Raw genomic sequence first — 130,490 nt, 5'->3', positions numbered from 1 at the left:
TTTTTTTTTCCTTTTTTTTTTTTGGGGGGGGGGGGTGGTGGGGGTGTAAGGGACTTTATGATCTCTTTTGCTTTATTCTGTTTTGATCAAAGGAAGTCACTGTCTTCAGCTTTGGAGAGAAGCCTCTTGCATCTCCTTTTGCTTTCTTCTTCTTCTTCTTCTTCTTCTTCTTCTTCTTCTTCTTCTTCTGGGGTACTGGTACAAGCTGCCAATGTTTTTTTAGTGGCACTAAAGACATCAAAGTTAAAATATATGACAAGAGTTTGGTTAGAATCCTTCAACCAAATGTTCCACACTAGAAAACAATAAGGTAAGAACAGATGTAGAGAGAGACAGGGGGTTAGGGGAATCTTCTAAAACAAAAGGCCGTAGAGGTTTCCAAGAATCAAGAAACGTTTATTTTGTTCATCTAAGGAGGATCGAGGCTTACACCCTTCTTCAGTGCATGTGAAATATGATATAAAAATATCATACATATAGAAAGAAATATGTAATATATATATATATAGTCTCAAGGCAATGTTTAATTTTTAATTTGATAAATAACACACTATAAGACATTGGTGATCTTATTAATAACTGTACATGGCTCTCATTTTAAGAGAGCAGTGGCCACATGTAAAGTTATACAGAAGAAACAATAACCTCTTTACTTCATTTTCTAGTCATTCACTGACAGCGACTTATAATATCAATTAGCTAGCTAGGTTCACACAAAAGCATTCAAGCATAAACTAGTGTACTTTGCTTTCACACTTGATCCTAAAACTTTATAATATATATATATACATCTTCCGAATGCAAGAAAATTCAAGTGAAAATTAACTATGGCAAGCTATTTGTGAATGTGTGTTTCCTGATCAATTGTGCTGGCTAGGTTGCATCAATTACCACGCATTAATTAAATTGTACTGAATTGCAAACACCGCATAAATTAATCAAACTAGGTCAAGTTACACCAAAATTACTTATGCAATATATTACAGAATCACAAAGAAAATAAAAATGTGAGTAAATATCGAATCAAGAATCAACGATCTTAGGTTTTTAGTGTTGGCAAATTTAGTGTCAAACATTTTCGTGCGTAAGTTTTAGATTGAGGGTTGAATCGATGCATTTTTGGAGCTCAAAGAATGAGAAACCAAGAAATTGAATTTCTCATTCAAATGAGACCAGGTTAGTTCAAACAAGATTCTATACCGAGTTGTAGAATGCTTCGGATGATGTCCCAGTCATATTCCGACCGAACTAATGATCAAAAGAAGTTCCAGAGAGCTCCGTTCGCAACTTCTTTTGAAGTCTGTTTGAACAGGAAGATCACAAAATGCTTCAATTGGAGTGTCAATGTATAAAGTTTGTTCGAACGTGTTCAAAATTGTGAAACACTAGATTTCGTTCGAACAAGATTGCTACAAATTGTGAAAACCTAGCCGTCTTAGTCTAAGAAGCTATGTTTTCTCCCATTTTATATAAATCTCACATATCACGACTTTCTTACACCAAGAGAGACATTATTCCTTTGCAGTGAGAGAAGTTTACCATTGTTTTTGAACCTAAACAAATTCCAAACTTCTCCTAATTTCTTTTTTGACATTAAGCCACATAAAAACCTAAACAAGTATGCAATTGGAAAATATTGTGGCTTCGCACTTTCGCTTTTGTGTTAATAGAAACAATCTATTATTTACACTATAAAATTGTGAGTGAACTACAACTCTATCTTTGTTGTTCAATGTTATCCAGTAATTACTGTTCATCGTGTGTCATAATATAAACTACGATGACCCTAGTGCTGGTTTGAAGTGGAAGAGGTTCATTCGTGAAAGTGATTCGTGTAGAATTACAAGCCCAAAGGTTCTTGAGCAACTGCAGTGGGAAGTGAACGTGTCGTTTAAAGGGGTTACAAGTGAACGTGCATATATGTAATAAGTCTGATACAATGGATGTTTTTAGAATTGACTTCTCCCCTTATAAGATTTTTTTTTTTTTTTTTTTTTTTTTGAGGGGAGGCACGGGGGCTCTATTAATCTAAGACGGAAGAGCTATCATTGCAGCAGCCACAAGTGTCCAAGTGTAAAAGTTTTAACCAAGAGAGCATTATTATTTTAACCAGAAGCAAGTTCAAAATTGACAACCTATGAATTGATTGTACCCTTCTCCAAAACACAACATAATTGTCAATTGTCTCTTTACCAATTTACATCCCCCAATATTATTCTCTGTTGTTCTGTTTTCTCAAAGATACGCAAACCCCACCAGCATATCAACTTTTTTCACATTGGGATGCAACCGTGAACTTCGTACAACTTAAAATGGTCCACATTTATGTTTTTATGTTCAAAGCACAAATGATGCCGATTTGAAAGTCATATACAATAATGATGCTTATCCAGACACTATTATTAAAAAAGGATGTTCCATGATAACTTGGTCTTTAATTTGATCATGATGATTCATATAATATTTTCAATGTACTGGAAATACTGAAGATGCAGAAAAGCTTAGCTCTTCTAAAGCTGTTCATGGCAGCCTTCACTTCACTTGCCTTTAATTACCTTTTTCTCGGGGGGGTTTTGATAGGGCCTCCTTTGGAACCATGCACGTTTCTGACGCCCTTAAAAATTATCAAATATATATAATAACAATCTCTCTCTCTCTCTCTCTCTCTCTCTCTATACATATATATATCTTCTAAGGCTTGATCATCAATGATCATGATGATCAAAACTAGGATAAAAAAGAAAGAAAGAATCTATATATTAATAAGTCATAATAAATATTAATCATCCAGTCATGCATGTACCTTAATTTGTTGATGGCTGCATGCTTCTGATGATGTGTTTGCCACTTTTGGACTAGGAACCATGGGCCAAAATTAAGTAAAATAAAGTTTCTTAAAATAGATTTGTCGGGCAAACTGAGAAAACAATTATATCATGATAAAGTGGGACTGACATAATTTTCCATGATTTATGAGTATGTTGTGGCCGGCATTGATATATATATATAATCCTAACCTATCTCATATAATATTGTTCAATCCATATCCTTTTTATTATATATATATATAGAGGGAAAAGATATGGGGAATGATGATCACCCAAAGAATGAAGAGGCCGGAGAAGAAAAAGAAAAAGAAAAAAGAAACCCAAAATAACTAGCCTCGAACAATTAAACGTTAATTTCAATAATTTGAGACAGCCTAAAAGCAGAGAAAATGGGCACATTTTGGTCTACCGAGGTCAAATAGAGACAACTTAAAACAAGATTAATTTTCCAGATCAACAATATGCCTCTTCTTGAATCCTACAAAGCATCTGATGCACAGCTGTTGCAATCTCATCCACTGAACTCAGCTTACAATCATCCTCTACCTGCATTATTAATACACCCGGCCGGCCACCACAAAAAATAAAAAAATAAATAAATCACTTTTTTATCTAAAATATATTAAAAAAAACCCAACAAAATGTGTCAAATTTTGAAGAAATTAATTTCCATCTTTGGAAGGATCGGTATTTTCAATTCTTACCTTGACACTGAGGGAATAGAGCACAATTTCTTCAACAGTTGTGACATTGAGGTGAAGAAGAGTGAGGCGCATCGTATGCAACCCAGAGACAACCTTAAGGAGCTGCTTTGGCCGCCTTTTCGACCTTATTTTGAGGCTTGCGTGGCTCTCCACCATCGTCACTTCTATGTCAGCAACAGCCAATTGAGTCTGATGATCACCCGCCACTTGCTCAGCCATGGCCATGGCCGCATGAGAATTATTATTTTCACAGTGAGTACTCGAACTTGTTGAGTACTGTGGAAAGGTGAAGAACTCAGAGAAGGGCAAAGATACCCCACCGCCATCCGATGTTGTCTCCATTTCCTTATGAACACCAAGGAATTGTAGGCGTTGCTCTAGCTCCTTCACAAAATTAATCGCACCCCCTATAATAGATGCTTGATCACCCTGATAAATTAACAAAAAAAAAAACCCATTTAAAAAAAATTGACAATTATGCAAGAAAATTAAAAGCTTCTAAAGCCAATGTATTTTGACAAATAAAATTAATCATTTTGTCTAAAATTGGACCCTCCCTTTTAATGTAAATTGAATGCTTCGCATGGTGTCTCAGAGATCTAGCCAGAACTAGCTCAAATACTGAGTTAAAAAATAATAATAATAATAAAAGAAGAGAGAGGGAGAGAAGGAGATACCCTTTGAACATAGGAGTCCGGCATTAGAGAACGAAGCACAGAGAGATATTCATTCATCTGCTTTCTTCGATTTCGCTCGACTGCAATGTGAGTCATTCTTTGGTTCTCAATTTCTTCTTTGTTCTTTCTACTCTTTGCCCGGCGTCTCTTGGGGCGAGTTGTTGTTGTTGCTGAGGAATCAACTTGTTGGGATTCATTAGCAGTTTGCAAGGATGCATTGGAGAGGTGGAGTTGATTCAGATGTGGTACCATTGAGTGAGGTGAGGAACTGTAGTCTCCATAGAGGTAGTTTTCTGTTTGGTTCTCGAGAAAATCAAAAGAGCCGGCTTGTTGTTGATCATCTTCTTTTCCAAGCCCGTAGTCATAGCTCCAATTTCCTCCTAACAAGTTGTAGAGATCTTTGCCGCTGTAAACAAATGGGTCTTGTGGAAAAACCACAGCTTCTAGCGCCATTCTCTTTCTTTCTCTCTCTCTTTTTCTCACTCCCACTCTCTCTAAGCTGAAGGACCCATGTGGAGGAGTAGCATAGAGACCACTTTGCCTTTTTGGTCTTCTATGGATGGAGAAATGGAGCTTTTTAAAGGCCTATAGATGAAACAAAATGTACAGAATATTGCACGTGAAATAAAATTGAACTCATTGCTGGAGAGAAAACAATCTTGTGATGAAACAAAATCTACATCATGCTGTGAGAAATATAAATATATATATATGATTTTGTTCTCAAGACCTTATGCTAGCTTATATGGGCACGTCGTAGGGTCACCTGCCACTTTTGAGACACACACTTGTCACGTCATCAAGTGAACATGATAATTACTCATAGTGGTTTATGATATCCATCAACACATTTACAAAATTCTTATTTCCAATAAATTTTCTGACATTTTTCTGAACATGTTGAACAAAGTGAGAGAATATTTGATTTTGAATCATGAAGAATATTAATTGCAGGCATCATCCATAATTTTCAACCAAAAAAAAAAAAAGAAGCAATCATATTAATTGTACTATATATATAATACAAAAAGGTGCCCCTATTTATAGGGAAAAATGTGGTAGGATCTAGTGTAAACAACAATAAAATCTTTCACGTGAAGTCAATCTATATATAAGTTTCGTCATTTATCTCAAAAGTTTAAATTAGTAAAAAAATATAAATTTAATAATTTAATTTATATTCTAGCACTTCCTCTCACGTATAAACTTAAATTTCTCCTTAATTAATGAGACCCAATATATGAAATATTTAATTAAAATTAAAAAATAACAGAGACAACATTTGAACTCAAAATATTTACTCTAATACCATATAAAAATATATAATATAATAGATGAAGTGAGAAAGAGAGCAAAAGCAAAGAGAAAGAGACTTATAAAAAGTGTAGAACTACATCTTTCCTACATTAAAGTATTATATAATACAAAAGGTGGCTTCATTTATAGGAAAACATCAATCAACCTTAATTATATAGAGAATATATATTTAAAAAATAAAATAAAATAAATCTAAAATTAATTAATTATTATGTCTATTAATTTCAATTAAAAATATAAATAAAAGAATTAAAAAGATGTATATACAAATTACAAATGACAAAATTGTAATCATTTCAAAGCTCTTCTATTCCAAATACTTCATATATATATATATATATATATATATATATATATATATATATTCTTTGTTTTCCTAAAAGATGCAGTAGCTTAATTTGTCCTTTTATATAGCGTACTCGAGAAGGGGAAAGAAATTAAGAAAAAAGAAATACCAAAATAAACAGAACAAAATAGAGTGCAGTGCAGAAGCCATCAACGCCAATTATAGCTTTCTGTGATCTCCAGTTGAACTCGAGGAGATGAGATCTACTACGTGCATGGAAATATTATTGAAATGAGCGTGAAAATCAAACTCCAAGAAAGGCAACATTTTTTTTGTTTTTTTTTTTTAACCGGAGGGGAAGATTTACGCGGCCTTCAAGAAACTTTAGAGAAAAACACTTGAGAGTTGAGATTAACAAAATAGGAGGAGGGGGCTTCGTCATTTGGAAATAATACGGTCGGACGTACGAGCATTGAGTGAGAAAAAGCTGACATTGCAGAGATTCTCACAAAGTTTGAGAGAAAAAAGTTTAACAACTTTACAAGAGTGAAAGAGAGAGCTACAAAGTTTGTACGTGATACGTCAGATATGTACAGAGGAATCCATGTGATCCAATACGAACAACAACAGCTACTACTGTGCTCCTTTTTTCTTTTTTCTTTTTTTATTTTCTGTAACCATGTAATTAATGATGTAAATGTAATTAATTAATGTTCCTTTCCCAAGATTAGTGTAGCTAGCATATATATACTAGTTTTATTATGGTGGTGCATGAATCAAAGAGCAATATTGCTAGATACTCCAAGGAAAAAGTATGTGTAATGATCGAATTGAATGATATGGTTGACAATTCAACAGTCTATAAGTACTGTTGTGAATTGTTGTGTTTTGAATTTTGATATAAAAAAAATAATAATAATGAGGTGGAAAATTGTGTTTTGAATTTTTGAATTTTGGAAAATTGTTGTATATGAGGTGGTTAAAAAAAAAAAAAAAAAAGTTCTTTTGGTAAGATTTTGAAGAGTTTCTGAAAAACAAAAAAAAAATTAAAAATGTTTTTTTAAAAAAAAAAAAATGCTAGAGTTATTCCATGATTGTGGTTGCCTGCAAGGCGACAGCCACGACAGTTGCTGTGTGAGATGGTCCCGGTGGCCAACGCAGGGCCATCAAATGGTCATGGAATTAAGCCACCACAAGGCCATCAGAAGGTGGCCGTCATATTTGTCTAGTGCACTGCACTGGCTATCAAACCAATCACCTGCCACCAAGGTAGCCGCCGCAATTAGTGGCCACCACACCAGCCTCTAATTTTTTTTTTTATAAAAATAATTAATTGTTTCAATTTTTTTTTTTACATGTAACAAAACAACCTCCAAACTTGAAAAATGCCTATTTTTTAGGTTTTTTTTTTTTTTTTTTGCTAGCTGTATTTAGTTGTAAAAGAATTTTCAACACGGCCACATATAACACAAACAGATGTACGGATCGAAATAAGACAAATAATGTGGAAGGAAAGTGTTTAAATGAGAGACGCGTAAACATAATTTGCGCTTCTTGTCTATCTTTTTTTTTTTCCTCCGCGTATATTTATTATTTATTATTTGGTCTAAAGACGTGTCACCTATTGCAAATCATCTGCTAGCTAGCTTCGATATTTCTTATTCATAATCAAATTAAAGCACAATTAATTAATTAATTAATTAAGTTATAGTTGGCACACGGCTTTACAACGAAGCATGGTCAACAAATTAAAGAAACGGAGCAGCCCAAAAAAAAAGGATTATAGAAAACCTATAGTGCAACTCAAAGTCACGCCGATCACATAGGGTTAAGTTGGCAGTGATACTAGAAACCCATTTAATAATCCAAAAGTTAATTAATATGGTTTATGTTAATCTTCTTTACACTTTACAGAACCGAAGAAAGAATCCCGACTACTCCTACTCCAACTCCAACTCCAACTCCAACTCCATCCAAAGGATTACTTTGGAAGTTGGTGGAATTATTATAAAATAAGTTCTAAGTTTTACCAGAAATATGGTGCGCAGCTAATATTTTGTGAGTAAATTGAAAAGTGCATGCCATCCATTTTCACCAACAAATCTAAATCTATTAAACAAATATTAGACCCAACTGGCATTCATTGCATCATCTAGCTATCCATAAAGTTGATCTTTAATTAATTAAGAGATACGGTGACTACTTTAATTTCATTCAATTAATTAATTAACTTCCTTGCTCACTTAATTAATTATGTTTGTTTTAGACCTCTTTTGAGCATCTCACTTAATTGCCACTTTGAGCACTTCAATAAACTAATTAAAAGTACCTATGTAATGTCGATGTTGTGGAAGGGTGATATTTGTAATTATTTTTCCCTAAATTAAAATTGGACTATATACAAATTTGATCTATATATGTGGTTTACTCCTTTATCAAAAGCTCTACCGATTGTCAAAATTTTTAAATTTGGTCTGCATGCTTCTTACTGTTATCAAAATGGTTCTTTCGTTCATCTGTCGTTTAAAAAACTAACAGAATTTTTATCACCTTGACAAGGTGAAGAAGGTGGTTACGAGAGTACTGGAGGGCACCAACGCAAGAGAAAGTGAGTCACAGGGCACTCCCCACCCCCACAACCACTTCCACGGGGTGGGTATCCCCAGCGAACCACCTCCGCAAGAGTGTGGGAGTGGGCTGCCGGGGAACCCCACCACTAGAGGCGAAGGATGTTTTCAGCTCCTATCGCCCCCACCTCTATCCATTTTTGCTTTTTTTATATTGAACCTATTAAATCTTGACAACATTTTTGCTGAAAATCTTCACATTCATATCATAAATAAACCTAGTTTAATATATAATAATTCCTCCATCTTTTGCCAAAGACGACTAGGTCAATCAAGAAAAGATTAGTAAAAGATATCATTCTTATGAATCTAGATTTTACACTGGTTTCGATGTGTGTTTAGATTGTGTTAAGAAAAAAACAAATTAACAAACAAACAAAGATACCATGAAATGTGCTACAAGGAGTGGATCGGAGGACTTTTTGAAGTTGTCCACACATGCATTTATGAGTCTTTTTACTCCCCATCTTTTGGTGAATAAAAGTATTCTATTAGTTTCATTGATGACTTTTTACATTTCATGATATTGTATGTAATGAGCCTAAGAGAGTTATGTTATTTTTTATTTTTTATTTTTTATTTTTTTACATGTACACACAAGAGGAGGGGGGGGGGAGTTTGAACTAGTGACATCTGCTTCATGAGGCGTGGTCCTCAGCCGATTGAGTTACCTCTTAGGAACAAAAGTTATGTTATTCAGATATTAATGAAAGTCTGAAATTTTCACTCAAAAATATGGCTAGTATTGAACAATAACCTTTAACACAGCATGGTGACATATATTAATTAGGATGTTTACACAAGGAAAAAAGAAAAGAAAAGTTGAATCAAGAATTCATTATATCGGTTAGTATATTATTGTATGTTAGTATTACCATATGCATATTTGTGCCAGATTATTTTCATATGCTAATATTCTTTATTTTATTTTTAGTTGAGGTAATATTATATTACCGTTATTGCAATATTATCATATATACTTGTGCTAAAATATTATGATAGTATTCAACACCAAGTTTGATATTGTATTATAATTATGTAATTATTGTATTTCCTTTATTTTTTTTTCCTTAACCTCGTTCAAATATGAATAGTCATTCTATTATACAGTTTCTATCCATCAGAAATTCAACTTTCTTTAATTACCGTAGTTATTTAACTTATTTAGCTTGTCTTTTTCTTCAATATCCATCAACTTCATGGAAACGTGTCTAGAAGAAAAAAAAAACTACATGTTGAATTTCTTCTTTTCTATGTGTCTGAAATTTAATGATCGATCGGGCAGATACATGCACCAAATACAAATAGAGACTAATTATAAAAGACAAAAAGGATATAGTTCTCTCTCTCTCTCTTTATATATATAAATAAATAAAGCCGGCCCTGTCATCGTGGACAAAAAAAAACAAATCGATTATATATCGTGATACTGTAATTAATTAGTAGGGGTTGAAGAGCTTGTTGGCTAGTTTAATTTAGGTTTTATTCATATTATTTTGTTTGTATTCATGATGTCACGATGATCAATCATGCGGTTAACGTTATTATTTTCTCCAACATGCGAATGCGACTTTCCAAGAATAAATGACGAAAACTATAAGAAATTAAGCTTATAACTTTCTGTTCTCTATTCTAGATCCACCCTATATATGATATCTCTATTGCCATCATGAAGCCGATCGAGCAATGCAAAATATTTGATAAGCCCTACATCCATTCCTTTTTTCTTTTTTATTTTTTTAACTGTAGTGTGCGTATGATGTACGTAACTTAAAGCTAAGAAAAAAAAAATGATTATTTTGTACATTTTCAACCAAAAAAACAAAAAAAAAAGTCAATAACATGATTATTTTTAGTTGCACCTCTTGTAGAGTCCGAAGGGAAGGTCAACTGGAATGCAACGATCGATAAGGCCGAAAGAAAGATGGGTATTGGTGTGATTGTGAGAATCTATGAGGGAGAAGTTTTGGCAACATTTCTAGGCTGCTAGCTCCTAGATTACACATCATTAACTCTGCCGCGGATTGTGGAGTTAGAAGGTGACGCTACCTAGATTGTTCTGGCACTGAAAAAATGAAACAAAGAACTGGTATAAGTATGACGTTTTGATTGAAGATGTAGGAGTTATATATGTTGAATATTTTGCAATTATTGAGTGTGAACCATGTCAAAAGGGAGGCGATGGAGTAGTTGATTATAGGCTAGCCAAGAAATCGTTTTCTCTATTGGATGAACAAGTTCATATGAATGGAGAAAACCCCTCACTGTACATTCTTGCTTTTAAAATTGTTGAACAAGTAATCTTTGATTGTTTGACTGAATTCAAAATAAAAATAAAAAATTGAGATGCAAATTTAAATAGCTGTCAGCAGCAGAAGCTGTGAGTAGCCTTGGATTTTTGTGCCCTTGTACAGTTAACATACTTGGTAAACAAGCTAAGGAAAAATATATGCAACTATAATAAAAATTAAGGTCTTGTGCAGTGTCAAGATCATCATCCCGTCAATCAGAAATCCAAGAAGCTCGCATCCAATGATGGGTTATTGAAATTAGTAGGTAAAATCCCTAAAGGTAAGCAGTAATTAGGCCGAATAAATTAGTGATTAGGCCGGTTGATCTTTAGGCCATATCCATTAATTGTAGCAATCTAAACGAATATGTGTGGGGGAGTCGGGGGATTTGTGTGGGGGAGTCAGGGAGACTTAGCTCCGTCACTAGCTATTGGGTTGCCGGTGCTAAATATGTCAACATATTAGTTTTAAGTCAAGTTTCAACTATTCATTAGCCTCTAATTGTTTCTAACATTCAAAGTCAACTTTATATCGAGAAAAGAAGAGTAATGCTATTTAATAAATTGTTATAAATTTGGGATAACGTGACCGTGAAAATTATCAGCATTTGAATCAACAAGGATTTGTAAAACGAAAAATTTAATAGTTTGATTTTCACTTTCATGTCGTCTCAGTTGTATAGTAATCATATATAAGTCTACTAAATAGCATTTGAAAACGCGATTTTTAAAAAAAATAAAAATAAAAAAACGCAGCTAACCCTTTTATAAAATCGCAGTTTAGCCTTTAAAATAGCAATTTAACCTTTAAAATCATGTATTTAATAAACTATCATACAACTGTCATACAATTTGAAGATATGGCAATAAAAATCAGCACTTGTTAAAAAAAAATAAAAAAATTAAGGGCTGATTTTAATTGTCACATCATCCCAATAATATACGAGTCGTATATATATAGCAGTCTACTAAATAACATTACTTTAATGCGATTCTTCCTCAATTTTCTTATGTTAGGTCTTATCTTTTCACGATTTTATAAATTTGTGAAGAATATATTTGTAGTTGAAATGCATGCATGCATTGCATGCCCCGGACCCCAGGCAGTCGGGGTGGGGGCAGCCATTAATAAAGCATTAGGCCAACCGTTGCCAAGCGCATAGCTAGCTTGGAAGACTGGATGGAGAGGTTTAATTGGTGCCATTTACACGATGCTATTGCTAGGGATACCGGAAACTTTGTCAGTATTGCTGGTCAAGGGGTGTGGATCCATGGAAACAAACAGATTTCAAGGATTTAGATTTTGTTGTTGCCGACGGAGGAGGAAACACTAACCCTCTCTCGTCTACTTTACCCCTTTATTTGTCCCTTTCTTCAAATCCCCTTATGTTTCACAGCTCATCCATCCCTTAGCAAAAAAAATATTCACATAATTATTACATTTATATATCATCTCTCTGTTCATTAACTTACCTAACAAAAATTATATAAGACAAGTTTATTAATCACATAGGGTTACTGTTCGTCCCTATGGCCATTTTGGCATCAACTGATCAAGTATTAGCTGTAATTGATACAGTTTTTGAATCTTAAAATTTGAAAACATGTAACTACTTTAGTAAAAAAAAACACACAAGAAATCAAATATTTTGGAATTGGAAGGTAAGAATATGACGTATGGTGACTATAGTTCGGGCGCTCTTTCAACTACCACCCCGTTACAAATTACACATTTCATTAGCATTTAATGGTAAAAGGAACCAAAAAAAAAAAAAAAAAAATCATGTACTTGCACATACATGAATTTTTTGACTTGAAATTTTCAAATTCCCCCTAAAATTTATTTAAAAAGAAAAAAAAAAAAAAAAAAAAAAAAAAAAAAAAAAGGGGAAATGGTGGTGGAACTATACCTCTCATGGGTGAGGGCGTGGTTCAGCAATCCCTTGATTGGTTGGGAGGTGGTCAAACTATTCTCACAACATGTGAAGGTGGTTCAGTCACCCTCTTGACAAGTCTAGATGTAACATTGTATATGCATCAACCCAATCGCTGCATACCGATAGACCAACAGTGACCTAAGTGGTTCCCGCATGCATGTAGTAAAAAAATCATCGGCGACTCAATATTTGCCGCCACAGATCTGTGACTTCAATTGTGGTGCAACAACCGTGTACGTCGAACCATGACATGGTGCTGCAATGAACCATAGTACAATGTGCAAGATAGCCCGAACATAATAATACTGCAATGTTCGAGCCTTGAGAAGGGCCATACTGGAAAGTGTTGTGTGGTGTTGTGGTGTGCAAGCATGGTGCGGTGATCTAGTTGGTGATGTGCGCTGCCCAACTCAGGCGTGCATAGTCGTGTAGCTACCCCCTTGACAACTTAGTGGGAGGCAAACCACCCCCACATCTTGTGGTGGTGATTTGGCCACCCCCATTCAATTGAAGGGTGGTTCAATTCGGTCCTCTTTCAATTTTTTTTCCAGTTAATTATTTTTAGTTTTTATTAATTTTGAAGGACATTTTGAAAAGTTAAGCGAAAAAAAAAAAAAAAAAAAAAAAAAAAAAAAAAAAATCTTAGAAAGTTATTTGCTTTAATATTTGCGGCACTAGCAGCAGTAATAAGTATGGTAATATATACTCTATGCTGCGCTTTTTGTGATGAATAGATTGATTAAGCTGCCTGATTGTCGAGATGATATGGTGCCACTGGATAAAATTATTCTTTTTTTTTTTTGTTTTTTTTATAGTACGTACAATTATATCCACTTTAAAATTTACATCATCTTCCAATATTTGGATGCTAGAGCAGTAGCCCATTTTCCAATTCTTAAAAAACAAATACATACAGCCAACTCGATCTACAGATGTCCCACTAGGGTTGTCCAAATTATGCCATATTGCAAAATGATTATGAAAACCACTAACTTTAAGGTTGAATTTAATTAAATTAATATTAAAATTCCTTTTATATATATATATATATATGAAACTGAAATACCATTACAGTAATTAAGTAGAGATAAACCTTCATAAAATGCTTTTTCAACTCTATTTACTGATTTCCCAGTCTACGATCGATGCATGCATATATGTGTGACTGTTTTTGTCATACGGCAGCAGAACAAATTACCGAGGTACATATAATTATATATACGGCCGAATTCATCAATGTTGCAATTTCTAGTTTAACAAACATTGAATAGGCAATTGAAATGAAATTTATTCTATTCTTTTATTTGGTTGTACATTATTTTTAAGAATAATTCATATCAAAAAAATAAAAAGAATTATTAGGAATATATATTCTCATAAAAATAACTATTCCTTTACGGAGATGAATATTTGTTCCTCTTAAAAAAAAAAAAAAGAAATAGTTATTCTTAAAGGAATAAACTGTATTTCCCAAAAAAAAAAAAAAAGAACTGAAATATAGGAATTTTGTGGTGGGTGGTCGATCGACCGCCCATAACAGAACCTGGGGTAGTGCGACGACCTTCGGTCCATTTGGGGATGGCCAAGACCACCCCTAAGTTTTATTATGGGTAGTCCACCACTCATAGAATTCCTATGTTTTAGTTTTTTTTAAAAAAAAATAATGTGTTTTTCTTTTATAAAAAAAAAAAATGTGGGTATTTTTGTAATTTGAGTTCAATTCTAATTAAAGCATATGTGTTGTCACCAAACTGAGGAATAAGAATATATAACTATTTCATTACACCGTCCTCCATTCCCAATAATAGTTATTTCTTTTTGGATTGAATAGGCATTCTGCATATCAAACGAGTTTTTAAATCTTAACAATAATCAAGATTAAAAAGTTATCAACTTTCATCCAACCGCTATAGATATCAATACTAAAATTAAGAAAGCGGTAAAAGAAATCAAACAATGATCTTTGATAATAATATGTAACTTTTTTGAAGAACTCTTCAAAAAGTAAAACCATTCTGAAAGCCATTGAATTCTAACAGCATCGACCATAAAAAACTTACGTTACAAATTGTTTTTTCATACAAAACCTATGTATTTATGAAGACCCAATTTGCAACTCCAATAAATGATGTGTTCAATTTCCACCACAGTGACTCTAAAACCTCTTGCCGTCTTTATATGGATAACCTTCATGAACAAACTTTGTCCGCTTCAACATTGAAACTCCAGTGGTTGCCGACTATTCTAAGGTTTGAAAGATAAACAGAAATTCAAAGAATATTTTGATCTGTTTAGGTTCAAGAACAAGAACAAGCATCTCCAACACAACTGAAAACATCTCTTGATCTCTAGAAGTCATGGTATGATACGCTTATATAAAGAGGTGAAAAATCAAGGTTTTAGGTCAAAGTTGGTTAAGCTTAAAACACTCAGAAATGGGTCTCAATCGACCAAGCCTTAAGTTTGATTGATTAAGAAATTAGGATTTCAAAGAAAAATCTGCGATTTCACTATCTTGGTTGACTGAAGCATCAATCGACCTTCTCAAGTTTTACTATTGGATAATCGTGCATCACTTTGGTCGACCTAGTCATTCTGCCCACTTTTTAAAACTTATATGGACAACACATTTTGACCTAGTAAACATTATAATTGAAAACTAGTCATGAAATATAAAGTTGTAACCCTTTGAATCAATATCTTTTCAACACCTCTAAACTTACCTTTATTTCATGTCAGAATTAAAACATATAGTTGTTTTACTCCGACTAGATCTGTGCTTTTGCTAGGCAATATAAACAAACTTAAATTCTTATTCTTTTGGATCGACTTTGACATCAACTAAACCCTAGATCTAAAACCTAAATCAAAATATGTTTTGACATTGAATTTTCCAACACAAAAAACCTAACAAATGTCAATTTTCAACTTGAAACTTGAAAGGTTTTTCAATTTCCAAAAGCCTGAGTAGTACTATTCCACTACCCTGCTAGTCAAAAGTATTTTTCTCAGCTTAAGACAATGAGGCGGCTGCGCATAGCCAATGAAATTATGAAAGTTTCTGGCCACCATATAATCACTCCCCTTTTCCACACGGTTCAAGAAAGTGAAGAGGCTGCAATATTAATATAAAACTCTCTCTCTCTCTCTCTTTCTCTCGTGTATAGATGTTCAATGTATTTCTTTGATTCCTAGGAACATGTTACACCTGAAGACGTACTGTTGAATGCTTATATAAGTCTCCAACAATGATTATGATTACACCATGCATTCCTTTGCTGTCTTGCTATCTAGGTGCATGAGAGAGAGAGGAACTCAATTGCTTTATCTTTACTTCATGTGGAACCATAAAAGGAGATAGAGAACGACTCTTATTGCTTTAATCTTTTTATCATGTGAAAATTGACATCGTTGTGATGTGTGGGGTCTCATAATCAATGCTTTATTCCCTCAATCCAACATACAAACACAGAGAGAGACAGAGAGAGAGAGAGAGCAAAATAGCACTTCAATTGGAGCTAATTAAAGTTAAAAGAAACATGGTTCTTCCATTGAACCAAACCCTGGTAGGTCTAAATAAGAAGCCAATTCAGCAAGAAAATCATTTGGTAAAGGCAAACACTTTATTTCCAGATTTATCCTAACGAACGGGCAAAATCATTTTCATCTAAAAGTTCAATCAAATCTATCGACCGCCCACAATCTTACCAACCTACCCTACATTTCATACCTTTGTTCAATTATTATGATTCTAATAGCAAAAAGTTCATACACGTCCAATCAAATTCTTCTCAAGGCTTTGGTATCTCAAAGTGATGAGAAACCTTTTTTCCTTTTCTAAGGCATAATTATCTTGTTAAGTTTTCTACCTTGTTTCACTGTGACTACATGTGCCCACAACACTAATCTTTGTTGCTACGTTTGCCAAACTGGTTCCCACCTAACAATTTCTTGGATCAAGCTAGGGAATTTCAAGGATACAAATCACTTTAAACTTCTTCTTTACTACTTTTACGTACATAAATCATCATTTATCTTATAAGTTTAAACTACTAGAAAATATTGAGGATCAATTTAATTAATTAATATTTTAATACTCCTTACATCTGAACTCAATCACTCTTTCAATAAGTGAAATATTTAATTGAAATGAGAAGTGAATAATAGAAGCATGGCTTGAACTCAATACATTTGCTCTCATACCATATTAAACCACAACTTATCCCAAAAGTTTAAGCTAATAGAAAATTATGAATTTAATCATTTAATTGAAGAGAAATGATACTATATAATTCTATCCAACATCTATCCAACAATGCTAATGTAGCATTTCCAACTAACTCTGGATTATTCTTGTTAAATAAAAAATAATAAATAAAATCCAATAATTGGTTGGGAGTACTGAATATTTTTGGATAGAATTATAGTATCTAGCATTATTCTTAATTAATACTTTAATAATCGTTGTCCCATGTGGAATCAAGCTCCACATCAACAATTAAGGCTCAATACGTAAAATATTTAACTAAAATTAAAAATAAATTGTGAAATCAAGATTCAAATTCATGACATCTGTGCTAAATTAAAGTCATAATAAACTCCACCATGTTGGTCATGCATATGAAGATGTTAATTAAGGTTGCCGGCCAATACAAAGATGATTCGTACATAATTTTGAGCTTAATCATTCCCTTGTTTGTTTTACCCATTAACTTCCCCAAATCACGGAAGAAACGATCAACTTAATTACCTTCTTTTATTGTTAAGAAGTTCACGTTTTTGACAATGTATATGACAACGATACTAGTACATACCTTCCTAAAAATATCTATTTTACATGAAATCTTTTCGAATTCAAGTGATCATAACTTTGAGAAAATCAACAAATTAAATGAAGTAAACTCACAAATTAAAGCACTTTTGGAATCAATAATATATATTAATGTTACGGTCTTAATTTTAATCATGTATATGTAAGCTTTTAAGGTACGTATCCTTTTCTTGTAAGCTGATTTTCAATGATGAGTTTCACCCAAAATTTGTATAATTTGGTATCAAACCTAGCCACAATGCACGTTGAGTATGGAATTGAACCCAATTGATCGAAAATTTAGATCGAATGGGTTGCAATTTTGTGGGGCCTATATGTTAGATTAAAATGTTTTGTTACTATCTATGAACATATTAAGCCATTGGATCCAAAAGAAAAAAGAGTTAATTACCCAATTAAGTCATTGAATACTGATGAATTAATTAGTGGAGCCGCTACAAGAGAAATTGCTACTATTAGGGTAAGTGTCGATATATAGAGTGTGCCGCTTAAATGGCAGATGAGGAGCGTGGCTGTATATTATGATACTAAGTGTCCCACACGACTTAAGTCCAATCTTAGCTAGATAACTTCCTCTTAAAAAGTCATTTTTCAATAATGAATTATATCCAAAGCTTATATCATATGTGTAAGTGTCCTTATATATATATGGAACTTGTGTTTTGGAATAATCTAATCACATTAATGTGACCAATTTGTATTTTAAAAGGACCAGCAAATCCATTCCACCCTAGCTCCTCCATGATTGGATCCTACGCCAAAGATTGATGGAACTCTACAAAAAGAGCTGAAGGCTGCATCCAAAAAAATAGCATTATATAATATAATGTGTGTGTATATACGCCACGTAGCATCCAAGAGCTCCTTTGGTGAGACTTTACTTTTCCTAGTGGTGACCTAATCAAGTCCCAAAAACCCTAACATATGCATGGAAGCATGCAGAAAACATTGATATCTTTTGCCTGACTGAACGTTTACTATCCTGTTTGATTTGACATAAAGAAATTGTTTATTTGTCATCATGCATTTGGAAGAGCATCTACAAAATCACACAATCTGGGCCGTTGACGTGGCAGCTCATGATGAATCCTCAGGTTACTTTCATCCCCACAATTCCCTCCCATGCAGTGCAGACATTAGATAGAGAGAAACAACGGCTGAAACAAAAACCACTTTCTAGTACACAGCGGTTTCCATTTGGAACCCACAAAAAAGAAAAAACATACTTGCATTTTTTGGTCTCTTTTCTCCAAGGTAATGGACACTGACTTTACTGATCGAGGCGATGTAGCAGAATTTATAGAAAGCAATGTTAATAGTAATAATATATATGTCATTAATTAGGCCTTTTTTCTTTTTTCTTTTTTTCTTTATCCTATAGTTTTGGGACCAACTATAAAAACCATGTCCTAAATCCTAACCCATGTCATTTCACATATATATATTTGATATTTCCCTTAGATGTTACAGAAAAAAAATCTCTGTCGAATTTTGTCGCGTTAACTAATTAATTACTACATGAATAAGACTAGGTCTACGATATGTTCAAATCTTGCATGGTGACAAATTCAAGATTTACGGCCTACTAGCTTGATCATATACATAGAATCTGTATTGGGGCGAAAAAAATATCAAGAATAGAGACAAAATTTAAGAGACAAATGATTGTCATGTGATTGACCCTGTTGGATTTTTTCTGCCTTTTCTGTCTTTTTTTTTTTTTTTTTTGTCAATCTCTTGAGGACGAACAGCTTGTGTTAGTACCTAAGAATATAAGATACTTATTACCAAAAAAAAAAAACTATATAAGATGAAAGTAACAAAAGGGTTGTGGCGTGTGTATATATATATATATATATATATATATATATATATATATATATATATATATGTGAATGAGAGGTGGAATTATTAATTTATTTAATTATTTTTACTCAAAAGTTTATTTTAATCATGAGTATATCAAAACTTACCAAGATATATATAAGCTTGGAAGTTCTAATATAAATTTTGAAGAATAATTACAGAAATCCACGACTTTGCAACAAGACGACTCAATCCTTAAAATCTTAATTAGCAGCACTAGTGCCAACACTATCCATATATAGCAAATTTGTAGAGGGTATAAAATTAACACCATCATGGTTAGAATTATATAATTTGTATATTAAATAGAGTAGCCCTAATGTTTTTGCAGTAAATGAGAGTCGCTTCTTACTGGCATAATTTCATGGTATGGAATTAGAGTAGTGATGTGGCGTAGCGTGTGGGAAACTGAATCTACAAACACTAGATCAAGCAATTTTTTTTATAGAACCTAGAAAACTCTAAGAATTATATAGGAGAGCTGAAGAAAAACTCTCTCTGGAATATTCTTATTGATAACATTGAATTATATAACATCAACTCTGGCGACTAAATCTGTCCTTACTATGCTTAAATAGAAGCTAGGAGGCAATCCTAAAAGTAAAATTACAAAACAAACCTTTATAAAAAACAAACGCAAACTCGCTTGAGCGAACATTGTGCAAATTTTAAGTGAAGTTTATGTGTAGTGATTACTTGCAATTAATCTCACTCGAGCCAACTTCAAGCAAAGTTCATGCAAGATTTCTAGACCAAATTGGAACAAAATGGTAGCTCTTTAAATCAACTTACTAACGCCACCATGTTTGGCTTCATCTGATATTAGAATCAAAAGATATAACAATTTTACTCCGACTATTTTTCTTGGTTTCATGATTATCAATTTGTAGGTACACCAACTCGTGCCATTTTAATAAAATTTAACTTCCATAACATTTTCTTGCTATAATTAATTTCAAACTCTCCATGAAGTCAAGTGTAATATTAATGTGGACTTCATCAAGTAAAAAATTCACCAACGTGAAGCATGTTTCAACAAGTTCAAATTTGAATGATATATAATTATATATTAGACCCTACTATCTTTAGCACGACTAATTAAAAACTCATATGGTGCCAAATTAATTAAAGAACTCATTACCTAGATAAAGGTTAATATATATATATATATATATATATATATATATATATATATATATATATATATATATATAAAGAGTCAAATTAACTTCTTCTTTTTTTTTTCACAAAACTTAACCAAAATTGATTTTCGAGTTATAAATCATTCGGGGAAGCAAATTATATATGGCAGGAAATATATAGCATATAATATAGAAGAAAAAAAAATATACTCATCCTAGCTAATTAAATTAGATGAAGTAATTAAGGAATATTTATTTGGGTAAAAAGTGAAAAGTGTCATGGATGAGGTTCATTAGTTCTTAACAATTATTCGTCATGATTAAAATTGTAATAATGGTTGCTTTCATTTCAACCTAAACAAAACTCCAAGGAACATAGGCCTAGAGGGAGAGAGGCCTAGAGCCACTTTTGATACGGCATATCTATTCATCATCTTGCCTGCACATATTTGGGCCCCAATTTGAAGTTGACAATGCAAACATTTTTCTTTTAATTTTAATTTTTGTATTTTTTTTTTTTCTTGAGTCATAATTATTAGTATAAAGTAAAAAGGAATTCTTTTTTTTTATTATTCTTTTTTTTGGTGGGTGTTGTGTACGGATTCATGATAAAGCTCCATGTCTATTTGTTTCAAATAAGGCCAACCATTTGGGACCAGAGACCTTTCATTTGGGAAAGAAGCACTTTCGTGAAATCCATGTAATTAAAAAAATATATGTCTAAACGACTAAGTCTTCTGTGTGTAAAGTGTGTAAGGGTTTGGTGGTAAATTAAACATTATTTTGAGGCCTCAGGCACTCAATGATCTGGCATAAGGCTATACCACTGCTTACCTACCAAAATACAGAAATTAGTATCAATCAAATTTGGTATATATATATATATATATATATGCCATAGAAGACAGCCTTCTTTCTAATAGAGCTTGTTGGCAACAATTGCCTTATTTCGAATAATGCAACGATTCATACCTATTTATCATATTAATTTTGTACCAGTTATCATGATGTAATTTAAATGACTTTTTATGTCAGCTATTTAAAATACGTAACATCAGCTGATGTGAAATAAGTGAGATAAATTGGTATGAAAAATAGCTTTATTCATTTCCTTTTGGACTCCATTCTACTAATGTCATTGCTCTTTTGTTGTCGATGGGCATTGTGATGAACCTAATTATGAGAGATTTTAAAGGGACTACGGACTAAAATTCAGACATAAAATGAGAGAGAAAGATAAGACATCGGGTCTAAACATGTCCGAGTAAGTAACCGTACCGTCGGGGGTGCAGAGAGAACTTGCTCGGGCACCTCAAGACCTGCGAGGCCTCCTCTCTCATCCTATATATGAATTTTTTGAAATCCAGACAAAAAAATTCAGGAAATCCCAATCTAAAAGCTGCATGTATAACTAGGACTCAAGAATCCCCACGATATATACTTGCATATATATAAAATTAGTATAACAAAATTGTTTTGTCCCCCTTGCAAAAACCAGGGATGCTGCTGGAATCACTTTTGAAAGTACATTTTGAACATAAATATAAGTTGCATATGGTCCATTGAAAACTTATGTTGGTGGTTGGAAGCAGAAAAAAAGGAAGTTAATTAGTTGTAACATGACAGAAGACCTCCCGTTGTCTGAGAGCTATTGGCCGGCCTCATCATGTTGTTGGTAGGCCGGCCGAGAGTGTACTACTCTCGTCTTCTTTGAGGAACAAGAAAAGTTTCTTTAACATTTTTCCTAAATATTACATATTATTCCTCTTATAAGCTCAAGTTCTAAACTTAATTAAAAAAAAACCACACACACACATACCGACCAGTAATGCATGGTAGAACAGCTTCTAATCAAACATGAAGATGAAGATCAGTTGGTAATGAAGCACACATTACACATAGTTAACTGCGTCAGCCTAAAATTTTTTTGGTAGTCTTGCATTCAACACTATGCATCTTTCCTTTTTTAACAGTGTTTTATTCATCCCTTCGGCAACTCTATTATGTTATGCAATCCCTTAACCGAAGGTCGAGGAGCTGGCAGACTATTTCCAACATTGGTACATAACCAACCCTTGTCCGGTTGATGTCCAATTGATATGCCATTACATGCAGGTGGTTATTGGGGCAGTGATATTACGGGCCCGACCCAAACAATTCTTTGAAGCCCTCATTTTCGGATAAAAATTTTCAGCAATTTTTCTATTTGGATTGCTAGCAATTACGACAATAAATGTGAAAGAGCGATTATAGGGTTTACCTGCTCAAACAGCTCACTCACTTGTTAGGACCTCTCACATTTTTTTTATTAGAATTAATAGCTGTGGAGGCATCTTCATTCCTGTCTTCCAAATTCCTCAAAAGTAGGCTATGGGCTATGGCCTTCACTGTTTTCAGCTATGGCAACCTGATCTCGTGCCTAATGGGCCCAGTTAGAGTTCTTGGACCTTAGCCCAGTCGGCTAAGGCAGAGCTAAAGAGGTTGTGGGTGTGCGCGACCAAATAGTAGTTGGAGGCATCGGCATGCGGTCGCTGGGCTTCTTCACAGATTACTCTTTATAGGAAATATAAGGGAGCCGTGGTGCTAGTATTTTTAGAAAATAATATTTACTTAAAAATATAAGAACACTTGGTATTTTTCACTAATTATCGAGTACAGTATTGAGAAATAATACGCTTTCCAAAAAATTTCTCTAAATTTTTTTTATTGTGACAGTCATTTGATGAGCAAATTTTGAGAAGTGTAGCATTTCTCATGTATTAAAAGCAATGAGCAAATAAGGTAAGGTCGCTTGCGTTTCTAAGCTTCATGGATCTTCTTTAAATCAGCAATTACTTTGATGAGGTGCTTTTATGGGTTCTGCTTATTGTTCATTATCTCCTATTCCGCTCTAATGCCTTAAAAAAAAATTGTTTGAATATAGGACATAAATTTTCTCGAAACTGGTTTGGAGGAAATTTCATTCAACCTACTCTAATAAGTGATAAGCGTTATCTCGATCACATGTTTTTTTTTATATTTTAATAGTCATTTATTGTCATTTCACTAATTTAGGAAACCAAACATTAATTTTTTAGAAACCCAAAAATGTTGAATGACACTTGTCACTTATTAGAGTGGGTTGAAAGAAATTTCCTCCAAAACTAATCTGGAGGAAATTTCTGTCTATATATATATATGTATTATCGGCAGACAAAAGAGCAACAGTGAAAGCAGGTGAAGAAGAATCTGAAGCATTTTCTGAAGCTCTTGTTGATCCTAACCGAGAATATTTTGGTCATGACCCTTTTGTCCCTAAAGATTTCCTTGGACTTGATGATCTGTAATTTTGATCATTATGTTCAAAGTTATTATTGTACTAGCGACATCTATTACTGTTGAAGTTATTATTACTACTGCTTTCACTATTGTCCTTTTGTCTGTTGACAAGTTACTGTTGAAGTTATTATTGCTGCTGCTTGCTCTTTCGTCTACCGACAATAATATATATATATATGGTAAAATGGCATTCCAATCGACTTGTGTTTTTGCAGACTCTTGGGTGTTCTCCAAAACCTGACCCAACATCACTGATTTTTATGGTTACACTGATGGTATACAGAATTGTTGCTGTTTATTTTGCAAACAGCCGAGATTGTTCTCCAAAGGGAGTTGAAAAAGAAAATCAGTATTGTTCATTAACCCAACAGCATTGATTTTGATAAACGGATAACCATTGTAATGGGCTTCTAAGTTAGACAGCTAAGAAAGCCCAAATAAGGCCTAAGAGATGTAAATACTAGCGAAGCCAATACCATGTTGGGACCAAGCCGGGCAGCCAAGTCCAAAACTGATAACATGATGCACCTTGGTCTCAAATGGTACACACCACAATCGATCCCCTCTCCTACCAAGTCAAATAAAAACCTTCCACACCAAAAATTGTCCAAAAATAGCCTCGTATTCCCTCAATAAGAAGGCTGGCCGGAGGCCCCTGGAGCCCTACGCCAGAGAGACTAGGAACATCAGCCTATATATATAAGGGCGAGACCCCTCTATCAGTCAAACAATGACTCAGAAAACTCGCTCTCTCATCAAACTCATTGAGCCCTGTGCACCACTATACCACCAGAGGCATTCTCTCACACCCTGCATACCACGACGTCCACATGCACACTCTTAACCCCCTTTTATCTAGTTTTATTCTCTCTTATTGAGAGCTTTTATTGACTTTTGTGTTGGAGTGTCCTCGATTCTCTAAGACCAGCCGGCTTTCTAACTAACTCTTATTTATTTAATAAATTTACAATACAAATTATCTCTATTTATAAGAATGTGAGAGCGAATTTAATGCATTTAAATCTGGTTTGATTTGATTTGAATCAATTATAATCAATGTTGAAATCCAATCCCATAATATAAAATCAAATCTCACAAATATATTCTAACAGGGAATTTTGTACCAATCGTGGATGTCTTAAAAAAAAATGAGGTGTCAATATTTTTCTGCTCATATATTCTTCATATAATCTTACAAATTAATCATTAAATTTGTGAATTTATGTAGACACCACATAAGTCAATGGTGGACCCCACAAATCTAATGATTGGTTTATTTAATTTGTAGGAAAATATGAGAAAAATATAGGCAAATTATTGACACCAATCATTTCTCTAAAAAAAAAAAATAAATAAAACTCTGAGTTTTTTCACAAAACCAAATCCTAAATTTGCATATATATGAGAAGTATTACACATTAATTTCTTGTTTTGCAAATCCCCTACTAAATCTGCAATACCTATACGTGGTCCTACAAATTTAATGGTAGATTTGCTCATCTCTTATATAAAGATGGACCAAAGATGAAAATCAAGTGTTGGTGTCTAAACCCAATAATGGCCCTATGCTGGCTGATTAGGTGAGCGCAACCTACACAAAGAGAAATACAGTTAGAGTGACACGCCGATGCTTGTCGGTAATTCCTTGGGGGCGTTACATGCCTCTCCAATGCTCATGTCAAGGTAAGGAAGAAGGAGAATTATGGTGAGCAATTAGATTAAGGCTCCATTTACTTCGACATAAAATGGTTTTCAGAAAATGATTGTCGCATTTTTCGGTGTTTACTTCGACGTAAAATAGTGGTCAACGGAAAATATTTTTCTTTTAACTGAAAATTCTTCTTTAATTTTTGAAAAATGGTTTATGATTTGATTTTCCAACTATGAGCATCTCATTCTTAAATCGATGGACCTTGCCAAGACCCACCCAAAACCTCGCCGAGACTTGATCGGGACTCGCCCAAGACCCAATTGGGACCACACCAGGATCTGCCCGGGACTTGACCGAACTTGAACGGCACCTGCCCGGACTTGTCCAAACAGGACCCGCCTGGACCTACCCAAGACCCGCCTGAGACCTGATTGGGACCCACCCGAGACCTGACCTGGATTCGCTTGGGACCTGACCGGGACTTGACCGGAACCTCGCCGGGACCCGCCTAGGACTTGCTCGGGACTTGACCGAGACCCCGCCGAGACTTGCTAGGGACTTGACCTGGATCCCGTCGGGGCTTGACCGGGACCCGCCCAAGACCTGCCCGGGACTTAACCGGACCTGCCCTGGACTTGCTAGGGACCCGCCCGGGACCTAACCGGGACCTGCTTGGGACCCACTTGAGATTTGAATGGGACTCGCCCAGGACTTGCTCGGGACCCGCCTGGGACTTGACCGGGACTTGCCCGAGACGCCGCCAAGACCTGACCGGGAGATGACAGGGACCCGCCCAGGACTTGCCCATGACGTCGCGAGGACCTGCCCGGGACTTGACTGGGACCCACCCAGGACTTGACTGGACCTGCTCGAGACTTGCTCGAAACGCCGCTAAGACCTGCCCGAGACTTGACTGGGACCCTCCCTAGACTTGCCCGGGACCTTGCTAGGACTCGCCCGAGACTTGCTCAGGACTTGACCAGGACCCACCTTAGACTTGATAGGACTTGTCCAGGACCCGCTCAGGGCTTGCTCGGTCGGGTTCCGAGCAAGTCCCGTTGGGGTCCCAGCGAGGTCCCGCTCAAGTCCCGGCGGGGTCCTAAGTCAAGTCTTGGGCTGGTCCCTGGAGGGTCCCAATCAAGTATTGGCGGGTCCGAGCCGGTCCTGGTCAAGTCCCAGCGAGATCCCGGACAAGTCCCAGTCAAATATCGGCGAGGTCCCAGTGGGGACCTTATTGGAAAAAAAAATATTAAAAAATATACATTTTCTATGTGCGCGGTAAACGCCGTAAAATATTTTTAACAAAAAACATTTTACGGAAAAATGACTTCCCTAAAAATATTTTTTTGAAGAAAACCATTTTTAAATGGAGCCTAAGTCATTAGGAAGATGGTACATCTTGCCTTTTATAGGTAATTGCTTGGCCCTTTTAGCATCTTTCTCGGGCTGGTGATGCGTGCTTGCCCCTTTTAGCATCTTTCTCGGGCTGGTGATGTGCTTGGCCCTTTTAGCATCTTTCTCGGGCTGGTGATGTGCTTGGCCCTTTTAGCATCTTTCTCGGGCTGGTGATGCGTCCTTTTCTCTTTCCTAGCCGTTGTGGTAACCAGGGTTGCGTGGAGGGAAGGGAATCTTCATGATGTGAGCCTCAAGAGCAAATCTTCTGCATGCGAGAGAAGACTTTGAGTGGTGCTCTCAAGTTAGGACATGTGAGTGCGTATTGGTTGAAACCGAGGTCAGCTTGGATTCGGGCCATTTGATCAATCGACACAGCTCTTGTGGGGCTTGGGATTTGCAAGTGGGTTGGTGGCTCCAAATCCGACGAGTCTTGAGATCCTATGCAGTATGGGCTTCAAGAGGTTCCTAAGTTTTATAGGAGTCCTCCAATTTCTTTGAATGATTTGAAAATCTATTCATGGGAATTTTGTCTTGTGGTTCTGGGCTATTCAAGGGCCTCGGGCGATTCCTAGGCCCTCCACCAAATATTTCTCTAAATTTATATTGAAAACAAAAACAAGAACAAAGAACAAATTCATTAGAGTTTGCTTTCACGCAATGCTTAAAAAACTAGGAAAAATCCAACTCAAAAGATTGTAACGTAACTGCTGACTTCCAATATGATGATGTTAATAGAAAATAAAAATTAAAAATTAAAAGAAAAAAATGTAGGAAAAGAAGGCAATTGGATTTGGAAGTTTCCCAAATGAAAATCCCAAGTAGGGACTCAAACGGCTCTTAATTAATTAAAGAATCTACGATAATACTAGTTGCGGTCCTTGACGGCTCTTGCTAGGAATTCTTTTGTTTGAATTTTGGTGTGGAAAAGAAAGAAGTCCAATGTCCACGGTCTACATGTTCCCTTCTAGATTGTCTCCCTCCTCCTACCGCTTGTCAATTTACCCTTTCTTTTTTTTTTAATGGATTAGAGAATCGAATTCTTCTAGATGGGTATCCAATTCATTAATTTTCAAAAGAACAATTGCGGCAACCCCTTCATTACACTTGCTCTTTCTCTGCTTTCTTCCCACAAAGATTCTTACACAACAGTCAGTCAATCATATCACACATAGCTTCATTTGTTTCACATCAAATTTGGGATCTCTTTGTGTTATGTGATGGAGGATGTTTATTTAATTAGATAATCGTGTAAATTGGGTATTTTATGCTCTCCAATAGAAAGCAGACATTTCATACCAAATAATTTTTATTCTCTTGACAAATACTTTATACACAAAATACACATTGACAAAACTATGAGAACCACTATCTTAATTGGTTTTGAAAACTCTGATATCAAGGGCTCAGATGTAGGTGGAGGGTTCGGTGGTGGGTGTTAGGTTAGAATGAATGGAAAAGTTTATGAGATTAATTTGAATTAAAGATATATTGTTTTCATTTTCATTTTCATTGTATTTCATGTTTTTACTTAATGTGTCAAATTTTTATTGACGGCCATAAAATGGACATCACGTCTTGATAAAAGGGACTCTAAAAAAAAATGTTAAACATATAACTCTTTTATAATTTATTAACAACTATCAGTATATCATTATGCTAATGTGAACACTCAACATGTAGATAGAAAGATGCTTATTTTAAGAGATTAATGGTGTGCAGTTAATTAATTTGTTATTTATGAGAGAACGTCATTCCATTCAATCTCTCCCTCTCTCTTATCTTTTTTTAAGCAAAATCTCATTCAGATTTTTTTTTTTTTGAACGGAATCTCATTCAGATTTATACAGCTTGATGAGTTTCAATTATTACGAAACGAGGAAAAAAAGAAAGAAAATGGAAACAAATAGAGAGATACATTACTTTATGAAAAATTTTATATATATATAGCAGAAGCAAAGAGAGAAATAAAGAAGAATAAGTAAATAGGTTAAATCACTCACATTTGCTTAACAAATATTTAATTAAAAAACACTTTTTTTTTTTAATTTCAACTATCAATTTTTTCAAAGCATTTGTATGAGCTCACCATTTTGACTATTTACTTTTACTTTTTTTTATTTAAAATATTTTTTATTTATCTACCTTTTGTATTCCCAAGAAAGAAATAAAATAAGATTTTTTATTTTATTTTTTTTGTAAGCATGTGTCAAACTTTCCTAAGCACTGAGCACTATAGCAGCTCAGAAAATTTGTAGTCATTTCATTGAGCTGGACGTGGAGCATTTTTTATTGAGGCCAATGTCTAATAGGAGTGGTAAACAATAAAACTTAAAGTAAATATAGAAGAGAATAAACCTTAAAAAATAATAATAATAATAATAATAAATGCCTAATATAGAGAATACAAAATACAGAATGTAATCAAATCTTTAAATTTGATTATATTTAATTACGATTAAACCTAAATGAAAAAAAAAAAATTGAAAAATATATATTCTCACACTCTAGTCACCAATTAAAAACTCAAACAATTCTCCAAAAAAAAAAAAAAAATCGAATAAAATATTTATTAAGTTATTCTTGCTGAACAAGAAAAGGTCACAAATTTGTTAAAATAAAATATTTGACTTTGACTATAAACTTGTGTATTAAAAATTCAGAGCATGTGGTGGGTTGATTGTCCAGTCGTATTGCTAGTGCTCCATTCCAGAACTCTTCAAAAAGTCCACATTAGTACACAACCAGCAACGCAGGCCAAATTCATTATATAATAATACCATTTACCATATTTCTAGAATATAATATAGACCGTGACTAGTAAAACTCAAATTTTTCTTTTTCAATATGCTTTTTGATACCGTTACTGTGCTTTCACACTTCCTTCCACCGCGCTCTTTTTTCTTTTTCTTGTTTTGTTTTTATTTCGGAAGCTTCCTAAGCACTAACCTTGCTCCACGCGTCGCGCCTGCCATGACTGAGCGCTGATGTCACCCATTCCATGTTCACGAAAAGGCAACGAAGCCTTAAACGGGGCCCCACTTCCCAATACCAAAGTCTTGATTCCCACGCAGCTTCTCCGATTCTCCCTCATCTCTGTGACTCTGTCTGTCTCATTTATAAACCCCCTCCCACTCCTCACCATCTGGAGCATTGCTTTTACTTCTCTCTTCTTGTGTGCTCATGCCCTCACTGCTCAGATCAACTGCAACTGACAACACAGCATGAGCTCTATTCACAACCGTCCGATCTTAACTCAACAAAGCCTGTCCTGCACCGCGAAGAATGGAAGCATTTATTATCTGCTTTTGCTTGCTCTCCTGGCGTTGGAGATTCCTTGGGCCGCGGCCCAGCCCAGCCCTCCCCAGGACCCTTACCAGTACGCCAAGTTCAGCCCCTCGATGGCGATAATCGTCGTCGTTTTGGTTTCCGCGCTCTTCTTCATGGGATTCTTCTCCATCTACATCCGGCACTGCGCGGGGGCCCAGAGCGGCAACAGCGTCGCGGCACGCGTCTTCTCCCGACACGCGGCGGCCGCGCGTGGGTTGGATCAGGAGGTGATCGATACCTTTCCCACGCTGGCCTACTCCACGGTGAAAGGGCTGAAGATCGGGAAAAGCGCGCTGGAGTGCGCGGTGTGCTTGAACGAATTCGAGGACCACGAAACGCTGCGTTTGATCCCCAAGTGCGACCACGTTTTCCACCCGGACTGCATCGACGCCTGGTTGGCTTCCCACACCACGTGTCCCGTTTGCCGCTCCAACCTCGTCCCTCAACCCGGCGAGTCTGTCCACCTACCCGCCGAATTAAACACCCAGTTAGACGTCGAAGCCCAAAACGACGCCGTCCTGGAGCAGCCACCCAACCCAGAACTCCAACGAGAAGAGGAACACGGACCGGAAGAACCGGGCAAGCAGACATTGAATCGGAACCGTACACGTAATTCAAGGTCGGGCCGGGCGCGTTGGCTTCCATTTCCCCGGTCCCACTCGACGGGGCACTCGCTGGTCCCACCGGGCGAGAACACGGAGCGGTTCACTTTGAGATTGCCGGTGGAGGTGAGGAAGCAGCTAATGAACCGGCATCTGAGCCGGGCCACAAGCATGGTGCTATTGCCAAGGGAAGGGAGTTCGAGGCGGGGGTACCGAACCGGATGGGAGGGGAGTAGTAGAGGAAAGAATTATAGGCGGCTGGAGAAAGGGGACCGGATGTTTAAATCGGACAGGTGGGTGTTTTCCATGACGCCGCCGTTTCTCATGAGAGCGTCCTCGTTAAAGTCACCGAAGGTGGTCGCCACTAATGATGGCGAGGGCACTTCAAGTCGACCGGAAGGATCAGGGAGTAACTCGGTCCGACCTCCGGTTTAAGGCACAATTTTGGATTCTTCCCCGCAATTCTTGTAAATTTTGTCATGTCTATTTCTTTTTTCTTTTTCTTTTTTTTTTTTTTTAATTTTTTAATTTATCCAAGCATCTCAATTTCTTTTAAGTATGTTAATCTAAATTTGTAAAATAGATGTATAATATTTTGTATGTAATAGGAACGTGCCAATCCTAACATACAAACTTCATTTGAACAAGATGCATGAATCATGATGGATTATGTCTATTGCCAAGTAATTCGAATAAATTAATCATTTTTTGGTGAAAATGAACAAAGTAAAAAGGAAAAATGAAAAGAGCAAAAATGTCTTCGGCCGCTTTGGTCGGTGTGGAGGGCCGGAGGCCTACCTACCAGAAACATGGCTGGCAGCTTGACTATGCATTCCCTTGTCTCAATGTTTCAGGGCTTGAATGTTGTCCAAAAACCAAAAACAAAACAGGTTATTGTGGTAGAATAATAACGCCCCACTGATTTGACTGTTTTCACTAATTACATTTATGGGATTTTAGTTATTCTTGGCAGCCTAAATGCCAATCAGTCAAGGCAAAGCAATATTGATTTCGACGGAAGGATGCTGTGTGTTGGGTGCCTTGGGAGATAACGCATTAACCATGCTGTGTGTTGGGTGCCTTGGGAGATAACGCATTAACCAAACCAGTAATCCTACACGTCACCTCTATTTAATGTAAGTGGTCTTGTTTTTTATAGCATTCAGTGTATAAAAATTAGTTTTATAAATATCTGGAGATGGGACGATAATGGTGATGAACAAAATCTCTAAGCGACTAAGAAGAATATCTCATTAATATTTTGTTATCCTCATCATTTATCTTTATTTATAGTTGTCAAGTGTAAGTGGCATAATACACTCATACACCACTATCAAAGTTAAGTCGATCTTTATCACATTGCTTTGTAATTTTATATAACTAAATTGAGTTGATGAATAGGGGGAATTGGGACTCCATTATTATTTATTTTAACTGAAAAGTCGTTTTGTTTTAAGCCCATAATAAGATGAGTCCATTTTTGTGTACACTCTATATATAAGAGTGAAGTTTCGGTCAATATGCGAAAATTATGATTGAGGTACTAGTGATCTCTTTACACACATGTACATAACATTGTTTTCTTTTGTATTTAGAGCATATATCGGAGAGACATCAAGAAAATATTGAAAAGCTTATCATGTAAATTAACGGAGAGATATATGCATTTCTTATACTTAATTGACACATGTTATGGAGAAAGAATAAATCTATTATTGAATTATACTCTAACCGTTTAAGATTCCTCAAATTACTTTAAAGTAAGGAGGCTTAGAATTTCTAGAATCATCCTATAAAAAAATATATATATTCTCTTTATTAATTTTCCATCTCAAATTAGGTAGACACGTCAACAAATGTGCCTCTTGTTTGTATCAAAGTTGACATATACTCTTGAAGACTTTTTTTTCATATTGTTAGGAGGAGATTGGGTGATTGACTCCAAAGGCAACCATAAAGGACCGGCATTGTAAACGCTACTACAGCGACGTTTAATTTGATCATCAAAAAACCCCCAAAAAAAGTAAGCATGCAATATTGAAGGCTATGGAGAGCCTCTTTCTTTGACCATCTCAAAATCATTTTGGCTTTGCGTGGAGTGCTGTATCGTGCCTAACCAAGTAGACATTTTAAGCTCAAACCCCTCATTGGTAGGTAACCTGATCCTCACCAATCAACACGGAGGTAGTTAAAGGCTATTTGGTTAAATGCAGTGTATATAAATTCAATGTTAATACGTCTTTTAGAAAGAAAAAAAATGTGAAGTAATTTATACCGTTAGATATATCAACTTTAAAAATGTGAGTTGGTGCTTATATTCCGAAATCTATTTGGGTTTATGATTTTAAAATGTGTGATTGCAAAACGTGATTTTTAAAAACACAGTTGAACGTTTGGCGAAATCGTAGTTTAACATTTAAAATTGTGTGTTTTTGAAAAGCACATTATTACCCGCGATTCGAAAACGTAGATTTTTTGCCATCTCAAATAATTTATTTTTTACGATTTAATTTAAAAAATTACTTTTTATCTATAAAATCGCGGTATCAAACTCACTCTAAATTATTGGCAGCTGCTAAATAGGCTTATCATCGGCAGGCGGCAGCTCGGATTCATGATCTTTGTGTTGCTTGCTAGCTTGCCCCAAAAAAACTGGCTTTAGTTGGCCTTTTTCTACTTTTCACATGTATTCAAGGCTTGACCCAAGTTTGAGTGGATTTGTTAGATAGCCATTAGCCAATAGTCAGGCTGCAATGGCTACACTCAAAATGAATTGAAAACTCACCCTCATGGCCTCTCTAATTTGGCCTTTGCTTTGGACTCTTTTGGCCCCTTCATTTCTTTCGTTGTCGTCACATTAATTGTTTCTACTTTCTAATAAGCCATCAACATGTTTGTTAACGAGTTATTTTAATATTTTAGTTGCTTATATTGGAAGGAGACAATAAAAACAAGTTGTTATTGTTAAATCTTTTTTATTTTATTTTATGAATATTTATATAATTCAGGGAAAGGGGCTATTTCTTGTCCTTCTTGATCATATGATAAGGTTTTGAGTCTTTGGATGACATTTTCAGTTTGACATTTCATGAATGAATCGATTGCTTAGTCAATAGACATCATTACCTCATTACGAAAGGTGCTGCACGTTTAGAAATTCAAATGAGATAGATGGGGAATTAATTGAATATTTTATAGATACACATGTTTTGAGTAAGGGCTAGCATTTCGTATTTGCGGATTGGGACTGGATAGACTCACAGATCAACTGGATATTGGTTAACTCGAATTCGACCAATTTTGTTAAACGGGTCAAATTCTTCTGACACAACCCATTTAAATAAGCATATGACCTTATACAACCCACATAAATATAACCCATTTAAACAGGATGTGTTGGGTTTACCATTTAATCTACTTCAACTTGTACATGAATTTAAATGAAAAAAAAAAAATAGCCATTTAGGATTTTGTTTTTTAATTATAGAAAAAAATATAATCTAATTTATAGGATCATGCCAACAACCTATGAGTTAAGTAAGTTGACTCAAAATTAACTCATTTATTAATACTCAAAATTGACCCATTTATTATAGGTGTTAACCAAAACTGACCCAGCACAGCACTCTTTAACTACTGGTGGCCTATGAGGCTTCTGGGTAGGGAGGCTGGTTGGTCAAACTTTTCAAGCTGGAGGCCTATGGACTAGGGTCACCCCCAGCGGCTGATAAAGGAGTTTCTGATTTGCATTGCTACATGATTTCTGATGTCCTTACATATAAAATTGTGAAAAAAATGATTTTTTTTTTTTTTTTTTTTTAAAGGCAAATAGATCCAAAGTGTGGACCGGAATTCTGGCCATTGAATCTCATCCAAAAATTTACAAGTTGTCACATGTTTCACTAATTAAAAAATAATATTTTATTATTTAAATTTTAAAAAATTAAAATAAAATAAAATAATAAAAATATATGAGGTGGTTAGTCATCCCAATTTTTTTCATAAGAGTCGAAGTCACAAATTCACCCACTAATTTCTGGTTCAGCACAGCCACCTGTGGCGCCCAAGACTTCACCACCAGGCCTCTCTCCTTTGTCCTTCCCAGGAAACCCCCCCGGAAGCAACATATCCAAGTCCGGCTCAGGTATATATATGTGGATGTGAATGTATATCGAAAAAAGAGTGGCTTGAGATAGCTATTGGGTTGGAAAGGAGTAGCTTGAGATTCTTGTGGGTGGTGCGCAATCCAGGATCATAACTTGGCCGTGAAAGTGCAACCTGCGCTGGACTTGGATATGTTGCTTCCAAGGGGTTTCTTGGAAGGGACAAAGGAGAGAGGCCTGGTGGTGAAGTTTTGGGCGTCGCAGGTGGCGGTGCTAAACGACAAATCAATGGGTGGATTTCTGACTTCGGCCCTTGGGGTGGCCGAAGCCACCCCATGTCTCAATTGGGGTGGCCGGCCACTCCATATATTATTATTATTATTATTATATATATTTTTAAAAATTTAAATAATAAAATATTAATTTTTAATTAGTGGGACACGTGGCGGTTTGTAAACCTTTAGATGAAATTCAATGGCTAGAATTTCAAAAAAAAGTGATGAGCAATTTATCATCTATTGCTGAAATCTCGGTCCGTGTAAACTCATTATTTTAGTCCAACAACTTTATCAATGCTCAAAATTGTCTAATTTATCTACAATAGTGGATTGGGAGAACTTGAAAATCTGCACATGGTTCAAGATCATTCACTTCTATTGCTTAAATTTGTACAACTATCATATATCAATTAGGAGAAAATGACTTTTCAACATGTTTCACATGTTTAGAAAATGACTTTTTTCCAACCCATACATAAATCTTTTATCTTGTATTAATTGCCCCTTTGGAGGTAGGTGTGAGTATTATAATTTGGCAGTGATAATAATTAAAAAAAAAAATTATAAGAAATTAATAATTAAAACCCCACCTAAGTAGCAATATCTTCAAAGCATCAAGCAGTACCTATGAGTGATGGTGATTGATATAATCATAATATCCAAACTCATATTTTAATCTTTTATGTTAAGTGGTGTCCCGGTGTTTGACACCATATTACAAAGATGGTTCATGTCTCTCGCTCTTAATCTGAAGGAAGAAAAGAAAAGAAAAACAAACATAAATGTTTTTAAACACATTATAAAAAACGATCCATTTAACAATTGAGTATTCTGTCGAATTAATACATCTTAAAACTTTTGACGCTGCCCAACTAACAAACCGCGAGAGATGCAAGCGAACTAACAAATGAAAAGCCCACACAGATGATCCTAGGAACAAACAATTGAATGAAAGCTAGTGATGGTGTCTTGAATAATGGAAAATGGTAACCCCTTTTACAGTTTCAAGCTGGGACAAAATGATTGGCACAATTACAAACTAGTCCACAACTAGAAAATGACCCACAAACATTGGAGATGATGGTGATGGTGACATGCAACTAATGGATGATCAGTAGTCTCTTTTTTCCCTTGGAGCGAGGATGATGAACATGGATAAATAATGGGCCCTTGTCACAATCAGATAAAAGATAGGGTTCATGGCATAAAAAAGCCCAATAAACCCACCCATACAAATGATCCTTAGAATTAGCCTGTAGGATTGATTAAAAAAAAAAATGGAGACCGTAGCTGATTTGGTAACAGTCTAACAGACTCATAAAATAAGGGGAAGATTATATGAATGCAAAGGAGCGAGTGTAAAAGGTGTTAAAGTACATAGGATGAGAATAAAAAAATGTGGGTAATTAGTAGAACATACCAGTGTTTAGACATGTAAGTTCAAGTAGGGACGGAGCAAAAAATTATTATGGGCAAAAGCTAGGTAAGGGTGGGTATCGGTTCAGCCGGTATCGTAAGAGCATTCCTATCAATTTGTAAAAGTTGGTTAAGTCAATTAATTAACCGACTTCATACCGATAATGAATAGTTTTAACTTTTTCGGTTAATCGCTTAGTTGGTTAATACGTGGTCGGTTAAGTCGGTTAATTTTCAGTTACAAATTTTTTATGTTAAGGTTTATCAACTTCCTTATAACTATAAAATCAATAAAGCATATACTTTATAAATGAAAAGAAAAAGTAAATTCAAGAAACACATATCAAAAAGGCAATCACAAATCAGACAAACACAATAAGGAAATCTACAAGATAAAATTCAAAATTCACTTGAAAAATTGGTTAGGCCGGTTAATTGTCGATTAGCTGACAAAAAAAATTTATACCGCCTACCGAATCGAACTAATGTCAAAACATTATTTTTATTCTGCCTACCGACCGCCAGAAGTCGATTGTCGGTCTGTGATGGTTCGGTAGCAGTCGGTAGGCAATAAACGGTTAATCTGCCTACCCCTCTAGTCAGGAGCCAAAATATTTTGCTGCTAGAGGCCTGTACTATTCTAGTCTCCATTACAAAAAAATGAGATAAAGCCGACGTTTCCAATTCTACTGTTTAGGGAAAACGCCGTGTAAAACGACATATGCCGACGTGGTGTGCCGATGCCGAGAATGGGCCAGCAATGACAGTGTGTTTAGATGAAACGTTGTCCCTGGGTCAGCTGTGTCAGCATTTGCAAAAAAAAAAAAAAAAAAACGTTGTCCATTTTGTAGTGCTCCCTCTTCCTCTGTCCCCGAGTTCAAGGTTTTGGGTCAAAATAGTGTTTTCTGAATTTTTATTTTTTTTCTTTGAAATGAGGATCTTATGTAGTTAAGATAATAAGAATAATAAATTTAATTATTTAATTAATATTTTAACCGGTTGGATGTGAGAAACAATCATGGTGGGATTTGGAAATGAATGTGGGGGATAGCTCCCGGAAAGAGGCGGTTTTTCTTGGTTTTGTAACGACGAGATTGTGATAAATAGTGGAGGAATAGTTCATCAAATCTACTGCTTCGACGTAACAAGTTTCGAAAGCGCCGCAAATGAATACACTTGAAAAAACAAAAAAAATAATAATAATAACCCAACCGTAAATTACTTTGGAGGCGGTGCAATTACCGCCTTGAGAAGTTGAAAACGCGCCGCAAAAACAGATTATACCCTTAAGATCCCAATGTAATGGGCCAGCTTTCTATAAAATCCCATAACTAGGTCCAGGCCCAACTCTGACAAAGAGGCAAAAAGAAAAACACCATTACCACCATTGGAAGGTGTTTCTCCCTGCAACAATCTGAGAAAAGAGTAATGGAGGAAGAGGAAGAGCAGCAAATCAGGGAGCGAAAGCAGCAGAGGAAAAGCTCTGTAGTGATAAAGATACCATCTTATCAGGAAGTGATTGAGAGCTCACAGTCGAAGTCAACCCCTCCCTCTCTCTTCAACCCTTCCCAGTCCTTCTCTCAGGCCTTCTCCTTCATCAAATCCTCTGAGTTCTACACTCCACCTCCCCCACCCTCCAATGCCTCCTCCTCTTCTTCCTCTTCGCATTTCGCACAGGCCTCCAACGGCACCGTTTCAAGGTACCCCATTTACCCCTTTCAATTGAAACCCAATATATTTTTATTGTACTGATGCTATAAAGTTGGATTTCTGTCTGTTTTGATGAAAACTTTTTCAAGGAAGTTTTACGGTGGTACAGTTTAGGCTTGGGTTACCCATTTAGCTAAGAGTAATTTGTTGTTATCTTTATGTGATGGTTTCCTTTTGAGGTAATTTGGCTTCTGGGAAATTTTTGTTGTTTTAGAGTTTAGCCTTTAGGTACCCATTTGGTTTTTTGTTTGCTTTGGTGGAAAGTGGGGAGGTCTTGTCATTGTTTGCTTTATTTTGGTGGATTTGACAATGGAAAGGAGAAGTGGGGGAAACGAGATTTGGGGACTTGTGGATTCAGCTATATGTGTTTGTTTGCAAGAGAGAAAAAGTTTGAGTAAATTCTGCAATTTAGTTATACTTGTTTGACTTAGGTGAATCGAGGCTATTGTTTTCTTTGGTACCAAATAGGTAAGGATGAAAAGGAAATCAAGATTTTATTTTATGTCATTGCAAATTTGCAATGCTTTATGTTTAGGGAGCGAATGAAGCATGAGTTTTCAATCTCGAGGGATATTACTCTCTCTTTGGATATTCATGTTTTTATTGATCTATACCTGAGAAAATAAGGAACTTTACAAGACGAAGCTAATACCACTATGTAGAATTGATTCTTGTAGGTGCCTTTCTGTTATAAGCGGCTTCGGATTTTCAATTCTGAGTGTTAACAAGAACCAAAACTATAACACTCATAAAGTTGCTTTCTTTTCATTTCCTTTGTTTTCTCAGCAACTACATGATGAGTCTTGTTGTGAGGGAGTTTGTTTTGCTACTTCCATCTAAACTTCAGACTGCTTTCTGCGATATGTTGTTTGTTTTTAGGCTTCTTTGAAATTGAGATGCTCTATTTGATCTGTTTTTTGTTTTAGGCAAACTAGTCCATCAGATGCACCATCTTCTTCGTCATCAACTTTTGCTGCTGCTCCTGCCACTACTTCATCAATGTTGTCAACATCACTTGCCACACAGAACCGCAATGCAATTCTGGTGAGCCACAGACAGGTAAGAGTATTTATTTAGGGCATGTTATGCCATTACATTGAATTTAAATGGCCACATTGTGGTTTACTTTGCCTTTAAGCAATGGATATTGCATCATAGTCAGGGGCAGAACCCGGTTGTTTATCTAAGGGGAGGTAGGATATAGTTCTAAAATAAAATCCCGTCTGGTATCTTGCGGGTTCGTCTCTAAGAATATATGAGCAGTTGGGTATTCTTGGTGAAAGATGGTATACTCATAAATTTTTGCAAGAAAACATTGATTGCTAAAGATAAACCGGAATAGGTAAATTGTTTGTAGTATATAGGACCCCGTAACGTACATAGCAAAGTGCCAATAGTCCGAGCTTTATGTTGCGCTTGTGTTAGACCAAGATTTTTGGCATTAATAAATTCATGTTTTAATTATCCAAAAACTAAAAGACATTTTTTTATATACTTTTGGCCTTGTAACAAAATGGGGGACTAGTTAAATTTTTTAATTGGTACGAGGTAAAGAAAAATGGCAGAAACTATTTATGATATGTTTATCAATATGATTTATTTCCTTTCTCGGAAGAGTTCTTACTTTTCTTTGTCTATAAATTCGTTTACCCTTCTTTTAAGGAAAAAAAGAAGGATAGAAGAGTTGGGTTGAAGAGGTTGACATTACTTTTTGTTTCTATGAAAATAGATATGTGCTCGGTCTAGAGAACTAAGGGACAAATTATAAAGGGTTTTTTTTTATTTTTATGTGTAATTGGATTCTATTGACTTCAAAAAAATGACTAATCACGGTTTTGAGAGGCTGGAGTTCCAAATTTATGGCTTTGTAGAAAAGCTTCCTAAATGGCATGACCAAAAAAGAAAACATGTGGTAACTAATTATTTCAAGTAACTTCAAGCAGAGGAGGGGGGGCATGTTGAAACCTTCAATCAGGGATGGACCTTTTGGGAGGTGGGCCTTTGAAAGTTGGTGGTTGTCATGGGATCTCGACATTCACATTTTAGGTGTTCATTTTATTTTTGCATTGTTTTTTACGTACACCTCTTTACTCAAGTTTTATGGCAAAAGATAATTTCGTTAGGACTTAGGAGTTTTGAGCTCAATTTAACTAATTAGTTGTAATTACTGAGTGTCATTTTTTTCTTATCCCGAATTTAGAATTCCTTTCTCCTCGTGCAGAAGGGAAACCCCTTGCTCAAACATATAAGGAATGTGAGGTGGACTTTTGCAGATATTGTTTGTGACTACTTACTTGGTCAAAGCTCATGTGCTCTCTATCTGAGGTTTGAACATCAGCAGCTTCTGTCATATTTTTCATTTGCATGAATGCAAGGTGATAAACTGGGTGCTATTTAGTCAGTCTGTTTCAACAAGGAATTTAAACGTACAGCCATACAGCTTGATAGATGGTGAAACATATGTAGTGAGCTAGTTCATCCAAACAAATGTGTCATTGATGTGAAGTATTGTCTAGGCACATTGGACTAGGACTGGTCTTGTTAGCACCGTAGTTAACAAAAGAATTGGGCCTGGCTTTTGATATATAGTTGCCTAGTTTGTCTTTTCTGATTGTTGTGTAATATGCTTGTTAAAATCCACTCTTATGTATCAGCCCTATTAAGTTTAGCAATTGATGCAGTCTTCGGTATCATCTGCTGCACCCAGACTACTTATATTTCCGTATCAGAGAACTCCAAAAGAATTTCAAGCTTCGCATCGTCCTATGCCATGTTGATGTGGTAAGCCAACCTGTTTTAATGTCCTTAGTAGAGGTTTTTCTAATTTAGGATTTTCAATGGTCCACATGGATGTTTCAGTTTAGCAGTTTGTTGTCCATTTGAAATAGAGGATGCAATTGTTTTATTTCATTGGTTTCAGGAAGATGTAACCAAGCCTTTACTTGAAGTTACTAAGACAGCTCTGCTTCATGATTGTACCCTATTATGTGCTTGGAGGTACACTTTATTTTACTTTCAAGTTCAAGTGAATAGTATATCCTGAAGACATCATTTAATTATAGTAGGAGCCTGGGTCTTAATTGTATTACAAAATCATCTTTTTACAATGGTTCTAACCTAAGAATATCCTATATACTTGCTACAACCTCTGTTCCAAGGATGAATTGATTTGCTTTCATTACCATTCAAGGCAAAATGAGATTAACTCTTTTCTAGGAAGTTGGTATATTGTTGCAAGTCGCTCGGTTATGTTAGCAGTAGACGAATCTGCTTGTTGAGAGGAGAACAGGTTTGATTTTTTTTTTTTGACAAGCTTCCTCTTTTATAGTTTGGAGGAATGTGGTCGGTACTTGGAGACGATAAAAGTCTATGAGAACAAGCCTGCAGACATTATTCAGGGCCAAATGGATACAGACTATCTATCACGGGTATCAATATATTTGTGGTCTTTGGTCTATTAGTAAATTTGTGCTTATTATAAAAATTGATTTAGAGTCTTAATTTGCCTAAAATGTGAGCTTTGTTTGCTGTGCTGAGTGCTTTGAATTTATTGAACTGATACCATTTCATTTAAACCGTAGCTGAATCATTCTCTTACAACAGTTCGACATGTTAACAAGACTGATGTAGTCACCCTTGGTACAACATTCGGGGTAGGCCAGATCTTTCCACTGGGTCTTTATTTTATTTTTGTGTGTGGCATTCTTTGTTTATTCATATAGAGCTGGGTGTCATATCACTGCAGTCCCTTTCTCATATCATGGATGCATCCATGGAAGATCTAGCTCGATGCCCTGGAATAGGAGAGCGCAAGGTACTTTTCAGCATTCAAAGTGAGCCAAGTCAAATTATGTCATTCAGTTGAATGTGTTTGTAAGCCTATGGTTGATTTGAATACCTTAAAGCAAAGGAATTATTGTTTTCAAATAAAATGAATCCACTATGTTCAAACAGGTAAGACGCTTGCATGACACTTTTCATGAGCCATTCAAGCGTGTGGTTTCCAGCCGCCCTGCTGTCTCAGAGACTCCTGTCCAGGACAATGCTGAACCTTCCTCAGTGAGTGAAGAAAAAGAAGAGGAACATAAGAAGAAAGAGCCTGAATTGACGGTCAAATCAGCCCTGTCAGCTGCTTTTGCCAGGTATGCTGATAGAGTTGGTAAAAAGAACACATAGTCAATAGCGGAGAAGAGAGGAGAAACATGGGTTGCTGTGGAATAAGAAGCTAAAAATAAAAAGATTGAAACTTTTTTTTTTTTTCTATTCAAACGGGGGAGGAGAAAAGATTGTAACTTAACTGGTCCTCTCATGCTCTGGAGTTTATCCCCCCCATATAAGGGAGCATGGAAGGTCAGGATCACCCAATTTTGTGCACCTGGTGATTCTACACTACAGAGAAAATCTGAGAGGTATTGTAACTTTTTTGTTTCCCTAGGCAGAGACTTATTGTAACTTATATGTATATATAGATTGCCTAGAATTATAGTCGTACTGTATTATTAACTATCATCTTCCGCAATGAAATTGAGCTGTCTTTTTTTATGACTTGCAAAAAAAGGAAAAAGCACTACTATGAAGGTCACCCATACCAAATTTGGTATCTTGAAAGTACATGCAACTTGCAATGACAAATGTTGTGCCATCAGATTGTGCTAGAAGCTTGCAAGAAGGATATTTTAAAAAACTGAAATGGTTTCACCATTTTGAAGGATGGTGACCATGCTTTATAGAACTGAATTAAGGACGGCTTCTTACAGAATATAGTGTGATAAAATTGAGCTACAAGAACAGAGAGACACAGAGAGAGAGAGAGAGAGAGCTGAAAAAATATATATTCTTTTGTATTTTTTTTTTTTTTTGGCTTTTATTCCAAGTCTCAATTTATGTTATTTACCAAATAACATGTTGCTTGAGTGGTAAAGGGCAAGAAAATGATTCCTAACATTCATTTGACTAGTTGGAAGGAGCCTTTTCTATTTGTTTTGATTTCTAGCTTTCAGTACAGTAGATATCCTAGATTAAGTTGACATACATTCCATTCCAACCCTGCTGAAAACAATGATAAATTCTGTAGGGTAGTGTAGGGTGTAGGGCATAGGGCATATACGTTATTCCACTGGACCAGACCCTCTTTGTCTCTTCCGTTTGATTCTTCTGGGTCCAAGGGTTCCCACTTCCTACTATACACTCATCTTCTAAGACTAAGAGCTATAGCTGTTTCAAAGACAAAAGGACAATCATGCTAGCCGCCCTATTTGTCTCATAGATTCGTCCCATTCATGAATCATGAGATCACTTCCTTGGTTATAAAATAATTCGCATATTTTACAATTATCGCGAGTGTCATACTGCTTAAAGGAAAGGTACAAGAGTTTGTTACAAAGCATATGTTAAAAGTATAGCATATGACAAATGAGTGATTTACTTTCTGAAGATTCTCTGGATCGGATTTGAGCCAATGAGGATATCATGACATCATTGCCATGACTTAGGTGTTGGCTTTTTCTTTTGTCATTTACTAAATTGTTATATAATTATCATACAATTAAGATAGTGTAATGAAAATTAACTATTGATTTATTATTTAATACTATCATATCATCAAATTATATGACAGTCGTATAAGAATCTACTAAATAATATTACTTTTTCAAGCAAAATAAAAAAATGTCATGCGTGATCATCTCCCCCACCCCAGAGAAGTCGATGGGGTGATTGTTAGGACTAGGGTGATTGACTCTGCACGTCGACTTGAACACACCCATCACGTGCCTGACAAACATTGTGTCCTTTTGAGCGTTTCTTCTCATATATTTTCTCTCGTTGATTCTCCACTACCAATAAGAGCCAACAAGAAAAGAAAACGTAGGCAACAATATCTTCCAAGTTACACTTCATTATTCTAATGGCATTTTCAATAGCCCCGTGGAAATTTAATTATTTAACTGATTTTCCATAGCCCTTGGAATTCATCCATTTTTCTTTTCACGGCAGTCGAGGTATGCCCATTAATTATATGATCCTTTGTTTATTCACCATAATCGGCAATGATTGACCGAAATGGGTGTATAACATAACAAGATGGAAAATTTGAGCATTTCACAACAAAAAGTTTGATACTTGACAAAAGCAAGTGCCTTTGTTAAATTTTTACAACATACTTGGAAGTTTTTGGAGATCTGAACACCATATTACAGAAATTGGTCTGCAGAAAATTATGCAGTTCAACATGCTTGCTTACAGGGAGACTAATAGCTGATGTATGAATTGCCCCAAGCTGTCTCCAGCCTTCCAATTCAGATTATTCACAAGCATTCAAGTTTGCATTGTGTTCTTCATATCCAATGCAAAAGCTCTGCTTATGACAGCTTTGAGAACTAAAAGCAACTGCTATTCCTAGTGCTGCTGTCCTACAAAATGTGCCAACGGCTCTCAGAAGAAACTGAAAGGCCTTGGCTGAAATTACATGAACCTTCTTCGGTTAGCTAGAGATAAAAGAATGTTGCACTTCGACTCAGTTTATCTCAAAGATGGTGTTTTTATTTCTCAGAGAGAGATTGTCTGATGGTTGTCACAGATTCTTGCAAGAACCTGCCTATCTAGACTAAAGTGGAAAGCTAATTGACTTCACTGATTTTTGATTCATTAATACCTGGGACTTGCTATTTGATTTATAAATCTGGAGGAACCAGAAGAACTAATGGAGTAGAGGTTTTTGACCAGAGGGATTAGTGACTGCACAACATCGGTCATTAGAGGCCGATAATCTGCTTCTGGTTGCACACACATGGCTGCAATGGCTGCAATCTGGAAACCAACATAGAGAGAAGGAAAATGAAGTTGTTAGGAATTTAAGCATCAATAATATTGATGACAACGATGATAGAGAACCAATTAGCTGACCTGAATTAGATCCTTTTTGGAATACTGGCCTTGTAGAGCAGGGTCAACCATTTCCACTATTTTTTCTCTGTTGGTTAGCCTTGGAAGAGCCTGTGGAATTACAGAACATATTTTCACTCTTCAAAACTTTTGAACTATCTTTCTTTCTAGAGAAAAAGATATTAACAGCGAACAAACATTATTAGTTAACAAGTTCTTTGAAACACGGGTTTTGGGTGATTGAATGATGATGTGTTTTCGGATTACCATTTTCAATCAACAGGTGAGAGTGGGAGGAAGACACTCTTATTGAATGAATAAAATTTGAACACTTTTTTTGGTGAAGTCTTTGGAATTACACACCAATGACTTGATAAACCTCTCGTTAATAATGCTATGCTGGCTACCTCACACTGATATACTTTTGATTCCTGATCATGTGATTCTGATTAATAAGAATCAAATAGGTAAGGGTTTCTAGTGTTTTTTTAAAAAGGAATTTGGAGGTGGCCTGCAGCTAGATCAGATGAACTTTTTGCTCATATTCAAAGCATTGTTGCTAATATTACTATTTCTGGCGAAGATGGTGTCAGCTTGTGGACCTTATGCTTCAGGAAAATATAGCTTGGACACTACCTAGAATGCAATAAGAGGATCCTATTGGTCAGCTGATTGGCAATCTGAGCTACAGAGGGCAATTGACAATGCTAAAGGGTTGCTGGCTACCATTTACATAATTGCTTGTTCAGTTACAATTTACAATGTTTGGAGAAAAAACTCAACAAAAGTTCAGTGAGAAAGCAACCATTCCAAATAACAGGCAGGATAAAGTTTTTTTCTTGCAGAAGGTAGAACTGTTGAAGGCTTCTAATCAAGCTTGACAAATGCAGAATTCTCAATATTCCCAAAGCTACTGTTTTTTTAGTTGTTCATCTGTATATATAGCATATTGTTAGGAGGGTTGTCAATTTTTTACATGATCCGTAAACTTAATACGAAATTAGTGGATTAGGGTTGATAGGTTTCACCCGTTTAATTAAACAAGTCGGGTTATGGTTGACCTATATATTCTTATATTACTCTTACTCATTATAGTCTTCAGGGTAAAAACTAATGGAGTTTTCTCACTAACCCATGAAACAAGGACATGCTCGCCAGGTGGCCGCTTGGTGTCAACCGGTACACGGCCTGTTAACAGCTCTAGAAGTACAACACCATAGCTATATACATCTGATTTTGTAGTAAGCTTTCCCGTTGAAGCATACCTGCATATATATATATATAGATCACCAGAAATTCATGAACAATTGTACAATGCTTTCACATATTTTCATCTTTATAATTAAAGGTCCTGTTTATGGAAATTCATCAACAGTTGTGTATTTCTCCTCAATTTTTGCTCTGTTAAGAAAATGACATCCTGCCTAAAATGGGGACCTCAGTATCTGTAGTAGTGATAAACTGACAATGAAAGGTGACTGAGGACTTACTCCGGTGCCAGATATCCAGTGGTCCCAAGCACACGTGTCGAGATCTGACCATTGATCTTGTCAGAGCCCATCTTGGCCAATCCAAAATCAGACACCTTGGCACGGAAATTTTGATCCAAAAGCACATTGGTGCAGTTGAAGTCACGGTGGATAACAGGGGTTGGGATTGAATGCTCATGGAGGAACTCAAGGGCCCTGGCGCAGTCAAAGGCTATTCTCAATCGGGTCGCCCAATCCAACGGCCTGTGTTGACTGTGGGAGGGGTGGAGGTGGTGCTGCAGAGTACCATTAGGCATGAATTCAAATATCAGAAGCCTATGGTGTTGGTCAGCACAGTAGCCGAGTAGCTCCACTAGATAAGGAGACTGCAGGCGGCTTAGAAGATCCACCTATACATTAAACAACAAGGAAACCTGTCATTTGGTCTTACACCCATGTGCAAGGAAGACAAGACTTCCTAAATGCGTGCTGGCAAAATTAACAGATACAAGGAAATTGACCATTACCAAATTCATACATTTATTTCTTCAAACAAGACAAAAGATATCCTCATATTATTATGTATGGCAAACACCGCTATTCTCTCAACATATTTAGACACAATGTGAATTCCAAGCAATTCTATCCCATATAGAGAAGTTCTATTGTCCCGTCTACTCGAACAGGTTAACAGACCGTTTCGAATCGTTAGCGATCCAGATGGCAAAGTTGAATGAGATATCTTTTAGATACTGGAGGATTACCTTTTAAGTAAAAAAATGTGGATGAGATTGAGATATACATGTTCATCTCATCTAAACGTCTAAAATAAGTCATGTTTTAGTATTCAATTAGGAAGCTACCTCAAAGAATGTAATAAGCCATGTTTCCTAAGTTTTCTCGTTAAATGCTGAAACATAATTTATTTTACACGTTTAGATGAGATAATAACTGAAATTTATGAGTTTGAAAATATCAAATTTAAAGAAAATTTTAAGGTATCTCAATCCACGTGGATGAGTGTGTGTTGAGAAAGAGAGAGTTAAAAGTCAACACTTTCTAACAAGGTGCAATTACATAGGGAGATATTGGAAGATGGAGGAAGCAAAGAAAACCATTATTAGAGGAGAGAAGACAAAAAGGACAATATTTCATAAGTCTGTTTTATTACAGAAACCAAGATTAGAGGACAGAGCAAGAAAGATAGAAACAAAACTTAGTGAGAAAGAATAATAAATGAAGGCAGTCACCTCAATCCTGAAAGCACGCTCCCCTTGCTTTCCTTCCCTATGCAACATTTTAATTGCAGCCAGGGTCCCATCACTGAGGACCCCTCTATACACAATACCAAACCCTCCATTGCCGATGATATTTGCTTCACTGAATCTATTTGTGGCCGTTTCAAGCTCCTTGTATGCAAAAACTTGGACTCCCCTGAATCTGGGTGGAGGTGTTCTGCTCATATGCCCTCCATAAAGGCACCCTCCCCTCACATCTGCCACATTTTAAAACATGCCCATCAAATTAAGGAAAATTTCTTGTACGAATGTTATTGGATATGTAAGCTTTGAAAATAGCTAATCAGCATCATCACCTGGGCTGGAATTGAAGGTCACAGTGGTGTGAGCTATGAACTTGCTGCTTGTGTTGTTGATGATGCTGTTGTGCTCCTTGCAAGTGCCATTGGTTTTGGCGGATTTGAGTCGCCGGAGCATTAGAATGATTAGAAATATGGCGAAAATGAGGGCAATGGAGGCGATGGATATGATGATTATAAGAGTGGAAATGGATGAGAAAATGGCATAGTGGTGGCCATGGGTTTGTGGATGTGAGTGATGGTGTTCCTGGGTGTGGTTGTTTGCAGCAGTAAAGCCAAGCGGCCTTGCAGGTGCATCAGTACTGTTGTTAACTTCCATGAGCACAGAGAGCAATGCAGGAGAGAAGAATGGCCTGGTGGGGGAGAGAGAGAGAGAGAGAGAGAGAGAGGGAGATGACTTTTGCAAAAGATGTTCAACTTTGTATTATGGGGGTTTGAGTTTGTTTGCCTTCTTTAGGAGGTCACCTCATTCTAACTTTATTTTTATCTTTTTTGAATTGCTAGTAATTCAACCAGATAATGTTAAAGATTTTACATGAGATTTACTTGCTCAAATAAATTTTAAGTTACCTAATTATTTATCTCGACATGTACATGTAAGTCTCGAGTAATGTTTTAATAAATTATCTCAAGTATGATATAACTTTTAAAATTACCATTGCATTTAAAATGATCATTATTAGTTACATCACATTTGAAATAACTCAATAAAAACTCTAGTCCTTCTAACAGTATTACTAGTAGATTTTATATAGATTCTTTCACATTACTTATTTGAATTGCTTGTCCGTTTAAATTACCCTCAATTCAAGCAAATAATTGCGTGAATTCTTGTCTAACCCCCCTCTCTCTATCTCGTGAGTAAGAAGCAATTGGTTTTGTGTACTTTTTTCTTTTTCTTTTTTTAACTCTTCTGGTTTTGTGTACTTTCACTCGTCTCTTCTTATGTAATTTCTATAGAATTGTCTTTGTCTTCGTTTCAGAAAAAAAAAAAAAAAAAAAAAAAAAAACTTGGAAGCTTATGCACCCTTTCACGTGGATAGTTATCCAACTATAACTATCTGCTAATTATTAACAATATTAACTTCTCTCACCACCAATGAATTGCAGCTTGACCCGACAGGAGAAGATTATATATATATATATATAAAACAATGAATAAACTTTGTTTGCCTAGGGCCTCCATTGTGTAGTCATCTTTCATAGGGCTAAATTATAATTTCAAAGTCAATATGGATGATTCAAAATAAATAAAAAAGATGGGGGGGGGGAGGGGGGAAGAGGACTCAATCATTGGCCAGCTCTGGAAAAACTAATGAAATGTTGACAATCATTAGGGCAAGATAGTTTGTGCAGCAGATAATCTAATTTTGACTTGTAGGCCAAGCTGGTGAGATTGACTCTTCAGCCCATTTGGTATCAACTCTCAGGGTCATTTCGTTATCAAAGGACAACCTCCAGACTGAAATAAAATAATAAATACAGAGCAAAATAGTTTCCCCAACTTTGTCATAAAAGACTCCAACCTTTTTACTGTTTACTTGCTTCTTTCCCAGCACTTGACTTTATGAGGCATGGATTGAAGAAATAAATGGAAAAGCACAAAAATAGGGTACTTCTATTAGCATACTTACTTTTTTTTTGTTTTTTTCTTTTCCGACCAAAAGAATTAACAAATAATCCAAAAGACTTCAAAACACAAAGACAATTTTTACATTTATATCAAATCATTAACGCATTTTCAAACCAAAAACTAAAAATACTCCTTAAAATAGATAAACAAACAAAATATATGGGAGTCTAAATACACAAAGAGAACACAGTAAAAAGTACTTCTTTCATTTATTGTTACTCAGTGACAAGATTTTATGGTCAACCGCAAAACTTGTAGCAGATGAGTGTGTTTGGTAAAGAGTTTTGAGAGAATAAATTGATTGATGTGATATAAATAAAAATGAATTTGGCTTTTTTTTTTTTTTTTTTTTTAGGAGAAAAATGAAGTGTTTGTTAATGTGAATAAATGAAAGTTAATATATAAAGGATTTAGCCTGTTGGGTAACAATTTCTTTTTATATATATATATATATATGATAATATAAAAAGAAATTGTTACCCAACAGACTAAATCCTTCCTACGGTTTAAAGTAATGGATCTATAAAGCTCTGATAACATTATTAGCCCACAAAATTTCATATAAATGGGCTTTGAGTCATGGTGGAGATTGTAACTATTTGCTTTCACAAGAACCGTTAAGAGGAAGTAATTCCTCTCTCTCTCTCTCTGTCTCTTTTTCTCGGTAGTGCATGACCACAATTCTATTAATTAAGTCATCAAAAACAAAATTTAAAAGTGGGTAAAAATGAATGAAAATTAGGAAGCCCATGCAACAAAAAATAACAAGCATCATTTTCTTAAAATACTTTTTTAATACATGTAATTTGCTCGAAATCAAACAGACCCTTTGGTTTCAAAAGTCATCGTAAAATGGTACTGTAATAATCCAATAAACAGAGATGGTGCTCCCAGTGATCTTTATCACTTCTTACACTTGAATGCGACATGGCATAGACCTGACCCCCCTAAACAGTAGAACATCACTATCTGCATGGGTTGGGCAATTGTCCCGTATCTCACACCAAAGATCCCTTCTTTTTCTGAGACACAAAAAATTGCTCATCTGTTATGTCACACAACTCATGTGGCCGATACCTTTTGGTCAAATTAATTAGTTGCTATTCGAGTACAAACAGGTATTGTAAGTGGGGTTGGGCCAAGCCCTAATTGAAAGCAAGAGAATAAAAAAAACTCATCCTTGTTAAGACCTCTCTTTCAGATAGGTACATGTGTCATCAAGGCAGCTATCACGTGAACTGTTATCTACACTCACCTAATCCCAATAGCCTTTTCTTTTGCATTGACCATATATTGATGGAAGCCTCAAACTTGATCACAAGACAGCTGTATTATCAAAAGATATCATGCTCTTTCAATCAATTTCACAATCTTCAAAAACTTTCCATGTAATTGATAGCTTACACAAACTGTTCTGGGAAAAACCCAAGTACAAATTCAATTTCTATGCTCTTCATAAAAAAAAAGAAAGAAAAAAAAAGAAAGATGTATACTGTAATGTATTCCATTGAAGAAGTAAAGATTTGCAGTTTCATCAATCATCTGGGAAACCTAGAAACGTATTAATAAGCTTAGCAACTGGCGAGGCATCACCTGGATGATATGGAAGGAGAGACTCCAAATTCATACTTGCTATGGTCTGATTAAGTGTTTGAGGACGAGCACAGTATAAATGCTTCCTCTCTGCTAGTTCTTCTGCTAACTCACTTTGATGATTGTCCATCAAATCTTCATTCACCACCACAATTAAAGGCTTACAAAGCCGCAGTGTCTCAAATATGCTTCCGGACCCTACATGACGGTCAAAATCAGTCATGAATGTAAATGTAAATTGGCACAGAAAATATGAAGCCTCCAATAATCCAAAACCTGACTTCAAACATAAATAACTTTTTTTTGATAAGTAAAAATATAATAATAAATAACTTAATTCTGCATTGTGTGCATTTTCCCCACCGGAAGAGAAAAGGGGAAGGGGGTGAATAAGGGGTAGCACTGGATACATTCTGAGACACCCTCAAAGCTTAGCTCTATTACAAACTGCATGCAGATTACAGTTATCAGACAGCAAACTATCTTAGCTGCTTTGAAATTGGTACAAGTTGCATGGACTTGGTATTTGCCCTATTGTTAATACTCCAGTCTCTTCTATGAAAATGTTCGAGTCAATTTTGATCATAACCAGAACAAGAGCTCATCTGATGTGTGGGAGGTTATAGGACAACAAAACATATCCTGATAAGATTTTGACCTTTCTTGAATGACAGGATAACATAAATCCAATCCAAAAGAAAACACAAATCAGGGGATCAATGACAACTATAGGAACGACAATTGAAGGGAAACCACAAACATAGAAGTTGAGAGAAATGATAAGTTGGTGTCAATCGTACACTTCTTTTAATGCAAACAAAAAGGCATAAATTATTATTATTATTATTTCACACACACACACACACACACATATATACCATAATGAACTAGCCTAGTATATATAATCTTGAAAAAATATACTTTAACCCTTGAACTACCACCACATTTTCATTTATGCCTCCAAACTTTAAAAAAGTGACCCACATACTGCCACCATGTGTCAAATTAGACACTCCGTTAGTATTTGACATCAAAATAGATGGAAAAGAGGTCACATGCGTCACACATGACCTCTTTTGTGTTTTCTTTCCAAAATGCCCTTAAAATGATTAAAAATAAATTTAAGAAATAACCATTTCAAAAAATATATAATTTTTACTAAAAAAAAAAAAAAAACCCTAAAAAATACCAAAACTTTTTGATTTTTTGGGGGTGGCCCACGTCAACCACCCCCAATTTTTTATTTTGGTTGGTTTTTGGGGTGTGGAACCACCCCTTTTAGATGTTTTACCAATTTTGTATTATTTTTTAATAATATTAAGAACATTTTGGTCATAAGAATTGTACTTTTTATTCATTTGAACACCAATTTCTAATAGAGTGTCTAATTTGACACACAGTAGTATGGGAGCCGCAATGTCACTTTTGAAAATTTAAAGGTGTAAATGAAAATATAGTAGTAGTTCAGAGGGTTAAAATTTATTTTCTCCTTTAATCTTCTAGTAAAAAATGTTCACTAGAAGGCTAAAAGTGTGCTCTAAGAAACATGCCTCAAACATTGGCAACTGCATTAGGGATTCACATTTTAAAGTATCAAGGTAAGAAAAATTATAACATATCTCTTTACAACATATCTCCACCCCATCCTGATGATATTCTAGCTGTTTTAAAAGGCCAAGGAGATGAAATTGTCCAAATGACAGGTATCTTTCTTAAGAAGAATTTGAACTGGTGATTTTCCAAATGAAACCCAATTCCTTGGATAATACATCAAGCATGGTCAAAAACGAAAGTGGTATGCCAGTCTAGCCATTTTCCAGTGAAGGATAATAAATAAACAAGAACATAGAATAAGTATCAACCTATCAGGTGCTTACCTGCATGACTGATCACTAGAGATGCTGATCTCAGATGATCCGCAATGCTTGATGAGAAAGTGAAGAAGTCTACAGCCAGGGACCCATCTTCACCTCCAGACTGCATAAAAGAAACATTTTTAAAATGGTTATCAAATGTGTATGGAAACTTATTTTAAAAAAATCAAGACGACTTGGCAAATATTTTAATAGAACTCCAACTCTAAGCATAATTTACAGAACCAACTTCAGTAAGAACTCAGAATACAGTTTTCTCTCTCTCTCTCTCTCTCTCTCTCTCTCTCTTGTTATTCTTCTTCTTCTCCTATTTTTTTTTAAGTTTAAATCAAAATTTTAATTCTTTGATGGTTGAAAGCCACCTAACAGCATGCAAGAAATACAGTGTTCACTCCTTTTTATAATTACTTGCTTCTTCATCTCCTGTGATATTCTGGTGTGTGTTAGCTGCCTTTTTCCTGTTTCTATAGAACCCAATTCCAGGAGAGAGAGATTATGAGGTTCTATATAAAAATTGCCAAGATCGGCATCTTGAAATTAGACAAAAATATTCAAAATTTTGTTTAAAAAAGAAAAAGAATTATAAGATTTTTGATACATGTAAAACTCAACCTGATTCACCATTACAAACCCAAGCTTCTATCTCAAAGTAGCATAACTCATTCAATCAGAATTAAGGCAGCAAACTCCCAATGGTACGTTGGACTACTACAAATTTTATTAGAAACCAAAGCAATGACCCACAGCACAGGAAATGGCTAGAGCCCGAAATTACCTTCGTGGGTGTGTACGATCCGCGACCCATTTGAATGATAAGGTGGGTATACCCTCTTTTCAACAACTCATCTTTAACTTCCCGAGTATCAACTGCTCTAACAAGAGCATCAAAACTCGTTGTTCCTACCGTTACGAAAACTGTTCTCTTCGGCTTTACACCATCCTCAGTATCTCCCATCTATGATTGACTTATACTTCACCACAATCCACACCACCTAACCCTTCAGCCACCAGAAAATATATAAAAGTAAACAAACTAAGGAACTAAGCACTTTAATTATAAGAAAATAACAGTAAAAAAAAATTATGATAGAAATTAAAAAGAAAAGTAGCAAAACAAACAACATTACAATTTACAACATCCCCATTTATGTCAAAGCTCACACATACACACACAATGTAACAACTCAGGAAATCGCTAGTCATATCTTCAAAATGACTAGTCAATTTGGAACTTATCAAGAATAACTTATAAAGCTCAGTTTAAGTAACGTGGAATTTAGCACCCATGAGCGTCTTTATAAACCACTCACTCTATAAGGGCTAATCATCTTCCCAATGTGGGATTAAGGTGTTACAACCCCTCCTAAACCCTTGATGTTCTCGTTGGGGCCACGTCATGCAATACTCTAGTACCACATGACGTTACTAAGTGGCTTCAATACCATTTGTAACGACTTAGGGAAAGCGATAACTACATCTATGCTATTACCCCAAAAGAGCTAGTGCTTTCCCTAGGTCATCACACACAAAAAACAAACATAATCACATTAGAGAAATTAACAAAAGGAAAAGAAACCAAAAAAAAAAATATAGATAGATAACAACAATCCAAAGAACCCTACATACAGTCTACAAGATTGATTGATTCCTTTATATAATTTTTTGATAAATAATTGAAATATCATTAAAACCGCAAAAAGCGCAACCCAAGTACATAGGACACAAGAGAAACATCTAGCTAAAAAGACCAAAAAAAAAATAATAATAAAGAAAATCATGAAAACTAAGCAAATTAGGATAGTCAAACGCAACTATCCTAAGGCAAACAGGTCTACTACTCACCTAAACATAGCCCAAGACAGTCCAACACGACTAAAGATAGCACTCCATAAAGCATTAGCAACATCACAATGGAGAAGAAAATGATCCATAAACTCTCCGCTCTTATTACACATGCAGCACCAATCAAACATAATGACATGGCCTTTTTTTAGATTATCCATGGTAAGGATCTTCCCTAGAGTGGCCGACCAAGCAAAGAAAGCCGCTCTCAATGGGATCTTTATCCGCCAAACACTCTTCCAATGTTAGGGACAAGGACCTTGTAACCAAACACTCTTCCAATGGAAGGGAGTGCCATCATGTAGAAAAATCTAACATTGAACAACCCTTTTTTGAAGAGAGCCCAATGAAGCATATCTACATCCCCTCGTCTCAATCTAAGGGAGTACAAGAGTTTTAAAAATGAAGCAAAGACATCAACTTCCCAATCATGAGCCACTAATAAACTTACATTTCACTGATGGAAGTCACTAGAAAGCTCCAAATGATATGCTATGAGCCTACAAAGACGGAGTCATCCCTAGCCCGAGCAATACTATTTAAATCTGGAAAGGCTTCTTTAAGGGCATGATCTCCACACCACATATCATGCCAAAATCGAATTTTGGAGCCATCTCACACCTCATATCTGATATGACTAAACACCTCCCCCTCCCTCCTAAACCCCTCTTGATATTCTTCTATAACCCACCCCATACAACCCATGACCCTCATTAGAATACCACCCACCCCATGAGCTGCCATAGTTAGAATCTATCACAACTCTCCACAAAACCTCTCTCTCATGCATATAGCGCCATGGTCATTTTCCCAAAAGAGCACCATTGAACAAGAAGAAGTTCCAGACCCCTAACCCTCTCTCAGAAATTGGAGAACAAACCTTGAACTAGCTTACCAAGTGAAATTTGAACTCTTCACCTAGCTCACCCCATAAGAAATCTCGTTGAACTTCTCAGTGTGGTTTGCAAAACTAGCATGGAGAGGAGAAACAGACATTTAATACGTAGGAAAATTGGAAATGGTGCTATAGATTAAGGTAATCCTACCACCTTTAGACAACTACATCATTTTCCAACCAACTAAACAACACCCTATCTTCTCAATAACACTATCCCAAATAGATTTGGCCTTAAAAGAGGCTCCCAACAGAAGACCAAGATATTTCAAAGGCAAAAAAGAAACTCCTCAGCCCAAAATACAGGCCAAACCATCCACATTATTGACATTACCCGCCGGAACCAATTCTGACTTAACCAGATTAATTTTCAACCAAATACAGCTTCAAACCATAAAAATAAGGCATGCAGATAGTGTAGGTGATCAAGATTAGCCCCATAAAGAATCAAGGTGTCATCCACAAACAGAAGGTGGGATAATTTAACCACACCAGAGTTCCTAGACCCCACAAAAACAAGGAAAACAAGAAATAACCGGGAAAATCTTTAAAATGTAGTTAAAAGAATAAAAAAAGGCATATCAGACTTTGAGCTAAGATCTATTCTAGGAAATGAACAAGATGAATATAAATCCTAAAAGATTAATACTTTTTGCTACTTTAGTGATAGGAACCCACGTTCCAATTTGTCTGAAACCAGAAAAAATAAAAGGAAAATTAAGAGAACAACGGCAGAGATGACCGCTTCCAGGGGGTCAGCCTCCAGGAATTGATTGAGCAATTAGGATTTGTCTTCCTTGAATCGCCACACAACATCTACACTCTTTTATAGAGAGAATTCATCATTGTAGCTTATTTTAGGAAGGTAAGTATTCCAATATACTGCTAGTACAATTATTATGGAAATTATAGAAAGCAACAAAATGTTTAGAATCCTCAAGGGCGCTGTGCAGTGCCGTGTGACAGTGGGAGGATTGCGGTGCCGTGTGTGGTGCCGATGTGCGGCAGTGGGCTATTGCTCAGTCGTTACCTGTAGTGCTGCGTGTGGTGGTTGGTTTTCCCTTCCCGTGTATGGATCTCCGTCTACGTCTGCGGTGGGAGAGCGGCGCCACTCCGGTGGTTGAGTGGTGCGGTGTTGCAGTGTTGATCAGGAGGAGTGCTGGTGACGGGCTGAACGGCGTGCGGTGCTGCTCAAGTGGCGTTGTGGATGCTGTATCTCCGGTTACCGGCTCCGAGGTGAGGAGCGTGGCGGTGTGTAGCCGTGGGAAACTACCGTAGCTCAGCAATTTTGGGTTGTGAATTTGTGAGTCGTGCTTTGGGAGTTTTTTTTTTTTTTTTTTTTTCCCAAGAAGAAGAGGGCTGTTTGGTTGCAGCCCTTGGTGGAGTTCCTATTCCACTACAAAATAGGTTTATTTCCATACAGGTATTCTTTTAATTCCTTACTAGACATGGCATAATTCTTCAAATTTCACCGCACACAATCATTGGAAAAGAAATCCTACCATAGTAAGGATATACTAATTATACGTTCCACACACTCCGAACTCGATTCCAAAGAAAAATCTCTGTGCGTACCTTCGTATTCAGCTAATCCATCTTCCATTGATCAACAATGGGTTTTGCTTTCTATGACGCGAGAGTAAGAGATTGGTAAGAAACGCACCGTTTGGAGTGGTAGTCTTGAGTCTTGACACTGGATCGCATGGTGTAATCTGCCGTTTAGTTGGGTCGCCATGGAATGAAATGTTGCATTGGGCCTAGCCCACTTTAAGAAGTACACATCGGCTTTGATTCTTTTTGCATGGTTCGGGTGGGCCTAGCCCATAATCTGTACTTGTACTTTTATTTTTGGTGCAATGCTCAGTCATTTTCTTTTCTTGTCTCAATCTCTCTCAAATTCTCAATGCTTCTCTTGTTTTGGGTAAAATCAGTCCAATTCCTGATAGCATACTTTAATAGGTTTTTCCATTTATGTTACCCACTTTAGAATTGCAGAGTAATGCATGCTCGGGTTAATTGGTTAATTTTATGGATCTAGGAAGTAATGGTTTTAAGATGTTTCGTCGAGACTCTAACTATTTCGTGAAATAAAGGTCGGGGGCAGAACTACCTTAATAGTTAGGAGGTCTTTGAGAATTTCAAATTTTCAAAATTTTGTTATAAAAATATTATTTTCTATACTATACATCGTCAATGATGACTTTTTCACCCCTAAATGGCCAAATGATTTAACTTTCTAGTTTTTACTCTACCATTCTTTGTACATTTGCATTTACTTATTTACATATGTTCAAACCTCCACCTAAAAAATCATAGATCCACCCCAGAGATACTAGTGAGTATATAAAGGGATTTATGGAGAAATTATTATAACTAGCCAAAGATCCTAGGAAGCAATGAGTATTTCCTTCCTGAGACATGTTATCCTTTCATTTCTTATCAATTTCTTTTTTAAATTCACCGTTTGTAGGTTGTGAGGAGAAAATCCTTTCAACTCATGGTGAGGAGAAAATATATTCATTCCGATGAAATCTGAATGAAAATGTGATATTTAGCATTACTCCTTGTATAGAACAAATTGTTAACTACCAATTAAGTGTCCCTTGAGATGAAGTCTGGAATGGTTATGTTTTTAATGCCGTAAGAAGGCTGTTGGTAATGGGAGTATCTCTTTTTTTTTTTTTTTTTTTTTTGGTAACAACTTCATTGCAAACAAAACAAGTTACACCAGCAGAAATACTGGAAAAAGAAAAAGACAAGGTAAAATAACAGAACATAGAAACCAAACCAAGATAGATTACAAACACATCAAAGCCTCGAAGAAGATCTAAGAGGGTAAAAGTCGGAATGCAACTTTTGACAGCCGCAGCCTATTACGATGGATAAAACTATCGGGAGTACAAAGACTCATATAAACTTAGATCTAATCCAACTTTTAAAGAAGACAAACAGATTAAGGAATGACAACTTAGAACTAATTCAGCTTCCAAGGAACCGAAAAGACTAAGAAGAGCAAGAATAACGCAAAAGGGATCTCCATCACAGACAAAGAGTCTGAAGCCCAATCGATTCGGGTTAACATGTGAAGGAACATTAATTGAAGTCTGGAAAAACATTGCAGAAATTATACAATATAGTTTTTTTGGTAATAAAGACAAGGAAGGCATATTCATGATTTGAAGAAAACTAGAGGTTAAACTCTGTATTCTTACGTCTGGGTCTCCCAGTAAAAACACCTGTAAAAAAAGAGGGTAGGGAATATTTGGTAAGCAAGTAAGCAAAAAAGGGAAAAAGTAGGTCGGAATGTTGAAAAGTTGTGGTGAATATTGTGACTGTAGTGAAAAGCGGGAACAAAAGCATCCTGAAGTAGTGTCTTAAAGTTGCAGGGAATCCATGACTGACCCTCCTTATTGCTGCTGAGGATTTGAATCTTCTTTTACTGCAGATGAAAAAAGTGATAAACCTCGATTTTTTCATCCTTTCTCAGCAGCATTTTACTGCCACAGTGATTAAACAAAACAAAATAAAACAGAGTAGCATGAGATAGATAGATGCAAGTAGCATCTGGGCAATGAGTCCTAACAAAACTGGACCATTTTTGTCGCCTAATGTTGCTGGGTCTTTTTTCTTGTTATTGTACTTGTTTGTGGATTGGTCAGATTAGTCAAGGGGAGAGACGCGTGATTGGGGCTCAATAATTCACTTCAACCATCCCATCCCATCCAACATTAAGCGAGCCTGTTTTCTGAGGCTCTTGTCTGTTGTTGGGGAGTGTACCTCTGACCTCGATTTTGGGCCTGCTCTTACGACCTTGCTTGTCGAACAGTCTAACTTCATATAACAAGCCTGGCCCTATGGATGGGGACCAAAATGGCTCTATACCAGCTGTGATTCTAAATACTTTATCCAATTTGTCAGAAAAATGTTATTCACGCTCTCGTTTTTACACTAAAATTCAGTAATAATTTATTTAAAATCTAATGATGACTCGGTGAGAATAATGAAAAAATTTATGGATCTAATTTATCTCATAGAATCAATTTTACAAGAGAGGATTGTCTATTCTTTATAATTAAACATGCCTAAGGTCTTATCTACATAAAATGTAATATTATTTCTCAACACCCACCTTTACGTGTAAGCCCGTATTTTTTTTGGTCATCGTCATAGAGTAAGTAGTGCTGGTCACATTCGTCCTGTGATAGGTTTTGATACCATGAAGAAATTCGTTGGTCTAACTTATCTCATAAAACCGGTTCTACAAGAGAGAGAGAAGATTGCTCATTCTTTATAATTAAACATGCCCAAAGTCTTGTCTACAGGCAATATAAAATTATTTCTCAACAAAAAAGAGGGTGTGTATAATATTTCTCATTTTCCAATTTAAACCCTAAACCATAAACTAGTGTTGATACATTAATAAATTCTATCAATTTTTCTAAACGATAATAACTATTTTTTCTTTTTGCGCTAATTCAAAAAGGTAATTAATTAAATTTTGAAACTTACCAAAGCTATTCGTTAAAACTTCAAACTATATGGACCCAAATGCATTTATACCTTTCGATTAGGTATGTCCCTATAGCCTGAGAAAGAATTTTTGCTTTCCACCCCTCAATTTTTTTTTGGAGGACCTCTCTTTAATGTCATTGAAAGCCAGCCTTTTTAGGACATGGATGAAGATGGGAAGTCCTAAATTGGGAGTTCTGATTAAAAGAGTGTTGGATGTTTAAAGGAAACATACCTCATTATTGGCCAACCCCCAAAAATTCTTTGCTAAAATGGACCGCCAATTTGGTAGAACAAACAAGAGATTGAGCTGCTTAAAAGCTCTTGCGTTGCGTGTTAGAAAAAAACAGTGGACGAGTACCCTAGAGTGTGTGTACTTTTTTCAAGTAATATCCATTTATAATTTTAAATAGTACTTTTTGAAATCAATGGCATAAGTGATAATGGGCTTGCACATGCATGACAAGAATGTACGTGATGAGCATTTATTTGATTTTTGGGGTTGCACATGGCTGATCGATTGACAATCAAGAGGGGCGCTCTGCAAGCTGTGTTGCAGAGTACCACCAGATCATATTTCACATTCAACACATGACAGGAATACTGGCATACAAACAAACAAAAATAAATATCTTTGAAATTAGGAAGTGGATTAGATGTAATTTTATCTGAATCTTGAGTTATGCTGGCCAATATGGTTCTCATGAGGGGTTTATGCATAAGTTTCTACAACTAATATGATCTCTTTGAGCTTAAAGTAAGCTCTAGAGGTATTAAGTGAGCGAAGTCCTTACAAGCGAGTTTGAGCTTGACTCATATAAGTTTGGTTTGTACTAAACTCAATTATTAAATGAAGCATTTCATAAACATAAATATTGGCTCGAATATTAAACGATGCAAGCCCGATTTGATTCGGTTAGTCTCATAAACAGCTCGTATAAGGCTCGAATTGATAGTTGTTCATATTAATATTATTTTATTTTATTTTTTTCTAATAGCGTCATTTTATAATAAAATGATGCATATCATTTCTTTTCGAAACCAAGTACCTTACTATATTGACTTAGGCTCCATACTCAGCTAGTTAAAATAAGCAAATGCTCATATGCAAGCTGACTTCTTAAACTGTTTAAGAGTACTTGAAGATTAAATTTATAATAAAAAAATTAAATATAAGTGGCTTGGCTTTATTAGACTTATTATGAGTTCAAGCTCGAGTAAAATTTAAACGAGCCAAGCTCAAACAAAAAAAGCTTGTTCAAGCTCGATTAGTTTACACCTCTAAATGCAACAACACACACACACACACATATATAAATATGCTATAGAGCAATAAAAAGAGTATTTTTGACCCAGAAGAGTCTTAAGTGGTAAAAGGCTATAGGCTTATTAGTGGGTGGGGTCACAATAACTACGGATAGAGCCTATGATCTTTACCTAAGACTTTTATAAACAAAAAATGAACTTCTTATTGCATTATGGCATTTCTCAATTATATATTCACCCCGTGATTTTTTATTTTATTTTATTATTATTATTTTTTTAAGTGTATACATCTACGGATCTACTTTAACCCTCACAGAATCTACCCTTCAAAATAGTGGTGCGGTGCGGTGCGGTGGTGCGTGATAGGTGGTCGCCACTTTCCTCCATTCCTCTGTTTCCAATCAATGCACTTAAAGCTTTGAATAGAAAGAATCTTTTATGATTATTTCAAATACCCAAAATAAATAATTTTAATTTATTTATTAAATAAAAAAATCTAACAGAGCTCTTGTGTTAATTAAGGAGCTCTACTAAGCAAGGCATGATTAGAATGAGCCAAAGCCAAACTTCATTTGGTCACTAGCTATATTACCATTCAAAAAGGCATATGTTTAAATGGTAGTCTTTCTCTGACAAAGGACATGAAAGCAAATCACACCACTAGATCTCCTTTAACGATTCGAATGTTCGATAATATAAACAAGTTTGCAAGAAAATTGGATTTTAGTCCAAAAGACGAAGCCACTAAAGGGAGAAAATAATAATAATAATGCATACAAATCCAAAGAAATAAAGAAGGTGATCGAGAGTCCTGGGCAACAAAAGCCGATTTGTGAGCTACCCCATGCAATATAAAGCACACAAAGAGGCGCAGATATTTGTAGGGTTTGTGCCCTGTAGAGGTGGCCTTTTTTGTCAGCATTCAAACATCTTTTGACAGGCAAATCATGTTTTCAAGAGGAAGAAAAATGAAAAAATAATGATTTTAAGGACAGCATTTCCTTCCTGGGTTAGTCTTTTAAGGAGGACAAATGATGATTTTGGTTGCAAAAGAAGGGTTCAAAAACTTTTCTAAGCTCTGTCTTCTTTTGACTCTTAGCGCATCTAGTTGGGCTTCTTCTGAGATGCTTTCAATTGATGCTCCTTTCTCTACAATTTTGCTTTCCTTGATATCTTGTTTAGAAAAAATGTTTACAATTTGGGTTTGGGTTCGCATTTATGTCGTGTTAAGATATGTATATAAGAGTATGTTTGATGTGGTGTTAAAGAGTTTTAAAAAGTATTTTCAGTGCATAAAAAACTGTCAAACAAAAAATGAGTCGGTTTGAGAAAAGAATATAACAAGCACTACTTTTTTTTTTTTTTTTTTTTTTTTCGGCTTTAAAAAAGCATAAAACACGTTCTAGGAAGCTTAAAAATGAAAAGCTCTTTAGAGGCCTTTTTTTTTTTTTTTTTTTTTTTTAAGACAAAAATTGTATGTTTAATGCAATCCTAAATAGATTTTAAGATTATATAGGTTAACCATAATACAACTTATTTAATTAAATATATTAAGTCCTTCAATTCTAACCTACTAATTTCGTGTTGAGTTTGTCAATCATGTAAAAAATTATCAATCTAATGTTACGTGTCAAGTTTGAATCGTGTCAATGGATGAATATAAACTATATAGTTTAAACATAATCTGGCAAATTAATTAAGCAAATTGGACCTTTTCAATCTTGATCCACTATTATTTTTGTGTCAATTTTGTATCTAAGTTCACAAATAATGTAAAAAATTGACACCGAGTAATGGTTAGTGTCTTCTTCTTCTTCTTCTTATAGCTCTCTTACTAGGTTTCTAACCCAGAAAATAAGGGTGCCCACAGCAATCTCTATTCTTGAAAAGAACTAAGAAAAAAAAGTAAATAATTGGTAAAGGGTAAGGGTCAAAATGTAAAGATAATGGAATGATCAAATTGGTTTGATTTTGTAATGCAATATTTTTCATCTCATCATTGTCCTTTCCTCCAATTCATATCTCTCCAGCCTGTAATTTCCCAGAAGAGTCAAATATGTATCCTCGAGAAAAAGCAGTTCCACAGGAGAAGAGGCTTTCATCTTTAATAAAAGGGTCTACCTAATATTGATCGTGCATCTCTTCTTTCTTTACTTTTCCTATATATATATATATATATATTTTTAAATAATATTAAATATAAATCCAATCTCATGTCAGTCTGTCACATGATCACACACACATTACTCGAGTGTAGTACAATCATAGCAGCTATGATGTAACACAAGTGCCATGAATTTCTTTTAATGACCAGTTTATGAATTTAATAAAAACATATATAATATAATTTAATCAATGATTAAAATTAAATTTTAAAATTAATTTATTTTTATAAGTATTTAATAAGAGAGACAAAATAATATAAAATTTTAAAAAATTTAATCTTGACCATTAATTAAATTACATCATCATATACCAAATTTTCTTTTTATATACTTTAATGAGGTAATAATAAAAATTAGTAATTAAATTAATATTTATAAAAAATAAAACTAATACAACTTGTGCACTAGATCTGAGTGGCCAGTGTGATTAGTATAATTGTTAGGGCTTTTAGGGTTAGTGGAGAGTCAAGGCAGTCCTCAAAACTAGAGACGGTGACCGAATTTCAATCTTTTTTAAATGTTCTGTCGGTCCAATGGTGGGCTAGACACAGTAAACTCCTCTTTCTTAAAACATGATCCTCATTTTTTTGTGATTGCTTCGAGGATGATGGGGAAAGATTCATCTCAACTCTGACAGTACTAGTACTAATCAATCAATATAAGTAAAATTAAGATTCTTAGACTTCACTGAGAACTGCATAATAGTGACAGAATTGTAATTTTTAATATAAAATACTATTGAGTTTTTTTATGTCAACTAATTAATAGACTGTGGAGGACAATACTCAATAGTACGTACTAATATGTCTCTAAAAAAAAATTGCATATATATTTATCATGTACTACCATTCTTATTCGAATCATTCTATTCATTTTTACTAGTTTTACTCTCTCCGTTAGGATTTAATCTGATTTAGGCGTTGAAGTGTCTATGGTCTCCAGACCGATGATCTTCTAACGACACTTCTCTTATTTTGTAGGCAGAGTTCTTCCCTAAAAGTGACTTGAGCTTAACACCTATTTTTCAGATAAGAAAATTACAAAATTATTTCATATGGTTTGAAGTTGTTATAGATAACTCCAGGAGGTATTAAAAGTGACAAATAATTATTTGAGCTAAGCTTGTGTAATAAATAATTATTTTTGTAAAACAATTGATTATTATTTTCGACGAAATCATTATGAAATTACAAAATTACTCTAAAATTGTTATAAAAATAAAAATATAAAAGAAAAGAAAAGAAAAGAAAGAAAAAAGTACGTAACTGACCGATCCATGGCAGTCAAAGGAGATGACCGAACCATCCTCAAAATCGACCATTGGAGTGGTTGACCACCCAGCTTGAGTCGCATACTTTTTTTTTGTTCTTTTTCTTTTTTTTCATAATGTTTTAGAAAAAATTTATAATTTTATAATGACTCCATAAAAAAATGACCAAAACTTATACAAAAGAAATTATTTATTACGCAAGCATATCACGTAAAGTTTTTTGTCACTTTTGAAATCACAAGGAGATATTTACATAGAGTAATTTTACAATATTCCTTTCAAGGCCAGCCTAAAATATTGGACAGGGCCCAGACAAAATGGCCTAAGAACTGATTGAATGAGAAGCCCGGCCAGTGAACCTTTTTATTTAATTAATTAATTTAATGATAATATCTAATTATGTTAGGCTCTTAATCACTCTTAACCAAAAAGACATAAAGGCATGTGCGAGGGAGCCATTTCCAGTTGTTTATAAAGATATTTCTTGTAGTTTGAGCAACCGCCTTTTCTCTCTGTTAAAATTAAGTTCAAAAACTGCACACAACCCCTGAAACAGAGGGACAAAGCTTAAAGATAAGTTTAATGCTCACCAACCACCTTTGAACTCGATCCTCTCTCTCTCTCCCTTGTACCTCCTTACTCTCCTTTATTCGCAGCTCACAGGCTCAGACCCCATTTGCTTTCTCCCTCTCTCGGAAAGGATGAGTAAACAAGATTTCTCCAAGGCACAGGTACACCATTTTAACTGTTTTCGTGCTTCATCTTCTGAGATGAAACTATTTACAACACTTCTTCATTTTCTCTGCTGTTTCTCAATCGATGGGGTTTTTTTTTCTTGGTTTGAACTCTTATTTAAGTTGTTTGTGTTTACTTTTCCTTGCAGTTGCAGACTTGTGTCCTTAGAGTGAATATACACTGCGATGGATGTAAGCAGAAAGTAAAGAAACTATTGCAGAAAATAGATGGTTCGTCTCTTGTTTTCAAACCATTTTCCTTTATATATATATATATATATATATATATATATTTTAAAATTTTGTAGGTGATTTTTCTATAGTCTCTGTCTTTATGATTTCTCTGGGTGGATTTAGTTCATTTTGAAGGCTCATTTTGTTTTCTTTCTTTTTGGGTAGAGATATACACTGTCAACATAGACGCAGAGCAAGGGAAGGTGACTGTGACAGGAGTTTCAGGAGTTCTTGATCCAGCCAAACTCATTAAGAAGCTGGAGAAGTCGGGGAAACATGCAGAGTTATGGGGGCCTCAAAAGGGTTCAAACCACAACCAAAACTTTGTCAATAACCAGTTCAAAAACATGCAAATTCAGAATGGCAAAGGGGGAAAAGACAACAAGTCTCAAAAGGGTGGTCCACAACAAGCACATCACCAAATGAAAGGGGCTAAGGATCTCAAGGTACCCTTTAAAGACCAGAAATCTGTCAAGTTCAATTTGCCTGAGGATGAATTTGATTTAAGTGATGGTGAGTTTGATGAATTTGATGATTATGACGATGAATTTGATGATGAATTTGATGATGGTGATGATTATGAGTTTGGTCATGGTCATGGCCATCAATTACCTAACAAGATGATGCCTATGAATATGATGGGTAAAGGGCATGGTGGTCCACATGGGCCTAATGTTGTAATGAATGGGCTTCCCATGACTGATAAAAGGGGTGGTGGGAATGCCAAGAAAGGTGGTGTTATTGATATTCCCTTACAAATGAAGGGTGGAAATAAGGATGGTAAGAATGGTGGTAATGCAGGAAAGAAAGGCAGTGGTGGTGGAAATAAGAAGGGAGGGAAACAAAACCAGGGTGGTGGAGGAGGAGGAGAAAAAAAGGGTGGCAAAAGTGGTGGTGGATTTCTAAGTGGATTGCTGGGGTTTGGTAGAAGTAATAGCAAAAAGGAGAAAGAGAGTGGTGAGTTTGTGGGGCTTGGAAAAAGTAACAGCAAGAAAGAGGGTGGTGCTAAGAGTAGCAATAATTATGGAGGCAAGGGTGGTGGTGGAAACAATAATAGCAATGGGGGTAAGAAAGGTGGAGCCAAGGGTGATGGGGTCTATGAAATTAACAAAAACAAAAATGGGTTCCATGATATTGATGTTACAGCTCCTAATCTTGGGAAAGGAGGCAAGGGTGGTGGTGGGGGTGGGGGAAATGGGAATGGTCAGATGAACCAGAGAGGGCAAATGGTCCAAATGGGCCCTAATGGTCCAATGGGTCCAATGGGACCAATGGGTCCAATGGGACCAATGGGACAAAGAGGACAAATGGGCCATTTGGGTAACTATCCAATGGGGCAGATGGGAAGTATGCCTATTCCAGCAGTGCAAGGTCTACCTGCGCAAGCGGCGATGAGCGGTCTACATGCGCCGGCAGCGATGAACGGTGGATATTTTCAAGGAGTTGGGCCAGGCAATTACAACCAACAACAACAGCAACAATACATGGCGATGATGATGAATCAGCAAATGAACCAGCAGAGGCCCAATGGGAACGAAATGTACCAACAAATGATGATGAATCAACAACAAAGGGGAAATGGGCATGACATGTACCAGCCAATGATGTACGCACGGCCGCCGGCTCATTACATGCCGCCGCAGCCGATGTCTGCTCCGATGCCGGATCCTTACACTCACATGTTCAGTGACGAGAATGCTAATAGTTGCAGTATCATGTAAATTTGGTAGACAAGTAGTTTTATGTTTTGGCTTGTTTTCATGGGTTGTGTAATTGTGGTGGTGCTACAAAGTTCAGGTGCCATTGCTTATGTTACTTGGAAATGGTTAGATTTTGGTCCATCAATCGCTCTTCATCTGCTGAGATATTATTCTTTCCCCATTGCCCGAACTTTTTTTTTTAAAAAAAATAATCATCAAGATATTTTATAGAGTACGTATGAAAGATAATTGAAAATGTTTTTTTGGAAAATAATAAATGTACTTTCCAACCATTAATGCATGTTGAGAGTTGAGAGAGAATTTCTTCTCGTTGTTATGAGAGTTCTTATGATTTCATTGGCCCATTCCATGTGAAGACTCTTTTAGCAAAAGTGTGATTTAATGAGAGTATCCGAATCTTCCTTAGCAAGCCTATATATATATATATATTATTTTATGCTTAAATCAAGGTGCTATAGCTATAGTAGGAGCCCTTTCCTTTTTTCTTTTTTGTTCTTTCCCTAAGATGTGTTTATGTCGAGCTTTCTTAAATTATTTGATAAATATCGGTTGGGCTTTCTTAAAAGACGTGTTCATATTCTTTAATGTCGGTGTCGATTAAGAAACGTTGGGCGTCAATCCCCATATTCATTTGGTGACTTTAAACTTTTGACTCCAACTCCTTTGTTTTCCTTTCCCCTTTTGAATATTTTCGTTTGTGATCTATGGTATTCATAATTTGTGTATATATATATATATACATTAAAAATACTGGTTATTCTTATGTATTTGTAGTTTTTTTTTTTTTTTTTTTTGGAGCTATATTTATCATACGTGTAGTTTGTTGCAAGTTTGGGGAAGCTAACACGACTCCGTCAGCTCAGTTGGCCATTCATGTCCCTTTGCTAAAAACCCATTAAGTTTGTTGGTAATACAATCAATAATATTATTTTTTTTCACTGCCACGTTATCAAATAACATTACTCTTGAATAATTGAAAGTTGTCTTCTTTCTCTTTAAATTTCATAACTTTAATATTTGGTGATATTCCATCTATATTATAGTAAAGCATTCAAAGTTCAAACCACTAATCACCATTGGGCCGCTCATAAAGGATCCAACCCATGAGCCCATTTCGGCCCAGTATGAGCTAGCTCTTCTACACACACTAGTGCATGGCTGGTGAAGCTCTTCTGGGCGCCAGGTGGATCTCACACTCACCAACTGTTTGTTCCCATGCCAAAGCCGAAGACGGAGCTCATCTCTAGAGCCTAAACGTAGCACGTGAACCCACATGTAAAACATCAATGACGCCCATCCCAAGCATAAAAACTTCCAAACTCTGTTATGAACAGTACCAAACACTAATGTCCATTTTCCTCCCTTGCATAGTCTAGAAAGCATGTATTTTTTATTTTTATTTATTTTTTAATTTTAGTTACCTACTTTTCTAAAACACTTACATTTGACTTAGTATTTTAATTATTCGCTTTCAATTCTCCGTTGAAAATATTATTTATTTATTTATTTTTTCTAATCTCAAAGAAAAAAAAAGAATTAGTGTAATGATCTAGGAAAAAACGTGAGTCACATTTATACTATCACCTCAAAAAAATTAGTCGATTTAGAACTTCCCTAAAATCACTTATAAATGCTACTTTCACTTAATAAGTGAGCAATTTGAGACTTAACACTCAAAACTTTTGTTTATAAATTATTCATTTTAAATGGGTTGTTCATCTTCTCAATATATGACCAAGGTGTTACAAACTCCTTCTTGAACCATTGACACCTTCGTTATATCCACGTCATGCTGTGCTGACAGTACCACATGACATTAGTAAGTGGCTTTGATTCCATTCGTAATGAACACATTTGTGTTATCACCTCAAAATAATTAGTCAAGTTGAAACTTCTCTTTTTGGTTTATGTTTGTTTTTACTTAAAATCCTTGATTCTCTCTTCCTTTCAGATCAAGAATGGCAAGGATCCTCATTCATTGTAACCCTTTTTCCCAATCAATTATAAAGTTCAGTTTCATCTAAATAAGTAAGCAACATGAGACTTAGCATTTATGACTATCTTTTATAAATCATCCACTCTATATACTCTATTCATCTTTCCAATATAAAACTAAAATGTTACAATCAAATTGATTTTTTTTTTTATTAATATAAATTATGCATCGTTAAGTTACAATGTTCAGAAATCCTTAGCTACTATTTTTGCTACAAATTTACTAAAAATAACCTCTTTTTTTTTTCTTTTTTTTTTTTTTTTTAAAATTTTTTATTATTTATTTTTTATGTAACTTCTTTTAACTACCCCAGCCTCAGCGCTCTTATAAAATGGACAATAGGCACTCTTCGACCCTTCAAGCACACCTCCATACCAGTTTCTCTAGCAACCTCCCAGCATTTCACCAATGGCTTCTTTCCGCCATTATATATCTTCTCATCTTTCTTTCTTTCTCTTCCCTTGCTTATGTCTCCCAATCCCAATCCCAAACCCAAATCACTTTCAAGCCGAACAAGCTCGTTCTACCGGTGCACAAAGACAGCGCCACAGCTCTTCACGTGGCAGACATCCAAAACTTCGTCTCGCCGGCTCCCTTTCTTGTAGACTTAAACGGGCAATTCATGTGGTCAAATTGCAAGCAACAACACGTCTCATCAACCTTCCACGCCCCTTTTTGCCACTCCACCCAATGCTCTAGAGCCAACACCCACCTCTGCCACAACAACAACACATGTGGGCTCATGGCGGTCAACCCGGTCACCCACCAGACCGCCATGGCCCAGCTCGCTCAAGACGTCTTCTCCATCCGCTCAACCCAAGGCTCAATTGCTACGGTGCCTCGCTTCCTCTTCGCTTGTGCTTCTCCTCTCCTACTCCAAAAAGGGCTCCCAAAAAACACTCAAGGGGTGGTCGGTCTAGCCCATGCACCAATTTCCCTACCATCTCAACTCTCTTCCCACTTCGGATTTCAACCCAAATTTGCCCTCTGCCTTTCTTCATCCCCACGTAAAAACGGAGCTATTTTCTTTGGAGATTTACCCTATGCACAAAATCTAAGCTTTACCCCATTAAGCATAACCCGAAAAGCAGAGTATTTCATACAAGTGACGTCAATAAAAGTCAACAACAAGCATGTTCCACTTACAACTACCACGTCTCTTTCATCAATTATCAGTACAACGGCTCCTTACACAGTTCTTGAGCGCTCGATCTTCAAAACCGTCGCCCAACTTTTCGCCGCCGAGCTCTCTGTCTCCGGGATATCTCAGCTGAAATCTCCGGTGGCACCCTTTGGGGTATGTTATGACTCGAGCAAAATTGCAAGCTCAATGGTTGGACATGCTATCCCTAACGTTGACCTTGTGTTGCACTCAACAAATGTTGTGTGGAGGTTTTTTGGTGCAAACTTGATGGTCAAGGCACGTGAGGGTGTGACATGTTTAGGGTTTGTGGATGGAGGGCTGAACCCGAGAGCTTCGATTGTGACGGGCGTATCAGTTGGAGGATAATCTTCTGCAGTTTGATCTGGGTAGGTCAAGGCTAGGCTTTAGCTCTTCCCTGCTGTTTCACCGGACCAATTGTGCCAACTTCAACTTTACCGCAAACCTTAATCAGAGTAATTAAGATACATGTTTTAATTTTGTTTTGTATGTGATTGTTGTGTTTTGTACTTGTACAATGTTAATAAAAAAAATAAAATAAGAGTAATGCTACACCTAATTTCACTTTTTTACACCCAATTTTTCACCATTTTAGGTGACTTTTATAACCATTATTGAATTTGAGATGAATCTTTATTAAATTTTAATCTCACAATGGTTTTAAAAGCTACTTAAGGGTGTGTAGAAATTGTTGTGGAAATCGGTGGGAGTTAGTATAGCGTCACTAAGGTAAAAATCGTTGTCTTTGTAATTTTTGAGCTTTGTCTAATTACTAAGTTCGATTAAGATTTTACAGTTCTTTTAATTCATGGTGATTTAAATCTATGTACATTGGTGTCTGCAATTAACTGCCATTTAACTAATCATAGCTGCATTTAACTAATTTATGTGTTTAAATCTTCTTACATTTTTTTCTGTGACTTCTTACTCTCATCCCAAAAGAGAATTAAGATCCCTTGCAATACGCAATACCTAAAATCTTGACTGTTAAATTAACATAAACGGTGAAGAATCTACTATATCATTGAATTTTATGAAAACCTAAAAACAATGTTTAAAAAATATTTAAATTATGATCATGATGCCCGAGTTTTGTGCCCTCTCAATTTCCCATCTTGAAGCAGTTTTTGTACGACCTAACCGGCAATGGGTTACCTTTGGAGACTGGGGAAACTCTGATGCTTCAATTAGCACTCTTATGTGGAGTCAAAATATAACATGAGCTAATGACCTAAGGGTTATTGAGAAGGATTTTCGTCCCCTTATACCAAATGCATTGTGTCCCTTTTATAGGATTTTCAGTAGTTGATATATACCTTGTAGAAATCTATGTCGTAGGGGAGATTGAATATTGATTGACTATTGGAGTCCCTGATCTCTTCTCTGGGGATTTGTATCCCTCATTTAAGGAGATGACTGAGTGGGATCCATGAGGAGATTTATTCCCAAACCCAAAATTGGGAGTGTGATAAAAGGGAGGAGGTTAAAGCCTTGAGGTGCTCTTAACTGGTCGGAAATGACTGTTGGGGCTATTTGGAGGGCATCAGGTTAGAAGTCATCATGAACAAGGTTACAAGAACAACCTTATTCCTAGCATGTCATGAGATGATATCAAGGGCATTGGAGGCAATTAAAAAGCTGAAAATGGTGGAAGGAGTTGGCATTGATTTTTAAGAGAGGAGGAAGGTCGGTGATATTCTTGATCCAGCCAACAATGCTCAAACCCTCAAGTTTTAGAGTGTGTAAAGGCTAAGGAGAGAGCTGCCAAAGAACCTTAATTAGAAAAATGGCAGAGAAGAAAAATGTGCTGATCGATAAGTTTCAGCTGCAGAATTGCAAAGAGGGCAAAATAAATTCTGGGCACTTGCCAATGGGATCGATGAAGGGAGATTAGATGGGGGTAAGGATTGAAGCAGCTTGAAGGCAGAGAATGGGGAGAAGTTCCACTTTTTTCTAGAGTAGACATGTAATCAAAATGACTGCCTGTTGGGTGTGATTATGGAGATAAATGGTTTTGGATGTTCTAGGAATGGAATCCTCTTTGTTTCAAATGAAATTAATAATATATATTTTATGTTTAGAATTTAAAGTTAAGTTAGTCTAACGATGTATATGATGCATGTCAATGTTGGCTTGTCTTTTAAAAAAATTTAAATGATGTGCTATCATGTACAACGCTAAATGCATAAACTTTAAATCATGACCATAAAATGGATGCCATCTATTCCATTTGAAATAGAGAAAATTCTATTGTCGTGTGAAATGTGAGAGCACTTGAACCATTATGACTAGGCCAATAGAGATAGATGGCATGGATGGAGTGAATTGAAACATTTATGAAAATTTTAGGTTTTAAATAATTGAAAAGTCATAATTTAATTTGTTACCAAGCCTATACTCTAAGAAAATGATATAGTATCCTCTTTTTATTTTTTATTTCCAAATTGCATATTGTTTTACATAAACTACATTCTCCTTTATTGTTACTTAGTCCATGTAAACATCTTGCACTTTTTTCTTTTTTTCTTTTTAATTTATTTTTCTATATATAGGAAAACGATAGAGAGACATTAACTAAGAACTTATTTGGGATTTCATTTGAAAAATAGAGCTTTTAAGTCAAAAAGAGCATTTAGGCAAAATTTTCATTTTTAAGCTTTTGCCAAAAGTGCGTTTTGACCATTTTTAGGCTTTTCAGACACTTAAAAGCGCTTTTAATTTTTTTTACCAAATGAATAATTTTTTCTTCAAACGAACTTTTTGAATGTTAAAAACACTTTTAAATCCCTCAAATACAATCCCAAACAGGCCTTAAAGAGTAGATGGGTACTAAAGTGAGTACAAGAATGTCAAAAGAGAAATTTATTTAATTAAAGGAAAAAAAAAAGAAAAAAAAAAAAGGAAAATAACACTCATGTCTTCTTTCCCTTCTCATTTCTTCCTTCTTCTTTTTTGAGGTAACTTCACAGAAGACTTCTGAATTTACATTCGATTTGACAAATTTCTAAACTTTAAAATCTCTCAATTTAGACCCCTAAACTTTTAATTGCTCTCAATTTGAACCCCTTCAATCAAATTTAACCTTTAGAAATACCAAAAAAGACTAAAATATCCATAATTTTCGTTTTTTTTTTTAATAAAAAATCGTTTCAGAATTAACGGTAAAGTTGAAATTTTATAAAAAAGGCAAGGGTATAAACGTCATCTAAGGTTTAAAATCTGATGGAGTGGTCTAAATTGATTGCAATTGAAAGTTTAAGGAACTAAATTGAGAGATTTTAAAGTTTGAAGAATATATCAAAGGGTTAAATATTAAATTAGTCCATGGGGTGTCATTACTTTATTTTTTCTTCCTTAGGGTTTCATTTTTATCACAGGAGGTCCCTGTGGTTTCGATAATAGACCAAGGTAGTCCTCCGTCAGTTGACCGTTAGTTGACTTAACGAAATTCCACGTGAACCAATCAAATGTCAACACGTGGCACCTACTTATTTTTTTTTTAAAAAATTAAAACAAAAGTGTTTTCTAAAAAAAAAATAAAAAAAAATTGGGGGTGGCTCTTGGCCATTTGGGGGTGGCCGAAACCACCCCCAGTACCCACTGGGAGCCACCCCCATGGAGCCTTGGCCACCCCCAGTGGGTACTGGGGGTGGTTTCGGCCACGCCCCAATTTTTTTTCTTTTTTTTTTTAGAAAATACTTTTTTTAATTAAAAAAAATTAAGTAAGTGCCACATGTCAACATTTTGATTGGTCTACGTGAAATTCCGTTAAGTCAACTAACGGTCAACTGACGAAGAACTAATTTGGTCTATTATCGTGATAAAAATAAAAACCTAAGGAGAAAAAATAAAGTAATGAAACTTCAAGAACTAATTTAGTATTTAACCATTTATTAAATCGAATAAAAGTTCAGAAGTCTTTAATAAAGTTACCCGTTCTTTTTATTTTTGTTGAGTGAAATACCAATTATATCAGCTAAAACTAGACTTAAAAAAAAAAAAAAAAAACAAACAAAAAAACAAAACAAAAATATTGACCAAAGATTTTGTCTCCCAATTGCCATTTGACCAGGGCATTAAATATGAGAGACACAACCGAGCTAAAGAAGAGGAAGGGTGAAAATGATGAGGTGGCAGCAGTAATTGGTCCCTGCAGGCAGCAGTAACTATTGAGTAGGCTGGACCGCTGTCCGTTTAGCCTTTTGCTTAGGGTGGTCCAAAACTTGTTGGGCTCAAAAAAAAAAAAAAAACCATTTTCATTATTGCCTATCATTGTCCTACACACACTCGTTAGTTTAATCACCATAAATTCATACACCATTATTGAATCCCTTTTACCGTAAAAATTATTATTGATATATCTTATATATAGTGTCGGCTCAAAATATCTAAATATGAAAACGAGAATTTATTGACTCTAAATATGTAATCATTCATTTTCTTTTGATGCATTCAAAGATTTGGCTTATATACTCTTCTCTTCTGATGTATTATCTCTTATTAAAAATTTTTAAAAATAAATTAATTTTAAGGTTTCAATCTTAATTGTTGATTAAACTACATTATACATATTGTTATTCTGAATCCTGTATTCAAATTCACGTTTATAAAAAATGATTTTTTAATGAAAGTTAGTAATAATTAAGGTCCACAACCTTGAATTCTTCAACGTATATAAATTCTTGAAATGATCATTTGTTTACTCTTTTATTTTCACATTCATGAAAGTTCAACATGCATAACTTTCTTTAGGGTGTGAACACATTAATTTCAATTTAATTGTTAGCATAACATGACAAGTTTGTCTCCAATGTGGTCCAACTTCATGAAGTTGCCACCTAGAGTTGTGGCATCATTATCAAAATTAGATTTCTTTTTGATCTTAGTATTTTTATTTTTGTATCGGTAAGTAGTAATGGATGAAAAGGGTGGCCGGTACATGTTATGGCCGCCTCCAAATTCATAAGAATATATATATATATATATATATAAAAGGTAATTTTTTATTTTTTTGGCGTATCAGTCCTAGCAACCATTAGCTCCTGTCCGTATTGGCTAGTTTTTTTTTTTTTTTTTTATTTGTTCTTATTTATATATTAAAGAAGAAAAACAAAAAAACAAAAAAGCAACCCAATGCCACCTAGCTAGTTAAAGCCTACGTACGAGTATGCATGTAGAGTACATATGCATGGTTTCATTTTGTCTCTGCGACTGAAAGCATCGCATGCATGCTTATGCGTGCAAAAAAAAAAAAAAAAAAAAAAAAAAAGGAAAAAGAAAATAGCCCCTAAGCTACCAGCCTACAAGCCTTTACCCTAATCCAATAATTCCAACCACCCCGCCGTCTTTAATTACTGATATTCATTATTTACCATCATTTCTCTTTCCTTCTCCAACTTTTATTACAAAATTATCACCTTAATAATCCATCTTTGCTTTAAAAGCTGCTTTTACAGTTTCATCCGGAAAAAAAAAAAAAAAAAAAAGTTTTCAAATATATATATATATATTTAGGAACTCTAGAAAACCCAGCTTAGTATATTTATCCTTGTCAAGTAAATTTTGAACTCGTACAAAGCATTCTCCAAGAGAGATTTATGGTGAAGGAAACTCACTGAAAAGCTCTCCCTTCTTCAGCTCCTTCTCTTCTTCAATTCAGTCTCGGCTTTATTGTTGCTTTCTTTCATATATTTAGTCAGTTTCTTTAATTTCAAGCTGTCGGCCATGAAGAAGAATTACTCCATTTGGACATTTGAAACGTTTCTTCGATTTGTGTTTGTGGGCTTCTTTGTTTTGTGTAAAGGGCAGCAGGAGGAAGACACTTCAGCAGCTGCAATGAAGAAAGAAGAGCAGGAAGCTCTGTATTCTGCTATTCAAGGCTTTGTGGGTGACTCCTGGAATGGCTCCGATCTCTATCCAGACCCTTGTGGGTGGACCCCAATACAGGTGCTTATTAAACTCCTAATTAACAAATTAATTATAAACATTTTTTTTTCTTCCCTTCCTTTTTAGTTGTTGATTTTGTTTTCACTTATTCATGAGGAATAAATTCAACTCCCTAAAATATATCCTTCTATAATGAGCTAGTAATTAGTATATATATGCTGCTACTACTGAAATTTTTTTACTTTTATGGGATAATTGGTCCAACCACCTGAATTTTTACTCCATTTAGCAAAATTCCTGTTTCATTTTTAGTACTCGGTATATTTGAAATGATTACCACCGTTTATATATATATATATATATATATGTTCTATTTTTGTGGTTCGAACAATTCTATTTATGAAACTTTGTTTTTGACCAACTTGTATAGGGAGTGTCATGTGATCTTTACGATGGATTTTGGTATGTCACTGCACTAAGCATCGGACTGGTTTACGACAACTCTCTCCCGTGTACCGGAAGAGCAGAATTCACACCTCACATATTCATGCTTAAGCACCTAAGAGCACTCTCATTCTTCAATTGCTTCTTTTCACCCCACCAAAACCCAGCAAGAATCCCTACCTCAAACTGGGAAAACTTCACAAACAGCTTAGAATCCTTGGAGTTTCGATCAAACCCAGGTCTCATTGGAACAATTCCAAACAGCATTGGCTACCTTAAAAACCTCCAATCTTTAGTGATGCTGGAAAATGGATTGACAGGTGATCTGCCACCAGAAATAGGCAATTTAGTAAAACTGAGGCGGCTAGTTCTTGCCGGAAACGGGTTTGCGGGTCGGATTCCAGAAACTTTGGGAGACTTGATCGAGCTCTTTATACTTGATTTAAGCAGGAATAAGCTATCTGGGTCATTGCCTCTGTTTTTTGGAAACTTGTCTTCACTCCTGAAGCTTGATTTGAGTAACAATATGTTGAAAGGAGAGCTGCCAATTGAGATAGGAAGCCTAAGGAATCTCACACTCTTGGATCTTGGGAGCAACAAATTTTCTGGTGGTCTGGCTCGGTCGATTGAAGAAATGATTTCCTTGAAAGCGATGGTGATTTCCAACAACCCAATAGGAGGTGATCTCAATGGAATCCAGTGGGAAAAACTTGAGGAGTTGGAATTTTTGGATCTTTCTAATATGGGTTTGACAGGGAAGATCCCGGAGTCCATGACTGAGTTGAAAAGGCTGAGATTTTTGGGGCTTAACAACAACAATCTATCGGGAAAGTTGTCTCCAAGGCTGGCATCTTTGCCTTGTATTACTTCTCTTTACGTTTATGGAAACAATTTGACAGGGGAACTTGAATTCTCAGAATGGTTTTATAGGAAAATGGGAAAGCGTTTTGGAGCCTGGGACAATCCGAATATGTGTCACCAGGCAAAATTAACGTCGGGAAAAGGGAATTTTCTGTATGGGGTAAAACCATGTAAGCAAGAAACTAGTATTTCTGATGGTTTTCCAAATGCCAAGATGAGTGAGGGAAATTGGAATCAGAATTCCCCTTTGGTGGCGTCTTTGGGAGGCTCAAGCTGTGGGTTTGATGGGCTCTGGTGGGGGCTTTTATTGTACACGGGATTGTTTTCTATGCTTCTCAATCTAATATAAGATTAATTGTCTACTGTCTTGAGTAAGAGAAAAGGTTCTTTAAATGTCAATTCTAGTCCCAAAGATCAAAAGATGCAACAGCTCCTCGTAAATATGGATGCCTTTAAATGTCAATAGCTCACTAATACTAAAAAACATTTATATTAGACCAGCTGAATAAGTCAGTCAGGCCACACATCAAAATTGAATATACTTCAATAATATAAGATATCGTTACCACCACTAAAACAGAATGAAATGAAAAGAATGCACTAAAACCCACAAGCCAAAACCTAGTTTACTCCCTGAATCTTTTTTGCATCCTTCTGTATCAATGGCTGAATAGCCACTTGAAGAGCCAGAGTGTAAACCCCACTCTGCTAATGCCTAACAAATTGTCCCTGCCTTCCGTAAGGGCTGCTCTCACTGAAACCCTTTTTTCTTCCTTTAACTTTCCGCTTATTATTTCTGCTCTTTGAGGCACAACTATGTATGTTCACATTCACCTTTGGTGGGTTCGAAAAGCAGAAAGAACCAGCAACAGCCTATCCAAATCGAAAATACAAGCATTATATTGGATATTACATATTATACCACAACCCAATGATATCCATCAATTTGGCAAATGACTTTCGCCAAGGAAAAAGGTTTGTACCTGCAAATCAAGGCGGTGAACGTCAAAGATTCCTTTCATAGAGTGAGAGTTATATGCTAATATGTAGGATCTGTATGCATCTTTAGCCGACGCATTCAAGAAATAGTTATTGGCTACCAACTTTTCCTGCAATTATCAAAATAGTCCAATTTAAATCCTGCAGTTTAATATAGAAAAGATATTGATCATATAATGTAGAAGCAGAAAAGTACCAGGTGAGACTGCACATTAGCCAGCTTCTTTTGATCAAATTCATACTCTTTAAAAGGGACTTTTGCTGCCTGAAAGTGGATACGGCATCTTAATTTGAATGTTGAACAAGCAACCACTACTTTTGCCACCCCCATACCAGCCACGGGAGGTGTCTCTAGCCACCCTATTGGTATTTATTTTTTGTTTTTTTTTGAAGTTTTGTAATTATTTTAATATTTTTAGTTTTTTTTAGTTTTTTTTTTTTTAATTTATATTTTTTAATTTCTAAATAGTTTTTTGTTATTATTATTATTATCAAAAAAAAAAAAAAAAAAAAAAAAAACATAATTTTTTTCCTTCCCAAAATTGCACCGTTTTTATCCAAACAGTGTAGTTTTGGATAACCATAGCTATGCAGTAATTTTCGCTACCACATAAAAGCTGGATTCGACATGTGATATCTAACGTGGCATGGCATTTAACATATAGCAATCTAATATAAGCCAGCTTTAGTGTTTTACCCGTTTTGGTAAAATTCGCACCTGATGAGTTTTACTAAAAATGTGATATCTCAAGTTTTGGATATCGGATTTGAGCAAGCTTGGTAGAGTTGGAAAGTTAATTCAAATATCTACAAAGTCGTGCCTTCATGAGTTTTGGCTAATTTCGATGTTTATTAGGTCAAAACAGGCTGTAAATGAAAAATTGGAAAACCGGACGGAAATAAAGGCAATAATCCAAGAAGGAAAGACTTGATTGCTATATTGGGGACATTAATGAATATTTTATTCCAGCAAAGTAAATAACCTAGCAATAAAATATATTTTATTTAATTTAAATAATGATTTTATTTAATTGTAATAATTTCTTTTACTATTCTAGAAATTTTCAGGCTTAGGTTTACTTTTACTTCAAGTTTGCTTATTGTTATAAATACAGCATACTTAATATGTAAGAGGCAGAGTTTATGTATTTTAATTAATCTATTAATATGAAACACTCTATGAGTGATTTTCTATCACTTTTACCTTGATTTCTTGTTAGAATCTTAGTTTAAAAATAATTGTAATTTTATTGTTGTTTGCTATTGTGAACCCACTACGCCACCCTTGCATCACAATGAATGTGGCAATCTCTCATAGCATGCTAATGTGGCATCCACTCATGTTTGAACGAAACCATTTTTAAATTGATCATAACTTTTGCTATAGTATCAAAATCGTGTATATGATCCCAATAAAAAAAACTCTCCTTGGCACGAATGTCATAGACACCTAGCTACACTCAATGCAAGTTGTTTTTGGATCCAAAACCCGCCATTTTCTCCTCCAAAACTCTATTTTAAGTTATTTATGGTGGAAAAAGAGATGTGGGAATTGCAGAAAAATAAAAGTAGAACATAAACAAAAGGGTGAATCTGAATGTGACTATCTCTTAGATAAGTATTGTCTCCTACTTGTATTAAAAGTTTTGCAAAAATGAATCAAAGCAATCTTATCCTTATGATACAAAACTATCCGCTATAATGTACAGATTGAAACTCTAAACACTATCCAGAATCGAAAAATATTGTAACATCCATTAATAGAGAAGAAGAGAGAAAATAAACATGTCAAATAATAAACTGCTGGAAAAAATTATATATTTAATTCCATATAATCACAGAAGCCGTTTATAAATACCAGTTACAAATTATTTTAAAATCTAACATTGAAACAATAGTTAAAACTTGATAAAACATAATTTCAGCCCTAGTGGTAACTGATCAAACAAGATAATAGGAGAAATTGAAGCAGCAGTGCTAACTTATCAAACAAAGATAATAGGAGAAACAGTAATTAATTTAATAAATAACTATTAAAACATGATAATAGGACAACGATTATTAATTTGAAATTCGAAATAATAATAAATTCGAAATTTTAATTTCATGAAATAATTTCAACAATTTATTTCATTATCTCCAAAATTTCTATTTTCCTTTAACTTTTATTTTTCCCTGGTATTACAAAAGAACCCATTTCCATCCATGTTCATTTGAAAATGGTGACTACTTTGAAAAGCCAACCAAGAGAAGCTCAGATAAGCATGAAATACAGGCCAGTAACTGCAATACGAGTATACTTTGTGGCAAAAAATTATACATGGACATTTTCCTATTTCCTATTACAAGTGATGATTTTAATATGAATCATCAAATTTTTTTGGCAATCAATAAAGAATATCACCTACGCGGTGGATAGACAAATCAGGAACCAAAATTAATCCAACTCTAAGCAACCTATCTTCAAATTGCAGTCTACTCAATCCTCTCATCCTTCTCCTTCGAGTGCTAACTGGCATGTGTCCCCGAGCAGAGATACACAAAAGGTAGCAGCCGCATCTCTCTCTCTCACATTGGCTGGAATTGATAAATGTACTCCACCGATCAGTTACCAGTATATCAGACAAATGTCAACAATTACCCTGAAAACTTGGCAATTAGTAAGCTTACGGCTGTAAAAAGAATATACAGACCAACAAGACAGAATCCCCAGAACCTAGGCACCCGGAATCTATACCAAGTAATCACCAATAGAGACCCCATCAGGCTCAACAGCAGGAAGACAAAAGCAATCACTATACCCACATGGAAATGGAGCACATAAGCATCTGGATAAACATTGGCTGTTTGCATTACCAAAGCAGTTCCAAGCCCAACAAGCATGTTAAACATTGGCCCTGCAAAGCAGCCGGCCATGGCCATTGCTGGCTGACCTGCTTTGGCAACTGCCACATCTGCAACAAGATCCCCAACTGAGTTTCCCCATGCAAGTACTGTGAGCCCAAGGAGAGCTGGCGGCAATTCAAGAATAGCCCCAAGTGCTGCAAGGCAGTTCAGCAGTTCCCCAGCAATGGTGGATATCCAGAACACACTCATAACAAATGCTATCAGCAGTACAGGCATTTGCTCAGTTTTTGGGGGCTCCTTTTCCACTATAAAGTGGAGGACCGCAAGAGAGGAGCTCGCAAATAGAACTATAAACCAGAGAGGGAAATGAGTGTGTGGAAGGAGGAAAACAATCGGATGATCAAATGGCATGAATGTGTTGCAAGCATATAGAAGGACTAGGGGGCAAAGTGCGACATTGGCCGATGCGTATAATCTGCTCCATTCTGAAGGTACAGTTTGTGGAATTGTGAGCTTTAAAAGAAATGAGACAGGAAGCTGCCATACTTTTGAGATCTGCATATGAAAATTAGAGAGAAAATTAGGGCAGTATCAACTGGAAAAGGCCACTTACAATTGATTTCTGTAGAGATAAAACAATCTGAACCTGAACACAGAGTTTCATGGCATCTCAAAGTGCCAGTCGATTAGAAGAGTTCCAAACTGAGCATTTTCTTTCATCACTTTTTCTATTTCTTGTTTTGTTCAGGGATTTTTTTTTTTTTTTTGGGTGGGGGGTATTGTTAGACAAGGGCAAGATGCATCATAATAATACAAACGATCTAGTCTTTTTTTTTTTTTAAAAACATTCATCCTCCAAGAGGAAAATCTTCAGTATAAACCTCAAACTATGCTCGACTCTTCAAAAGAACTAGCTTTTAGAATTTATATCGCACCAGGCACCTCAACTGTATTTTGCCTCAAATCTTAAGTCCGCATTTTCCATGACCATCATATAGAGAGGACCCATAAATTCTACACTATGTTTCATGCTTTGGCTAAAGAGAATCACATATGCCTTGTTCATATTCTCCTTTATCAAAGAAGAACCTTCTAAACAGAGGAATAAGTAAACAAACAAACAACAACAGAAAACTTTCCCCTTAAGATCCAAACTATCTGACTGTGGAAACAAAAAATGACCAGAACATTAAAAATCAAGGTCCTGGGGCAGTTAGCAACTTAGCAGGGCTATTGTCTTGTCAGTCTGCAAATTTTCAAAAGTTTGCCATCATTTGTTTGTAATAATTGAACTCAGTTTACCTAGACATCATTCAACCTCCTAACTAATTATGATCTTCCAAGTACTGGGTTACCATGTAAACCTACCATTATTCAGATTTAATTACGAAAAACACATCATAGTCCGCACATGAGCATGACTAATCAATTAGGTCAACCTTCATAGTATCATATATTTAAAATAAATCAGTGAAAACATAGAACTCCAAATAGACATCAACTTTCTAGCATTTCAGCAAAACAAAAACAAAAAACGATTATAGTCTCATACATACCATTTCAAGAGCTCGACAAAACCCGAAACCCGGCTTTACTTCATCCGAATTTCTTGAAACCTCTCCTATCTCGCAGTCCACCGCAACCAAACCCCTCTCCACCTCACCTTCCCCAACCAAACCCACCTCAACCCCACCTTTCCCTCTCCCTCTCCCTCCCATCAATCCCAAGTCCATCCAAAACACAATCCCAACAAAAAACACATAAAACCCAACAAACCCAATAGCCTGCCACAGAAAAATCTCCGCACTAAGGTAGACATAGAACAAAAACAACGCCGCAATCAAATAAAACAAGACGTCCCTCACAAACGGCACGGGATCCACCGAAAAGGGTGCGGCGTAGATTGCCACGAAACCAACAACAAATGCAGAGACAAACGTGCCCGCGGAGAGTATTGCACCGAACCCAGTTCGAAAGTGGCCTCCACGGAGAGCGGCAACTGATGCAAACACATCTGGAGCGCCATTGCCTAAGGCTAATAGAGTAACAGCACCAATAGACGGTGATAGATTTAGTCGGTTGGCTAGTTTGGTGGTCACTACGGAGAAGTGGTCCTGGGCGGTCTTGATGAGGATGTAGAAGAAAAGGAGGATGAGGAGGGAGAGAGAAGGGATAGAGAGGAATGGGTTTTGGCTGAAGAGGCAGGAGTAGTTGAGGAGAAGGGCATTGGAGGAGGATTGGGAGCAAGGTGATGGCGTTTTGGCGAGGAGGGATCTATGGGGGATTTGACGAAAAGGGAAGGGATTGGGTGGGGATTTGAGGAGAAAGAAGAGGAGGGATGAAAGGAGGAAGACACAGAGCGCAGTGGTTTTGAGGGAGTGGGGGAGAGAGAAGGCCATGCCATGGGATTCACATCAGTGCCTCCCCTTTGTCAAGCGCCATTGTGTCTCACTGTCTGCGCGTCTGTGAGTTGACTCAGTAACGATCCGTTATCAATTGGGCTCTTCATGCCTTTTCTCTTTTAGAGTACAGCTTTCTCCAACTTCTTGACGCGTTTTTTGTGAAGCAAAAAGAACAGGGAGAAACAAACCTTAAGCTAATTGGTATTTACCATAATAATTTAATAATTAGAAAGTACTGCATGTGAAATGTCATTATATTCTATTTTGTTGTGTTATGTTTTGGGGACTACTATTTAATACTAGTAACCATTTCGACTCAATAGGATGGGTTATCAAGGATGAAGAAGTAAATCTCTTTTTAAATCATATGGGGATATTACATTAAAAAATAATAATAATAATAATAAAGCCTTTACATTAATATTTGATCTTATTTACATACACGAGACTTCAAAAGCGTACCAAAATTCTAATACTAACAAAACCCAAATCGGCTACCATCGAAGCTTTTTGAGTAACCACTTCTTCCGCGCTGTGACATCCATGGCGACGAACATCTTGGCCTTTCTCTCATCTTCTAAGAGTTCACAAGCCTCCAAAAAGAGGCCGTCATCCATGTCTGGAACAGTTTGAAGTGCTGCAACAATACATTCTATTGAGCTGTAATCCTTGTCCTCTTCACTTCCCACGAATGCTTTGACTACACATGGCTTATCCTCAACTGCTTCTTGTGTCTCCTCCTTGATGATTCTTTGAAATTTTTTTGTGCATGATGAGGTTGACAAAGTTGCAGATTTCCGCTTTTTTCTCTTATGAGCCTCCCTAGCTGGAGATTGCATATCTCCAAAGATACCATCAATCTCCATCCCACTGGTATTATTATTGACTTCCATTTTCATGTCGAAACAACTTGATCTGCCATTCTTACATTCATTACCAAAAATCAAGCACAAATCACAGTAACCATCTAAGATTCTGTCTTTGTATGAAATTGCATCTGGATGCTCCTGCAAAATATCATTTTTAAGTGAAAGCCAACCTAATTATCCAGTTCAATGTTCAACAATCAGTATGATCATGTTCAGTCAATTGGGCGGAGAGGGGGAACAAAAAGAACGAAGAAAATAAATTTTGTTTAAGTGTGAGTTTGTGTACCATACTGTGGGGTGATCTTTAGTGATAATCAGAGAAAACAGAAAGGGAACACCCTTAAGTCCGAATAATGTTAGAAGTCTCTCTTGTGAATGATGTGACTTTTAAAATCGCCATATGATCAAAATTCAATAGTGATCAATCACAAACTTAATGGTGATTTTAAAAGCCACATCATTTGTGGAGTAATACAAGAGTGACTTCTAGCATTACTCTCCTTAGTCCTAGCAACATCAACAATGAATAAAGAATTGCACCTTGATATAAGCTTCCCAAACTTCATCATCAGCTGTCACCATTTGGTAACTTCCATCCCAAGCAAAGCCATTCCAATTGAGGAGATCCATGACATCCGTATACACTTTCATCAAGCTCAAATGCCGATCTTGTAATACATCTTTGTCACAAAAAAGTCCGAATTTTTTATTGAATGATGCAATCATCCAAGTCCAAGCTTGCTCATTGTATGTATGACCAATCTTATTCCCTCTGTGCAGCTGCTCTAACATAAGGTCAATAAAATACTGATCCATTTGCCTTGTCCAGTTAATCTTCAGAGGCTCACTATTAACAGGGGATTGGTCATCCTCTTCACCTACAACTTCAAAATATCTTTCATTACATGAGAGAGTTTATTCTACAGCCATATCGTACCAAAGAAAAAAGAAAATAATTAAGTTTTTTCATACTGTTTAACAAAATCAATAATTTCAAACATTACTTGGAATGCATAGATTTCACTGCTTTTATATGACACTCTCGGGAAAAAATAATGTAGTAATTAATACTTGTTACATTAACCATACTAGCAAATGGACAACTATTGCACCTTTAATCAAACATGCTAGTGCTGTTTTTGCCCGGCTTTTCTATAATTATGCATGTAACCCAAAACCTTTGAGTGAGTCCTAAATTGAATTGTGCCAATCTTGTCTACCTATAGTTAGTAGTGCAAATAGGAGAGACGCACCAATATTTACTCCCTGCTTATAGTCCTCAGCATCCATAGTGTGACTTGAGTAATTTTTCCTTTTGCCAAATTTGCCATTCCCGTATATCAAAAACAAATCATTGAAATTCGGGAGAGTTCTATTACGGTATGTTCGTGCATCAGGGTGTTCCTGCAAAACTATCTGTAAGCCAATGAGACCAAAAAGAATGTTTATGCAATGGGAATTCAAAAGAAAGGAGCACCTTGACATAAGAATCCCAGAGATCCTCTTCAGCAGTTATCATCTGCTGCATTTCATCCCAAGCAAATCCACTCAGGTCAAGTAGAGTTTTCATGTCATTGAATCGCTTCCTCAAATTCATAAAACGACTTTTCAGGACATCTTTGTCATGCTGAGACCCAAATTCTGCACTAAACTTTGCAACCATGTCACTCCAGGCTAGTTTGTCAAATTTATGATAAACCATACTTCCGTCGCGAACTTGCTCTAACATTAGATTAATAAAATATCGGTCCATCGAAGGTGTCCAATCAGTTCTCCACTGATTGCTATTGTTAAGTCTGGGGCCTTCAGAAAATACTAAAACAATGTAAATATGGGTAAAAATAATCTCTATTTACTCATTAGAAAGAAAACAAAAGGCTTATTTTGACTCCGACAATTTTTTTTTCCTTGGCCTGAAGGCAGGTAAGTTTCAAGAAAGGATTTAAACACATCTCTCTTGACAAAATCATATTGTAATCAATGCAATATAAATTATCACACATACATTCAAACACGTTGAATGCCGAAAACTAATTGCTCATTGACTACAGTCCACTATTGAGAGAGAGAGAGAGAGAGAGAGAGGGGGGGGGGGGTGCAAAAAAAAAAAACAGATCCTGCAGATTGCTTGTCAAAAACAAAGTCTCACCAACACCATTACAGCCAAAATCCCGACCTGCTTGGTTACACCCTCCATAAGAAGCTGGATTTCCATAAATCAAGCTCAAATCATTGTAATTTGGCTTTGACTTGGTTCTGTATGATTTTGCATCTGGGTTTTCCTACCCATACATGGAAGTGTCAGCCAAATATAATTGAAACTGACGTATAAGACTAAGATAAGTTGACAATGCACCTTTAAATAAGCATCCCAAACATCATCAAAAGCTGTGACCATTTGCCGTGTTTCATCCCATGAAAACCCTCTGTGGTCCAGAAGAATTTTCATATCATAGTACTGCTTTTCCAAGCTTCTATAATGACTCTTCAGAAAATCTTTGTCATGTTGTAGAGCGAATCTGTCCTTGAACAACATAAGCATATCTATACATGCTTGATTGTTGGAAATGAGATCGATCTTCTTCCCCTTACGCACTTCCTCTAGCATAACATCAATGAGATAACGGTCCATTGAGGGTGTCCAGTCTGTTCTTGAACAATCACTGTCTTCACATCCTTGGATGTCCTCTCCTTTCACAAACCAGAGATTTTGTAAATTAATGCAAAAATAAACATGTATTTCAGAAATGATATGTTCAATAATCAGAAATGATAATTCTTTTTTTAAAAATAAATAAATAAATAATAAATAAATGCTGGGGTTCCACTCTCCTTTTAGCCAAAGTTACACAAATCAGAAAAGACTAGCCTGGTCAACAACCCTTTTAAATAAAGTAAAATTATTTGATTTGAGAATTATATGGGTTCTGGGACATCAGAACTGGGATAGCAATCAACAGAAAAGATAATGGAACTGAAAGAAAACTTATATTATAGGTTAAGAACAAAATGGAAACAAGAAGCACACAAGACCATTCTTAAATGAATTGGGAAGTATTAAACTGCTGAAAAAAATAAAAACATACCAATCATCAAATCACGGTCTTCACTGTCAAGGTCTGCACTGCATACCGAAATGCTGTATCTTCCATTAGAAACTTCTTCACCATATATAACACATAATTTGTGATAGCTTGGGACAGATTTATCTCTATAAGACAGAGCATTGGGATGCACCTGTATATATTATACATAAGCCACATAATAAAACAAATATCTAAAAAATACAAGAATGTGTAGATGGCAACTCACCTTGGTATACGAATCCCAGACATAATCCTCAGCAATTACCATTTCTCCTGTTTCATCCCAAGAAAACCCACTCTGTTCAAGAAGAACCTTGATGTCATTATATTGCTGCCTCAAATATCTGTATCTATTCTTCAGAAGATCTTTGTCATAGCGAGTTCCAAATTTCACATTGAACAATCTGACCATTTCAATCCAAGCCTCAGCTACAAATCCATGACCAATTTTATTCCCTCTAAGCACCTGGTCTTGTAACAATTCAATGAGGTAACGATCCATTGGTGATGTCCAGCTCATTTTCAGAGATTCATTACCAGCAGAGGAATGCTCCCTCCTTTCTTCACCTGCAGGGATGATAAAACTGATTTACAGGGATAACTTATTCATTCAACAAAATATTTATGAGTTTCAAATATATATTATGCCAGAAGCACATGCTTATCATCATTGACTTAATGTAATTCATCTAATTTCTCAACATTAGCTGATAGCATTGCTCTTGGCACATAACAATGCTTACAGCTCAATAAGTCTCGAGTGCCAGGGGAAAATTTAAAGAAACTATTAACATAACTAACAACTGGTCATGCTTACAGCATGTAATGGAAAAACTAGAACCTTAAAATTCAATTTCCACTAAAGGAAAGCACACATTAATAGGAAAATATTATACGGTATATCTTTCACTCCAATTAAAACTGTGTCTAATAAAATTCCAGATTTATGAATTTTAAATCCCTACTGGGCACCACACCATTATCCGAAGTGTTAAGCCTGACAATCAATAAAACTCCTATTGCAGACATGAACCCCAGCACTCTTATTTTGATAAGTAAATAATTTTATTAAGAAATTGAAGAGAAGTATCCATAGGAATACATGTTGTACACTAAGTCATTAAAGGTCCTCCAACAAATTACACTCAAAAAAATGAACCTTACCAGTCTTAATCTGTATGATGTCATCTTCAAAGTTTTTCCCTCGCTGCAAATGACTGCAATGCCCATTGCTGACTCCATTTCCAAATATCAATTCCAAATCTCTATAGTTTAGCAAGGTCTTCTTCTTATATTGACGTGCATCTGGGTGTGCCTACAGCAGCAACTCTAAGCGTAAAGCAAGGTAAAAATCAATTCCAATAACCTAATGGATACAATAGCATACCTTGATGTAATTATCCCAGACATAACTGGCTGCTGCTATCTTTTGTTGCTTTTCATCCCAAGAAAATCCTTTTACCTCAAGCAGACTCTTCATATCAGTATAGTACCTTAATAATTTCTTATAACGGTGTTTTAAGAAACTTTTGCTGTATGTAGAACCAAATTTTCCATTGAACAAGGTGAGCATATCTTGCCATGCTTGTTTTTTGAATGTATTACGGACCTTGTTGCCTTTTCTAAGTTGGGCCAGCATAAGCTTGACAAAGCAACGGTCCTTGGCTAGCGTCCAGTCTTTATTTGAATGCTCTTTACTTGCAGGGGCAAGGCTATTCATTCCAACACCTACAATAATTAATTAATCAATAAAAGTAGCTTTTATTCATTAAGAACAGATGATACTTCTTGAAATTCACATTACTATAAAGCTACAGAGAATATATATAATAAAAGTCAGTTTTACTGCATTTAGTTCCTAGTTAGTTAATGAAGCAAGAAATGAAATAAAATATAGTCATTTCCAGAAAAAAAAACCATCAGGAATGGTCGAATTTCACAAAGCCAAGCTCCTTGTTCTCATAGTGAGGGCAAGTTTGCAAAACAATTACAACACTTATTGATAGGTAGGACTTCTTGGGTTATAATTAGCTTAGCTTATAATCATCTATTAGTGCATTACCTAACAACCAGACTGCCCAAAGATTTGCTGAGAGCGAGATTAGGGTAAATATGATTTGAAGATGGTGCAAAAGGCCATTTTCTTCGGATTTTTTGAAATTCTAGAGTATAGTCCCTTCTACCCCACTCCCTTTTTTTCTTTTCTTTTTTTGGGGGGGGAGTTGGTCGCTTGTGACTATTTCTTGTTTTATGCATACTCTATAATAACAAAAGCAAATGAATAAATAAATAAAGAATTAGATCTTTGTATAAGAAAATTAATCACCAGCCAAAATAGGCTAAATATAAGCACAATACCAATAGGATACATTTCATTGCCAATGACAAAAGCAACATTTCTGCAGATCCATGACGGGACATAAAAACACACCAATATTCACTGCTTGAATGTCATCGTCAAAGTCTACATCATGACTTGATCGGCTGTATCTTCCATCTGCTGCTGTGTGTGCATATATCAAGCACAAATCATTGAAGTTCATCAAGGCTTTATTTCTGTAGGACTGTGACTCTGGATGAGCCTGCATCTATACTACGTCAATTAACTTTCTTTCTAAGGTAGAGATCAAAAGAACACATGAACAAAAAAAGCAATGCACCTTGATGTAGGCATCCCAAACAGGATGACTGGCTACGACCATTTGTTTAGTATCATCCCAGGAGAATCCATTCTGATCAAGAAGATTCTTTATATCGTTGAATTGCGTCCACAAATTAGTGTAATGACTTTTCAAGACCTTTTCATCATATGGAGATCCAAAATACGCATTGAACATTGTCAGCATATCAGTCCAAGCTTGTTTGTTGAATGTATGGCCCATCCTATTCCCCCTATGCACTTGATCTAACAAAAGATCAATAAAATAGCGTTCCATTTCTGGCGTCCAATTTGTCCTTGTACGATCACTGCTCGTAGGCATTTGGGTGCCCATTCCTTCCCCTACAACATTGAGATTATCATTCTACCTATAGTGCCCTTTAATTGTGCTTCCTCAATCCACGGAGGATGATTCAAATCTAGTCTTCAGTAACACTGACAAATATACGCTTAAAAAGATCACCTAAAGCGCATGATCAGTGTTTGCACCCTATTTAGGCGTGTTCAACATTTCAAAAGTCATAAGACTACAATTTAGACTATACCTAGTGATCATACGAAGAAAATACACGGATATATACTAAAATGGCAATACTCACCCATTGTATGGTTGCTGAGAAAACCGAAGAGAAAAGAAAGAAAGGAAAATTAAAACTTCACTTAATATGCCATTTGGGAGGCTCTCAGAAGATGAAAACCCAGAGCAAAATTCACAAAGCTTGTGTACCGTTATGTTTATCTACTGCTAAATTAGCATTTCTACAATCACAAAATAACAACTCAAACACAAAGCAGTGACAAAATGAAGCTAATTGAGAGAACACGTACAATATGAGCTCAAATTCTACATATTAACACTCTGTTTGTCGCCCGAAAGAAAAAGAAAGGAAAGGGAGAATGTTCAATTCTGTGCGGCACACTGTCTTCTGGTTTCTGTTTAGTAAAAATTCCAGCTCAAGTTTTGTTCAATTTTAGCTTCCAAGTACATCACAAAGATGATAATTCAAAGTTTTAGTTCCTTTCGCCGTTTCCTACACTTTCTCGGTAACCAAACAGAACATAAGCTAATCTCATAATTCTATTATAACAACCATACATGGACAGAGAGAAAGATTAGGGTTTGGTACCTTTGATTCGTGTGAAGGAGACAGAGAAAGAGAAAACGAATAGGACTGTGCTAGCCTGCTAGGGGAAAAGCTTTCGGGGCGGAGTCTGGTTTTACGGGTCTCCGTGGAGCTTACAGGTTGAGAACGCAGTAGGGTTCTGTTTGGATCTTTTGAGTGCCACACTCTCCCCTGGGAATAGGATATCCTCCACCGGTTCAATACTATATCAGAACTTCAATTATGCAATAACTAACCGGGCGCTCTATACAATTTAGGGATAACAAAATATATATATATATATATATATATATATATATATATATATATATATCTGCTCTCAATTTTCTTTTGAAATTTTGATGGAATTGTCACGCAGCATCAATAATAAAATAATAAGTGTCTTTTCTAATAAAAATATATAAATATAAAAACAAGTTCTAAAAACAAAAAGAAATGACCCTTTGAACGTTTAGGATATCATATTATTTATTATAAGGAACATGTGTCGCATTATTGTTAGGACTAATGTAGCACTTTTGACAATTTTCATCCAAATTTCAAACGGAAGTTCGGGGCTGAGACTTATTTATCATTTATGCTTATCACATGGAGTTATAAGCTATTTTTTAATTCTTATGAAACTTATTGCAAATCGGTGTAACCATATGGATTAATTTTACATTTTTTTCCTATATTTTAAGGCTTGAATAACAAATTTAAGTGAGATTTTTTTTTTATATTTAAATATTAACTAAATAAATTTTTTTTTATTTTTTATTTTAAAAATTATTCTTCTGATAATATGGATATATTCAAGTATTGTCAATAAAATTCTTTAAGTGATATATATATATATATATATATATATAGAAAATGAATCTACTCTATTGTTAATGTATTTTGCATTGTGGGTTTTTTGTTTTTTTTTTTTTGAGAAAAATTGATGACTATCATTGATAACAGATCAGAAGGTGGAACAGAAAGCTCCAACTACAATCAAAGAGATGAAGCTAATTGCTCCATTAAAACAACATCACTAATACAATCTGAAGTGTGATCCCTCCATATTCTATCATTGACATTTGCAATGGTTGCCTTCGCAAGCCGATGTGCCGCCTCATTAGCTTCCTAGGTTGTAAACTCACACCTCCACCTTGAGAACGTTTGCAAAATAAGTAAGTGTTTTATGTGACATAAAAGTAAATGTTTTATTTTTAGGGTTGGTTATTAATATTTTTTTGAAAAAACTTTACAAAAATTCCCCCGTTTTAACATTAGGATATTGAACTTTTAAATTTTTGCAATATCTCCATCCATTATTATTTTCCGTTAAATCCTATCAAAATTCCCACACTAAAGTTTCATTCAGAAATTGCTAGTATCCATCCAAGGAAATGAAGAACATCATAAATCCAGTGGTCCAAAAAATAATTCCACCAATCAATTCCATTATTGACTAGCAACTGTGGTTTTATTTCTACAGGCTGTAGAAATAAACGTGTTCATGTGGGTTTTATATGTATGCCTTGTGAGACAGTGGGGGCAAAAACAATCCTCCAAGGAAAGAGCAAGAAACTGATTACTGGCAACAATATTTTGTGCGTCTAAAAGTCCAAGCAATATTCATTTCCTCAAATTCTAAAAACATGTAACTTTGCCTGCTTCTGCACTACTAATTCAGCTGACCTTTTATGGCCTCATACAAAAAGGCTAAAGTTACAGCAACATACACAAGACACTCATCTATATTCCTCTGGCAAGCGGTATCCGGGCATGACAATTTTGTCAGCAAACATCTTGCCAGTCTTGGGCATGACATGCCAATGCAATGTTAGGTTAAATTCTTTACCACGGAGATTGCTTCCCTGCTCAAAGAGAAAGAAAAAAAAAAATGTATTAATTTTCTTTGAAGCCAAGAAACGGCTAAAGTAGGCTTGATGCAAGTTGATGGAAACTATTAAGAACACAACATGAAGGTGGCATACTTGATCAATGAAACGATACTTGTTTGAGGTATGAATCAAGAACTTTGCATGCTCTTTAGAAGGAATAATGCCATCCCAAAGGGAAATCTGCAAAATGACATTTCAAAAACAATTCAATTGATAGACACAATATTTGTGCAGCAAAATCCTGGAATATGAAACACTAGCAAATGTGACATGCTATACAATCTGTAATAGCACGGAAATATGTTATGGGGAAAGATAAAAGACGAACAATTTCAAAGTGAAAATTTATAACATAGAATTTCAGTACAAGATATGGAGATGCTTCAAAATATTAAATGCACCAAATGCCTATGCTTACCTGATTTAACGAATTCTTGGGGGTTTCATACTCAGCAGCTAAGAATACAAAAACCTGCAAAAATATAGTAAATCAAAAATCTAAATCAGCTTTAAACTTATTACGTTACTATAAAAGAATAATAGACTAAAATTCAGTAAAAAGTAGTTATAATTATGCATCCCATTTATATGAATAAGTTTGCTGTGTATTACTTAGAACTTAAAGAAACTCATGGGAAAGAAATAAATATGAAAAACTCTCTGCACAATGAAATTAATCTAAATCATCTAGTTTAGCGCTGCATATTTGTACTTCAGAATGAGCAACCATTGAGAGTACTCCTGTTGAGGTGGACGAAAAATTATGCTTAATAGGCCTTCATCCATTCTCTCTTTTTTCAAATTACTTGACAAAAAATCAGAATGAGCCTCCAAGCAATTTTAAGAATTCAAAAAACTTTCCATACAGTTAAATCAATCTTTAACATATACACAAGGGACACCTAAAATGGTGGGAACTCAATCCTCTTAGTCCGAGCCCCATAATCGTACTTCAGATATTAACATCATTTTATTCAATAGCATTTCAAACGTTATTCCAAAGAATTATCTTTTGTACACAAATACAACTAAAAACAACCTGTAAAACATGGACTAAGAATCATCTCCAAAGTAAAACACAAGAATTTATCAAATGGTTAACCTGCTTTGTATTCCACGTAAACAATGATTGTAAGTCAGCTGATACATTCAATGTCATGCTGACCTGCACAAAAATGGAAGACTCGTTACTTCAAATAGAACAGTTGATTATTGGAGTTTTATGTGGAATTATAACACGTTTAATATATATATATATATATATATATATATATATATATATATATATATATTTTAAGAAAAAGGGTTATTAATAAGGCACTAAAATTTTAAAATAAAACAACAAAAAACTAATGAGCAGGAAGAGAAGAGAATGGGACAAAGAGAGCAGTGGATCATTGTCTAACCCTACTAAACAAGTTTTTCAGTTCTGGATTATTCCACATACGTAGACTAAATTTCTCAACCAAAGGGTCATCTACTTTAGAAGACATTTAGCTTTAAAAAATTTAGAGCTCCTGACCTCCCGTCCTAATCAATCACTTCAGATAGAAGGATCTGTTTCTACCATAAATATGTCAAAAGTATCCACCAGCTTAATTAAAATCATTTACATTAATATGACATGTTGATAACCTCCCCCAACGTCAATAGTTAGTCTCAGTATGTGAGCATCAAACAGACTAACAAAGGATTGACAAGAAGCTTCAAACAACATAGGTTAAAGACAATTTCCCTCATGAAGTTAAATCAAGTAGATCTCATTAGTGAAGAAAACTGAACCTTAATGTACACCTCAGAGGTTTTGAGTAGCGGTTAAGAAGGAAAGGTGCTATCTAATCTTCTCACTTAAAAAGCCAACAGTAGTTACTTCAAGACTGACCAAAAAATCATAAGCCTAATAAGCAGCAAAAGAATATCATCCCTTCTAAAATCCTTCAAAAGGCTTACTAACCTCCTTCCTTCTTCAAGATCAAACTTTTCTCCCTAAATCTAATGGTTTTTTGCTTTCAAATCTTATTGAAAATATTTGTTCCAAGCCCTTTCCAGTAAATCTGTTTAGATTATTGGGCATCAGAAGCATCTCCAAATGTGAAATCCCTAGAAAGTTACTAATACATAAGTCAACTGTGCTGACTTCACATTTGCCTCTATTCTAAATGATAGGAGAAACGGCAGATCCCATCACCCTTTGCTGAAAGGTGGTTTATATTATGCACACTCTGATTTGGTCTACCTAACTATGACAATGCATGCAGAGATGTTCTACCTCTATGGCATCCTCCTTCAAAGTTCTGGCAGCCTCCAACAAGATTTGTTGCTCTATAAGCCCTCAATACTTGATTTAGCGAGAATGATACGTGGCAGGCATTAGGTTTGAAACATAGAAAGCAGGTAAGGAAAAATATTTAGAAGCTAATTAAGGATATGCGCTACGTTAAAGTCTAGCAAACCAGCATAGGTGAACTGACCAGATTTTACTAGGTCACAAGCATTTTACCTGTGCAATGCATTTTTAACACCAGAAACTAATAGACTACAAATTGACACCCTCCTTTAGAAGAAATAAAAACACGACAAATATCTTGGTAAAACATGATAGTCATGACGTTCTTATTTGATCCACACATACTATAGAGACATGTTACTCCAGGTGGTGATTATCAACTGACCAACCTACTAAGTCCAAAGCTCATAGGAATTTTGCAAACATGTACCCACGCAAAGAGGAATAATATTCATATATACAAACATGTAGAGTATCCTCTACCGATCAAGAGAATAAGCCTCAAAGTGACCATCATTTGCATAATTTCGCAAATAAAATGAATAGTACCATACGTAAATGCTACTCTCAATTCACACACATACGACTCAAATCCCACGAGACGCGTTAACGTACATAGTATATCAGAACAATCTGACACATAATGGACAAAATTATCCAAAAAAAGAAATATAACGAAAAGTAACAGTGATTAAAAAAAAAACCTGGAATTCACAAAGACAATCAAAATACTTTAAAATTACAAAAAACAAAACCCATCAATATCTATAGTATATCACAAGTTTGTCGCTTTATTCCAAAATTAACCACAAATAAGTATAAACAAACCGAATCTGACGAAACCCGTTAATGTCTGAGGCATATTTCACACAAATTTAAACCTTAACTCATAATTACATACAGAAAACCCACCCCCACAAAATACAAAACAAAAATTACCTCGTCGTTCCCATTGGGTTGCTTCTGGAACCAATTAATGTTCAACACCTACAACCCAAAAGAAATAAATCAAGTAAGTGAATCATAGATCTACCAAAAACATAATAATACACTAAAAACTTGAAAATTAAGGAAAAGAAAGGGAGAGGGACCTGAACATGCGCAGAGGGAGTGGGGTGGTTGAAGTTGTCGGAGATGGAGGCCATGGCGCACATGAGAGCTAGGATCGTCACCGCAAAGGTCAGCAAAGCGTTGGCTCTGTACCCAAATGAATGCATTTTCGTTTTCTTCTTCTCTTATTCTGGGTCTTTTGGGTTCTGGGTTTCTCTCTTTGACTTGCTTCTTCTGCTTCGTCTGGTTCTTGGTTCGGGATGAAAGAAATGGGTAATTGATCAGAAGGATATATCATTTGGAGGTTTTCTATTTTGCCTTTTATGTCAAATGAAGCGTTGGTGTGTTCAAAAGTGAGTAGAAGGGTTCCATGCTGTCATTGGACAGGACACGTACTGTCGACCCACCGTATGTGCTGATGTGGCTTTTTTAATTTTTAATTTTTATTATTAATTAGAGAAATGCTATTAATTATTTATTTTTGTCTTTGGAAGTTTGGAACTGAGGTTTATTAATATCAATACACCTTAATTATCACTAAAGATTTTTTTTAGGTGAATTTTTTATATTCATTCATTGAATATAGATTAAGAGCATAAAGCCCTTACATTACACAAACAATATTCATTGTTTTTCTGTAATTTTTCCTGAAATATATTTATTAAAAAAATAGTAATATTGTTCATTCTAATAAATTTCAAGAAAAAATAGATGTTGGTCGTAGTAAAAGAAATTCGTTATTCTGCTACCATATTCGATATTGAAAAAAATGGTACCTCATATTGTATTAACTTTCTTTATATACAACTACAAGTATGAATAAGTGGGAAAAAAAATGTTGATACATCATAAATCATATGGTGACCACACATGTCAATTTTTCAATGTTGGAGCTACACCGGTAGTAATGGCAGAACGATCTCCCATGCTTAAATTAGTAAAGGTGAATTAAAAGAGAAAAATTGACCGAATATGAATACGGGTGAAATGTAAGTAAAAGGACGGGACAATAAGATACCTGAATTTGGGCCAAGCTTGATTTTGGGCCAATGGGCCTTTAGTTGAGTGAGTGGACCGGATCGAACCCAAAACCCCAAAAAATTATTCTCAAAATCAACTCTAATATTTTTACTTTTTATATCACACAAATCACTTTTTATTATTATTCAAATAAAAAAATCACTACAAAGTATAATTTTTTACTTTTTTATACAAAATATTTTTATTTTTTTTCTCATATCAATCAAATCTACTCTAGTTTCGGTCTACTTTTTCGAGTCCACTCCTTTGCCAAACATAGTTGCCCCCATTCTCTAGAGCAACTTGATGGGCAAGTCATTGGATGGGAATTATGTCCAGAATGAGATGAAATTTTTTTATAATTATTTGGCCTAAGAAATAGAGAGAAGGGACACGGTATGGTAGAAATTGGGATGAAACACACCACACTAAAAGGAGTGTGGCCATCACTATGCGAGTCAAGTTGATTGCACCGAGTAGTTAATCAATTAGTCACGACACATCTGCGACCATGGATGTTGATAGATCCTGGGCTGGAAAGTTGGATCCCACAATCTAATGCATACATGGTGTAATAATATGTGAAGTGCATGGTATAAGATGAACATAAGATTTTCAAGTTTAGTTATGTAGAGTTAAATGAAAATTTTTCTATACAGAATTAAACTTCTTTTTTTTTTTTTTTTTTTTTTTTTTTTCTAAAAATGATAGGTCGATGAGACAAATTGTGACTATTCTACATAAACGTGACCATAATAGTACTTACTTGTTAGCTACACAGGAGGGGTCTAGACTGTAAAAACCGCATGCACTCTCTTAAGTCCGACTGAATCATAGTCTGACATAGTCTTATCAGGATATCAGTGAAAATTTAAAACAGCTAATACTAATCAAGCATATGTAAAAATTATCGATTGTGAATATTCTAATCCACACCCAATTACATGTCTGGATCGCTTGAGAATTTTGCTTACTAAGCTTTTCTCTTACCCATTAGATGAACTAGAAGGCCAAATGCATAGTTAGACGGGGAAGATTCACACCATTGTTATGTTTAAATTGTATTGTACTTTAGTTTCTGCAATAAAGATTTTTATTTTATGAATTTATTATATACAGTTAATCCTCTGGTTGTCTAGATAAGTACTTTTAGTCGTAATATGTATTGAGTTAGTTATATTTGAAGAATATTTTTATTCTTTTATTTTTTGATGGGACAAAAAAACCACTCCAATATAACTAATAAGATATTATTTAATTCATTTGAACTATAAAAAATCCTAATTCGTATGTGCCGAGGTGTTACACGGTCCGTCATTGTATATTGTTTTGTAAAATATTTAATTTTGAATGGTGTTTATCATATTTTATTATTTTAATATTTTCATTACATTTGATTATTTTAATTATATCTCAATCCCAAAGCTCCGCGGCTAGCATTAGCATGCAATGGAATGAAATTCATTGTTCATCAATGAAAATCAGCATACCAATAATTTTGTAGTCTAATGTCCCTTATTTGTAACAGACAAAATTGACTTCATTGATGAACAATGAAAAAAAAGAAAAAGAAAGGGAAACATTACAAAATTCCCATGAATTTTTACGTGTTTTAAAATTACTTTTTTGAAATTAAAATTCTCAATTTAGAGTATCACATTTTTTATTTATTTTTAATGTCGTTCACCTATTAAGATTTTTCGTTAAATATTTTCAAAATTATCAAAATATTCTAATGTGTGTTTATAAAAAATAAAATAAAAAGTTGTAAACATTCAGGTGTAATTATTTTTATAAATTTTGCTAAATCATGACAAACGCCTAATCTTTGCAATTTTTTTATTATAAAAAAATAGAATATTTTGAAAAAGTTGAAAATATTTAACGAAAAATCTTAACGGATGAGAATATTAAAAGAAATTGAAAGTTCGATACTCTAAATTGATAATTTTTGAACTTAGATGGTAGTTTCAAAACGAATGAAAGTTTAAGAAAGTTTTTTAAGTTAAAAAAAAAAAGGAAATATTATTAGACTACAAAATCATTGGCACGTGCTGTTTCTGACTTTCTCTCCTATCTAAAGTCTAAACCCGTTCCTGTGCCCTCTTGTGTGGACATGTTAAAAAAAAAAAAAAAAAAATATCTAAACCCGTCGGAATTTAGTGTCCAAAATCACAGTTCACCCTATCGCATGCAGCCAAACAGACCCAATCAAATTTACCCACTTCAACCCCAAGTTAAAACTGTCAAGAGCTACTAAAAGGTAATAAAACTGCAACGTAAAAAGTAAATTTTACAAAGGGTAAAATTGTCAGAAAACAATTTAAGGCACCCATAAAAGTTAGGTTCTGACATCGTAAGTCAGAATCGAAAACAGGCTCAGCTTTTTCGTTTCTTTCTTCCTTCCTCTCTTCGGTCCGTACTTCCTTCCTAGAAAACAACATCGAGAACTTCGATTCTGTTTTTCCTTTTCCTTTTTGTTTTTGTTTTTGTTTTTTGTTTTTTGTTTTTTGTTTTTTTTTTTTCCCCTCAAACCCTAAATTTGATACGAATAAAATTGGGATCTTTTGGTCTACGGGAAAGTTTTCCAAAAATAGCTTCCACCCAGAAGAACTCCCATTGCATAGAACAGATCTCTGAAAAGCTTTCTCATTTACTTTTTTTCCCCTCTCTCTTTTCAGGCCCTCAGTCTTGCGGAGCAGAGCAATACCCTTCTGTAAAAAGGTACAGAATTTCTCTCTTTCTCTAATATAAACATGCATGTATATACGTACGTATGTATGTATTCATGTATCATGTATGTGTATATGGATATTCTGTAAGATACGTTTTTTTAATTTTTTTTATTAGAATGTCTATTTTAATCGGTTTTTCTTTTGTTGGCTTTCTGTTGTTTAATTCAACAGTCATATCATTATTATTCATCCAACAAAAAGGGTCTTATCATTATTATTGTTATCTTTAATCATTAAGTTGTCTGCTTGTAGTCTGTTGCCTTTTAACTCCATTTCTTTATTTTTAAAACTTTCTAACAGTTTAGCTTGGTAACTTTGAGGTAATTGTGCATATTACATACCTTTATGGTTACGTTTCGCTCTTTTGGCCTTTTTCATTTATTGGTTTCTTGAATGAATGGTAAAGTTTTGATTGAAAGAGCAAAATTTGGTATTTCGAGAACATGCAAAAGTCTCATACAATGTAAAGGGAATGCAATAAGATGGTAATGGAAAATCCTCACAAATTGAGATTTATTGTTTAATCCGGAGATTTGTTTGGAGGGTGATGGTATATGTCCAAGTACCTTTAGATTTCGTGGGTGTTCAGATATATGTGGCATTAAATATATTATTGTTTTATCTATGGTTACTGGTTATAGGCATGGTGATAAGGAAGGAATCATTGTGCAATTTCTCCTTGAATATGGATGAGTTTCTTTTGTTCTCCTTGGGTTTGGATGAGTCTGTATTCCTTAACATTCCCAATGGGGTTGCTTTTAGACTTTCTTAAATAGAACTTGTTCCTATCTTTTAGTTATTATCATTAGGGTGGTCTTTCAATTGACTTCAATTTTCATAATAAATTTGTGTAGAGATTTTCGTTTTTCCAGATTGTTGAACTAGAATCATGGTCTTCTCATTTGAAAAAAACTCAATAATTTAGCTTTCTCTGGTTCTTACCAGAAGAAATGTTCTGGAACCAATGGCTTAATTAGGTGCTTGAAGCATACTTCACGAGAATTAGATTAAAGACATTTTATACAGTTTCTGAAAGAAGTGTATCCTGTTTTTGAAGTGAAGGTGTAGAAAGGGACTTGTTTGTATAACACTTTTGCGTGTTGGCAATGAATTTCCAACCTTTCTAGTGCATCTCAAATTGTTTGTTATCTCCCAACCCCCAGTCCCTTACCAAAAAACAAAAAAGAAAAAAGGAAAGAGAAAGCCCATTTTTTGCTTGTTTACACCCGTTTTATTATTGCTCTATGTATGATAAAATTCAATGTTTATATCTCTAAATTTCTATTGTATACTTGGGGCTGCGCAACTTAAAAATGATATCTCGATTACTTAAAATTTTTTTAAAAAAATCTCTACACCTAATAGCTTCTTTTTAATCAACTGGTTCTGAATGATAAAGCAAGAGGTTCTGCTTTGTTTTGACAGATTATGTTGTAATTTTGATGAACCTAAATCAAAACTTCAGTTGTTCTCTCTCGTACATAATTGGGGGTCATAAAGTTAGCGTCCAGCTGCTCTCTTAATAGTGTTGATTTTGCACTTGATGATGCAATTTTAGTTTATGCATTTTATTTGAGCAACAGATACATTATTATATTGACTATGTATTGCAAAAGATGTGTCTGATTCTACTTTCTTTGTCTTGTTCTGATTTACATTAAAAGCAGAGGCATTAAGTTTTGTCTTATTTAGTTGGATCAAAATGGATCAGCATGGGCATAGCCAGGCCGCATCTATGGGAGTGGTTGGTAGTGGAGCTCAGTTGCCATATGCCACTAATCTATATCAGACTAACCAAATGACTGGGACGCCGACTCATGGATCAGCTGTTACATCAGTTGGGGCTATGCAATCTACAAGTCAGCCTACTGGAGCTCAGCTTGGACAACACCAACTTGCTTATCAGCACATCCACCAGCAACAACAACAGCAACTTCAGCAACAACTCCAATCTTTTTGGGCAAATCAGTACCAAGAAATTGAGAAGGTAACTGATTTCAAGAACCATAGCCTTCCCTTAGCAAGGATCAAGAAGATTATGAAGGCTGACGAGGATGTAAGAATGATATCAGCTGAGGCACCGGTAATATTTGCCCGGGCATGCGAAATGTTCATCTTGGAGTTGACTTTGCGATCTTGGAATCACACTGAAGAGAATAAAAGGAGGACACTTCAAAAGAATGACATTGCAGCAGCGATCACAAGGACTGATATCTTTGATTTCTTAGTTGACATTGTGCCAAGGGAGGATCTGAAAGATGAAGTACTTGCTTCGATCCCAAGAGGAACAATACCTGTCGGGGGGCATGCTGATGCTCTCCCTTACTGCTATATGCCACCTCAGCATGCACCACAGGTTGGGACTCCTGGGATGATCATGGGTAAGCCGGTGATGGACCCAGCTATTTATGCTCAACAGTCACATCCCTACATGGCCCAACAGATGTGGACACAGGCACCAGAGCAACAGCAATCACCCTCAGATCATTAGTAGCTGTAGCATGAAAGTTGAAGCGTAAGTTCTCTTCCTCTTTATCTGTTGCTGGGTGGTGGTTGAAAGCTGTAGTTGTGAAGGTAGTAATCTAAACATGCTACGGACAAGATTAGCATAGTTGCTTGAATTTCACTTTTCCTGCTTTAGATTTTATCCTGGTGAAAAATTGGATGGTGATGTAGATAACCTAATTTTATAGTTTTCTCACTTATTGTTACATTGTATATATCCAATTTTCGTTGATTTAGCATTAGTGTCATGGGTACTGCCCATGCTACAATGTTTTTATTATGATAGATGCATCCTAGCTTATTCTATTTGGAACTGTGGTTGCTTTGTCAACCATTTTTGCATCCTTCAACAATTAAAAGTCTAGATTTTTGTCATTCTCTTTTCAGATGAAGAGAGATGTGAACATGAGAAAGTTTGCATTTTGATTGGACTCGTCAATGGAGGAGTTATGACTTCGAGTTTATATTGGTCTAGCAAAAGAAACACTTGAGTAAAATGAACAACTTGAATATCTTTGGATTCAACATGTAGTAACAGGCAGACAACCCCCCCCCCCCCCCCCCCCCCCCCCCCCCCCCCCCCCCAACATGCTTTGTAGATTTAACTTAGACTTAGAGTTCTTGCACATGTTAGTGAAAATATTCTTTAATGAAGTGAGCATTTCAGTCGTTAAAATAAATATCAGCTTAATGTAATTTTTACTCTTATGTTTAGGTAAATTTTGTATACAAACCTAAAATGATCTTTTTATCTTTTCTATTCTTGTCCTACTAGGATTACTGTTTCATGTACCTTTGTTTTTGGCTTACTTCTTTCATTTGGTTGCAGAGTAGTATTTCATCAAGACGTGTTGAGAATGTCAACACAATGGATTGAACGTTCTAGTAATGAAAAAGTCCAATCAAGATTTGAGCTTAAGATAAGCAGTATTTCTGTAGATAATACGCTTGAAAAGATTAGCCAATCTTGATTGAGCTGGCGTTTCTTTCTTGTTCGTTTACTTTTTTATTTTTATTTTTTATGTTTACTCTGGTTTCTTTATCATATCTAGCTAAAAACTGTTACTCAAGATGTATAAATAGAAATTTTACTTGAAAGCAATGCTTCCACCTTTGATGAGGACAAATAAAACAGTATTTTTCTTGGGTATTCTTGAGATCTTGTTTCTCTCTTTTTCGCATTTTTCATTTTTTTTCCTATGCAACATCATTTCATTTCTGGTTTATAGCAGTAGTATGAGTTGGGATTCTATGACTACTGGCATGTTGAAGTCAAGAAGCATTGGAAGTCTTCTTGGACTGCCTATGCTGGAGAGGGCCCCCATATCATTTAAGATGCAAGGGCAACGTATTGACCGCCATAATCTCTAATCAAAAGCCTGGAAGTAACACTTTGGTGATGAAAATGCTCTTAAGAGTTTTATATAAATATATATTCATTCATGCCCCAATGTATTGGTGAGAAGATTTACAATAGAATCTCATAGTGATAACACTTAGCCAAATTTCCTTCTCTGGAGATAACAATCAATGGGAGCTTAGCATAGTAATTCTAGAAGTATGACTTTTGTTTCATTTTTATCCCTCAAAAATGATGTATCACTATTAAATTTTGATTAAAAAACATATTTGTGATGTTTTAGACATAATTTGAGTATCTTGCTCCAAAACGAAACTAAAAACACCTCTTTTTTGGCTTGATGCAAGTCTTGAGAATATATGAATGAAAAGTAAGTTCATAGACCATATAAGATGTTCAAGGTGTAAAGATATACTTTGTGGAATGTGCTTCTTAATTGGATTTTCAAACTTCTTTCAATAAAGATGACATTGGTGAGTGCAGATGTTATCTATAATAGAAAGTGTTCGATGTAGAAGAAATACTAGAACAATTTATTCGTCACAAGATTAAGATTGAGTGCCTAATATGGCTAGCTATTAACAATACAACTCAATTTCAGATGAACCATAATAATATTCCTTAAAATTCTCAGATGCCCATACACAAACAAGTTGTGGTGACAAAGTAAAGTAAAGTTTGCTTCCATTATTTTGGATATCAAACTTTTTCTTACTTTCTTTTCATGGCTAAAAAGCTAATAAAATTTTTAAAAGTGCTAATGTTCAAGCACATTTGTTAGCTAAATAAACCGCTTCCAATTAGTGTTCAGAAGCGTTCCCAATTGATCTTCCTTTCTTTCTTCCATTGCTTTTTACTCATTTGCTTTTTTTTCTAAAAAAAAACCCTCTGGTGAGGCAGTGGCGAGGAATTCCCTTACTTCAAGTAAAACAATCGGATTGCCATCAAAAGTTAAAAAGGACCCAGTAGTACATGCTACATGCAAACACAATGGTCTCACTCAAACTCCAAATCAAATTCAAACACACCCTCAAAGCCTTTCTCAAGCTTATAAGAATTCGAACCGAACAATCAACCTGTTAAGGGATCGTGTTTAAGAGCTAAAGAGCACCATTAGCATTAAATGTTCAGGTTTAAAAGTAAATATGCCAAAAAAGTAAAAAAAAGATGACTCGGTAAATCAATTTTCTAGAACCCAAAAGATCAAAAATAAGAGTTACTTCAAAGTAGCATACATAACTGATAACATCCACCCCATTTGCTCTGTGTACTAAATTTCATTATCAACAAATGTGGTAGCAAATATGAATTACCAGTTGTACAATCTATTTCTTTTTTCTTTGAGCTTTTTTAAATCTAAATCTAAATCAAAATCAAAATCAAAATCTAAATCCATCAAGATAGAATCACACATAAGCCCTTCATAGATGGGTCCCATTGCCATTGTTAAAGGAACTACCAAACATGCATCCATAAAAGATATGTGGAATTAGCCAAACAATACTGATAATATTACCAATGCCAGCATCACAAATGACACAGATTCAAGACCAAATCGAAGTGAAAACAACCAGAAATAAAAAAACAAACACTGAACACATAAAATTAGCATCAACTAGTAAGCTTAAAGGGTTCAAAACTAATTATCACAAATAACAGAAACCAATATTCTGCAACAAGAAGTTAGTAGTTACCTAGGTAGGGTAGCAGGCTAAGAAGAACAAGCCATACTTTTAATCTTACAAAGAAGAGGAATTAAGGGCCTTTTTTTTTTTTCAAAAATAAGAGCTCAATTTCAAAACAATTTTACAATTTTGTGACCCTTTAGGGATCTCTATCAACTGTTTGTAGAGATTCTCTTGCATTTCTAAGTTCCCTCTTAAGTGCTCTTGGAAAAATATAACTATTTCATTCAAAACAACAGCATTCCTGAGCAAAATCTTCACAGTAGAAAGCTCCTCCCTACGTCCATAATAATCAACTTCAATCCACTTGAGATGGGACAAAAAACATGGAGGCACTGGGTCTAGTATCCAATCATTGTTGTTCCACCGTCTGATCCCCTAAATTATCATTGTGAGTTCAAAGGTTTAGCCACGTTGATAAATCAACAATATGATGGAACAGATACATGACGGTGCATCGAATACTAATAAAGTTACCTTCCAAAATTTCACCTCCCAAAATTTCAGAGTTTCGAGATAAGGAGATTTATGCAATATCAACAGTACACTGTCCAAAGCTACTGAGCAATAACCGTCATATAAAATAAAATCCGTCAGGTTATTGAACATTGGCATATGAAGTAGGTGTTCTGCTGCATCTTCCAAAACCTAAGAAGAGGATGAAGCAATACAACATAATTAAAATACTTCCAAGAACAAAGCAAATATAAATGACAAATGCAATAAAAGCATTATGGGATCATGGTGGAGCATGATTAATAATTACAAGATGAACAACTAGAAGAATACTTAGAATTAAACAAAAATCTAATCGGTAATTTCTAATCATTCACTAATGTAGGTACAATCATATGGATTTAGTAGTAAGAGATTGGATGGATGGGATTGGGTTGAGACTTAGGTTCAAGTCTTACCAAGCAAAAGAAGAATTTTGTGTTTAACATCAATAACACAGCCTAAGAGTAGAACATAAACGATATATGGAAACTTTCATCATTCAAATAGAAACCATCAGAGTAGCAGTTATCCAATGGTTTTCCAAATGCTATAAAAATACAAACCCCATTTGGTCGCATTACTTTCTAAAACAGAAGATAGAAAAAAAGGAATGAATTAATTCATGAATAGAATACATTCTCCTTTTGATATCTTGATCAAGTATTGCATGATTATATTTCAATTTCAACTACTTGATTTGTGAGCATCATAAAAAGTTTAAAAAAACAAGAGTTCTCATTACTAAAGTAATTAATTTGACAATCGATGTAGGATTCCACCACATCTACCACAATGACTATGTTCCCCTTGAGTGGAAGCCTTTTCCAAGCCTTTTATAGAGTGCCAAGCATTACATCAAGAACCAAACGACAGGATACGATAGATATTGTTTGTCAATTATTGATCAAACGATTTCAAACTCTGTCATGACATTTCCGTTTCCTCATTTACAAGAATGCTCGTCTAACTTCTGTCACAACTCAAATAACATGAAAACATAGAATGGTAACTATCCTTTATATGCCATTAGCTTTATCATACCAAATTTATGCAAGCAGTTTAAGGAGGGCTTAATTTTTCCACCATTACGTTGATATGATACAGTAAGATTTGAACTTACAAAGAGAGAAGCAGCCATACCTGAAGCACATAACAGGAAAGTGCCAGTAATTTTATGTTGGAGAGCCCTATAAGAATTTTATACATGCGATGAGCAATTTGAGCTGATTTCTTTCCAGGGAGAGCCTCGATCTTTGCCTCTTCCAGTGAAAATGAATTGTTTAAGCAATAGTCGTTGAACAGTCCACCAGAGTATTTAAATTCTTTGAGTTGGACAGCAAAAATCATAATCTGACAACCATCCCCATAACTCGAATCTGGCCACTCATCTTCGTCTATACTCAGAGAATGAATCTTGGGGGCATAAAGACGCACAACCTTGAGAGCCCCCCAGCTGCAATCGGTTAAACACAACTTCTCAAGGATTGGCAGACCACCAGAGAAAAACTGTTGAGTTAAGTACTCATCTGAAAATGTTACATTTTCGATAGTCAAGTTCTTTAGATTTGAGAACCAAATTGTACTGGGAAGCTTGAGGATACAGAGCATACGAAGGTGTAAGCTTGTCAATGTCTTACAAGTAAACAAACAATAAGGCAGTGAAAATTCTCCCTTGATTTCGTAAAGGGAAATATTCAATTCTTGAACATTATGCCTTACTACGGCAGAAATCCAGGTATTAACACGAGCAGCATCACGTAGCACATCACAACCGAGAGTGAATTGTTTTATAGCATAGGAGTCACGTAGACAAAGCACCCTTTCCACAAAATTCATGAAAAGCCTTCTCTTACTCTTACTCTTACACCATCCCATTCGACCATTAAAATCAGATGGCAAGGATGGTTCAAAATCTAGATTGGGAATAGTAGCCCATAGATATTCCCACCTTTTAGATAATACGCTTGTCCTAGCAGCGTCTTCTGTTGGAAGAAACGAGAGGATGTGTCGAAGAACTTCCTCAGGTAAGTCAGCTAAGCATTGGCTGTTTCCATTAATGTCCTCATCTTCTTCATTCAGTTTCTGCTTCTTTTGGGGTTCTTGAATCAAACAACTTGTCTCCATATGCATCCAATACTTTTAGCACTGAGATACAAAGTTACAAACATTCAGCTAAACACATGAGCATTATTTTCAGCTACAAACATGAGCAAATGCAAAGTTTTCATATTTTCAGAATATTATTGCCCAGATTGACATATCCTCATACAAAACACCCCACTATTTTACTCATTTATTTTTCAGGGTCTTTCTGATTTACATTTCTAACAACTACCAAAACAAGAAAATGAACAGAAATTCAAAAGCATGCACTTCATACCACTAAACGACGGCGTTTCTGTTTCTCGTGGGTGGATTGGTGTTCCGGTTGGAGGGAAGCAAAAAGTAATGAGACGTAGTGAACTTGTGCAGGAAGATGAGGGAAAAGACAAATGGAAGTCTGAGAGAAAAGAGAAGATAGAAAAATACACATATATGATGAGTAATTTGCAAGTTAGTGTACTGTTCAAGGTTTGAAAAATTTTCAGCAGCTACGGTCCTTGCGTTTAATGAGATGAGACACCATGCTGACAGTCGGGGGCTAAAAACAGAGCCTTGGGAACGCTTACCAAACAGAGTAGATGAGACACCATTTCAATTCGGAGCAGGGTTGATGATTAGTGTTGGCGCGTCAATTTGATATTGATTAGCTCAAATTCAACGTTTAAATAATTATTTAATTATATTTTATAATTAAATAACACTTGCATATATTAAAATTTTCAATTTAATTTTGATGTTATGGGTCTGTTTGTAATTTTAAAAATATAATTAAACATTTGGTAAAATTGTAGTTATTTTTTTATGTTTTCAAATAATAATTTTTTAAAAACGTGATTTCAAACACTCATTTTATATGATTTGTCGATTTGGTTTAAAATTATACTTTTTGTCTACAAAATCACAATGTCAAAATATGCTCTACATATTGAAATCTGTAGGTCATACAACACGACTTGCTAAACCGTTTAATAAATAGACCGTCTTTGGTTCACCCAACACAACTTGCATAACCCATTCAATAAATAAATTGTGTTGGGTTGACCTAAACACAGTTCACTTATATATACATGAGTTTATAAATTTTAAAAATAAAATTATATGAATTTTAGCATTTTTAGAGTTTTGTATTGATTTCATATTGAGTTTATAAGTCGTATAAAAAATTATCAACCCTAGTCGACAAGAATTCAAAACTAGTTTAAGTAAGTGTATTTTATATTAACAATTTTATTAAGATCTCAATATATTCACCTCTAGTTATCAAGTAATTTGTATTTTTTTTTTTGTTTGAACTTTTTAATGTATCAATGTCCTGCTCCAAATTATCATTGAGTTGTAATGCTCTCTTTTTATGAAGAAAAAAAAAATGACGATAAAAAATATAGAAAAAAAAAAGCAAACAAAATCAGAAAAATAAAAAATGAAATTTCAAAATATTTTTATTTTAAAATTTTGGGTAAAGTTCACGTACCACTCAAACTACCATTAAATTGATTATGTTCTCCTAAATTTTCAGTTGTGACAATATCTCTAAAAAAATATTAAAACATTGTTAATATCCCCAAGACTAGCAAAAAGATAAAAATGTCTTGCATGTCTCAATAAAATAAAAATATCCTTATAAATTCGAAAAAGATGAAAAAAAAAAAAAAAATTATTTTCAAAAAAACGAAAATTTTAATTAAAAAGAAATTAGTTTTTTAAAACAGTTTTATATTTTTTAAACGAAATTTTTTATTTTTTTTGAAAGAATTTTTATTTAAAAAATTATAAAATAAAAATAAAAACGAAAATTTTCAATTTTTTTTTTTAAAAAATCGAGATTTTTTATTTTTTTTCTTGTAATTTTTTTTTAAAATTTTTAAAATTTGGTCATTCCTTGAGTTTTTTTTTTTTTTTTTTTTTTTTTTTTTTTTACAAAAAGTATTTTTTTTTGTTAGAGGACATTAATAATGTTTTCTCAAACTATCAAGACATTGTCAATTAAAAGTTTATGAGAGATATTATTAATCATGTAATAGTTTGAAGAGTATTTAAACCTTCTCTAAATTTTTTTATGAAAAGTAATTTTATCATTTTTTTGGAAAAATAAAGAGATATTGCGATTGCATCTACAATGATAATTTGAGAGACATTGCACCACAAATTGAAGTTTCACAAATTGTTAAGTTCCAAAAAGAAAAAAAAAAGAAAAGAAAATTAACAAATTGTTTGGTAATAAGAGGGAATAATTTTTTTTTATTTTCCTAATATTTTCATTCCTGAAATTTTTTTTTTTGTGTGTTTCCTAAAACTCGAGCACCTGTTGCACGTCTTTAAACCCCAGGAGCACCGAGCCACAGTGGCACCAAATCACTTCTACACCCAACTCCATCCATAGCAAAAAGCAAAACCCACTTGAATTTCTTACAAAACCCCCCAAAAAGCTCGACGCTGCAACAAGCAAACTCTGTTCCGCCCATCTCCAATGGCTTCCCCTCTCAGATAAGTACATATATAACCCATCTCCAATTTCGTGCAAAAATGCAGATATTTACACAGACATACATAGACATGGATAAATGCATGCATATGCTTTTGAATGCCCAACTATGTAGAAGCAAAAAAGAACCACGAAGAGATAAATCATAAAAGGCTTGGTGGATGAAATGCGTGTTTTGGCGGGGAACGAGGAACAGGGTTCCCTCCAAAGCATGAGCCTTCAGATCACTGTTGCTGATGGGACAACACGAGGATTGCAGTAAAACGTCAGCATTGGGAGAAAAAAGAATCAGATATTCGGCGCTTTCAAGTTCCAACTGATTTGATCGCCGAAACTTTCCCATGTTCCAATGGGCTCGTCGGAGTAGAGAGTTGGAGAAAAGCAAAAGAATAGCAACAGGGCTTGTGAAGTCTTGTACCAAACAAACTAACTGCCCCCTTCTCTGTCTTTATATGATGTTACATCTCTTTTCTCAACAAAGAAGCACATGAAGAAGCACTACACCTCCATCCTCCCTTCGTTAGAGAAATGCAGAACCATGACCGAGTTGAAACAATTACATGGGTTGATGATCACTACATCAGTTATAAGATCTGTAATCCCTCTGAGCAGGGACTTCTGTTCAATTTTTATTACTATTAAATTTAGGATGGATCAGTATTAAATTTTGATTTAATACGTATTTGTGATGTTTTGGACATAATTTGAGTATCTTGCTCCAAAACAAAAGTAAATTCATAGACCATATAAGATGTTAAAGGTGTAAAGATATACTTTGTGGAATGGGTTCTTACTTGGATTTTCAAACTTCTTCACCAAAGATGACATGGGTGAGCGCATATGTTATCTAATAGAAAGTGTTCAATGTAGAAGGAATACTAGAACAATTTATTCGTCACAAGATTAAGATCAAGTGCCTAATATAGCTAGTTATTACCAATACAACTCAATTTCAAATGAACCACAATAATATTCCTCAAAATTGTCAGATGCCCATACACAAACAAGCTGTGGTGAGGAATTCAAGTAAAGCAATCGGATTGCCATCAAAAGTAAAAATGGACCCAGTAGTACATACCACATGAAAACCACAATGGTCTCACTCAAACTCCAAATGAAATTCAAACACACCCTCAAAACCTTTCTCAAGCTTATAGGAATTCAAACCAAACAATCAACCTGCACTTTTAGCATTAAACGTTCGGTTTTTCAAGTAAATATGCCAAAAAAGTAAAAAGGGATAACTGGGTAAATCAATTTTCTACAACCCAAAAGATCAAAAAAAAAAATAAGGGTTATTTCAAAGTGGCATACATGACTGATAACTTCCACCCATTTGCTCTATGTACTAAGAAGGGGAATCAAAGGTTTTGATAGAAATATAGTGGCCAAAAGTTCTGGAACATTCCAGCACTACCAACCATCAGATTAGCCTACTTAAATAAAAACTTCAGTAATTAATGCACTACCAACCAAATGTGGTAGCAAATATGCATTACTAGTTGTACAATCTATTTCTTTTTTCATTGTAAATTCGTCAAGATAGAATCACATAGTTTTCAGAATCACACATAAGCCCATCATAGATGGGTCCCATTGCCATTGTTAAAAGGAACTACCAAACATGCATCCATAAAAGATAAGTAGAATTAGCAATGCACATCAAAGACAGCATTGCAATTGACACAGAATCAAGATTAAATCGGAGTGAAAAACAACCAGAAATAGAAAAACAAACACTGAACACATAAAATTAGCATAAACTTGTAAGCTTAAAGGATTCAAAACTAATTATCACAAATAACAGAAACCAATATTCTGTAACAAGAAGTTAGTAGTTACCTAGGTAGGGTAGAAGGCTGACAAGAACAAGTCATACTTTTAATCTTCCAAGGAAGAGGAATTAAGGGATTTTTTTTCAAAAATAAGAGCTCAAGAAAGGCTCATTTCAAAACAATTTTACAATTCCGTGACCCTTCAGGGATCTCTATCAACTGTTTGTAGAGACTCTCTTGCTTTTCTAAGTTCCCTCTTAAGTGCTCTGAGCAAAATATAACTATTTCATTCAAAACAACAGCATTCTTGAGCAAAATCTTCACAGCAGAAAACTCTTCCCTATCTCCATCATAATCACCAACTTCAACCCACTTGAGATGGGACAAGAAACATGGAGGCACTGGGTCTAGTATCCAATCATCGTTCTCCCACAATCTGATCCCCTAAATTATCATTGTAAGTTAAAAGATTTAGCCACGTTGATAAATCAACAATAAGATGGAACAGATACATGACAGTGCATTGAATACTAATAAAGTTACCGTCCAAAATTTCAGAGTTTCGAGACAAGGAGATTTATGCAATATCCTCAACAGTACACTGTCAAGAGCTACTGACCAATGACCGTCATATAATATCAAATCCGTCAGGTTATTGAACATTGGCATATGAAGTAGGTGTTCTGCTGCATCTATCAAAACCTAAGAAGAGCATAAAGCAATACAACATAATTAAAATACTTCCAAGAACAAAGCAAATATAAATGACAAATGCAATAAAAGCATTATGGGATCATGGTGGAGCATGATTAGTAATTATGAGATGAATACTTGGAATTAAACAAAAATCTAATCGGTAATTTCTAATCATTCACTAATGTAGGTACAATCATATGGATTTAGTAGTAAGAGATTGGATGGATGGGATTGGGTTGAGACTTAGGTTCAAGTCTTACCAAGCAAAAGAAGAATTTTGTTTTAACATCAATAACACAGCCTAAGAGTAGAACATAAACGATATATGGAAACTTTCATCATTCAAATAGAAACCATCAGAGTAGCAGTTATCCAATGGTTTTCCAAATGCTATAAAAATACAAACCCCATTTGGTCGCATTACTTGCTAAAAAAGAAAATAGAAAAAAAGGAATGAATTAATTCATGAATAGAATACATTCTCCTTTGATATCTTGATCAAGTATTGCATGATTATATTTCAATTTCAACTACTTGATTTGTGAGCATCATAAAAAATTACAAAAACAAGAGTTCTCATCACTTAAGTAATTAACTTAACAATCGATGTAGGATTCCATCACATCTACCACAATGACTATGTCCCCCTTGAGTGGAAGCCTTTTCCAAACCTTTTATTAAGTGCCAAGCATTACATCAAGAGCCAAACGAAAGGATTAATCCACATAGACTCTGGTTGGCAAGCAAAGGTTAAAAGGTAATGAATATGATAAATATTGTTTGTCAATTGTTGATCAAACGATTTCAGATTCTTGCTGTGTCATGACATTTCGGTTTCCTCATCCATAAGAATGCTCGTCTAACTTCTGTCACAACTCAAATAACATGAAAACATAGAATGGTAACCTTCCTTTATGCCATTAGCTTTATCATACCACATTTATGCAAGCAGTTCAAGGAGGGCTTAATTTTTCCACCATTGTGTTGATATGTTACAGTAAGATTTGAACTTACAACGAGAGAAGCAGCCATACCTCAACCACCTCACAGGAAAGTTGTAGTAATTTTACGTTGGAGAGCCCTATAAGAAGTTTATAAATGCGGTGAGTAATTTGAGCTGATGCATTATCAGGGATAGCAGTAATCTCTGCCTTTTCCAGTGAGAATGAATTGTTTAAGCAATAGTCGCTGTACAGTCCACCAGTGTAACAAAATTCTTTGAGTCTGATTGCAAAAATCAAAACCTCACAACCATCCCCATAACTCGAATTTGGCCTCTCAAATTCCCCTATGCTCAGAGAATGAAGATTGGGAGCAGAAAGACGCACAAGCTTGAGACCCCCCCAACTGCAATCGTTTAAACACAACTTCTGAAGGACTGACAGACCAGAGAAAAACTGCTGGGTTAAGTACTCGTCCGAAAATGTAACACTTCTGATAGCCAAGGTCTTTAGATTTGAGAAACAAATTGTATTGGGAAGCTTGAGGATACAGGGCATAAAAAGGTTTAAGCTTGTCAGTGTCTTGCAAGTAAACAAGCAATAAGGCAGTGAAAATTCTCCATTGAGTTTGTCAAGCTCAATATCCAACTCTTGAACAGTATGCCTTACTGCAGCAGAGATCCACGTATTAACACGAGCAGCATCCCGTAGCACATCACAAGGGAGAGTGAATCGTTTTATATTATAGGAGTCACGTAGACAAAGCACCCTTTCCACAAAATTCATCAAAAGCCTTCTCTTAGGCAATGGTTGCTCAAAAATATCTTGCTCAAAATCTAGATTGGGAATAGAAGCCCATAGATATTCCCACCTTTTAGAAAGCAGGCTTGTCTTAACAGCGTCTTTTGTTGGAAGAAAAGAGAGGATGTGTCGAAGAACCTCCTCAGGTAAGTCACCTAAGCATTTGCTGTTCCCATCAATGTCCTCTTCTTCATTCGGTTTCTGCCTCTTTTGAGGTTCTTGAATTAAACAAGTTGTCTCCATAGTCAATGTCTCCAATACTTTGTCAGCCTGTAATGGAAACTTTGTAGAAACACCATTGACACTGAGATGCAAAGTTCCAAACATTTAGTTGAACACAGCATTATTTTCAGCTACAAACACGAGCTAATGCAAAGTTTTCACAATTTCAGAATTTTGACCAGATTGACAGATCCTCATACAAAACAACTTATTTACATATTTATTTTTCTGGGTCTTTCTGATTTACATTTCTAACGATTACCAAAATCAAGAAAGGAGCAGAAATTTGAAAGCATCCACATTTCTAACAATTACCAAAATCAAGAAAGGAGCATAAATTTGAAAGCATCCACTTCTTACCATTTGATAAACTACCACTAACTTGAGTTTTGGCTTATTTTTTCTTTTTTCTTTTTCTCATTTTGTGAAATTTTTAAGCAATCAAAATAACTTGTCATGATAATCAAATCCTTAGATTTTCTAAGGAAGAATGATTAAGTATCATAAAAACAAAGATGGGATAATTACCGCTCATGCCAATGGCAGGAACTAAACGACAGCGCTTCGCATGGGCGGAGTGGTGTTCCCGTTAGAGAAAAGCAAAAAGAACCACGAAGGCATAAATCATAAAAGGTTTGGTGCATGAAATATGTCTTTTGGCGGGGAACAAGGAACAGGGTTCCCTCCAAAGCCTGAGCCTTCAGTTCACTGTTGCTGATGGGACAACACGAGGGTTGCAGTAAGACGTCAGCATTGGGAGAAAAAAGAATCAGATACTTGGCGCTTTCAACTGAAATACTCTGTTTGGCAAACAAATGGGCTCGTCGGAGTAGGAGGAGGAGAAAAGCAAAAGAATAGCAACGGGGCTTGTGAAGTCTTGTACCAAAATGCCCCTCGGAAATACCCCAATCGCTTCTGTGTCTTTATATGTTGGTTGTTGCATCTCTTTTCTCAACAAAGAAGCCCATGAAGAAGCACTACACCTCCATCCTCTTCTCGTTAGAGAAATGCAGAACCATGACCGAGTTGAAACAATTACATGGGCTGATGATCACTACATCAGTTATAAGATATGTAATCCCTCTTAGCAGGGTTATTGATTTTTGCACAAATTCTGAAGCCGGGGACTTCAATTATGCAAAGTCTGTTTTTAACCAAATGGAAGTGCCTAGTGTGTACATTTGGAACTCCATGATCAAAGCTTACTCTAACAGTAACAACCCAGATGAGGCTTTGTATATGTACAGAGAAATGCAGAGAAGGGGTTACTCGCCGGACCATTTCACGTTCCCTTTTGTGCTCAAAGCATGTTCGGTGCTTATTGATCCAAATTATGGAACATCGGTCCACAATCGCATTGTGAAAACTGGGTTTGAATTGGACGTGTATGCTTCCTGTGGTTTACTCAATATGTATGTATCTTGTGCAGATATGGAAGCAGGAGTAAAGGTGTTTGATTTAATTCCAAAGTGGAATGTGGTAGCTTGGACTAGTTTGATTGCCGGGTATGTTAACAACGGCTGTCCTAGCAAGGCTATAGAGGTGTTTAAAGACATGGAGTTTTGGAATATAGAGCCTAATCAGATTACCTTGGTGAATGTACTAGTTGCGTGTGCTCGCATGAGAGATATAGATACTGGAAAATGGGTTCACAGTCGTGTCTGCCAACTCGGATATGATCCCTTTGAATCAGATTTACCGTTCAATGTGATACTTGCAACTGCCATTATAGATATGTATGGAAAATGTGGCAGCTTCAAATACGCACGGACTCTGTTTTACAAAATGCCTGAAAGGAATTTGGTTGGTTGGAATTCCATGATTGGTGCATTTAATCAGTATGGTAGGGTTGAGGAGGCACTAGGTCTTTTCTTCGATATGCTAATTGCTGGGTTTCAGCCGGACACAGCTACCTTTTTGAGTGTCATAGGTGCCTGTGCTCAACTGGGGGCTCTGGCATTGGGACAAAATATTCATGCTTTTGTTTTAAAGACGAACCTCAGCGAGGATACTGCTATTGGAACTGCCCTGGTGGACATGTATGCTAAAATTGGAGATGCAAGAAGTTCGCAGCAGATCTTTTGTGAAATGGAAAAGAAAGATGTGATGGCATGGACTAGCATGATTGTTGGTTTAGCTATGCACGGGCATGGAGAGGAGGCACTAAGTACTTTCAAGAGAATGCAAGAGGATGCTACTCTTATACCGGACGAGATCACATATGTCGGGGTTCTATGCGCGTGTAGCCGTGTTGGATTGGTTGAAGAAGGTCAGAGACACTTCACCTCAATGACCGATGTTTACAACATACAGCCAACGATGGAGCACTATGGTTGTATGGTTGATCTTTTGAGTCGAGCAGGGCACTTTGAAGAGGCAGAAAGATTAGTGAAGAAAATGCCAATCGGACCCAATATTGCCATATTGGGTGCTCTTTTAAATGGTTGTGATATTCATGAAAATGTGAATCTAGTTGACCAAGTGAGAAGCCGAATAACAGAGTTGGACCCTGAGGGTAGTGGAGTTTATGTTCTTCTTTCAAACATATATGCCAGGGCTGGTAAATGGCAAGAAGTAAAGCTGGCTAGAGAGTTGATGGCACACAGAAGGGTAGCAAAAACTCTTGGGCATAGTGCAGTTGAACTGAAATTGTTGAATTCATGATTACATTATAATTCATTTTTTATTCAAATTTATGTTGAATTATTCTTGTTAATATGGAGGGATTTTCATTGTTCTCAAGCTGATCATCACATCACTAAGCTTTAAGTCATTTTAACAATTAAAATCTTCTTGGCAATGGCAACACAAGTAGTTAATGAGTCTATGGGTTAACTCGACACTGTAATATCATTTTAACAACTAAAATCTGCACCAGCTTCATTACATACAGTCAAATGTAGATGATAAGAGAAATAAATAGTCTAAATTAATGGAGAAAAATTGTGACCATACCCTGATTTTAGAATTGAACCTGTTTAATGGGTCTAAAGTAGCAACACTTTCTAAATAAAAAAGTTAGGAGAAATAGCATAGGCTTGACTTAACTAAACAATTTATTTGGGGCCAGCTGCACAAATTGCATCTTGTCATTCATTTCAATCTAAGAACATATATCTGCAAAGTCGCAGGCAATCAACACTTTGAACCACATTCTTTCTAAAGCTATTCCTGTCCTTGTTAAGCTCTCAACTAAAATTAAATCACTCCTTGCTCACCAAAAATGTAAGACTTGTTAGTCACCTTTTCCTCACAATACCTTCCAAAATCCCATCAATTCCAAAAGAACCAGAAAATTGTTGCTGGTCGACTGGACCAGGCAGCTGGAATGAGATAGAGAAGTGCCCCGGTGGGCACAGATTTTGTGTGTGCATCTGAAAGACTTGGGAGTTTTTGCACACTATTTTCTCACCAGTCGTCGTTACTCCCTTTATTACTACTTTTCCATCGGGTTCAACATCACAACGGAAACCATCTGCAGTCAAGATGACAACAAGGCTCAGTAAATGTTGAAAGATGAATATTAGAAGCTGGTGGTATAATGGGATAACTCAATCATGATTCTCGTAGCATATGAAATTCAATGTTCATAACAAGTAAATTAGCTAATTCTAGAAAGTCTTTGAGTGAAGGATTATAGAAACAAATGAAATAATGTTACCGAGAACTTATGTAAGATCAATTCCATTCATTGCACTTGAGCTAATGCCTAAATTGCATGAATCAACAATGATGTAAGATCAATTCCCTCATATATTATAAAATAACCAGAAAAGAGATGTAAGATCAATTCCCCCATATATTATAAAATAACCAGAAAAAGGCCAAACTAACTACTAAAGTTACTGCAATATAATTTAGAAATAACATTTGTTCCTAAGAATATTTAACTAGCAAGTAAAATGATTGTGAATTCAATAGTTGATCAAACCGTACCATGTTAATGAAACTTACTCTCATCCCTTGCTACCCCTGGCAGGGAGACACGAAAAAAGTAAGAATCTTTGGATTCGCCGATGTCCATTAGTCCTATAACTGGTCCAATCTTTCCCATGGCTGCACTCCCAGTCAATGCAACCCCAACTCTGGAGGCAGCTACAACATTATTCCACTCTTCCTGAGATGAAAGAGAAGGCAGAAATATCATAGCTGGCCCAACTTTTTCCAGAGTCTCAGTGTACCTTTTAGTTGCTGATGATGCAGTATAGCTATGCGGTGTAGGTGGACCAATGTATGGCACGCTATTGAGTGGAGCCACAGCCAGAATGGCTTGCTGAGGATTTATAGGCTCTGGCCCATTATTTTCTCTTCTTGATCTCCCACGCCTGAAAGGAAATATTTAATCCCTCAGGGATTGCAAATAATGTGTAATATGTTCCCTATGAAAAATGTAGCACCATGTAGTCCAAACCTTTTGACTCTGCATTAATAATTTCAAAATTCAACTAAAAAAGAAAAAGGAAAATATAGGGCCACCTTGATATCAAGCACATCCCATGAATTCTCTAGATCAGGACTAGTTCTGAAAAGAAGTTACAACATAGGAATTACTTTTTAATGTGAGTCATTATAAATTCTCCCTACCTAAATTTTGTGATTGATCATCATTTCATTGACTCTCAAAGTTGGAATTACCAACTTGTAAGAAACAAAATTGTACCATAATTTAACTACGAGTCATCCCTGGCTAATTCCTCTCCATCACACCCAAAAATTCTTTAATCACATTAAACATTTTAACCTTGGCACCTTGAAATAAACATCAAAGGCTGAAAAATATGCTATACCAAAAATTAGTTCCTACACATTATATGTATGCAATAAGCTTGCTGGGTTAATTTGAATAATAAATGTCATGATCTTCGCTCAAATAACTGATTCAAATAAATCTCGTGCAAAATCGCATCCCACTTTTAGCACTTGTAACTTGGTTAATAATTTTTTTTTCTTCCTTTCTTTACTAATAGAAGTGTTAAATTATCAACTATGTTAAAAGTTTAAGATGATAAGAAATGGTGAATTTATTTATTTATTTTTGATAAATAATGAGATGGTGAATTTAATTATTTTATTAATATTCTAATGCCATGTCTTAGGTGTGACCTCAAACCTCTCCTCATGAGGTCCAACATTTAAAATATTTAACAAAAATGGTAAATAGAGAAGTTAGAGTTCGAACTTAAGACCTTTATTCTAACACCATGTTAAATCACCACTCATCTCAAAATTTGGTAAATCTAATAATTATAATTAATATTCTAGCAATAAGAAATCACCTTAAAGAGTTGGACCGGCACATTTAACTAGAAGTAGTAATTTTCTATTTAACTAGAAAATCCCAGTTCATAGGAAAAAAAAATCTAGAAAATCCTAGTTTCAACACTTGCAAGTAATTTAAGTAATTTTTTCCTTTCTTGATTAATAGAAGATATCACCATAAAAGTGTTGAACAAGACTACCCATCCATAGCGACAGGTCCAAGGTTCAATCCAGAGTGATTACATCCCCCCTCCCAACTGTATAAGCTTTCACTTTGTGGTGAACAAGACTACCCACCTATAGCAACAGGTTCAAGGTTCAATCCAGTGTGATTACCCCCCCTCCCTCCCAACTGTATAAACTTTCAGTTTGTGGTGGGGTTTGTTAGGGGGGGGGGGGGGGGGGGAAGTGGAAGAGAAAAGGTAAACAGATCAAGACGCTGCAAAATACTTAAGACAAAACAGATAAAAATATCAATAATAAAATATCAATATGCTTGCCTTGGGGCAAATGGATGTCCAAGTATATTTAACATAGACATAGAAGTGTTATAGGGCTAAAAGCTATAAGCTTGACTCTTATACAGTTCATGTTATCAAGACACAATTTTCTAACCACCTTCATTTACTATGTCCTCTCCCAATAATTTATTTTCAATGAGAGCTTCCTTATTTCATAGGACAGATACGCTTCCTTATTTAATAGGACAATAAGCTTCCCACTAAAGAAGTTGACACTCTTATTTGACCAGAAGGGTTTATGTGCCAATGATGCATGTCCAGGAAGTCAAAGACGAGAGTATGTAAGTGTGTGTGCGTTCACACGCATGCTGTAAGGATAAGTATATTGACTACGAAACCTTAGTGCTAGCAGATATACCTCCCAGGATGCAATTCTTTTTCAACCTCTAAGGTGGAGCTGGAGCCTTTATGCTTCTACCAAAGGCAACTAGTGCGTGCTTCTTCAAAGTTTGACTTCAAACATACTGTTTTAGCAATTTCCTTAAAAAACAATATTCACCACGGAAACTGCATATTGAATCTTTTAAGGCCATGGAAGCTACTCATATTTGCAAATAAGTCCTTGATTGGCAATTTCCTAGTTAGTTACCATATCAAATTGATGACCATGTATTCATCCAAAAAAAAAAAAAAAAATTGATGGCCATGCAAGTTAGGGAGCTCCCATCTCCTACAAACCATTATGAACTAAAGAAACCATATATATACAGGGCAACATACAATGTCAATACTCAAAGTAATACCCCCATTAGCTTATTCTTTAGGCCTCACACCTTCGATTACAATGACATACAGAAAACACATTATAAAATGAAGCAGCCATGCCACTTCAGATGCAATGAAGAATCATACCATGTATTACTTGTGCGTTGAGACCAACTGAAATGGCAACAAGGAGATGGTCTGATGATGGCAAGTAGCAGGGTAATCTGATTCAGAACTAAGGACATGGAATCCATGAAATGGAGAAGTTCTAGATATGAAACCCCTTCCCTTAACACCTAAGGCAGTGAAATCTTTATAGACCACCAAATGCAAATACCCATTTATAGCTAAATTTTGATCATTGGCGTCACATAAGCTAACAGGAAAATAATGGAGCTGTTATTGACAAAAACAACACACTTTCATGCTTCCAATAATGGGAAATGCATATTTATTGGTCCACTTGGTATATATATATTCTATGTTTCCATGAACAGAAAACTTCAAAAGTACTCAGGAAACCCATTTGGTAGGACATCTTGAAAAACTGTTTCCAAACTAATTTTCCACTTAACTGGTAATTTTTAGATATTTCAGGACTGTAGTTCTCTAGCATGAGTTCTTGTTGTGTCACATTAACCACTGCATGAGACCCAAACATTTGAAAAAATAAAATAAAAATCATTTCCACCTGGTATAAAGGATTCTTCAATTAAAATCATTTTCCTTCACACAAAAAAAACTATCCCTAAGACTCCCCGAAATCGGTCACTCTTTGTATAACTCTGGAAAAATCGAGTTTCCAAATTCAAACAGCCGAAAAAACTTATGGCATCATTTCCTTATCCGGTTATCCCCTTTAGAGAAACAAATCCAACTAATTCCTTTTATCTTTTCGATTAAGTACAATTCCCTGCAAATTGCTCTATATAATGAACATCGACATTAATAATAATAAATAATGCAATATTCATAACATATAGATGCCTTCTTCACAACCGCAATACAACAATTATTAAGAAGAAAATGTCATGAATATCACAAAGCACGCATTTACCAAGAAGAACGAAGTTGGGCATTGAAAAGCATATGCATTTATCCATGTCGATGTATGTATAAATATCTGCATTTTTGCATGCGTGCACGAAATTATACATTTGTGCATGTATATCTGTATGTACTTTACCTGAGAGGGGAAGCCATTGGAGATGTACGGAACAGAGTTTGCTTGTTGCAGCGCCGAGCTTTTTGGGGGGTTTTCTTTTTCTCAAGGTCTTGTTATGGATGGAGTTCGGGGTGGAACTGATCTGGTGCTCAAGATGTGCAACAGGTGCTCAAGTTTTAGGGAACAACAAGAACAAAAATTACTCCTGATAAATAAATAAATAAATATTAGGAATGAAAATATTAGGGAAAAATACATTTATCCCAACTAACCGTTAAATAATTTGCAATGTTCTTATTGAACTTTCAATTTACAATGTCTTCTCCGACTCTCATTGGATTGCAAGTCTTCTTTTTGTGGGGAGAAAAAAAAAAAAAGAGAAAAGAAAAAACAAACAAAATGACTCATTATAAAAAATGTAGAAAAAAAAAAGAAGGAATAAAGACAATTATTTTTCTTTATTTCTTTTTCTAAATTTTTTTAGCAATAATATTTTTGTCATTTTTGTGCAAAAGAAGACAATCCACTGATAGTTTGGGGCGAGACATTGCACAAATTTAAAAATCAAAGTGACATTACAAATTGCTCGATAGTTTTTTTTTTTTCTCGATAAACTGCATACAGCAAAATAATAATAATAATAATAATAAAAACAAATACAAGCAAACCAAAAAAAAAAAAAAAAAGCTAGATAAACAACAACTAGTACCTCACTACACAAGAGGGAAAGGAGGAAGGTGAAAGTCAAGTAGGAATGCAGTTGGTGAATGTTGCAACCCAATATAATGAATAATTATAAAATCATCGGGAATAAGAGAATTCTACTTGACTTAGCTCTTGACTAGCTTCCTAGGAGATTGGAGAGATTAAGAAGAATATATATATAACAGAAGCAGGATCTCCTATCAGAAGGGTGAGTTTGAAAACCAATTGGATCGGGTTTTGTTGAAGCACATATCTGAATCCAAGAAAACAAAAATACCAAAAATAGCTCTTCAGACCAAAAAAAAAAAAAAAACAAATAGTAGCATCGGTCGATAGCATGGTTGAGCATGGAGGATACGCACTAGGGCTAGCAAAATGGGTAACCGGGTAGACACGATTAGGACCCATTAAGACCTGCAACCCAATTACCCGAGACACTAACATGACCTGTTTAGCTAAACAGGTTAATGGGTCTAACACGATTATAACACAGAAAATATTTGGATAACCCGACACGACCCGCTTAACCCATTTAGCATAACCGGTTCATATCGAGATCGACCCGACCCGATAAAAAAAATCCATTGGAAAAAATAATTTAATAAAAGAATCTCTTATGCTAAAGGACTAGTCAAATTTAACTTAACCGTCCAAGAAGAATAAAAAGTTTTAAAAGAGAATGTTTTAATATATAAATAATTATTTAAAAGAGAATGTTTTAATATATAGACCCACATAAAAAAAGTAACGGAAAAACAAGGAATAGGCCAGTGAAGTAAAGCTGTGAGTGAGTAAGTAAGTGTTGGGGTTAACTTAGTTAGGATTTAGACATACGTTTCTTTTTTTTTAAAAAAATTAAATGGGTCTGGTGGGTCACCCGAGACCCGCCAGACCTGGTTGACCCATTTATTAAACGTGTTTGGTGGGTACACAAATTTAATCGGGTAGACCCGATTAAGACCCGAACCCGATAAGCCCAAACCCAATACCTATTAACTTCGTGTCGTGTTCGTATCAGGTTCGTAGGTCGTGTCAAAGACTCAAAATTGCCAGCCCTAATATGCACAACCGTGTGAGAGCCACATGCAATCACATGAGGGAGACTGGAGGGCACGTGAGGGTCATGCAGGGGCATGGAGGGAGGCGTTGGAGAGCAAAGAGGATAAGGGTGACAATGGTGAAGTGCATCGGTGATGAAAGTAGGCAGAGGAAGACATATCTGATAGTTTGGGGTGGGACATTGCACAAATTTAAAAATCAAAATGATATTACAAATTGCTTGATAGGATTTTTTTTTTTTTTTTCCGATAAACTACACAGCAAAATAATAATAATAATAATAATAATAACAAAATAAATTTTTTTTTTTTTTAAAAAAAAAAACAAATACAAGCATAATAACAGAAAAACAAAAAAATACCAAAACACAAACAAAACAAAACTAGATAGACAATTAGTACCTCACTACGCAAGAGGGAAACGAGGAAGGTGAAAGTCGAGTGGGAATGCAGTTGGTGAAGGTTGCAATCCAATATGATGAATAAAATTATCGGGAATAAGAGAACTCTACTTGACTTAGCTCTTGACCAGCTTCCTAGGAGATTGGAGAGACTAAGAAGAATATATATATATAACGGAAGCAGGATCTCCTATAAGAAGGGTGAGTTTGAAACCCAATTGGATCGGGTTTTGTTGAAGCACATATCTAAATCGGAGGAAACAAAAATAGCTCTTCAGACAGAGAAAAAAAAAAAAAAACCAACAAATAGCAGCATCGGTCGATAGCATATATGGTAGAGCATTTCGTTAGAAATTACCTATCATTGTTCAACTTCGTTTAAAGCAATACTCCACTTAGACCAAATCCACGAAATAAGGACCCTTCCAACAACTCTAGAAGATGTTTCGGCCAGCTCATTTCAATAATCATATTTTGTATCTAACTCAATCTTTGAGTGCGCCCTGCATTTGTATTGTATTTTTAATATCCATATGTCGTCTTTGTAGATAGATTGTATTTTTAATATCCATTTGTATTGTATTTTTCTCTTGTAGGTATTATGTATTTATGTTATGTTGCTCCATTTGCACCGTGTGGCTGTTTATGTAGCTGTGATCTTTTTTATTTTATTTTATTTTATTTTAATTCAAATATAAGAATTGTTTACTTCTTTGCTGTCTTTTTACCAAGGGTAGCAAGGGATGAAATTTATTTTGATGATAAGTATACCATTTGATGGATCACTAAATCCGTAACTACTTTTTACATGCTAGTAAATAATAGTGCTGAATTTTATTTTATTTTATTTTAAAAAAAAAATTGATAGTGGGACAAATTTATATTTGTCGAGAAAATTTTATAATGATTATGTGAACCTTGTGATTTTTACGTAAATGCATGTTACTAGAGATATCAAATTTATTACGATGTCTTACAAACTGACGTGACAGTCCATATGGCTTGAGAATGCAACATAAACAAAATAACTAAGAAGTGGTCGTACCACGAAACCCTCTATTTTACCCTTTAAAAGGAGTTGGTCAATCACCTTAAGGGAGCGGTCTAGGTGGTTGGCCCACCCCAACTACTTCTATAGATAGTCGACCACTTCTTTGGGTGTGAGAGGATGGGTGGTCACTCTCACCAGACTTTTGAGGGTGGTCGCGTTCACCTCCATGAGTTATCAGGGGTAGTCGCAACCTCCCTCATGAGCCCTCAAGGTTGTTGTGTAGCCAATGGGGGTGTTTTGGCCATTCCCTATTGCCGAACCAACCCCAAAAGTTATTGGAGTTAATATGGTGACACGGAAGAGAGAGTTAGAAGTTGCAACTCTGACATAAAAAAATAGTATTATCAAGTCTCTTGTTGCATCTTTCCATGTACTTATAGCAAAGCCATTTAATGGGAGTGAAACGAAAGTGGTCATCATCATTGGCAATGGTAAATTTAATTTTTTGAACTGTGAACGAAATACATTTAACTTTTTCAGTGATGGTTTTTAAACGCAATACAGAAGCATATATGCAAAGTTTAATAATGTAGGTAAAGTGTTTTTGGATGACACTGCATTGAAATTTAGAGGACCTACTTATCTTAACTTTTTTGATGGTGGTTTTGAACGCAATACAAAATTAGATACGCTAAGTTCAACAATGTAGATACATTATTTCCAAATTAAGTCGGCATTGGAATCTAGATGACCTACGTACTTGTCTTAAATTTTTCAATGGTGGTTTTGAAAGCTAGCAATACAAAAGTAGATATGTAAAGTTTAACAATATATGTAGAGTATTTTCTAATTGTGTTAGCATTAGAATATAGAGAACTTGTTTGTCGTGATGAACGCAATGCAGAACTAGATATGCAAAGTTTAACAATGTAGATAAGATTTTTTCAAATGGAGTCTACATTGGAATCTATAGGCTTGATTTATCTTAACTTTTATTTGTTTATTTATTTATTTTTTAAGATGATTTTGAAAGCAATACAAAAGTATATATGCTAAGTTTGACAATGTATAGAGTGTTAACAATACTAAATGCAAAGGAAGTGAAGTTGGATTCAAACCTACTTCTCACTCTAAGGTTGGAACGGAAAATCTTCAAGTGATTAATGTTAGGTAACAGCAATGTATGTAATCTCTATTTAGTTTCCAGCTAGCTAACATAGCAATTGTAGTTGTTTAGAATACTTCAAGTATAGTTTAAATAGGTTTCTACCATTGTAAAGATTCATTCTTATAAATAAAGGTCTCTTCAATGGTTTTGGTATTCCATCAAAATCAATTCATTCAATTTTCTTTTATAGAGTAATTTTCAATGAAGTTAGATTGGAATCTAGAGAGCTTGCTTGTGGTTTTGAACGAAATTCAAAAGCATATATGCAATATTTAAGAATGTAGGTTAAGTAGTTTCGGATGGAGTCAATATTGAAATCTAGATGACTTACTTCTCTTAACTTTTCACAATATTAAAGTATATATATATATATATATGCAACGTTTAACGATGCAAGTAAAGCATGTTGGGATTCATGAGTTAAAATCTTGCGTATTGCTTTTCTTTTTCCTTAGATGTTCGTTGCTTTTTTCTTCCGTTGACTATATAAAGATCACATATATTGTTGATCTTCGCAAACTCACATCCCTCAACTCTTAGTCTTTCCCTTCGAATAACAGAAGTAAGAGACGTGTTTCTAGTCGATCTAACCTTTCGAAGCAAAAATCAGATTCTTTGCTGCGAGTATTGTTTACTGGGAATTATGCGATTTGTGTGTGATTTCTTTTTTCTTTTCCTTTCTTTTTCATTATATGATCGACATTGCTAATTCGAAAGTTGTCTTGTTTGTAGGAATAGGACAGAGAGAGAAGGACATATGGAGCTTCAACATTTCATGCATGAGCATCGGTTGTCCTTGCATGAGTACGTGGCATTTTTTGGTATAAGACACCATTGTAAGTGTTGCCTCAACGAAATATTGGCCGGTTCTAGTTATAGTTGCGAAAGGTGCAGCTTCTTCCTTCACAAATCATGTGGCAAACAACCCCGCACGTTGCAGCACCTATTGCACCCGCAACATCCTCTTCTCCTCAGTGAAAGCCCAGATGATGAGCTATGCTATTTCTGCAACAACTATATACATCCACACTCGGGCTGCGCTTACAATTGTTCTCACTGTAATTTTAACATTCATCTTAAATGCGCTTCTATGCCGCTCACCGTAGAAGCTGAATTTCATGACCACCCATTGAAGCTGCTGCGGAAATCTGTCTCCTTCACTTGCGATGCATGTGGGAAAGAAGACAAAAACGTGTGTTACTTATGTATCACATGCTCACTCATGGTCCACCTTAGATGTGCTACCTTACCAATGACTGTCAAACATATTAGTCACCGGCACGCCCTCGAGCTCACCCTCTCTTCTCAGGTAAATCAATCCGACCGTCAAATTTGTCGTCTCTGTGTTAAGAAGGTGGAGACTCACAGAGTTTATTATTGCTCAAAATGCAATTTTGTTGCCCACCTTGATTGCGCTACACGCGAGGGAGACACGGATGCAACATTTATGTTGGAATTTAAAGATAAGCAGCCTCTCGAGTCGTCGACAGGTATGCTTCAAAACAAAGATGAATCCATTGACTCATTAGCTTATCTTGTCAAGAAGATGAAGATAGGAAAGGATAAAATTGAAATAGCCGAAGAAATCAATCATTTTAGTCATCAACATGACTTAAAGCTTACCCAGGAGGAGTTTCTGAACAACGAAAAATGTGATGGGTGTATGCTTCCTATATCTACATCCCGACAATTATACAGTTGTGCTCAATGCGGATTTTTTCTTCATAAATCTTGTGTTGAATTACCCAGAAAAAACCGGCACCCAATACTACACCCCCACCTTCTCACCCTCTACACAAAGGCACCTTACGCTTCTAGCAGCTTCATTTGTAATGTTTGTCGTCGTGTAGGTAATGGTTTCACCTACCATTGTAAGGAATGCGAGTTTGATGCAGATGTCCAGTGTAGTTTGATCACAGACATGAGTGGAATGGTGTTCCGGTTGGATTGGCAGGAAGTAAATGATGGCGTTTCTCATCGGTTGATTGGCATTCCGGTTGGAAAGAAGCAAGAAGGAAGCAAGGAGGGGTAAGATTTGGTAGATGGAATGTGTTTCTGGCTGGGAACGAAGGAGCATCACTACCTCCAAAAGCATTGAGAGGCTCAATTGTTCAAAAGAAGCCTTATATATAATTTGTATTGGCCGTTGGATTGATTAA

The 130,490-nt window shown here is 35.4% G+C and overlaps 17 protein-coding genes across 25 annotated transcripts in view; 8 read left to right on the top strand and 9 right to left on the bottom strand.

The window, feature by feature from the left end:
* Positions 1–3,131: 3,131 nt before the first annotated feature.
* LOC132171124 (transcription factor bHLH94) lies at positions 3,132–4,772 on the bottom strand. The gene is made up of 3 exons (XM_059582354.2): positions 4,210–4,772; positions 3,533–3,961; positions 3,132–3,374 (listed from the first exon to the last, which is right to left on the bottom strand). The coding sequence occupies exons 1-3, from the start codon at positions 4,660–4,662 to the stop codon at positions 3,282–3,284; spliced, it is 975 nt and encodes a 324-aa protein (XP_059438337.1). The 5' UTR covers positions 4,663–4,772; the 3' UTR covers positions 3,132–3,281.
* Positions 4,773–29,665: 24,893 nt separating this feature from the next.
* ATL6 (RING/U-box superfamily protein) lies at positions 29,666–31,354 on the top strand. The gene has a single exon (XM_059582113.2). It carries the CDS (start codon positions 30,091–30,093, stop codon positions 31,231–31,233), a length of 1,143 nt encoding a protein of 380 aa, XP_059438096.1. The 5' UTR covers positions 29,666–30,090; the 3' UTR covers positions 31,234–31,354.
* Positions 31,355–37,964: 6,610 nt separating this feature from the next.
* On the top strand, positions 37,965–42,847 carry ERCC1 (nucleotide repair protein). Its single transcript, XM_088517803.1, is given in 9 exon segments — positions 37,965–38,295; positions 39,232–39,364; positions 40,527–40,630; positions 40,987–41,086; positions 41,226–41,302; positions 41,634–41,733; positions 41,887–42,016; positions 42,019–42,119; positions 42,260–42,847. Coding segments are annotated over 9 exon segments (1,239 nt in total). The 5' UTR covers positions 37,965–38,023; the 3' UTR covers positions 42,482–42,847.
* Positions 42,848–44,387: 1,540 nt separating this feature from the next.
* On the bottom strand, positions 44,388–48,686 carry LOC132170273 (Protein kinase superfamily protein). 2 transcript variants are annotated; one of them, XM_059581189.2, is made up of 7 exons: positions 48,251–48,686; positions 47,907–48,151; positions 46,678–47,066; positions 46,320–46,452; positions 45,209–45,298; positions 44,958–45,112; positions 44,388–44,761 (listed from the first exon to the last, which is right to left on the bottom strand). In XM_059581189.2, the coding sequence occupies exons 1-7, from the start codon at positions 48,570–48,572 to the stop codon at positions 44,716–44,718; spliced, it is 1,380 nt and encodes a 459-aa protein (XP_059437172.2). In that variant the 5' UTR covers positions 48,573–48,686; the 3' UTR covers positions 44,388–44,715. The 2 variants fall into 2 exon arrangements, with proteins under 2 accessions (XP_059437172.2, XP_088373928.1); XM_088517802.1 differs by having other exon boundaries at positions 44,388–45,112.
* A 2,581-nt stretch (positions 48,687–51,267) lies between these two features.
* LOC132168407 (uncharacterized) lies at positions 51,268–57,736 on the bottom strand. 2 transcript variants are annotated; one of them, XM_059579390.2, is made up of 5 exons: positions 57,666–57,731; positions 57,121–57,486; positions 54,129–54,351; positions 53,357–53,456; positions 51,268–51,677 (listed from the first exon to the last, which is right to left on the bottom strand). In XM_059579390.2, the coding sequence occupies exons 3-5, from the start codon at positions 54,306–54,308 to the stop codon at positions 51,421–51,423; spliced, it is 537 nt and encodes a 178-aa protein (XP_059435373.2). In that variant the 5' UTR covers positions 54,309–54,351; positions 57,121–57,486; positions 57,666–57,731; the 3' UTR covers positions 51,268–51,420. The 2 variants fall into 2 exon arrangements, with proteins under 2 accessions (XP_059435373.2, XP_059435372.2); XM_059579389.2 differs by having other exon boundaries at positions 57,121–57,736.
* An 8,052-nt stretch (positions 57,737–65,788) lies between these two features.
* LOC132172792 (Heavy metal transport/detoxification superfamily protein) lies at positions 65,789–68,113 on the top strand. Its single transcript, XM_088518923.1, has 3 exons — positions 65,789–66,031; positions 66,184–66,265; positions 66,434–68,113. The coding sequence occupies exons 1-3, from the start codon at positions 66,002–66,004 to the stop codon at positions 67,987–67,989; spliced, it is 1,668 nt and encodes a 555-aa protein (XP_088375049.1). The 5' UTR covers positions 65,789–66,001; the 3' UTR covers positions 67,990–68,113.
* Positions 68,114–70,316: 2,203 nt separating this feature from the next.
* On the top strand, positions 70,317–71,610 carry LOC132168953 (gamma conglutin 1-like). Its single transcript, XM_059580050.2, is given in 2 exon segments — positions 70,317–71,479; positions 71,481–71,610. Coding segments are annotated over 2 exon segments (1,293 nt in total).
* Positions 71,611–76,686: 5,076 nt separating this feature from the next.
* Positions 76,687–78,772, top strand: LOC132171699 (uncharacterized). The gene is made up of 2 exons (XM_059583086.2): positions 76,687–77,093; positions 77,464–78,772. The coding sequence occupies exons 1-2, from the start codon at positions 76,872–76,874 to the stop codon at positions 78,685–78,687; spliced, it is 1,446 nt and encodes a 481-aa protein (XP_059439069.2). The 5' UTR covers positions 76,687–76,871; the 3' UTR covers positions 78,688–78,772.
* A 2,815-nt stretch (positions 78,773–81,587) lies between these two features.
* Positions 81,588–84,739, bottom strand: CAX11 (cation exchanger 11). The gene is made up of 2 exons (XM_059581737.2): positions 83,741–84,739; positions 81,588–82,739 (listed from the first exon to the last, which is right to left on the bottom strand). The coding sequence occupies exons 1-2, from the start codon at positions 84,581–84,583 to the stop codon at positions 81,975–81,977; spliced, it is 1,608 nt and encodes a 535-aa protein (XP_059437720.2). The 5' UTR covers positions 84,584–84,739; the 3' UTR covers positions 81,588–81,974.
* Positions 84,740–84,932: 193 nt separating this feature from the next.
* LOC132171114 (uncharacterized) lies at positions 84,933–92,472 on the bottom strand. Of its 2 annotated transcripts, none has more exons than XM_059582341.2 (13): positions 92,328–92,472; positions 91,202–91,542; positions 90,973–91,129; positions 89,929–90,269; positions 89,706–89,856; positions 88,768–89,108; positions 88,542–88,692; positions 87,812–88,146; positions 87,605–87,737; positions 86,933–87,258; positions 86,709–86,859; positions 85,996–86,333; positions 84,933–85,593 (listed from the first exon to the last, which is right to left on the bottom strand). In XM_059582341.2, the coding sequence occupies exons 2-13, from the start codon at positions 91,532–91,534 to the stop codon at positions 85,081–85,083; spliced, it is 3,270 nt and encodes a 1,089-aa protein (XP_059438324.2). In that variant the 5' UTR covers positions 91,535–91,542; positions 92,328–92,472; the 3' UTR covers positions 84,933–85,080. The 2 variants fall into 2 exon arrangements, with proteins under 2 accessions (XP_059438324.2, XP_088366489.1); XM_088510363.1 differs by having other exon boundaries at positions 90,973–91,123.
* Positions 92,473–93,861: 1,389 nt separating this feature from the next.
* LOC132171098 (signal peptidase complex subunit 3B) lies at positions 93,862–97,847 on the bottom strand. Of its 2 annotated transcripts, XM_059582323.1 has the most exons (6): positions 97,577–97,847; positions 97,425–97,472; positions 95,301–95,363; positions 94,617–94,670; positions 94,292–94,378; positions 93,862–94,171 (listed from the first exon to the last, which is right to left on the bottom strand). In XM_059582323.1, the coding sequence occupies exons 1-6, from the start codon at positions 97,700–97,702 to the stop codon at positions 94,046–94,048; spliced, it is 504 nt and encodes a 167-aa protein (XP_059438306.1). In that variant the 5' UTR covers positions 97,703–97,847; the 3' UTR covers positions 93,862–94,045. The 2 variants fall into 2 exon arrangements, with proteins under 2 accessions (XP_059438306.1, XP_088375350.1); XM_088519224.1 differs by having other exon boundaries at positions 93,862–94,378.
* A 3,056-nt stretch (positions 97,848–100,903) lies between these two features.
* LOC132172078 (nuclear transcription factor Y subunit C-3) lies at positions 100,904–104,945 on the top strand. 3 transcript variants are annotated; one of them, XM_059583514.2, is made up of 4 exons: positions 100,904–100,970; positions 101,237–101,279; positions 102,958–103,805; positions 104,630–104,945. In XM_059583514.2, exon 3 carries the CDS (start codon positions 102,993–102,995, stop codon positions 103,779–103,781), a length of 789 nt encoding a protein of 262 aa, XP_059439497.2. In that variant the 5' UTR covers positions 100,904–100,970; positions 101,237–101,279; positions 102,958–102,992; the 3' UTR covers positions 103,782–103,805; positions 104,630–104,945. The 3 variants fall into 3 exon arrangements, with proteins under 3 accessions (XP_059439497.2, XP_059439496.2, XP_059439498.2); XM_059583513.2 differs by having other exon boundaries at positions 104,625–104,945; XM_059583515.2 differs by having other exon boundaries at positions 100,917–100,970; positions 102,983–103,805; positions 104,625–104,945.
* Positions 104,946–106,930: 1,985 nt separating this feature from the next.
* LOC132168951 (F-box/LRR-repeat protein At4g14103-like) lies at positions 106,931–109,462 on the bottom strand. The gene is made up of 3 exons (XM_088517292.1): positions 108,479–109,462; positions 107,333–107,488; positions 106,931–107,218 (listed from the first exon to the last, which is right to left on the bottom strand). Exons 1-3 carry the CDS (start codon positions 109,460–109,462, stop codon positions 106,931–106,933), a joined length of 1,428 nt encoding a protein of 475 aa, XP_088373418.1.
* Positions 109,463–113,646: 4,184 nt separating this feature from the next.
* Positions 113,647–116,388, bottom strand: LOC132172046 (F-box/LRR-repeat protein At4g14103). Of its 3 annotated transcripts, none has more exons than XM_088511360.1 (3): positions 115,429–116,388; positions 114,230–114,400; positions 113,647–114,142 (listed from the first exon to the last, which is right to left on the bottom strand). In XM_088511360.1, exons 1-3 carry the CDS (start codon positions 116,377–116,379, stop codon positions 113,867–113,869), a joined length of 1,398 nt encoding a protein of 465 aa, XP_088367486.1. In that variant the 5' UTR covers positions 116,380–116,388; the 3' UTR covers positions 113,647–113,866. The 3 variants fall into 3 exon arrangements, with proteins under 3 accessions (XP_088367486.1, XP_088367485.1, XP_088367490.1); XM_088511359.1 differs by having other exon boundaries at positions 114,242–114,400; XM_088511364.1 differs by having other exon boundaries at positions 114,242–114,400; positions 115,438–116,388.
* A 932-nt stretch (positions 116,389–117,320) lies between these two features.
* MEF19 (mitochondrial editing factor 19) lies at positions 117,321–119,055 on the top strand. Its single transcript, XM_059583650.2, has one exon. It carries the CDS (start codon positions 117,325–117,327, stop codon positions 119,020–119,022), a length of 1,698 nt encoding a protein of 565 aa, XP_059439633.2. The 5' UTR covers positions 117,321–117,324; the 3' UTR covers positions 119,023–119,055.
* Positions 119,056–119,401: 346 nt separating this feature from the next.
* On the bottom strand, positions 119,402–124,312 carry LOC132171791 (alpha-crystallin domain-containing protein 22.3). Its single transcript, XM_059583188.2, has 3 exons — positions 124,030–124,312; positions 120,313–120,683; positions 119,402–119,833 (listed from the first exon to the last, which is right to left on the bottom strand). Exons 1-3 carry the CDS (start codon positions 124,044–124,046, stop codon positions 119,598–119,600), a joined length of 624 nt encoding a protein of 207 aa, XP_059439171.2. The 5' UTR covers positions 124,047–124,312; the 3' UTR covers positions 119,402–119,597.
* A 5,530-nt stretch (positions 124,313–129,842) lies between these two features.
* Positions 129,843–130,490, top strand: part of LOC132168946 (uncharacterized) — a 6,226-nt gene continuing 5,578 nt past the window's right edge. The window contains exon 1 of the mRNA XM_088517265.1: positions 129,843–130,359. Within this exon, the coding sequence (XP_088373391.1) occupies positions 129,878–130,359 (482 nt within the window). The 5' untranslated portion in view covers positions 129,843–129,877. The remainder of the gene's footprint in view (positions 130,360–130,490) is intronic.

Source organism: Corylus avellana, chromosome 1, assembly GCF_965113065.1.
Source record: "Corylus avellana chromosome 1, dhCorAvel1.hap1.2, whole genome shotgun sequence".
Lineage (NCBI taxonomy): Eukaryota > Viridiplantae > Streptophyta > Magnoliopsida > Fagales > Betulaceae > Corylus > Corylus avellana.
This window is presented reverse-complemented; position numbering and strand designations above follow the sequence as displayed.

Coding starts and splice junctions, on each gene's coding strand:
- LOC132171124 (XM_059582354.2), bottom strand. CDS start 4,662: ATGGCGCTAGAAGCTGTGGTTTTTCCACAAGACCCATTTGTTTACAGC. Junction 3,962..4,209: donor CGGACTCCTATGTTCAAAGG/GTATCTCCTTCT, acceptor TTAATTTATCAG/GGTGATCAAGCATCTATTAT. Junction 3,375..3,532: donor TCTATTCCCTCAGTGTCAAG/GTAAGAATTGAA, acceptor TTAATAATGCAG/GTAGAGGATGATTGTAAGCT.
- ATL6 (XM_059582113.2), top strand. CDS start 30,091: ATGAGCTCTATTCACAACCGTCCGATCTTAACTCAACAAAGCCTGTCC.
- LOC132170273 (XM_059581189.2), bottom strand. CDS start 48,572: ATGGAAGTTAACAACAGTACTGATGCACCTGCAAGGCCGCTTGGCTTT. Junction 45,299..46,319: donor AGCATGTCCTTGTTTCATGG/GTTAGTGAGAAA, acceptor GTAATTCCACAG/GCTCTTCCAAGGCTAACCAA. Junction 45,113..45,208: donor CCAAAAAGGATCTAATTCAG/GTCAGCTAATTG, acceptor GTTGGTTTCCAG/ATTGCAGCCATTGCAGCCAT.
- LOC132168407 (XM_059579389.2), bottom strand. CDS start 54,308: ATGGGAGATACTGAGGATGGTGTAAAGCCGAAGAGAACAGTTTTCGTA. Junction 53,457..54,128: donor GATCGTACACACCCACGAAG/GTAATTTCGGGC, acceptor TCTTTTATGCAG/TCTGGAGGTGAAGATGGGTC. Junction 51,678..53,356: donor TCTAGTGATCAGTCATGCAG/GTAAGCACCTGA, acceptor ACCGTCATGTAG/GGTCCGGAAGCATATTTGAG.
- LOC132172792 (XM_088518923.1), top strand. CDS start 66,002: ATGAGTAAACAAGATTTCTCCAAGGCACAG. Junction 66,032..66,183: donor AAGATTTCTCCAAGGCACAG/GTACACCATTTT, acceptor TTTTCCTTGCAG/TTGCAGACTTGTGTCCTTAG. Junction 66,266..66,433: donor ACTATTGCAGAAAATAGATG/GTTCGTCTCTTG, acceptor CTTTTTGGGTAG/AGATATACACTGTCAACATA.
- LOC132171699 (XM_059583086.2), top strand. CDS start 76,872: ATGAAGAAGAATTACTCCATTTGGACATTTGAAACGTTTCTTCGATTT. Junction 77,094..77,463: donor GTGGGTGGACCCCAATACAG/GTGCTTATTAAA, acceptor CAACTTGTATAG/GGAGTGTCATGTGATCTTTA.
- CAX11 (XM_059581737.2), bottom strand. CDS start 84,583: ATGGCCTTCTCTCTCCCCCACTCCCTCAAAACCACTGCGCTCTGTGTC. Junction 82,740..83,740: donor TTTGTCGAGCTCTTGAAATG/GTATGTATGAGA, acceptor TTTCATATGCAG/ATCTCAAAAGTATGGCAGCT.
- LOC132171114 (XM_059582341.2), bottom strand. CDS start 91,534: ATGGGCACCCAAATGCCTACGAGCAGTGATCGTACAAGGACAAATTGG. Junction 91,130..91,201: donor TTTGGGATGCCTACATCAAG/GTGCATTGCTTT, acceptor GACGTAGTATAG/ATGCAGGCTCATCCAGAGTC. Junction 89,857..89,928: donor TCTGGGATAATTACATCAAG/GTATGCTATTGT, acceptor TTGCTGCTGTAG/GCACACCCAGATGCACGTCA.
- LOC132171098 (XM_088519224.1), bottom strand. CDS start 97,702: ATGCATTCATTTGGGTACAGAGCCAACGCTTTGCTGACCTTTGCGGTG. Junction 94,671..95,300: donor TTACGTGGAATACAAAGCAG/GTTAACCATTTG, acceptor ATATTTTTGCAG/GTTTTTGTATTCTTAGCTGC. Junction 94,379..94,616: donor CCAAGAATTCGTTAAATCAG/GTAAGCATAGGC, acceptor GTCATTTTGCAG/ATTTCCCTTTGGGATGGCAT.
- LOC132172078 (XM_059583514.2), top strand. CDS start 102,993: ATGGATCAGCATGGGCATAGCCAGGCCGCATCTATGGGAGTGGTTGGT.
- LOC132168951 (XM_088517292.1), bottom strand. CDS start 109,462: ATGGAGACAAGTTGTTTGATTCAAGAACCCCAAAAGAAGCAGAAACTG. Junction 107,489..108,478: donor TTTCCTGTTATGTGCTTCAG/GTATGGCTGCTT, acceptor TCCTCTTCTTAG/GTTTTGGAAGATGCAGCAGA. Junction 107,219..107,332: donor AAACTCTGAAATTTTGGGAG/GTGAAATTTTGG, acceptor ATGATAATTTAG/GGGATCAGACGGTGGAACAA.
- LOC132172046 (XM_088511360.1), bottom strand. CDS start 116,379: ATGGAGACAACTTGTTTAATTCAAGAACCTCAAAAGAGGCAGAAACCG. Junction 114,401..115,428: donor TTTCCTGTGAGGTGGTTGAG/GTATGGCTGCTT, acceptor TGCTCTTCTTAG/GTTTTGATAGATGCAGCAGA. Junction 114,143..114,229: donor TTTGGACGGTAACTTTATTA/GTATTCAATGCA, acceptor ATGATAATTTAG/GGGATCAGATTGTGGGAGAA.
- MEF19 (XM_059583650.2), top strand. CDS start 117,325: ATGAAGAAGCACTACACCTCCATCCTCTTCTCGTTAGAGAAATGCAGA.
- LOC132171791 (XM_059583188.2), bottom strand. Junction 119,834..120,312: donor AGGGGTAGCAAGGGATGAGA/GTAAGTTTCATT, acceptor TCTTGACTGCAG/ATGGTTTCCGTTGTGATGTT.